The following is a 144,179-nucleotide window of genomic DNA, read 5'->3' as shown; positions in this document are numbered from 1 at the left end:
AGTCAGTCAGTCATTTATACAGGCTGGGAGGAGAGTCAGTCATTTATACAGGCTTTTCCTCGAAACATTCAGACTCTCCAGTGAGGTTCCCCAAGTAAGTTGCTTTTTCATCCAAGCCTCTTCGGTTTCTTAAATAACCTCAAATGACCTCACGCAGGCAACTCATTATTTTTTTTTTCTCTAAGACATGAATACCTCCAATTCTAAAATTACCATTGCCCAAAACACCTGGAAATTACTTTCCCACGAGGTCTTGTACCATAAGCACCAGTCAAAGTTTATTTGTATATTGCCACTAACATATATGTCGACATTACTTTGACTGACAATACTCACATTTAACACCACCTCCTTCCTGAAGAGAGTGTACATCCTGTTTAGTACACGATCCTACTGGTACACATCACGTATGGTACACGTCCTTCATAGTATACCTCCTTCATGGTACATATCTACATGGTATACACATCCCTCAAGGTACACATCCTTCACGGTACACATCCTGTATGGTACATATTATGTATGGTACACATCCTGTATGGTACACAATGTGTATGGTACCCATCATGTATGGTACAGATCGAGTATGGTACACCTCCTTCATGGTACACCTCCTTCATGGTACACCTCATGATACACATCCTGTATGGTACACACTGTATGGTACACATCCTGTACGGTACACATCGTGTACGGTACACACTTCTATATCATTAAATCTAGGTCGCGTCTAGAAACAAAAGCGATCTAAGTCTGTGTGACCTTTATATGTGACCTCAGCTGGACCTTCCATGAACTCATCAGCTGATGGGCGGGAGGTACCACACTGGTGACCACCAGCCATCTTGACCAGCTGAGCGAGTCGCTTTTGTTTTCTCTGGGCGTCCAACATTGCGCACTTGTGCCCTTACAAAGAGGCCAGCCGCTGAGCAGCTGGTCGTGTCCTTAGGTTTAGCTGGGCGACGCTTCGTCTCGACCAGACGAGTCTACAGGAAGTAAACTGGTTCTAAATTGCTTGGTTTACCATGTTCCTGTAACGAATGATCTTGTTTCTTATCCTTTACTTTGTAGCTACAGACGTATGTGTTCGTGTGGTTTACCCTGCTTTTGGCTCCAGATGAGGTCCCCTCGTACTTGAATTTTTGTTACATTTACAAAAAGAAATTAATTGTTGGGTTTACCTGCGTCTGGCTACGTTAGAACGTATCTTTTTCTGTTAATTCTGTGTTTAGTTGAATATGAACGTGTCTTCTACAGTCTACTTTGTGTCTAGGTAGATATGAATGTGTCCCCTTTAGTCTACAGTGTCTTTAACTAAATAGGAACGTGTCTTACACAGTCTACCTTGTCTCTAGCTAGATATGAATGGTTTCCCATTAGTCTACAGTGTCTTTGAGTAGATAGGAACGTGTCTACTTTAGTCTACCTTGTCTCTAGCTGGATGTGAACGTGTTTTCTTTGGTTTACTCTCGATGGGTTAATAGAAAGCACTCACGGTTTTAGTCTACCACGTTAAGTACCATGGCGTAAACTTGGTATTTTAGTCTACATTGTGTTGAGGTAAACTTATCAAGGATTTTGGTACCATGTTGAAAAAATAAAACCTTAACGTTATCTTTCATAAGGATTGAGTTTAATGTCCAATGAAAATGCAACAGGATTTTCATTTTTACTTTCCTCTATAATCATTTTGTTGGCTGAAGGAGTGTTTTCTGCCGGCATTTACAACGAGCAGTTACTCACAGCATGTAAATCTTTTACATTAGTCAGTCACATACAACAGTCAGTTGTTAACGTGTCACTTATCATACGGTAAACAGTCATTCAAGGTAATGATTAGTTTACAAGAATGACCTAAGATAGCACATCCTTCAGCCCAGGGAATCAGTTATGAATGTTAATTATTTACAAGAAGTAAATTATTCAAATGAGTCATTTACAATAGCCAGCATTTTTACAAAAATCATCCATTTACAGCAGGCAGCCTCTCACGTCTGTTAGGTTTTATTTTTTAACTTGATATATTTTTTTGCAGATGCAGATTTATTCTGTCTATATAAAGTATATGTGTTCAGCGTTAAAGATAATGACACGATAAATGCGAAGAGAAGAAGGATTAGTTCCAAATAGTTTCGATCCTGAATCAAATGATTTCTACGGAAGAGGTTTTGAATCTGTTGTAGGATAGTATATGTACACATGACGTGAGAGGACTCCTCACCTCTGGTTTGGTAAGGTCTTGAACACTCCAGCCCCTCTACACACACAGGCGCCTCTTTTGCAGAAGCCACTTCGATTCGTTGCTATTAAGAGAGAAAAGAGATGGGAGTCTTCCCTCTCCTCACCTCTGGTCTGGGAAGGGCGTGCATGCATGAACACCCAGGTCGTCTGCGAGAGTCAGTTCGACTCATTTTGGCGACAGATGACCTGGATCTCCACCTCTGGTCTTATAAGATCACCTTCCCAGGTCCTCCGCTAGAGAACGCATAAGACCTCACTACTGACGAAGGAGGCGTCTTCACCACTGTTGTAGGCTGGTGACGCCCTTCATGCTTCAACAACCCCCCCCCCCCCCTCCAGCAGGAGGTTCCTCTCATTCAGCCACTTCGACTTCCTCTCTCTCTCTATCAAGACGTTGGAGTGATTCTGAGTTCGAGGTGGGGCCAACCCGAGGTGGGTGGCGCTGCTCTGTCATGGAGTGGAGTGTTCATCGAAGGGGTTGCCGGGGTGGGAGCGTAGGGGGACTGAATTAATGTAAGGGGTTAAGGGGAAGAGCTGATGGAGGTAGATTAAGTCTAAAGCGGTAGAGGAAGCGGCAATTGAGTCGGTAAATCGACATAATTGGTCATGATTGAGAGTGAATTTTTTTTTTTTTTCCCCACAACGCAAGTTAAAGGTTAATGGTCAACACAGAAACTGTTTTGATATGTTAAGCTGGCGACATTTTGACTCTGAGGCAATGTCTTGTGGAAATGCACCATCGAGGAAAATAATGGTATAGGATATGTTGATGTTACTACAGTCATAAATGTTGGTTATAAATACTACCTGTACAACTACTACTACTACCACCACCACCACTACTACTACTACTACTTCTACTACTACTACTACTACTACTACTACTACTACTACTACTACTACTACTACTACTACTTCTACTACTACTACTACTACTACTTCTACTACTACTACTACTACTACTACTACTATTAATACTACTACTACTACTACTGCTACTACTACTACTACTACTACTACTACTACTACTACTACTACTACTACTACTACTACTTCTACTACTACTACTACTACTACTTCTACTACTACTACTACTACTACTACTACTATTAATACTACTACTACTACTACTGCTACTACTACTACTACTACTACTACTACCAATGCTATTGCTATTGCTACTACTTCTGCTACTACTGCTACTGCTGTTGCTACTACCACTACTACTGGTGTTGCTACTTCTACTGCTACTATTACAACTGCTACAACTGCTGTTGTTATTGTAGCTGCTGCTGTTGTTGTTGTTGATGGCATTACACTTTCACTTTGTCGTTTTTGTTGAGAAGTACATTAGATCCCGTAAATGTTGGAGGAAGTGATGGAGATGTTTAGAAGTTAAGGATGTAAAGATAATGTGTTGTTGGAGAAAGCTAGTGGAGGGGGGGGTGGTGGAGGAAGGAAGACTCATTAGGTATAGAATGATGGAGTGATGAAGACAGTGTTGGAGACGCAGTGATAATGTTGGAGGGAATTCGCAGGTAGGGTTGGTGAAGATGGGAATAACTGTGTGGTGGTGGAGACGGTGGAGGGATGGAGAAAGAGGTGAAGATTTGAACGTAGTGTCTGTACAGTGATGGAGAGATGGAGAAGGAGAGTTAAGGCTGTATCTTGGTGGAGAAGACAATGGTGGGGATCAAGGTTGTGCCTCCTTGATTTCGTGGTGACCTGCAGCGGAGAGGGGCGCATCAGGAGACGAGGTGGTCCTGGTCGTTGTCATGATGGTGATGGTGGTGATGGGGGAGAAGGGAGGGGAGGACGGGAGGGGACTGTAGTGAGGTATAGGGGCGGTGTGTGTGTGTGTGTGTGTGTGTGTGTGTGTGTGTGTGTGTGTGTGAGGGTGGGATTGGGGAGGGAGGGTTGTACAACGGTACATACGGGTGTTGCACACTCACCCCTCCGTCCTCACACTCTCTCTCTCTCTCTCTCTCTCTCTCTCTCTCTCTCTCTCTCTCTCTCTCTCTCTCTCTCTCTCTCTCTCTCTCTCTCTCTCTCTCCCAGACCAGCTGCCGGCGTGAAATATAATGACAAAATCGCTTAATTACCTTAAATACGGGAGGATCAGGGTGTTAATTAACACCAGGGGGGGGGAAGGGTCGTTTCCAAAAGGGTGTGTACGGGTGAGGAACGAGGCAGTCGTCGTGTTTGCTGGCCAATCACAAGGTGGGTTGGGGGGAGTGGGTAACTACGGTACGAGCCAGACGACCTCACCAGCTGGGGGCGGGGGGGGCGGGGGGGTAATTGGGCCCACCTGGTCCAACAGTCTGGCTAGGATCCTAACACACACACACACACACACACACACACACACACACACACACACACATATATATATATACATCTTAGTATATTTGATCGCCGTTTCCCGCATCGGCCAGGTAGCGCAAGGAAACGGCGGTGTTAAGTATAAGATCCAGACCTACTTGGTTACAAGATTAAGTCAAATGATGTTACAGAGTTTACTAATGACTGATGTTGGTGTTGACTGGGATGGGGATGTTTTGGGAGCCGATCTGTACCAGCTGTAACGGGCACGACGTAGCGAGGTTACAGAACTACAGCTGGTGTGTGTGTATGTGTGTGTGTGTGTGTGTGTGTGTGTGTGTGTGTGTGTGTGTGTGTGTGTCATTAAAGCCAAGACAGTGTACATGTACCCAAGAGCAGGATCTCCTTGCCAAAGGCGTCCTGGGACAATGACCCGAGGATAACCTTCCCTCTCCTCCCCCGCCTTCCCCCACACGTCCTCTAGCAACTCCAAGGCTTGCGCCACACTCAGTAGCAGGGACAGGAAGTTCACGAACAGGGATACGGGTATACACACACGGGTATTAACTGCTCCCGTGTAAGGAAGGACAGAAGACACACTGTCGCTCACACGGGACCAGCTGCGGAGAAGAGGCCACGTGACCTTGACCCAGATAGCGAGGAACAACAAGAGAGAGAGAGAGAGAGAGAGAGAGAGAGAGAGAGAGAGAGAGAGAGAGAGAGAGAGAGAGAGAGAGAGATAAGCAGATGATGATAACATGGAAATGGGAGAGGGCGAAGATTGACTTATAGGAAAGAATGGAAGGCAACTAAAGGCTGGATGAAGAATATGGAGTGTAGTGTTGGTGATACTGGTGGAGGATGGGGGTGTAGTGTTGGTGATATTGGTGGAGGATGGGGGTGTAGTGTTGGTGATATTGGTGGAGGATGGGGGTGTAGTGTTGGTGATATTGGTGGAGGATGGGAGGGTAGTGTTGGTGATAATGTTGGAGGATGGGAGTGTAGTGTTGGTGATACTGATGGAGGATGGGAGTGTAGTGTTGGTGATAATGTTGGAGGATGGGAGTGTAGTGTTGGTGATACTGGTGGAGGATGGGAGTGTAGTGTTGGTGATACTGGTGGAGGATGGGAGTGTAGTGTTGGTGATACTGGTGGAGGATGGGAGTGTAGTGTTGGTGATATTGGCGGAGGACGGGGGTGTAGTGTTGGTGATACTGGTGGAGGATGGGAGGGTAGTGTTGGTGATACTGGTGGAGGATGGGAGGGTAGTGTTGGTGATACTGGTGGAGGATGGGAGGGTAGTGTTGGTGATAATGTTGGAGGATAACACATAATGATGGTGTTTATCGCTGCAACAATTTTATTTTCCTTTGTGAGATATAATAATTGCTTGTTTTCGATCCATTTAATATGATTTTGATACTCTCTCTCTCTCTCTCTCTCTCTCTCTCTCTCTCTCTCTCTCTCTCTCTCTCTCTCTCTCTCTCTCTCTCTCTCTCTCTCTCTCTCACACACACACACACACACACACACACACACACATGGTAACTACATATAAACAAAGAGGAGGCCAAGCAGCCCCAACAAGGAATCACCATTTCCACTCCTCACACCGCCTCGCCTCACCCAATACATACTAATCGACCCTACCATATAAGTCCACCTCAATTTTCATTTTGATTGCCGTTCCACTATCACCCACACCCCCAACCTTCCCCTCTTCCACCCCCCACCTCCAACCCCCCCCATCAACACCCCCCCATCAACACCCCCCCCATCAACACCCCCCCATCAACACCCCCCCATCAACACCCCCCCCCCCCCCATCAACACCCCCTCCTCCAACCCCTTCCCCGGACCCATGGCTCTGGTGGCCACAGCTCGCATCATCAGCTACAGAGAGACGGGAGAGCACCAGCAGGAGGAGGAGCAGCTGCAGCAGCTGCTCCTCCTCCTCCTGCTGCTGGTGCTACCACGCCCTTGGTCTGGTCTGCTGGCCCGCTGGCCCGCTCTGCCTGGGCGAGAGAGAGAGAGAGAGAGACAGAGAGAGAGAGAGCTGTCCAGCTGTGCACAGGCCGGCACGTGAAGGCAAAATGATCAGATCTCTTCCCGTTCCTCTCTCTCTCTCTCTCTCTCTCTCTCTCTCTCTCTCTCTCTCTCTCTCTCTCTCTCTCTCTCTCTCTCTCTCTCTCTCTCTCTCTCTCTCTCTCTCTTTCTTTTCTCTCTCTTCTTTTTTTGTGGCACAGGGATTGTGGTGTCCGTCTATCCGAGGATGTCTATCCTGTCATACCCGCTTCACCCATCCTATTCCAGCTACCACCCTACCATACCCACCCAATTCTAACCCATTAGCCACCACTTCACCCAACCTCCACCCATTTAGCCACCACCTCACCCAACCTCCACCCATTTAGCCACCACCTCACCCAACCTCCACCCATTTAGCCACCACCTCACCCAACCTCCACCCATTTAGCCACCACCTCACCCAACCTCCACCCATTTAGCCACCACCTCACCCAACCTCCACCCATTTAGCCACCACCTCACCCAACCTCCACCCATTTAGCCACCACCTCACCCAACCTCCACCCATTTAGCCACCACCTCACCCAACCTCCACCCATTTAGCCACCACCTCACCCAACCTCCACCCATTTAGCCACCACCTCACCCAACCTCCACCCATTTAGCCACCACCTCACCCAACCTCCACCCATTTAGCCTCCACCTCACCCAACCTCCACCCATTTAGCCACCACCTCACCCAACCTCCACCCATTAGCCACCACCTCACCCAACCTCCACCCATTTAGCCACCACCTCACCCAACCTCCACCCATTTAGCCACCACCTCACCCAACCTCCACCCATTTAGCCACCACCTCACCCAACCTCCACCCATTTAGCCACCACCTCACCCAACCTCCACCCATTTAGCCACCACCTCACCCAACCTCCACCCATTTAGCCACCACCTCACCCAACCTCCACCCATTTAGCCACCACCTCACCCAACCTCCACCCATTTAGCCACCACCTCACCCAACCTCCACCCATTTAGCCACCACCTCACCCAACCTCCACCCATTTAGCCACCACCTCACCCAACCTCCACCCATTTAGCCACCACCTCACCCAACCTCCACCCATTTAGCCACCACTTCACCCAACCTCCACCCATTTAGCCACCACCTCACCCAACCTCCACCCATTTAGCCACCACCTCACCCAACCTCCACCCATTTAGCCACCACCTCACCCAACCTCCACCCATTTTGCCACCACCTCACCCAACCTCCACCCATTTAGCCACCACCTCACCCAACCTCCACCCATTTAGCCACCACCTCACCCAACCTCCACCCATTTAGCCACCACCTCACCCAACCTCCACCCATTTAGCCACCACCTCACCCAACCTCCACCCATTTAGCCACCACCTCACCCAACCTCCACCCATTTAGCCACCACCTCACCCAACCTCCACCCATTAGCCACTATACCCCAACTCCAACCTACCATGCACCATACACAGTCTTGCCCTACCAACCTACCATACAACCATACTTGGCCTCTCCTCACTACCATACCTCATCTATGGATACAAATGTCAGATTTCTTACGTTATGGGCAGTTCTAATTCAAATTCTATTAATAATGGTGATTCTGTCTGTCTGTGGAGAGAGTTAGATGCCGGTTTGATATCCTAGAGCAGCCGGCAAACGTACCCAGAAGAACCGGCACCGTATCTAAAACAACCGGCACATTTTGCAGCAGAGCAGCAGCATAGCAAAGTGGAGGCATAGCAGCATAGCAGCGTAGCAGCAGCATACCAGCAAAATAGCATAGGAGCTTAGTGCCAGCAGCAGCAGTAGCATGGTATCAATATTACAGCAGTCCGGCATAACAGCAGCATAGTAGGAGCAGCAGCATGACAGCATAGTAGGAGCAGCAGCATGGCAGCATAGTAGGAGCAGCAGCATGGTAGCATAGTAGGAGCAGCAGCATGACAGCATAGTTGGAGCAGCAGCATGGTAGCATAGTAGGAGCAGCAGCATGGTAGCATAGTAGGAGCAGCAGCATGACAGCATAGTAGGAGCAGCAGCATGGACAGCATAGTAGGAGCAGCAGCATGGTAGCATAGTAGGAGCAGCAGCATGACAGCATAGTAGGAGCAGCAGCATGACAGCATAGTAGGAGCAGCAGCATGGTAGCATAGTAGGAGCAGCAGCATGACAGCATAGTAGGAGCAGCAGCATGACAGCATAGTAGGAGCAGCAGCATGGTAGCATAGTAGGAGCAGCAGCATGACAGCATAGTAGGAGCAGCAGCATGGTAGCATAGTAGGAGCAGCAGCATGGTAGCATAGTAGGAGCAGCAGCATGACAGCATAGTAGGAGCAGCAGCATGACAGCATAGTAGGAGCAGCAGCATGACAGCATAGTAGGAGCAGCAGCATGACAGCATAGTAGGAGCAGCAGCATGACAGCATAGGATCAAGGCTGACCACAGGCTGATCGAAGGAGCTAATGTGGTGTGGAACTCTGTCATGGGAGAAACTTTGTGTGTGGTGTAAAACTTTGGCGTGGGTTAAGACACTTGGCGTGAGATAATACTTTGGTATAGTGTAAAACTTTGGCGTGGGTCAAGACATTGGCGTAAGATAATACTTTGGTATAGTGTAAAACTTTGGCGTGGGTTAAGACATTGGCGTAAGATAATACTTTGGTATAGTGTAAAACTTTGGCGTGGGTCAAGACATTGGCGTAAGATAATACTTTGGTATAGTGTAAAACTTTGGCGTGGGTTAAGACATTGGCGTAAGATAATACTTTGGTATAGTGTAAAACTTTGGCGTGGGTCAAGACATTGGCGTAAGATAATACTTTGGTATAGTGTAAAACTTTGGCGTGGGTTAAGACATTGGCGTAAGATAATACTTTGGTATAGTGTAAAACTTTGGCGTGGGTTAAGACACTGGCGTAAGATAATACTTTGGTATAGGGTAAAACTTTGGCGTAGATTAAGTTACTGGTGTTGGGTAATACTTGGGTAAAGCATAAAACTTTTGTGTGGATTAAGACTTTAGTGTGGGATAATACTTTGGTACAATGTAAAACTTTGGCATGGGATAAAAGTTCGTGTGTGTGTGTGTGTGTGTGTGTGTGTGTGTGTGTGTGTGTGTTTGTGTCTGTACGTGCGTGTGTGTGTGTGTGTGTGTGTGTGTGTGTGTGTGTGTGTGTGTGTGTGTGTGTGTGTGTGTAAAACTTTGTTATTGGATATGAGCATTTTGTGTGGGTGGAGAACGTTAGCATGGAATATAACTTTGACTTTGGTGTGGAGGTTTGGCATGGGGGTAAAAGTTTGAGGGACACTTTGGCACAAGCGAATAACTTTAGCATGGAAGTAAAACTTTTGCATGGATTGTAGATCTTTAGGATGAACGTAAAGCTTTGAGTCTGAAACTTTGGTAGAAAACGTAGGGCGGGTAAGACCAGTGTTGTTAACTACTTGCTCGACTACCACCCTCCCTAGAGGTCCCAACAGCCACTACCCTCCCTAGAGGTCCCAACAGCCACTACCCTCCCCAGAGGTCCCAACAGCCACTACCCTCCCCAGAGATCCCAACAGCCACTACCCTCCCCAGAGGTCCCAACAGCCACTACCCTCCCTAGAGGTCCCAACAGCCACTACCCTCCCCAGAGGTCCCAACAGCCACTACCCTCCCCAGAGGTCCCTACAGCCACTACCCTCCCCAGAGGTCCCAACAGCCACTACCCTCCCCAGAGGTCCCAACAGCCACTACCCTCCCCAGAGGTCCCTACAGCCACTACCCTCCCCAGAGGTCCCAACAGCCACTACCCTCCCCAGAGGTCCCTACAGCCACTACCCTCCCCAGAGGTCCCAACAGCCACTACCCTCCCTAGAGATCCCAACAGCCACTACCCTCCCCAGAGGTCCCAACAGCCACTACCCTCTCCAGAGGTCCTAACGGCCACTACCCTCCCCAGAGGGCCTAACAGCCACTACCCTCCCCTGAGGTCCCATCAGCCACTACCCTCCCCAGAGGTCCCATCAGCCACTACCCTCCCCAGGCGGCCCAACGGGACAAGAGAGCATCGCCCTAACTACCCATCATCGTCGGTAGAGTCACACGGTCGTTAGACATTTCCCTCTCCATCAGCCAATTATGTGGTCGATGGCCCGTGAGATTGTTAACGATTGGGTTTCCGCCATTAACAAGCCATTGGGCGGGAGGGGGATGGTTGGAGATTGGTATCAGCCCGGCGAAGAATAATTATCATAAGGAGAAGGGAAGGGCATCTGCTTCCTCTCCCCCTCACTCGCCACGCACACGCTATCTTCTGCCACGTGCTGCTCCCTCCCCCCCCCACCCACCAGCACCACGTGCCACCCCCTCCCTCCCCCACCAGCAACACGTGTTCTTCACCTTGTCACCACACACCACCGACCAAGTGCTCTCAACCCATACCAAATCAGTCACTGCATAAGGGAAAAAACCTAACATTTTCTAACATGTTAGTATATGTTAACTAGCCCAGCTCTATCGTGGTTGTCTGGTCATATCCTGACCTTAGTTCAAGCTTACGCATCATATTATAGATGATATTAACGCCAGATGAACTCTAGAATATAACACAGGAAGGCGGGAGGCGTAATGGCGGGAGGCGTAATCAAGTAAGGTACGAAGTGAGACGCTTGTGTTTATGTACGTATTATCTATAAAGAACTACACACAGATCCTGTGCATGGGTCAGGAGGACCAGCACCACGTCTGGCCCTCACCAACCATCCGCGTCCTTCTGCGTTTGAATCTGGTACGCCGTGACGTCATGGGCCGGCGGCGCGCGCAGGCAGGTGTTGCCGCCACGCGCCAGACACATGTTTGGCTGGCGTGGGTCAGCTGGTGTCGGGGTCGTGTTACCTTGTGGCGCTGGGGTTTTCTTTGTATATATATATATATATATATATATATATATATATATATATATATATATATATATATATATATGCGTCATTGGCGTTAATGATTAACAACTTCCCAAAATTTGATATATCCTCCGGGAGTCTGGCGTTTCTGTGTCCACTTTACGGCGGTTTTGATTGGGTCGAATCATCGCTGAAATCAGATATACTGTCACACACTAGCCAATACGAGAGAGGATAGGTTATGATAACACTCGTCCGTGTCAGAATGGCCTTAGAGTTAAATGCTAAATGAGGAAAATTGAGGCTGAAGGGGCTAGGCTAGAGGGAGGCCTCCTGGCTTGCCAGTGACTGATGCACACACACGGAGCGACGCCTTGTCAAGCCAGTGGCACACAGCGAGAGGAGGAGAACCATCTCTTCACGATAGAATCCTTAAGAACAAAAGACGGTCGTGATTGTAGAGTCTCAATGCCCCTGTAAACTCGGTACTGAGGTATTCTGTAAACTCGTTACTGAGGCATTCTGTAAACTCGGTACTGAGGTATTCTGTAAACTCGGTACTGAGGTATTCTGTAAACTCGGTACTGAGGTATTCTGTAAACTCGGTACTGAGGTATCCCTTGACGTCTGGATGAACCCCACACAAGAAACCGTGTTGATCGCAAGAGTCAGGAAACGTGCGAGAGAAAAACTTAAGTGATTAAGTATCTACTACTTAATCACTAAAATAAGTTTTATCTCTCGAAGGGAATACGACACGGAGGGAGAAGGTTCTATGTAGACGGGCGGAGGTGCATGAGCAACATCACCAAGGCCAGGGAGAAGGGAAATAATCATTGCAAAAATCATATTCCTAAAGTGACTGATGAAAATATAAAGAAAATAAGTCATAAACGTAAATATCAGAGACGTTATCATTAGTTGAGAGTTCAGTGGGGGTTCATACGCCAACCCTTCACCAGCAGGACCCGTGTTAGACATGATATCCAGTTCTTAGACACTGCCGTCTCCCAGGTTCAAGATCACCATCACCCAGACCACCATCACCCAGACCACCATCACCAACACCATCACCCAGACCACCATCACCCAGACCACCATCACCAACACCATCACCCAGACCACCATCACCCAGACCACCATCACCAACACCATCACCCAGACCACCATCACCAACACCATCACCCAGACCACCATCACCAACACCATCACCACCACCCAGAGCACCATCACCACCACCATCACCACCACCATCACCACCATCACCACCACCATCACCCAGACCACCATCACCAACACCATCACCACCATCACCCAGACCACCATCACCAACACCATCACCACCACCATCACCCAGACCACCATCACCACCACCATCACCCAGGCCGTCACCAGCGACACGTGACTGATATAACGCAACAGCATCCCAGCTGCTGAGGAACACACACACACACACACACACACACACATATATATATATATATATATATATATATATATATATATATATATATATATATATATATATATATCTTTCTTTTTCTTTCAAACTATTCGCCATTTCCCGCGTTAGCAAGGTAGCGTTAAGAACAGAGGACTGGGCCTCTGAGGGAATATCCTCACCTGGCCCCCTTCTCTGTTCCTTCTTTTAGAAAATTAAAAAAAAAAAAAACAAGAGGGGAGGATTTCCAGCCCCTCGCTCCCTCCCCTTTTAGTCGCCTTCTACGACACGCAGGGAATACGTGGGAAGTATTCTTTCTCTCCCTATCCCCAGGGATAGTATATATATATATATATATATATATATATATATATATATATATATATATATATATATATATATATATATATACATATATAATTTGCGTGGTTTTTCAACTCATGTATTCTCCAGACTCAATAATCTTCACTTCACAAGCTACAAGTGTTGTCGCTCAAATATGGAGAGATAACCTAACCCTTACACCGGCCGTGCCGCCCAGCCCATCACACATGTCATGAATACATTCCCCTCACACGTGTGTGTGTGTGTGTGTGTGTGTGTGTGTGTGAGAGAGAGAGTCCCCGTCAGTGAAGACCAGCCCACCGCCCCTCCTATATCACAAAGCACAAATTGAATATCGTAAAAAAAAAAAAAAAGGGAAAAGAAATGGGAATCTCTCTCTCTCTCTCTCTCTCTCTCTCTCTCTCTCTCTCTCTCTCTCTCTCTCTCTCTCTCTCTCTCTCTCTCTCTCTCTCTCTACAACTGTCGCCTGTCACCCCTCACCTCAGGACTGAGTGGGGGGGGGGGGGGAGAGAGAGAGAGAGAAGACCATATAATGCGTATGTAGCCGCAGGGAAATGATATATTAGTCCTCCCCCAACAGCCCTTTTATGGCCAGGAGCTACCATGCCTCACCTCACCCCTCCCCAACCCCCCGCGCCTTTGCCACGTATCGTACCTCCCCCCTTACACACACACACACACACACACACACACATATACTTTACGTACCACTCCATCCCCCCGTCCGTCCCTGCCTCAACCACCTCTGTGTCCAGCCGTAGATGGCGTTGTTCCAGTTGAAGTGACGCTAATGAGGTAAGGAACTCCCGCTCTGAACCCTGTAGCAAAGTGGTGTGTGTGTGTGTGTGTGTGTGTGTGTGTGTGTGTGTGTGTGTGTGTGTGTGTATGTGTGTGTGTATGTGTCTGTGTGTCTTTGTGCCTATTTGTTCCCACGAAGAGACATCTATACACTCGTAAGGTCCCATTTCTTAAATTCTCTTCTGTATCTCAAACTCTTCTACTAATCTTTATCATATCTTGTACCTCCGTTAAATCTCCACTTAGTTCGTTCCGTTTATTTCAGAGTTCTGTTACCTTTACTGTTGCCTTTTCTGTTACCTTCAGCTTCTCCCGTTAGCTCAGAATTCTTTCATCTTCTTCCATTTCCTTCAGCTTCTGTTTGTTCAGAATTCTGTTATATTTTCTGTTATCTTTATTTTTTCCCTTTAGTTCAGAATTCTCTTGCCTTCCCCGTTGCCCTGACTGTCTCTCCTCGCATCGCTTCTGGTTCTTGTCTTCCTCCTCAGCTCCAGATGCTGCTCCACGTCAGCATCGTCAGATTTACGAACATATCTAAAAGATACGATACCATTTCTCTATGTTATTCTATCTTACATTATGGTCAAGTGTTGGATCCTCCTCCTGTCTTCAACAGCTTGGTTCGTTTTCATTCAAATCCTGTTTTTCATATCTTCCTCCGAACCCTTTTTTTTTTCCCCACCAGATGTACGTGATGTTGGATATTGCAATTTTGAGGTCGAGAATGAAAAGTATTTTTCTGCTTGAGGGCAATTTTTTTATCTTTTACTTTCCATCATATTGCATTTTCACGACCAGTCCAGCAGAGGTTGAAGGTGATGTCTAGACTGGTTGCTGCATCAGTCCCTTAGCTTCCTCCTGCAGGAGAGTGGCCATACCCGCCTCCTGGTGAGGTTACAGACATAGGTCGGCAACGTGTCATCATCCAGACCCACTGCATTACAGTCGGGGTTGAGTCTCATCAGCCAAGTATCTCGGAGTTTATCTCGACCTCACACATTGGTTGTGACGATTCTGTTTGTGGGTTATGATTCGTCTCATAACCTCAAGCATCAACTACAGACACGAATTCATCCATGATACGACTCCCTCGGGCCAAGTCATTTGCTGGTAAACAAATAAGATATTTGCAGCGGCTCCAAGACTGGACCATGGGGAACACCTCTAGTGACTCATCTGTTTGGAGAAGATACCCTCTGACAGGTTTTCTTTGCTCCCTTTAGGCTGGATATTCCTCGATCCACCAAAGGCGTCCTTGAATTGTATGAACAACAGCGGTAACGGGGACACTAGAAGGCTAATGTGCAGCAGCAGGGAGTCGATGATAGTTTAAAAGTCTGCTGATGGGAAGTTCATTTTTTTGTCGTGTAAAATTCCTTTTTTCTTTTTACCAGACAACCCAGTAGTGGGTCAATCAGGCCTACTGTTGTCTGTTTTTCTCATGTAAACTTATGTGAACTCATGTAAACCTCCTGTGGGGGGACACTCAAAGCACTTTCTGGTGACCTAGAAGTACACAGCATCCTCATTCATCTGTTTGGCTACGGCATTACACACTCCGTCGTAAAGGCTCAGGAGAGTCGTAATACATGACCACATTCCTCTAAAAACTATGTTGAGTCTTGCTCAGTGTAAGGACTTGATTGCTTTCCTTCTTGACCATCTTTTCCAGGAATATACACACTAACATTGGCCTGTAATTTGCAGTATTTCCCCCCGTAGTTTGTACTTTAACTAACATTAGCTTATAATCTACAGCATTTTCCCCTATAGATTATTATTCACTTAGGTATGACGTTTGATGTCTTCCATTTCTAGTGTATCAAAACCACCTCAAGAGATCACGTAAGCAGTATATCGTATGATCAGGCAAATGTTTCTAGATCCTCGCAGAGCACCAAGTGTGGAGAACCATCACCAAGTTCCTGTGTATTATAGAGATCTACCTCCTTCAGGAGCCATATTCCTTCCTTTTCTAGAGACAGCAACGGGATTTCTCTTCCTTCCCAGTTTGGTATAACTGAAGACGACGCGTCTTCCACTCTGATTCAACTCTAAAACTTAGCTTTCGTCTCCCGCACATCATTCCTTCCTTCAGTAATCTTTCATTCCGAGTCTTTCATACTTGCCATCTTCTTTTTCAAAAAGAATTTGCTCTTGGCAGATTTATGGAATGATTTCGTATATTCCTTCGTCTAGCCTACAACACATTTTGAGATTCCAACTTTCTTCTTTCTCTGGTCCACCTCGCTGAGTGAGCCACTGATCTCTCATACATTCTAGATGGTGTTCGACGAGCCTTTCCTTCTGTGTCTTCCCGATAGAACGTTGCTATATTTCCCTTGGTCTTCAGACATCTGCAGGTGAAGCATGTCTTGAACCATTGGTCTTCATGTGTCTCGTCCATTATGTACTTCACGATATCCCACATACCACTTTACCTCACTCTGACTGCAGAATTCATCTACCCAGTTTATATTTTCCTTCTTTTCATCTTCCTAATGTTCCCATCATTGTATCTTCGCTGAGCATTCTGTGTTCCTTCTATCGTTCTTTCGTTGATTCCAGATCAACTACGTAGTCAAACTCTGGTATTTCGTGATGGCTTATTTCCACTACAGGAGCACCACAGGTGATGTGTCCAACACCCACAAAGCAAGGCCGAATGTTGACGATGTGTATCTGCTCATTTGCCCCTCATGTGTTGAACGACTTGCTGGTTCAGGAGAATTTCATGAGTATATTCTACGAACTTACGCCTCTATGCCTGACTTTGCTCATGTGGACTGGAGTACTGCTGGGTGATAATGCTGTACTCTTCCATTATTGAGAGTTTTTCCATCATCGATAACGTCTATCTCGCCTCGCAGCCTCCTGCAGCAAATAGATCCTGATATCAATCATAGCATTATCTATTTGATCCAAATGTTCGTGTACTATTTTTTCTTTTCAGTGGTATTGTATATATTATACAACTTATCAGACTGCCATCTCTCGCTGTAATTAACCCCTTCCTCCCCAAACTGTGTGTATTGACCCTCGTTCACTAAGGGGCATCTGGTACCGGATGTCATCCCCCAACAGGAGGGTTGGATGCCATCCACCTCGGGTGGGTTGTCTCTCCTCGCTTTCCCAGTGGGTTTCCTCGGGGTCGGGGAAAGCGTGGTACATGGCCACCTCCGCGTTAGCTCTGTAACACTTTGATTTGCTCCTCCGAATATTATCTCTGAACTCCACTTCCTCTGATTCAATTGCATATTTGATCTGCATTTATTGTCAAAGTGCAATGTCCGTATGTAATGTGTGTGTGTGTGTGTGTGTGTGTGTGTGTGTGTGTGTTCAGACAGACGTGGCGTACCAGTTATCAGTTCATTTACATACGCGAGTGCGTATGTTTTGTGTTTCAGGACTGATGTGTGCGTCTGTGTAAATCATCTAACTCTGCGTATAGAGAGGTAATTACACACTTGTGATAGCTATGATTTCCGATCTTTCCCATCAGACTGGTCAGTATTTTCCCTCGGCTTCCCATGTGGACTGTGATGATGTGACGTCATGAATGATAAGGATGCCGGGGGGGGGGGGGGGGGGGGTGAACGAGCGCAGGTGCCAGGGTCTCGCTGCCGCCATACGTCACGCGCACATGGATGCCTCGCTCACAACCCTTCCCCCTCCCCACACACACACACAACACCAACGCACTCTAAATATACCCCAACGCACTCCCTTTATTTACCTCCTAACACGAACCCATAATGTTGGGGGGAGGGGAGGAGGTGTGTGGAAAGTTTGGGAAGAGTGGAGGAGGTGTAGTGTGTGTTTGTGTGTGTGTGTGTGTGTGTGTGTGTGTGTGTGGCCCCGCGCGCGCGAGCGAGGAGGCCTGGAGCGCACTTGGTGGGGGGGAGGGGGGAGACGCCCCAGCGCCCCCCTCTCCCTCCGTCCCATCCCGAAGATCCCAACAGTCCAGCCAGACTTCGCTCCCTCTGCTGGTCTTCGTCGACTACATCTATCGTATGGTCTCCCCCAGCGTCGTGTACCATCTATCGTGCAGACGTTTTACATCGTCGTCGTGCACCGACACACGACCCTCGCGGCTCCTGTGGTGGTGTGAGGTGAGCTCCAGTGACACCGCCTCCGCCTCGCTGTGGACCACGACAGCCACGGTTGTAGCGTAACCCGTTCGTGGCCCAACACCATTTCTCTCCCTCCCTCGCTGGCCAGAATCTAAATGAAAACAACCCTCCGTATCTGGGGGAAGGGGGGTGATCGCGTCCCCAAGAGCAGTCAGTCCCACGATACAGTTGAGATAATATCCTCCCCCTCGTTGCAAGCGTCGAGATGAGGTGAAGATAATGCTCAACAGGTGGGTATAGTGTGGCTTCTGGCAGGTGGGTGAAGGGCAGCGTCCGGTGGGACAGGTGTGTGTGTGTGTGTGTGTGTGTGTGTGTGCGGGGTGTTGCCCAGGGGCATATAACCACAGGCACAGGGACAAGCTCAGCCAGTGTCGACCCAGCCCTCCATTGTGTCACTACCTCCTCATCTTGCTCTAGTTCTCGTCATCTGACCCCCGCCCAGCCTCCCTCCCTCACGGGTCAGCGACCGAAGTTTTCGCTTCTCATTTCCCTCCGCCACGTTGACGTTGTCCTGACGCGAGGGGAACACGACGTCACATGTGTGTGTGGGGGGCGCGCGGCGCGCGGGGGGGCGGCCAGCCCAGCCCAGCCCGGCGCCATTGTTACTGTGCCACGTCGCACATGAGGGACACGACGTCGCGCGGCGGCAGGGGGAAGTTAGACGGCTCTTGCGCATCGAAGTCGTCGCTGGTTGGTGTGGCCCCGCGCGCGCGCCCCGCGAGGCCCCAGATGTGGAGATCGTGCAGGACAGTGACGTCGTCTGTGTGTGTGTGTTTGTGTGTACGATGGTGGCTGTCATCGCCCCGTGCTGTATTAATAATCTATTGTGAGTTGTACACATTATTCCACGATGTCTCGATCTTGAAGCTTTCATGTCACTCTGGCGTGCAAAAATTTGTTCTATTCTCGACCATCTAGAGACGTTCTCGGTGATGACAGTGATATACCAGCGATGGCTGAAGCGTTAATCCAAGATATGTAGGACAGTGCCTCGTCTTGTACAGGACCAGGGCTGTGTAATTTCATTCTTTTTTTTACTTTAACTTAAAATTTCGTGTCATTTCCCATCTTTAGCGCATCTGAAGGTGAGCGGTGGTAGAGTAGACGTCCCAGCTTTCGCGGTTTCCTCGTGTGTTGAGTCAGAGGGAGATGTTCGCCCGTATAACATGTGCTGATAACTCATTTGCTCGTTTGCTGGCGCAACTCAGCGTACAGTTCACCCTATACATTGACCCAGCGTGTGTACAACCGCTGGTGTAGACTTACAACGCAGTGTGACCTCTGGTTGTATGTATAAGTGTATGGAAACCCTCGCGTGTGTAGTATGAACCACACACAGTTGTCACCCCGGCCATTTTCTCTCTCTCTCTCTCTCTCTCTCTCTCTCTCTCTCTCTCTCTCTCTCTGCTTCCTTCTTTTTCTCGTTAACCAGCATTCCCTCTAAACGCCTGCTCTTCCCTGGCACTACGACTTGAATGACTTTTGAAGACACGTTGACCCACGCCACCCAAGTCCACTGAGACAACTCGCGTTTCACGTTGTATGTGATGCTGTGTCGAGACGAGGTTCAGTTTGCCGACCAAACCTTCTATCGGTCTTTACGGCGTAGGTTGACCAGAGGTACCTAACTAATTGACTCCTTTTCTGTCCTTCCTTTCCTTCTTCAGGTGAATCCTGTTTTGCATAGTTCCTCTTCGCTATCCTAGTTTAATCCAGTTACATTTAGAGGCGTTCTGTATCCAAGGGTTCGAACACCACAGACGAGTGGTATTTAAGTCGTGTCCGAGATATTTCGAATTTTCGAATCCATGTTATCCACTTTCCCTTCACCTCTTCCCTCGAGTCCACATCCTTGCACGAGTAGTTCCCTCGCTTGTTCGGTCGTCTTGGCTCGTCTGGCGTCTTCCATTCCCGCGATTTTCTTTCCTCAGTAACATTCTTCCCTTTTATTGCCTCACTTTGGTCCTCTTCGTTGGAACCGATGACTTTCAGTGATCTGTCTGGCCCTCGGTCTGGTCCCATACGTCTAGTTTCTCATTCTAAATCCAGATTTTTATTTTTTCTTCCCAGTCCAGACTATCTTTTTTTTTTTTTTTATATCAAGATACTTCACCATCAGTGTATCTATCCTGTTTATGTCAGGTCTTCATGAGTCAGTTGGGGGTTTCAATGTCACCTTCGTCAGTCTAGGGTCACCTTCGTCAGTCTAGGGTCACCTTCGTCAGTCTACGGTCACCTTCGTCGGTCTACGGGTCACCTTCGTCAGTCTGCGGTCACCTTCGTCAGTCTAGGGTCACCTTCGTCAGTCTGCGGTCACCTTCGTCAGTCTAGGGTCACCTTCGTCAGTCTACGGTCACTTTCATGTACTCAGTTGGCCTCCGCTAGTACAGCTGTATGCAGTCAGTCAGACCAAGTTAATGCTGCTTCTAGTTATACTGTTGCTGTAAATGCTGTTCCTCGTTATATGCTTGTTAGCTCTACAGCTGCTGCTGCTGCTAAGTATGCAGTTGATGGTTATGCTACCACAAATTATGCTACTGCTTGTTATGTGGCTATTAGTCATGCTGCTACTAGTTATAATGATTATGCTACTGCAAGCCACACAAGCAGCTTAGAAGGATTGACTTTGAAATGCATGAAGATCTCATTTTTCGTCGGCATAAAATGTTTCAAGCATTTTGCGGTGTAGAATTACCTTTTTGCAGAGTTTCTTTGTAAAAAAAAAAAAAAAATGCTTCTAGATCTTCCTCTGTTATGGTTTATGTTCCAAGATCTTCAGCTGTTTGGTCTTGAGTTAATCTTCTACGGTTTGATAACGTCAGGGAAGAAAGAGAGAGACGTATGTGTGACGCATACAAGTGTGGGACATCAACGCTTCCCAAGTAATTATCCCAGTATCCCACTTCAACTGGGTCAGAGGGTGAGGCGTTGAGTGTATCATTGATGCAATCTGTTGATGATGGCTGGCTCCCCCCACCACCTACATCCTCCTCCTCTCCCCGTGGAGAGTGTGTTGAAGTCCCCCCCCTCCCCCTTTTTCTCTCTCCCTCCCCCCCTTTTCCCATGTGCCACCACCTCCGGTACACCGGTGGATCAATACCTACCACACCTGCTCACCGATCACACCTGTGCCCCGCCTCTGTAACCTCCCGCCACACACACACACCACACACACACACATACACACACTTGCCTTGGGTACCTCACGCAGCCATACCTTGCTAAGGTACCTCCACACGACTTCTTGAGGTACCCATTCGCACACACATACCTTGTTGAGGTAGTCTATACCTTGTATAGGTAACCCGACACACATACTTTATTAGGGGGGTAGCCCCACAGCCACATCAAACATGTACTCCACACCCACACATTGTTAGGAACCCCCTACCCATGTATCTTGTTTAGGAACCCTTGCCACATACCTATATCTTGTTAAGATCCTACTCACACACCCACACGTTGTTGAAGTAACCCTCCTCCTCCCCAACACACACACCTTGCTATGACACTCCTACAACTACATCCCCTTGCCAACTTGCCTCATACACCACTGATACACCTGAAATACACCTTTAATACCATCCAGTTTTTTTTCCGGGTCGGATGAGTACTTTCTTCACTTACAATTTCCCTTCTTTATCATGAGCATATTCTTATCACAAGTTTAATACTGCCGTTCTTTACTTCCCTCGCCATCGTTAACCATTTTATTCTTTCGACCTTTTTGTATCTGGTTGTCTCAATACGTCCCTAGATTTTGAAGGTGTCCCTGGATATCCCTTGATGATGTCCCTGAGTGTTCTTGAATGTCCCTTTGTGTCTCTAAGAGCCCCTGGGTTTCCAGTGTGTCTCTGGATGTCTCTTAATCTCCTTTAGATGTCTCATGATGTCCCAGGAGGTTCCTCGATGTCCATGAGTGTTCTTGTGTGTTCCTAAATGTCTTAATGTATTCCTCTGTGGTTCTGGCTGTCCCTAGCCTTCACCAGACCCGTCCCACACTCCCCACCTGTGCTCGGGATCAATACTCCTAACACCTGCTAATTTCATTCACCCTCCCCCTCCTCCTCCAAACACCCCACATCCCTCTCTGAGTCATCTCACCCCATTTCGCCCCCCCCCCCCACCTCTCTCTCTCTCTCTCTCTCTCTCTCTCTCTCTCTCTCTCTCTCTCTCTCTCTCTCTCTCTCTCTCTCTCACGTCATCTCCCCAAAGCCTCCTTCCCAGCTGGTCCTGGCAAGACGTACCCAAACGCACGACCTTCTAAGCGTTGGCTGTTTGTTTACGTGCGTGATAACCAGCTAGGCAGAGTACGCTCTGTCAAAACCTTGCTCACTTTTGCCCATTGTGATCCCTAGTCTCGTCTACTGTGGATATAATGTTGAGACAACATATAAGATATAATTCTTCTCGTCCCAAATACAAAGTTTTGGTATGTTTTCGTTCTCTGGTACATATATCTAAAGATATGTTCTGTCTCGATCATGTATCCTCCTTATATATAACGATACATTGTTTCTGCAATGTCTACTGTAAGAAAGTATTTGGATGACGTTATGAATATAATTTCTCTCTTCAATTTGGTTTCGTTTATCACATACATTTAGCTGCAATATTTATATAGAGTAATGTTGAAATAATCTATAAGTGTGGACTTTTGAATGTGTGTGTGTGTGTGTGTGTGTGTGTGTGTGTGTGTGTGTGTGTGTGTGTGTGTGTGTTGTTGTTGTTGTTAATATCTACCCATAGATTATAGCATACAGACACACACGCATGTCTACAAGCACACACACACACACACACACACACACACACACACACACACACACACACACACACACATACAATGATAATAGATAAAGGAAAAACAGCATACGGTATATTAGCTGCCCGTCAGCTGGCTACTTTGAGAACATATCTTTATCCTAATATTACAGGTGGCTGAGGACCTGAAGTGCCCACGAACAAGAAGATAATCCTCGTCACTTGCCTGGGATATACTTACATCCACCTCCTGAAGGTGCTGAACCCCTTACGTATCCAGCCAGGGGCGTCTCTCACGGATCCCCATCTACCCCATCACGGTTCCCCATCTACCCCATCACGGCCCCCCATCTACCCCATCACGGTCCCCATCTACCCCATCACGGTTCCCTATCTACCCCATTACGGTTCCCCATCTACCCCATCACGGTCCCCCATCTACCCCATCACGGTCCCCCATCTACCCCATCACGGTCCCCCATCTACCCCATCACGGTCCCCCATCTACCCCATCACGGTCCCCCATCTACCCCATCACGGTCCCCCATCTACCCCATCACGGTCCCCCATCTACCCCATCACCGTCCCCCATCTACCCCATCACGGTCCCCATCTACCCCATCACGGTCCCTCATCTACCCCATCACGGTCCCCCATCTACCCCATCACAGTCTCCCATCTACCCACCATGGAGGGAGGGAAAGAGTCTTCCAGAATTCGATGAGGATTTATTTTTCTGTATTCAATGAAGAAATTATTTTTCCAGCATCCACTGAAGAAGTTATTTTTTCCAGCATCCACTGAAGAAAATTTCCCCAGCATCCGCTGAAGAAGTACTTTTTTCTAGCTTCCTCTGAAGAAATATTTTTTCCAGCATCCACTGACGTAACTATTCTCCCAGCATCCACTGAAGACATGAATTTTCTACCCTCCACTGAAGACGTAACATTTGTCCCGTCGTTATGAGTTGTGACCGTTATAATGGGCAGGTAAATTGGCAATGCTCGTTATATCGGTTCACAATTCTTAACCATGGATAGACGTCGACGAGAGAACCAGCCGAGGCGACACCACATCAGGTGGAAACCCTCGAAAAGGAAGCAAAAAAGAAAATGTAGTGATGCCTCTTGTATTTTTGATGGTGTACTTTCCTGTGTCGTATTTCTAAGATTGTCTTTATATATATAAATATATATATATATATATATATATATATATATATATATATATATATATATATATATATATATATATATATTATCCCTGGGGATAGGGGATTAAGAATACTTCCCACGTATTCCCTGCGTGTCGTAGAAGGCGACTAAAAGGGGAGGGAGCGGGGGGCTGGAAATCCTCCCCTCTCATCATTTTTTTTTTTAATTTTCCAAAAGAAGGAACAGAGGTGAGGATATTCCCTCAAAGGCCCAGTCCTCTGTTCTTAACGCTACGTCGCTAACGCAGGAAATGGCTAATCGTTTGAAAGAAAAGAAATATATATATATATATATATATATATATATATATATATATATATATATATATATATATATATATATATATTGGAAAGGATCACAATATCTAGAACTTGGTAACTTGATATAGTGCTATGCAAATGGAATATATCATTTTGATGCTGGTGTTACTTAGATTAAAGTCGTATCGAGTATTTGGCAGCAGCTGGAGGGGGTTAGGCAAAGATAAGAATGTCTGAAGCTGGAATTTCATTCGACCAGGAAAACAAACAAAAAAAATGGGTTAGATTTGAGTTGCGTTACGTTAGACATGATTCTTTCTTTCGTGTCTTACGCCAGAGCCGTCATATAGGATTACATAGAGAATATAGGAAGCAGAGGGTCTGTCACAGCCCTTCTATTGGCCTGTGACAAAGTTAGCAAAGTTAAGGGTGAGATGGAAGAGTGAGATGGTTTTCTCTCTCTCAACACTTCGCTGGGAAAAAAGAAAACGGGAAAAAATCCATGTATTGTGTGAACCATTGCCGAAAGATGGCATTATCACAGGAAGAAATTATAGGGAATAAATATCTACAATAACTTATTACACTGTGCTTCACTGTGTGTGACATCGGGTGTAGTGTGACAGTGAAGATCTGTTGGCTGTTAGATAACTGGTGTAGTAATGTGTTAGACGACGGTTGTATCGTGTTAGACCACAGCTGCAGTGTGTTAGACTAGAACTGTAGTGTATTAGGCCATAGATGTATTGTGTCAATAACAGTTGTAGTAGTGTCAGCTGTACTGGTTTAGACCAGAGCTGCACTGGTGTCACTGTGGTAAACAAGTGTTTGGTCACCTGTTTGCAGATACGTGAGTAAAGTTTCTTTAATCCATTCTTCACCCTAAAACCCTTCAGTAGTCTGTGGTTGGAGGCTGTCTAGGGTATAAAAGGAAGATTATCTTAATGTTCCAGTAATATTTCCATGTTGTAGAGAAACCCATGATATTTAATAAAGGTATAAACAAAAAGATTATATATTTATTTACCATTGTCTTTGAGTATGTGACCTTGAGGATGTTCTGTGTGAAATTTATATACTGGTTACACGGCTCGATCATTAAGTACGTAGATAGGAAAAGATCACTCCCTGTTTATAGCTTATTCAGTCACTAGATATAGCTGCATTGTACACTAGACATAGCAGGATCATAAGAAGAGCGTGGTTGAGAGAACAGACGAGGGTTTTGAAATGGTTTGGGCACATGGAGAGAATGAGTGAAGAAAGACTGACCAAGAGGATATATGTGTCGGAGGTGGAGGGAACGAGGAGAAGTGGGAGACCAAATTGGAGGTGGAAAGATGGAGTGAAAAAGATTTTGAGTGATCGGGGCCTGAACATGCAGGAGGGTGAAAGACGGGCAAGGAATAGAGTGAATTGGATCGATGTGGTATACCGGGGTCGACGTGCTGTCAGTGGATTGAATCAGGGCATGTGAAGCGTCTGGGGTAAACCATGGGAAGTTGTGTGGGGCCTGGATGCGGAAAGGGAGCTGTGGTTTCGGGCATTATTGCATGACAGCTATAGACTGAGTGTGAACGAATGGGGCCTTTGTTGTCTTTTCCTAGCGCTACCTCGCACACATGAGGGGGAGGGGGATGTTGTTCCATGTGTGGCAAGGTGGCGATGGGAATGAATAAAGGCAGACAGTGTGAATTGTGTGCATGTGTATATATGTATATGGCTGTGTGTGTATATATATATGTACATTGAGATGTATGGGTATGTATATTTGCGTGTGGGGACGCGTATGTATATACATGTGTATGGGGGTGGGTTGGGCCATTTCTTTCGTCTGTTTCCTTGCGCTACCTCGCAAACGCGGGAGACAGCGACAAAGCAAAATAACATATATATATATATATATACATATATATATATATATATATATATATATATATATATATATATATATATATATATATATATATATATATATATATGTATATATATATATATATATATATATATATATATATATATATATATATATATATATATATATATATAGGAAGCAGAGGGTCTGTCACAGTATGACTTGTAAAGTCATAACTGAATCATACAGAAGATATAGGTAGATTATCTCCTATAGATATAGATGGATCGCTAACTTGTAGCTGGGTAGCTCAATAGCCATAGCTGGTTCGCTTGTTATAACTGGATCACTCACTGGTTAAAGGCTGTTAACCCACTGTTCAGAGGTGGATTACTGATTACCTGTAGCTAGTTAAGACTGGATGACTCACTAGGTACAACAGGATCATTAAGTAGTTATACTGGACTTACAGTATTACCGACAATAAAGAAGTTATCAGCCAGTTATAACTAGATGACTGATTACCACATATGGGTAACGAGCCGGGTGCTTCTGAATTACTCCTTAGCTCGACCTTTTGCTATGGTAGGTGTGTGTGTGTGTGTGTGTGTGTGTGTGTGTGTGTGTGTGTGTGTGTGCTACTAAATGATCGTAGATGGATCACTCACTAGTTGCATTTAGATCACTCAATAGTTACATCTAAATCACTCACTAGTTGCTTTCAGATTACACACTAGTTTTTCGTTTTACGACGAAGGTTCCATTCAGGGGCAAAAGTCCACATCAAGGCCGGGCCTTAACTGAAATATAGCGAGGATCATATAAGGAAAAAAAGAAGAGACAAGGGAAAGTATTTACGGATTTTGGAGGAAGTAAAAAAGCTGTCTTCTGAAATGTGTCAGGTCATAATTATTGGGAAAGACGTGAGAGCGTAGAGAGTTCCAAAGCTTCGAGTTGTAGGGAAAGAAACAGTTATCAAAACGGCCTACCCTTGTGTTGCCAACCGCTGCATAGTAATCATGTGACGCAGCAGCTTGCCGAGTATTGCATGGTCTTGTTAGTGATGGGGGCACGCAAACAGCCGGCTTCTGGGAGCAAAAAGCAAAATAATACCTACAGAAAAGAAAGACTTAACCAGCATTTTGGCGTAGGGGAAGAGGGTCAAGTTTTAAAGTTAGTCTGGGAGAGTTATCATAAGTCGGACCGCTTCTGACTCCGCCATGTAAGGATGCAGATTTAGAACCACCTCAAATGTGAGAGCAGTACTCCATACAAAGTCGAATCAATCCCTTGTATAAACGCAGCAACTGTGCAGAAGAAAAGCAAGTTTCAGCGTCTAAACAGGACACCCAGTTTCATAGAGGTAGACCTAGCTATTCTTGTAATATGGGGTTTTCAAGAAAGGGTGGATGTTACAGTCATACCAAGCATGTTCGCTGAGATGGAATTAGAGAACCGTCAAAGGAGAGAGGAGAGTTGTGGGGAATTTCCGATGGAGAGATGGGTCTTGGAGGCATTATACTCCGATTTTGTCTACCTTACTGAGTTATCCTGGCTGAGTCTATTGAAAAAGTTGTGTCGAGACGAGGAGCAGATCGAGTGAGAGAAGATGGAGCAGAACTGAAGGATGTGGATGAATCCAGCGTTGAGTTGCCAGCGAATGAGTGCATCTGATTGCTTGTAGAAGACAAAAGATTGTAGATGAAAAGGAGAAAAAGTGTAGAGGACAGGACAGTACCTTGAGGAACACTGCTTTTGATGGAGAAAGGGCTGATCCACCAACAACCACAGAGAGAGATCGGCCGGAGAGGAAGCTAGATATGAAGGAGCGAAGTGAGGGAGGAAAGCCAAAAGAAGGGAGCTTAGAGATAAGACCCCCGATGCCTCATCGTGTCCAAAAGCTCTGGATATGTCAAGGGCAACAACATCAGACCAAACACAAGTAAGATAAGAACGAATATCACCAGTGGATCTCGCTTTACGGAAGCCATACTGTGAAATTCAAGATAAGGGAGGTGAGGAGGGATTCAAAAACTTTGAAAATAGTGGATGTCAAAGCAATAGCACGATAGTTGGAGGAGTAAGAATGGTCACTCTACTTGGAGATAAGATGCACCAACGTACACTTCCATGAAGAAGGAAAAATTCTGGTTTTGAAGCAGTATCGGAACAGACGAGCAAGCACAGGTGCAAGTTCGGAGGCACACTTAGGACACGGGGATGAAGGCCATCAGGACCACTAACCTTGCTTGTGTCCACAGACACACAGCACTCGCTAGTTCTCAGCGTAGTTGACGCTAATGATAGCTTGATCTCTCACTGAGTTATTCATTAGTTTTAGATGAATCGCAAATGACTTATATTCAAATCACCAGTCACTAATTAGTCACAATAGCATCGCTGATTAGTTATAACCGAAATGCTAAATACTTACTGCTTATGGTTTTCTTTTCACTCACCAGCTATACATGAATGATAAACTGATTATAGCTGGGTCACTCTGTAGCTGGACCATACCGTAAGTTATAGCCGGATCGCTCATCATCTGTAGCTGGACCACACAGTAGTTTTAGCTGGATGACTCGGTACCTGTAGCTGGATCACGAACTAGTTATAGCTGGGGGGGTCCCTCAGTATTCATAGCTGGACCATACACTAGTTACGGTCCTCACCCCCCCCCCCTCTCTCTCTCTCTCTCTCTCTCTCTCTCTCTCTCTCTCTCTCTCTCTCTCTCTCTCTCTCTCTCTCTCTCTCTCTCTATCTATCTATCTATCTATCTATCTATCTATCTCAAACTGGGAAAATACTTTGCCTCACGGATGATCACTCATCCCCAGTTTATGCTCTGGTCTATCTTCTCTTTTTTTTTTTGTGCGTAATGCAGATAGCAGCACGATGCAACTGCGGTTGGAGAGAGAGAGAGAGAGAGAGAGAGAGAGAGAGAGAGAGAGAGAGAGAGAGAGAGAGAGAGAGAGAGAGTGTGTAGCACAAGTGTTCCATCCTCCACCCAGGACAATCATCCTCATTCGAACCCCCATGATTTCACTTCCCCCTCCTCCCCCCCCTTCCCTCCCTCCTTCCCCCCCAGCCCCCACAACCCCACCCCCGAACACTCAACACCCCCCCCCCTCGTCACGCAGTAACACTTCCTGGTTACTCCTGCCTGTAACACGCTCGTTAGTACTCCTATCTCGCTGTCTACGTCACGATGGTAACGCTAGCCTGCGTTACCGTTACCTCTGTCACTCGATGATGAAGTCACTATAGTAACGTGTTTCTGTGTTACTCTGAATTTTCTGAAGCAGATGTGGGGAAGTCGCTCTCCTTTTTCTTTTCCTTATTCTCTCTCTCTCTCTCTCTCTCTCTCTCTCTCTCTCTCTCTCTCTCTCTCTCTCTCTCTCTCTCTCTCTCTCTCTCTCTCTCTCTCTCTCTCTACACATGTCTCACTGAAGTTCCATTCTCCGTCATTTCGACCCTTCCCACTGAGTCTCTCAGTGCGTTCTCATGTCTTCTTCATATTCATTACAGATATATTTCTCTTCCTTCTTCTCTAAGCTACTACTCTTTTCCTTTCAATTTTCCCTAATGACCACCCTCTTCTCGTCTTCTTTTCCTTTTTCCCTAAATATTACCTTATTCCCATTTTCTCTAATTTCCACCTCATTTCCATTTTCTCTTCCATCTTCTCTAATTACCTCCCTATTCCCATCTTCTCTTTCTTCTTCTCTAATTACCACCCTCTTCCCATGTTTTCCGACTTCATATCCTCCATTTTCTCTCCTCTCCCTTCTACTTATCTCCTCCCCTCCCCCCCTTTTCTCTTTTCTGCCTTCTACTTACCCTCCACGTTCCTCTCCATCACCCTACTCTCATCTTCCCTTCTCTTTATCATCTTGCTATTCGACCTCTCTCTTTGCTTCCTTCTCCCAGTTTCTCCCTCTCTCCCGCCCTGCTTATCTCCCCCCCCCTCAATCTCCTCCCTTCTCCCTCCCTCCCTTCTCCCTCCCTGTACACCACCAGGCCAACGCTCACAGCTGTGTTAGTTCCCCTCACACCCGCTGTCTTTCAAACACCTGAGGACGTATGTACACACCTGCCCTGTATCGCCACACCCACCTACACTGTACTGCTCTCTCTCTCTCTCTCTCTCTCTCTCTCTCTCTCTCTCTCTCTCTCTCTCTCTCTCAAAATGCTGATTGATTTTCACGAAGGGTTCAGCTCGGGGTTGGCGAGCTCTTCAAATGAAACTAGACAGGCCTTTAGATCTGATAATAACAAATGCCAAAAAAATGAAAAAAAAAAATCTGTTTTGTTAATGTTCTCAGCAGAATCAAGGGGAATGTTGAAGGGATATGTAGAAGACGGATTTCCTTTTCGTGTCATTTTTGAAAAGTATTATCCTGATTACAATTCCATCAGACATTCGCGTTATCTTTGTGCGCTAAAAGATGAACAAGTGGTCAGATTGCATCAATTCAATCCTACATTCCCCGTATCTTTACCAATAACCGACCAAATTTGATAAAGTTATCATACTTTGATACTTTTTCTGACGTTTGATATTAGATACAGTTTGAGTTCAAAGACTCGCTGAATGCCATTTTTGAGAATAAAAAAAAGAGAATTATATATCCCGGTTCAAATAAGTGCAGCGATAGTTTAGTCATTAGATTCTGGTACGCATGATTATTTTTCCTTTGACATTTATCTTGACTGAGCACTTAGTCACTATCTTTAATAGACAGTTCAACTCAAGCTATAGGTGTCATCTGTAAATCCTATTATTAGTCAGAGAAATTTTAAAATTCAACATAAATCCTTCCCTTGCACTGGACGCTAAAGTGGTATAAGCCAACAAGTATTTGTAGACAATGTTCCTATACCAATGTGTTTCATGGAGAGTCAATAGATGATTGTGATTTAACGTACCTGTTCTATGAATTTTCTTCTCAATTCTCCCCATAATTTTTCCTCTGTTTGTTGTTGTCGAAGTGTAAGTGCTAAATCATTTTTTCCTTTTTAAATGACATTCTAAACTTGGAGTCCGATGATATGCGCTTCTCTCAAATCCTTTGAATCTTTTGGATAACATACAGAAAGTGTTACACGGAAATGTCTGGGACTATTGAAAACTAAATTTAATTTCCTTACATAGTGAATAGAACTTTAATTCCCTGTTCGCTCGTCAGTTTGTGTTCTTTATGCTGGATCCGCTCGCTGACGAGTTCGTTCGCTGTCTTCATGTTGCAGCAGGGTAGACTTCACAACACAATTACAAACATGGCGGGAACTGAGGCAGAAATCAGTGATGGAGTTGATGGTGCATCTGAAGAGGTGGTTTTAGAGGCTGATGAAGACAGAGGCTCAGGGTTACGGCTGCCCTTGCTCAGGATCAAGAAGATTATGAAGGTTGACCCAGACCTGAACTGGGCCGCTCACGATGCCGTGTACCTCGTCACCAAAGCCACGGTGGGTTTGGTGATTCAACTACTTTGCCCTTGTATTGTCAGTAGATGTTGACACTGAAATGCTAGATCACCTGAAGATTTGCCAAACCCTAAGGTTTTTCAAGGACAGTTTAGATTGGGTTTGGTTAGAGGGCAGACTTAACCAATTCTTAATATGACGTAATACAGAAATACGATTAGGGATCATCATTTGGTAATGTAAGGAAAAATATTTTACGTGTGAAGTTTAAGGGCACCACAATTATATTAATCTTAATCATGCTCCACGTCTGTTATTGTACTGTTAAAACAGCATATTCGATGTACAGAACAAAATTACTCAGTATCAGATTGAGCTACTTATGACGCAGAGTCAGACTAGAATTTTACTACATTTTGAACATTAGAACTCTTCTTGACGGCTATGGAAGGTTAGGTGAGGTCTTTTTTAGTTTAGTTGATCATGAGTATATTACTTCTCAGTGATATATTACTATCTTTTCATATGGTGGTGTTTAGTATCAATGACAAGGTGTGTCAGGCCTCAGCAGTTATTTTTGTTATCACAACAAACCATATAAAGTACTCTAAGCATAAAAAGCCATTTTTGAATGGCGGATATTATTGCAAAGCTAAAGGAAACTTTTACAAAATCGTGTGGAAATCAGCAAAACCAGTGAAAACCTCAAGCTTCCAAACATGAATTTACCTTTGATTATATTTGAAATAATATGTGAATGTTATGGTATTATGGATGTACAGTCACTGGCCATTTTGTGCATTAGTGAGCAGCAAATGCACATGACAGCCAGTGATCATGTGTATATTTGTAGAAGATCTTTCAGTATTATATACTGCAGCATTACATGTTGAATGTAGCAATTTAGATGAAGATAAATTTTGACTGATGAAGGAGGTTATGTAAGAGTTTGTGAGGCTCTTCTGATATTGATAAGTGTTTCACTGAACGCTAACCCTCTGAATGTATATCTTGTTCCCTTAAAATGTTGTTTAGTCAAGAAAAATGAGATTGGCCACCTGACCTTTTTTATTACTTTTCTTTGAGAGGATACTAGAGTTCCCAAGTCAGGTACATGAATTGATTGAAATCATTGTTTTGTGGTGAAAATTACTCAGTTATTATCCAGAAATTATGGAGTATGTGCATATTCTATGATAGATTATATGTTAGGTGACGCACTTAATTCTGATAATACCATAGGATATTCAAAAGCATAACCCATGCATTTTCAGTCCTGTAAGTGTTTGTATTACTCACATAATTGTGTTGGTGTGATTTGATGTGATGTCTGGTAAATCATCATGCAAATTACAATGATGCCATTTTATTATAATAGACATATGAAAAATGATAAACAAAATACTTATCTTCAGTGCTTCAATCCTTGGAGGAATTTCCCTATGCATGGCCATGATAAAATCTAGTATCATATTATACAGTATCAATAAACATTTATTTATGTATTTATTTTGCTTTGTCGCTGTCTCCTGCGTTTGCGAGGTAGTGCAAGGAAACAGACGAAAGAAATGGCCCAACCCACCCCCATACACATGTGTATACATACGTGTCCACACACGCAAATATACGTACCCATACATCTCAGTGTACACATATATATACACACACAGACACATACATATATACACATGCACACAGTTCACACTGTCTGCCTTTATTCATTCCCATCGCCACCTTGCCACACATGGAATAACATCCCCCTCCCCCCTCATGTGTGCGAGGTAGCGCTAGGAAAAGACAACAAAGGCCCCATTTGTTCACACTCAGTCTCTAGCTGTCATGCAATAATGCCCGAAACCACAGCTCCCTTTCCACATCCTAGGCCCCACAGAACTTTCCATGGTTTACCCCAGACGCTTCACATGCCCTGATTCAATCCATTGACAGCACGTCGACCCCGGTATACCACATTGATCCAATTCACTATTCTTTGCCCACCTTTCACCCTCCTGCATGTTCAGGCCCCGATCACTCAAAATCTTTTTCACTCCATCTTTCCACCTCCAATTTGGTCTCCCACTTCTCCTCATTCCCTCCACCTCCGACACATATATCCTCTTGGTCAATCTTTCCTCACTCATTCTCTCCATGTGCCCAAGCCATTTCAAAACACCCCCTTCTGCTCTCTCAACCACGCTCTTTTTATTTCCACACATCTCTCTTACCCTTACATTACGTACTCGATCAAACCACCTCACACCACATATTGTCCTCAAACATCTCATTTCCGACACATCCACCCTCCTGCGCACAACTCTATCCATAGCCCACGCCTCGCAACCATACAACATTGTTGGAACCACTATTCCTTCAAACATATTCATTTTTGCTTTCGGAGATAATGTTCTCGACTTCCACACATTCTTCAAGGCTCCCAGGATTTTCGCCCCCTCCCCCACCCTATGATTCACTTCCACTTCCATGGTTCCATCTGCTGCCAGATCCACTCCCAGATATCTAAAACACTTTACTTCCTCCAGTTTTTCTCCATTCAAACTTACCTCCCAATTGACTTGACCCTCAACCCTACTGTACCTAATAACATGTATAAATGTATAGGCATTGTCCTGTGCTACACAACATCAAAAACATATTTACATAGATAGGAAGCAGACTGAAAGCTTATGTCGGAAAAGAGATGAAAATATGAGCAATCTCTGTGCACTTTTGTATGGTAGGATGGTTGTCTAATGCCACTGTCAAGTTCCGTCCTATGAACATAGATGATACATTCATTATTATGCTCATTTCAAACTCAGAGGAGTGTTGTCATACACCCCAATAGCTGATATTTTTGCCGTCACAGAGAAAAGTTGAACATGCTGAATGTTATTGGAGGGTCGTTTGACTTATATTGCACAGCACGTCCAAAAGTTTAACTCCACATTTTCTTTGATCTTCAAGACCCTCACTACCAATGCATTACTTAGCATAATAAAGAAAGGTGATCCCAGTTATGCTGCTTTCCTTATTCTATTCTATAAACACTAAACTACCATTACCATACAGTTTACCACATATGTTTCAGAGGTTGATTGCATTGGTACCTCCTTTCCTTGGATAGTGAAGCTCTGGTATTCTCTTCCCTCTTTTGTCTTTCCATTTCCCTATGACCTTCTTATGCTTAAGAGTCAGGTCTACAAAAAAAATAACATGGGGAGCTCTGACAAGTTTTTACATTCTTTCATCCATACCCAGTATTCTTTTCAGTAGAGATGGCCATAATTGAGTCATATTTTGCCTGTGCTTAACGTGAGAAGTAAAATTCTTTGTTTTGTGCAAATAATTAAGGTAATATGTTATTTTAGAGGCATGACATAAATTATTATTGTACTAGATTTTTCTGTTACAATGGTAATTTATCTGGAAGTAAAATAAGAGGTACCTGCCTGATTTACTTCATTATTTACTTCATTATTTTTGTTTATGATATTCATACAATAAATCAAATCTTGGGAGGGATGTGAAGTTTTGGGAAAGTACGGGGTCACATGATATAGGAATAGGTAAAGCATTAATGACAAATTATAGAACCTACAAAAACCTCACCAAATTTCCCCTGACAGCTAATATTTGCCATGGTTTTGGTTGTATACGAAGAATGTATGACTGTTAAGGCCTCCATTTACAAATTAGTGCTGGGAATTATTTATGCTCTTGAATACAAGTGGATTGTTTTATGTTCTTGACCATGTGACATCATGCAGACAAAAGTATTTTTGGTATATTTCAACCATAATAATTACATTTTTTCAGTAACATTTCAGCCATACACCTGATTTTTGCATAGCTCTTGCATGTATCCTGACCATTTCCCTCGTACATTGGTATTATCACAGCTTTTGTTCTGTCACTTGGCATCCTCCCACTTTTAGATAAACATGCAGATATTTTTTGCGTCCAGTTTTCTTCCACTTTAAAACATTTTCATTGTTATCCCATCTGCTTTATGAGCTTGTCCTGTTTTTAAACTATTTAAAGTTGCTTTTATTTCCTCCATGATTAGTGTTTCATCTTTTGGAGTTTTTCTTTCTCTATTCTTTTGCATGATGTTACAGCCTTGCTCCTACCCTACGATGTTATTGACTTTAAAGTACTCATTCCATTGATTTTACAATTTGTGCAATTGAAATGCCTTATACTTGCATCATATGCTAATCATAAGGCTTTAAGGATCTATCAAGAGGGACTTTATTATTTTGCTTGTTGTGTATAGTAGAATTACGATCACTGTCATAATTGTTAGTGTGTAAAATTTTCCAGGGTGCAAGTGGTATTTTCCATTCATTTTTTTCTTTTCTGTTTTCAGGAACTTTTTATTGAGAGCCTTGTTCAGGAAGCATGGCAGTTTACATATCAGTCTCGAAAGAAAACAGTGTCTAGAAGAGATGTGGATAACTGTATTGAAGCCATTGATGCCTTGGCATTCTTGGATGGAGCGTTGGAATGAAGTTATCATGATTAATAGCGTGTGATATAGGTAAAATTACTTTTGATTATTATTATAGTATTTTACTTTTTGTTTTTGCATTAAAAGAATTATGGTAAAGGATATGTTACTCAAATGTCTCCATTACTAGAGACTTGGCAAATTTATTACAAATACTCTTACTTGATATGAAATACTAAATGTCTTGTTTCCCTCAAAAGGTATGATACTGTTTATGAATTTCTATATTTGGAACTAAAGTATAAATGCATTTTTCTAAGATTTGGGATATCCTTACTTATTGCTAAATTTTTATAAGAAGAATTTTTGCAAACAAATCATATATTTTGAGTAATGAGAACACTTGTCAAATGTTCTTGAGCAGATACCTTTAATATGTAATATATTGCACCTCTTGCTGCTGTTTTGTTGTTATGTAGTTACTCAAAATGTGAGAGCAATGCTTGCAAGTACAAGCAGTTTCTGTATTTTTAGTACAGAACAGTACCAAAATGTAAGAGTAGGTACAAAATTTTGTAGCAGATACTCAATAATTTGCCACTTGTGTTATCTTGCAGTGTCCCAGTGTTAAGATTTTGTGACAAGTGATACGTACCCTTTCTTCTTTCAAAGTGTAGATTAATTAGGACAGATTTAGACTTTGTTTATGGAGTGCTCATTATTTGAATTTTATTTGATGTATATTGAAAGTGCAGAAAAAGCTGATAGCAGTAGTTTCTTGCTTTATTCCAGCTTCATCTTACAGATAATTTAGAATCACATTACTGCCATAATTTGATTCCTAACTGTCGGATTGAATATTCCATGATGTTCCTCCATATGGTGGCAAGTGAAATTATGAAGAAGGAATGTGAAACCACTATAGAATATATTTGGGGAGTGTGTATGGCATTATGGATTGTGGTTGCATGCCAGATATTTAGATGAAAGGTAGCAATAGTTCTACTGAATAAAAGCAGAGTAAAAGATATTGTTAGAATTACAGAACAGTTAGTCTCTTCAGCATAGAGGATAAAGAATATTGTACAGTTCTGATTGATCATGTTGAAAAAATCACTGAACCTCAAATTGGTGAAGAAGGTGGATATTGCTAAGAAATAGGATGTGTGGTCCAGATGTTTATACTTAACAAGGAAGTAGAGAAAGTTTTATAGAATGAAACTGGAGTTCACTAGTTATGTAGACTTTGTGGCTGTAGTCACTCCCTTGAGGGAGTTCCAGTTGGGAGCATGCATCAGAGATATAGATAGATAGAAAGATATATCATTTATGGAAACTGCATTGTTAAAGTTAATGGAAATGGATCTGGGGAAATTTTCTCTGTGTGTATTGAAAACTTTTGAATGCTCTTAGGAAGTGTTATGATAGAATTAGTTGTGTGAAAATAAAGGATGGCGTGAGTGGTTTGAAGTTAATGTAGGAGTATGACAGGGAATGTGTTATGTCACCATAGTTGTTTATAATTTTTTTGGGGTAGGACAGTTGATAGTGGACTGCATGTGGTAATGCTGCGAGGAAGAAGTCACCTTTGATACGGCTGTACAGTGTCAAGATTTGATGGAAAAGAGTATTGTGCCATTGAGGACCTCCTCATCCATGTTACCCTGTTCATGCATGGAACACAGCCTTAAAGCCGCAGAAGCCATGTAAAAGGAATTGTAGAGTTACATACCAATGATGATAATGGGTGGGACATTACACTACATGAGAGTAAGATGTGATTGAATTGCTCAGTTGAACCATTGTTTGACAAGGCTGTTAGAGCTATTGTATGCAAATGATATTGTTTAGTTCTTTGAATCAGAGGAGATGGGTTTTAATTGTGGATCCCTTACGTAATGCTTGTAGGATGATGTTTAAAGCACATGCAGATAAAAACAAGGTTCTTGTTTTACAAGGAAAATTTGTAGTAGTGTAATATTAATGTAAGTGGAGTTGTTAGATGTTGAAGAGCTTAGGTGTTAAGGATTGAAGCCCAGTGCAGATGGTAGATAGAAACTTGAAACAAAGGAGACTTATTTAAGAGAGAAAAATTGAATGTGACAAAGGTCTGGTGAAAGGAAAGATCTTATATGCTGGTTATGAATGAAATTTTCATGATTGAGTTCTTGTTCCTAGTGTAATGAATGGATGTGAAACTTTTCTTATGATTAGATAGGTTAGAAAATAGGGTTGCAGAGATGAATAACTCTCTTTTAGCTTGTCCTCAGTTTTGCTTGAGACTTGTATGGGAAAACCTGAAAGTAGATTGAAATAACTAGAAATTGAAAGCATTTTTTCCATGATCAAAATATTATAGACTGATAGTTTTTGGTCTTTGTAACCTAACAAAAGTAAACATTAAAGATATACTGATAAGTTAAATCCATACAAAACGTAGAACATTTCTTCATGCTAGTTCACTGTTTCCCGCAGTAGCGAGGCAGTGCCAGGAACAAATTAATAATGGTATCATTTGCATACGTCCACCCTTTAGCTTTCATGTGTAATGCATCAGAACCAGAGCCTCTCATCCACATTCAATCTCCACTGCACATTCTCTGGTTTTGTTGACCATAAATGTATAAATGAATAAATACTGTATAGATGAATAAATAAAGACATAGTAGCTCTGTAAATCATTACAAAACAGATAAATGTGTACATAAATAAATTATGCTTTGTAAATGTGTATTGTATACTCAATAGAAACAGTGATGTGTAGAGCATATTTAGGCCTGACCGGTGTTATGAGGATTAGAGAAGTTACTGAGACATTAAGGCAAACTTGTGCCTCTGTTTGATATCAGACTATTTCATGCTTTACTGGCAAAGTTTCTTTGCTTGTCAAATGAGTTTTCTAGGTGGTTAATGGCAAATTTAAACATTTTCTGTGCAGGAAAGCATGAACCTAAAATACAAAGTATAAATCAAAAGGTGTTCACAATTTGTCTGTGGCATTGAGTCAAAAAAAGTGTAAATAGAATGAGTGTGAATTAAGAAATAGTTATAATATAGTAGGAATTAGGAATATAAAAAGATACAGAGTAAAGAATAGAAATGTAAGAAATGTATAGTATGTGGTGAGAAGAATTCTTTAGCAATATGCAAAGGTGAAAAACCTTTAATCCTTTCACCACTATGGACACATTTTTACATTACATGATACTGATAGTGTAAGGTATATATGTTTTTTTTTCTTTATTTTGCTTTGTCGCTGTCTCCCGCGTTTGCGAGGTAGCGCAAGGAAACAGATGAAAGAAATGGCCCAACCCGCCCCCCTACACATGTATATACATACACGTCCACACACACAAATATACATACCCATACATCTCAATGTACACATATATATACACACACAGACATATACATATATACACATGCACACAATTCACTCTGTCTGCCTTCATTCATTCCCATCGCCACCTCGCCACACATGGAATAACATCCCCCTCCCCCCTCATGTGTGAGAGGTAGCGCTAGGAAAAGACACCAAAGGCCCCATTCGTTCACACTCAGTCTCTAGCTGTCATGCAATAATGCCCGAAAACACAGCTCCCTTTCCACATCCAGGCCCCACAGAACTTTCCATGGTTTACCCCAGACGCTTCACATGCCCTGGTTCAATCAATTTACAGCACGTCAACCCCGGTATACCACATCAATCCAATTTACTCTATTCCTTGCCCGCCTTTCACCCTCCTGCATGTTCAGGCACCAATCACTCAAAATCTTTTTCACTCCATCTTTCCACCTCCAATTTGGTCTCCCACTTCTCCTCGTTCCCTCCACCTCCGACACATACATCCTCTTGGTCAATCTTTCCTCACTCATTCTCTCCATGTGCCCAAACCATTTCAAAACACCCTATTCTGATCTCTCAACCACGCTCTTCTTATTTCCACACATCTCTCTTACCCTTACATTACTTACTCGATCACACCACCTCACACCACGTATTGTCCTCAAACAATGTCGAGGACATTATCTCAGAAAGCAAAAATGGCTATGTTTGAAGGAATAGTGGTTCCAACAATGTTGTATGGTTGCGATGCGTGGGCTATGGATAGAGTTGTGCGCAGGAAGGTGGATGTGCTGGAAATGAGATGTTTGAGGACAATATGTGGTGTGAGGTGGTTTGATCGAGTAAGCAATGTCAGGGTAAGAGACGTGTGGAAATAAAAAGAGCGTGGTTGAGAGAGCAGAAGAGGGTGTTTTGAAATGGTTTGGGCACATGGAGAGAATGAGTGAGGAAAGATTGACCAAGAGGATATATGTGTCGGAGGTGGAGGGAACGAGGAGAAGTGGGAGACCAAATTGGAGGTGGAAAGATGGAGTGAAAAAGATTTTGAGTGATCGGGGCCTGAACATGCAAGAGGGTGAAAGGCGGGCAAGGAATAGAGTGAATTGGATCGATGTGGTATACTGGGGTCGATGTGCTGTCAATGGATTGAATCAGGGCATGTGAAGCGTCTGGGGTAAACCATGGAAAGTTCTGTGGGGCCTGGATGTGGAAAGGGAGCTGTGCTTTCGGGCATTATTACATTACAGCTAGAGACTGAGTGTGAACTGAGTGTGGGGCCTTTGTTGTCTTTTCCTAGCGCTACCTTGCACATATGAGGGGGGAGTGGGATGTTATTCCATGTGTGGCGAGGTGGCGATGGGAATGAATAAAGGCAGACACTATGAATTATGTCCATGTGTATATATGTATATGTCTGTGTGTATATATATGTGTACATTCAGATGTATAGGTATGTATATTTGCGTGTGTGGACGTGTATGCATATACATGTGTATGGGGGTGGGTTGGGCCATTTCTTTCATCTGTTTGCTTGCGCTACCTCGCAAACGCGGGAGATAGCGACAAAGCAAAATAAAAAAAAAATATATATATATATATATCTATGAGGATATTCCCTCAAAGGCCCAGTCCTCTGTTTTTAATGCTACCTTCGCGAAATGACAAATAGTATCAAAAAAAAAAATATATATATATATGTATATATATATATATATATATATATATATATATATATATATATATATATATATATATATATATATTAGGGTTAGGGAAAATGATTTAGTAAACAGAGAAGAGGTAGTAAAAGCTTTGCGGAAGATGAAAGCCAGCAAGGCAGCAGGTTTGGATGGTATTGCAGTGGAATTTATTAAAAAAGGGGGTGACTGTATTGTTGACTGGTTGGTAAGGTTATTTAATGTATGTATGACTCATGGTGAGGTGCCTGAGGATTGGCGGAATGCGTGCATAGTGCCATTGTACAAAGGCAAAGGGGATAAGAGTGAGTGCTCATATTACAGAGGTATAAGTTTGTTGAGTATTCCTGGTAAATTATATGGGAGGGTATTGATTGAGAGGGTGAAGGCATGTACAGAGCATCAGATTGGGGAAGAGCAGTGTGGTTTCAGAAGTGGTAGAGGATGTGTGGATCAGGTGTTTGCTTTGAAGAATGTATGTGAGAAATACTTAGAAAAGCAAATGGATTTGTATGTAGCATTTATGGATCTGGAGAAGGCATATGATAGAGTTGATAGAGATGCTCTGTGGAAGGTATTAAGAATATATGGTGTGGGAGGCAAGTTGTTAGAAGCAGTGGAAAGTTTTTATCGAGGATGTAAGGCATGTGTACGTGTAGGAAGAGAGGAAAGTGATTGGTTCTCACTGAATGTAGGTTTGCGGCAGGGGTGCGTGATGTCTCCATGGTTGTTTAATTTGTTTATGGATGGGGTTGTTAGGGAGGTGAATGCAAGAGTTTTGGAAAGAGGGGCAGGTATGAAGTCTGTTGTGGATGAGGGAGCTTGGGAAGTGAGTCAGTTGTTATCGCTGATGATACAGCGCTGGTGGCTGATTCATGTGAGAAACTGCAGAAGCTGGTGACTGAGTTTGGTAAAGTGTGTGAAAGAAGAAAGTTAAGAGTAAATGTGAATAAGAGCAAGGTTATTATGTACAGTAGGGTTGAGGGTCAAGTCAATTGGGAGGTAAGTTTGAATGGAGAAAAACTGGAGGAAGTAAAGTGTTTTAGATATCTGGGAGTGGATCTGGCAGCGGATGGAACCATGGAAGCGGAAGTGATTCATATGGTGGGGTAGGGGGCGAAAATCCTGGGAGCCTTGAAGAATGTGTGGAAGTCGAGAACATTACCTCGGAAAGCAAAAATGGGTATGTTTGAAGGAATAGTGGTTCCAACAATGTTGTATGGTTGCGAGGCATGGGCTATGGATAGAGTTGTGCACAGGAGGGTGGATGTGCTGGAAATGAGATGTTTGAGGACAATGTGTGGTGTGAGGTGGTTTGATCGAGTAAGTAATGTAAGGGTAAGAGAGATGTGTGGAAATAAAAAGAGCGTGGTTGAGAGAGCAGAAGAGGGTGTTTTGAAATGGTTTGGGCACATGGAGAGAATGAGTGAGGAAAGATTGACCAAGAGGATATATGTGTCGGAGGTGGAGGGAACGAGGAGAAGTGGGAGACCAAATTGGAGGTGGAAAGATGGAGTGAAAAAGATTTTGTGTGATCGGGGCCTGAACATGCAAGAGGGTGAAAGGAGGGCAAGGAATAGAGTGAATTGGATCGATGTGGTATAGCGGGGTTGACGTGCTGTCAGTGGATTGAATCAGGGCATGTGAAGCGTCTGGGGTAAACCATGGAAAGTTGTGTGGGGCCTGGATGTGGAAAGGGAGCTGTGGTTTCGGGCATTATTGCATGACAGCTAGAGACTGAGTGTGAACGAATGGGGCCTTTGTTGTCTTTTGCTAGTGCTACCTCGCACACATGAGGGGGGAGGGAGATGGTATTCCATGTGTGGCGAGGTGGCGATGGAAATGAATAAAGGCAGACAGTGTGAATTGTGTGCATGGGTATATATGTATGTGTCTGTGTGTGTATATATATATATGTACATTGAGATGTATAGGTATGTATATTTGCGTGTGTGGACGTGTATGTATATACATTGTGTATGGGGGTGGGTTGGGCCATTTCTTTCGTCTGTTTCCTTGTGCTACCTCGCAAACGCGGGAGACAGCGACAAAGCAAAATATATATATATATATATATATATATATATATATATATATATATATATATATATATATATATATATATATATATAGGCAAAGGGGATAAGAGTGAGTGCTCAAATTACAGAGGTATAAGTTTGTTGAGTATTCCTGGTAAATTATATGGGAGGGTGTTGATTGAGAGGGTGAAGGCATGTACAGAGCATCAGATTGGGGAAGAGCAGTGTGGTTTCAGAAGTGGTAGAGGATGTGTGGATCAAGTGTTTGCTTTGAAGAATGTATGTGAGAAATACTTAGAAAAGCAAATGGATTTGTATGTAGCATTTATGGATCTGGAGAAGGCATATGATAGAGTTGATAGAGATGCTCTGTGGAAGGTATTAAGAATATATGGTGTGGGAGGCAAGTTGTTAGAAGCAGTGAAAAGTTTTTATCGAGGATGTAAGGCATGTGTATGTGTAGGAAGAGAGGAAAGTGATTGGTTCTCAGTGAATGTAGGTTTGCAGCAGGGGTGTGTGATGTCTCCATGGTTGTTTGATTTGTTTATGGATGGGGTTGTTAGGGAGGTGAATGCAAGAGTTTTGGAAAGAGGGGCAAGTATGAAGTCCGTTGGGGATGAGAGAGCTTGGGAAGTGAGTCAGTTGTTGTTCGCTGATGATACAGCGCTGATGGCTGATTCATGTGAGAAACTGCAGAAGCTGGTGACTGAGTTTGGTAAAGTGTGTGAAAGAAGAAAGTTAAGAGTAAATGTGAATAAGAGCAAGGTAATTGTTAGGTACAGTAGGGTTGAGGGTCAAGTCAATTGGGAGGTAAGTTTGAATGGAGCAAAACTGGAGGAAGTATAGTGTTTTAGATATCGGGGAGTGGATCTGGCAGCGGATGGAACCATGGAAACGGAAGTAGATCATAGGGTGGGGGAGGGAGCGAAAATCCTGGGAGCCTTGAAGAATGTGTGGAAGTCGAGAACATTATCCCGGAAAGCAAAAATGGGTATGTTTGAAGGAATAGTGGTTTCAACAATGTTGTATGGTTGTGAGGCGTGGGCTATGGGTAGAGTTGTGCGTAGGAGGATGGATGTGCTGGAAATGAGATGTTTGAGGACAATGTGTGGTGTGAGGTGGTTTGATCGAGTAAGTAACGTAAGGGTAAGAGAGATGTGTGGAAATAAAAAGAGCGTGGTTGAGAGAGCAGAAGAGGGTGTTTTGAAATGGTTTGGGCACATGGAGAGAATGAGTGAGGAAGATTGACCAAGAGGATATATGTGTCGGAGGTGGAGGGAACGAGGAGAAGTGGGAGACCAAATTGGAGGTGGAAAGATGGAGTGAAAAAGATTTTGTGTGATCGGGGCCTGAACATGCAGGAGGGTGAAAGGAGGGCAAGGAATAGAGTGAATTGGATCGATGTGGTATACCGGGGTTGACGTGCTGTCAGTGGATTGAATCAGGGCATGTGAAGCGTCTGGGGTAAACCATGGAAAGCTGTGTAGGTATGTACATTTGCGTGTGTGGACGTATGTATATACATGTGTATGGGGGTGGGTTGGGCCATTTCTTTCGTCTGTTTCCTTGCGCTACCTTGCAAACGCGGGAGACAGCAAAAAAAAAAATATACATATATATATATATATATATATATGTTTGAAGGAATAGTGGTTCCAACAATGTTGTATGGTTGCGAGGCGTGGGCTATGGATAGAGTTGTGCGCAGGAGGATGGATGTGCTGGAAATGAGATGTTTGAGGACAATGTGTGGTGTGAGGTGGTTTGGTCGAGTGAGTAACGTAAGGGTAAGAGAGATGTGTGGAAATAAAAAGAGTGTGGTTGAGAGAGCAGAAGAGGGTGTTTTGAAGTGGTTTGGGCACATGGAGAGGATGAGTGAGGAAAGATTGACCAAGAGGATATATGTGTCTGAGGTGGAGGGAGCAAGGAGAAGAGGGAGACCAAATGGGAGGTGGAAAGATGGGGTGAAAAAGATTTTGTGTGATCGGGGCCTGAACATGCAGGAAGGTGAAAGGAGGGCAAGGAATAGAGTGAATTGGAGCGATGTGGTATACCGGGGTTGACGTGCTGTCAGTGGATTGAATCAAGGCATGTGAAGCATCTGGGGTAAACCATGGAAAGCTGTGTAGGTATGTATATTTGCGTGTGTGGACGTATGTATATACATGTGTATGGGGGGGGGGTTGGGCCATTTCTTTCGTCTGTTTCCTTGCGCTACCTCGCAAATGCGGGAGACAGCGACAAAGTATAAAAAAAAAAAAAAAAATATATATGTGTGTGTGTGTGTGTGAGTGTCTATAAATTTCCTGTCTATAGGTCCATGATATCTAGAGGCACACTGTTGCACAGATGCATCAGTCATGTGCATAACCAGTTAGGTTGCAGATAACAATGGAAGGGAGAGGTTATGTGCTCACTCAGCAGCCCTACACTGCAGAGTTGCTGGATACATGGAGGCTTTAAATGTTGTTGCACCAAGATTTAAGTGTCAGTGAAGTAATGGGTTCACATGGTTATGGCATTTTAATTGGCCAGAATTTTTTTTCTATAATTCACTATTTCAAATTTTGCCTGTTCTGGGGAGACACCTGTTTTTCCTCTGGCCTGGACTGTAAGGGTTGAGTTGGTATGACAATATAGGAAGCAAATCAGCTGGTAGGCTGTCAAAGATATATGATATTGTGGCTAAAGACACAAAAACAAGAGAAATAGTGCAGAAATTATGATTAGATGCCTTTAGGGAGTTTTTAGGGCAAGAAGTATTCCAGAGGAATGATTTTTGATGTGCAATGGAGGCATTGTATGTGTATGAATGGAGTGGTGGTCTCACCAGACTCATCACCTTAGTGTGGAGTGAAAAACTGAAAAGTTCTTTAATTAATGTGAAGGCCTTTATAAGATTTGTGTGAATGAACTGTGATGCCATTTGATTAATTCACCCCTCATAATAGGGGCACAGTGAGTAACATGCTCAGCATCATTGTCATTCGAGTTACCAAAGTTGGAGAATGTCAGTTTTAAGTGAAATTTGTTTTAGCAGACCTGATTAAAAAAATTTTGCTAACATTTTATGGTAGGTGAATTTACTTTCAGGTTGCAGTGTCTCAAATTGTACTTTTGACTGTGATCAATCTTAGAGATTAGTTTTCAGTAAAATACCTTGTGGACCTATGGTTTTGTCATCCTTATGTAAAGTTTTGTGCATGTTTCTCTTGGGTTACTTCTATATTATCTCCATGTGTTTATGTGGTAGTTACTGTTGGTGTGCGAGTGTTTTGATTTTGGATGGTTCCTGTTTTCCATAACATCCAACTCAAACAAACTGCTTGTACCCCAAGAAGTAGTCGCGGGCCTTTTCCAAGTGATGGCTTGCAAACTGCTGTTGCTAAGATTACTGTTTGGGTAAGTAACTCTGGTTTCAGTTTTGCCAAACAGTACATTAGCTGTATATTTACAAGAATAACTAAAAGATCAGCTTCACACGTATTACTGAAAGGTATTCTCATTCCCTATGAAAAGGAGGCAAAGTTTTGGGAGGGATTTTTTGATAGAAGATTGACATGGGATCCTGCTATTAAAAGTCTTAGAAGTAAAGTAATAGTTGCTAAGCATTTTGAAGGTATGTCTCAGTAAACAAGGGGAGCACAGAAAAATGTTGTTTGTGGCATTTTACTTCTCTTAGATTCCCCAAACTTAGAACCTCATAGTGAGGAGCTGATCCATGCTACCAAATCATTCTGAGAGTCTTTGTTCAGATCTTGCTGTTCCACAGATTTTCTTAATTCTATTAACCATCCTTTCATGCTCCTTATCTCTTCTGGTTAGGAAACCAGTATTCTTGCTGTTATAACATTCTTTACCTTTATATAGGAGTATCATTACTGCATCCATCCAGTCCTAAAAAATTACCCTCCTTTCCTACCCTCACATATGCTGCAGGATAACATTTGTGAACCACGTCATTCCCTTCAGCATCTTGCCTCTAACTGAATCCAGACCAGAAGCTATAATGTTCCACTCCCTGCATCTGTTTATTCATGGATACATTCTTAACTAAGTGGAATGAGTAGAGTATGTTCAATCACTTGAAGCACTCGCATGTCCTTTACCTATTTAGTGTGTTTGTGAAATTGAATTCTGTACTCTTGTAGATGCTTGTTACTTTTTCCATTTGCACACAAAGTTAACACGTGAAAGTGACTTCTTTCATACAGCCTGTATGCATAAAAATACTTGCAGTGTATGTGATCCTTGGTATATTCTTTATAATAATTTTTATCCCATTCTTTCATATTGTTCCCATATAGATGTAATATTGATGTTTTTAAATCTCATTCTATTTAATGAACTAAGTGAAAAACTGTACATATAGTAAACCACTTGCATCACTCCAAATATATTTTAGATAAAGACCTTGGTTAGGAAATTAAAATTGCTAAGCAATACCTTTATTAACATTTCCACTTACCATTAGACTATAATGAGTGATAAAATATCTTATTTCAAGAAAATCAAGTACACAAACTCAATATTCAAAATCCGGTTTTATTCATGTCTGAGGCACAATAATCAAGAGGATTCAAATTGTCTTTGGGTGGAATAATTCAACTGATATACAACAGACAAAAATGTTAAGCAGGAAATTTACTCTTACATAAAACTGGACATTTAAATTACAGCCCACAAAAACTTTTGATTTGCAGGCAAACAAGCCAGGTTCACAATAGTAGTATATCAAATGGAATGTAAATAAAATGAAATGAGGTGTAGCAGGTGTACAGTAGTCTAAATGGTACTGTATATATGTGAACCTTGGGCACTGAATGAAGTAAAAAAAATGAAATGCCTGAGGACAATATGTGGAGTGAGAGGAGTTTTTAGTGGGTGTTCTGGTAAGGATTGCTGGATTGGTAAAACTGAAAGAGGGGCACAGAAACATGTTAAACAACAGTTTTATATTGGATAGGATATATAATGTGAGGTAACAGGACAATGGGCTACTGGAGGTTGTAGTGTGATGCAGGAGTATGCTTTTTACTTCTACCTGGGTGTAATTGGTTAGTTATGGAGTGGTTTGAGTGAGAAAGGTCTAGTGCTGCTGCAAAGAAGTAGGAGACTTTGTTTTTATTGTTTAGGTGCAGAGTGCTTGTAGTTGTTAAACAGCTAGTGACTCTTCTGAATACTCTGTTTTGTGTGATTTGCAGCTTTGTTGCACAAGTTTTTGCTTTTGATGGGTGAATGATTAGGGAGGTGAGGCAAGATTTAGGCTGGAAAGAATAAACTGTGATAAGAGAGTACAGAGGGATTCTTTTTCTTGTCCAAATCTGGTATTGGTAAGTGTTCTGAGGGTGTTCAGTTTGTTTGTTACTTTAGTGATAATGTTTGTAGAGAAGGAAATGTCATGTTTGTATCACATGTAGGTTCAGATATGTTTTGACGGCCAAGAGACCATCCCACATAACACTGAAGTTTGGCTGAATCTATGGAAAGTCATGACTGCAATAAAAGAATATTTTTCCGTTGTACTGAATGTGATGGATGACTGGTTCACCAAAATTCCTGTAGCTTCTTACCTCACATATCACAAATTCAGGCAAGTGTGGTATAATGGTGATGATGTGAATGTTGATTCAATATGTGGATGGTGATGAAAAATTTACCCTTTTATATAAGTGAAGGCATACAGAATATGAAAATGATGTATCAGAAAACAGTGACTTTGGGAAACACATATGACTCTCTCATCTGTCATCATCAAAGTATAAGTCATACACTTGAACACCCACTCCATGAACAAAAATTCTTTTTGTTTGCTTCAAATTTTTTGCTCTTGAGGTAGACTTTTCATTTTTATTCAAATCAACAAAAGTTATACCCTTTACATCGGGTACCCCTGTGAAACGTGAAAATACTGGTTCCAATACATTGACATTATGTTGATTCCAGTTGCTTGTATCTTCTGATTCTTGTTCTGGGCTAGTTGTTTTAGTCTTGCATCCATGAATTGAATTCGTAATCACACCCAAGTTTTCTTCATGGTGCTGACTTTTCTGGGTACTGTGAAGCTTCCAAACAATTAATCGCTGGTCTATGGAGGTACTAACCAAGAGGTCTTTTGAAATCCAATCAAGACCTAGAAATAGTAAAGAACTTTATTATTCAGTTCTTAATCTAATAGCTGTAAATACACTTAAAATCCAGGTTCATATTATCATAATAAAGCATAAATTTGTTAACAAGCTGACTGCCAGTGGAAGATATCTGTGGGTGAGAGAGCCTGGAAAGTGAGTTAGTTGTTGATCGTTGATGATACAGCGCTGGTGGCTGATTCAGGTAAGAAACTGCAGAAACTGGTGACTGAGTTTGGTAAAGTGTGTGAAAGAAGAAAGCTGAGAGTAAATGTGAATAAGAGCAAGGTTATTAGGTACAGTAGGGTGGAGGGACAAGTCAATTGGGAGGTACGTTTGAATGGAGAAAAACTGGAGGAAGTGAAGTGTTTTAGACATCTGGGAGTGGATTTGGCAGCGGGTGGAACCATGGAAGCGCAAGTGAGTCATGGGGTGGGGGAGGGGGTGAAAGTCCTGGGAGCGTTGAAAAATGTGTGGAAGGCGAGAACGTTATCTCGGAAAGCAAAAATGGGTATGTTTGAAGGAATGGTGGTTCCAACAATGTTATATGGTTACGAGGTGCGGGCTATAGAGTTGTGCGGAGGAGGGTGGATGTGTTGGAAGTGAAATTTTTGAGGACAATATGTGGTGTGAGGTGGTTTGATCGAGTAAGTAATGAAAGGGTAAGAGAGATGTGTGGTAATAAAAAGAATGTGGCTGAGACAGCAGAAGAGGGTGTTTTGAAATGGTTTGGTCACATGGAGAAAATGAGTGAGGAAAGATTGACAAAGAGGATATATATGTCAGAGGTGGAGGGAACAAGGAGAAGTGGGAGACCAAATTGGAAGTGGAAAGATGGAGTGAAAAAGATTTTTAGTGATCGGGGCCTGGACATGCAGGAGGGTGAAAGGTGTGCAAGGAATAGAGTGAACTGGAATGATGTGGTATATCGGGGTCAACGTGCTGTCAATGGATTGAACCAGGGCATGTGAAGCGTCTGGGGTAAACCATGGAAAGTTCTGTGGGGCCTGTGTGGAAAGGGAGCTGTGGTTTCGGTGCATTATACATGACAGCTAGAGACTGAGTGTGAACAAATGTGGCCTTTGTTGTCTTTTCCTTGTGCTACCTCGCACACATGCAAGGGGAGGGGGGTTGTCATTTCATGTGTGGTGGGGTGGCAGTGGGAGTGAATAAGGGCAGACAGTATGACTTATGTACATGTGTATATATGTATATGTCTGTGTGTGTATATATATATATATATATATATATATATATTTTTTTTTTTTTTTTTTTTTTTTTTTTTTCATACTATTCGCCATTTCCCGCATTAGCGAGGTAGCGTTAAGAACAGAGGACTGGGCCTTTGAGGGAATATCCTCATATGGCCCCCTTCTCTGTTCCTTCTTTTGGAAAATTTAAAAAAAAAAAAAATGAGAGGGGAGGATTTCCAGCCCCCCGCTCCCTTCCCTTTTAGTCGCCTTCTACGACATGCAGGGAATACGTGGGAAGTATTCTTTCTCCCCTATATATATTTATCTATTTATTCACTTTGCCCCGTTGCCGTCCCCCGCACCAGCGAGGCAGCGCAAGGAAACAGACGAAATATATATATATATATATATATATATATATATATATATATATATATATATATATATATATATATATATTATCCCTGGGGATAGGGGATTAAGAGTACTTCCCACGTATTCCCTGCGTGTCGTAGAAGGCGACTAAAAGGGGAGGGAGCGGGGGGCTGGAAATCCTCCCCTCTCGGTTTTTTTTTTTTTTTTTTTTTCAAAAGAAGGAACAGAGAATTGGGCCAGGTGAGGGTATTCCCTCAAAGGCCCAGTCCTCTGTTCTTAATGCTACCTCGCTAATGCGGGAAATGGCGAATAGTTTGAAAGAAAGAAAGATATATATATATATATATATATATATATATATATATATATATATATATATATATATATATATATATATATATGTTTGAGATGTATAGGTATGTGTGTGTGTGTGTGTGTGGATGTGTATGTATATACATATGTATGTGGGTGGGTTGGGCCATTCTTTTGTCTGTTTCCTTGCATTACCTCACTAACGCAGGAGATGGTGACAAAGTATAATAAAAAAAAAATATAACATCATAGAATGCAAGGTGAATAAAATTCTATCTTAAAATATGCTGAAATACTTTAGACATTACAAATATGTTTTTCTAGTCCATTGAAATCTGAGGGTGTCATGGGACATTATACAAAATTATACACTATTTCTGAAGTGTCCTTAGCTTGAAATGTTCTACGGCTGTATTAATAGCTATATGTGACACTTATCAATGACTCGGCCAATCTTTGAACTTGAACTGAGGTTTCATGAAATGATAGCCCGACCAAACTACTTAAAGTCCAACACAATGTAACCATACTTGTTTTTGGAAAGTGTGGGACTTGTGAATTTACCATATATACTCGTCTATAAGCCTACCTCATGTATAGGTCAACCCTTGTTTTTTGGCCAAGAAATCATTAATTTGTGATGAGCCCTGGTTTTGGGGGGTAATGGAAATGGTGATCAAGTATAATCAATAAATATCAATTGAGAAAATCCTCACTAAAAACACTATGTTCACTGAGCCTGAAACACCAAGCAATGAAGGCAAATTATTTACCATTTATTATTAAGGCACTTTACAGTGAAACGCGAGTAGTTACAGCAAAAATATTGTATATTTCCATTCAAGTATTTATTCAAGTTAATTAGTATAGTGAGTGGTGGGATGAAGAAGTAAGATTATTAGTGAAAGAGAAGAGAGAGGCATTTGGACAATTTTTGCAGAAAAAAAATGGAACTGAGTGGGAGATGTATAAAAGAAAGAGACAGGAGGTCAAGAGAAAGGTGCAAGAGGTGAAAAAGAGGGCAAATGAGAGTTGGGGTGAGAGAGTATCATTGAATTTTAGGGAGAATAAAACGATGTTCTGGAAGGAGGTAAATAAAGTGCGTAAGACAAGGGAGCAAATGGGAACTTCAGTGAAGGGCACTAATGGGGAGGTGATAACAAGTAGTGGTGATGTGAGGATATGGAGTGAGTATTTTGAAGGTTTGCTGAATGTGTTTGATGATAGAGTGGCAGATATAGGGTGTCTTGGTCGAGGTGGTGTGCAAAGTGAGAGGGTTAGGGAAAATGATATGGTAAACAGGGAAGAGGTAGTAAAAGCTTTGCGGAAGATGAAAGCCGGCAAAGCAGCAGGTTTGGATGGTATTGCAGTGGAATTTATTAAAAAAGGGGGTGACTGTATTGTTGACTGGTTGGTAAGGTTATTTAATGTATGTATGACTCATGGTGAGGTGCCTGAGGATTGGCGGAATGCGTGCATAGTGCCATTGTACGAAGGCAAAGGGGATAAGAGTGAGTGCTCAAATTACAGAGGTATAAGTTTGTTGAGTATTCCTGGTAAATTATATGGGAGGGTATTGATTGAGAGGGTGAAGGCATGTACAGAGCATCAGATTGGGGAAGAGCAGTGTGGAGTGGTAGAGGATGTGTGGATCAGGTGTTTGCTTTGAAGAATGTATATGAGAAATACTTAGAAAAGCAAATGGATTTGTATGTAGCATTTATGGATCTGGAGAAGGCATATGATAGAGGTGATAGAGATGCTCTGTGGAAGGTATTAAGAATATATGCTGTGGGAGGCAAGTTGTTAGAAGCAGTGAAAAGTTTTTATCGAGGATGTAAGGCATGTGTATGTGTAGGAAGAGAGGAAAGTGATTGGTTCTCAGTGAATGTAGGTTTGCGGCAGGGGTGTGTGATGTCTCCATGGTTGTTTAATTTGTTTATGGATGGGGTTGTCAGGGAGGTGAATGCGGTGAATGCAAGAGTTTTGGAAAGAGGGGCAAGTATGAAGTCTGTTGTGGATGAGAGAGCTTGGGAAGTGAGTCAGTTGTTGTTCGCTGATGATACAGCGCTGGTGGCTGATTCATGTGAGAAACTGCAGAAGCTGGTGACTGAGTTTGGTAAAGTGTGTGAAAGAAGAAAGTTAAGAGTAAATGTGAATAAGAGCATGGTTATTATGTACAGTAGGGTTGAGGGTCAAGTCAATTGGGAGGTAAGTTTGAATGGAGAAAAACTGGAGGAAGTAAAGTGTTTTAGATATCTGGGAGTGGATCTGGCAGCGGATGGAACCATGGAAGCGGAAGTGAATCATAGGGTGGGGGAGGGGCCGGAAATCCTGGGAGCCTTGAAGAATGTGTGGAAGTCGAGAACATTATCTCGGAAAGCAAAAATGGGTATGTTTGAAGGAATAGTGGTTCCAACAATGTTGTATGGTTGCAAGGCGTGGGCTATGGATAGAGTTGTGCGCAGGAGGGTGGATGTGCTGGAAATGAGATGTTTGAGGGCAATGTGTGGTGTGAGGTGGTTTGATCGAGTAAGTAATGTAAGGGTGAGAGATGTGTGGAAATAAAAAGAGCGTGATTGAGAGAGCAGAAGAGGGTGTTTTGAAATGGTTTGGGCACATGGAGAGAATGAGTGAGGAAAGATTGACCAAGAGGATATATGTGTCGGAGGTGGAGGGAATGAGGAGAAATGGGAGACCAAATTGGAGGTGGAAAGATGGAGTGAAAAAGATTTTGAGTGATTGGGGCCTGAACATGCAGGAGGGTGAAAGGCAGGCAAGGAATAGTGTAAATTGGATCGATGTGGTATACCGGGGTTGACGTGCCGTCAGTGGATTGAATCAGGGCATGTGAAGCGTCTGGGGTAAACCGTGGAAATTTCTGTGGGGCCTGGATGTGGAAAGGGAGCTGTGGTTTCAGGCATTATTGCATGACAGCTAGAGACTGAGTGTGAACGAATGGGGCCTTTGTTGTCTTTTCCTAGCGCTACCTCGCACACATGAGGGGGGAGGGGGATGGTATTTCATGTGTGGCGGGGTGGCGATGGGAATGAATAAAGGCACACAGTGTGAATTGTGTGCATGGGTATATATGTATGTGTCTGTGTGTGTATATATATGTGTACATTGAGATGTATAGGTATGTATATTTGCGTATGTGGACGTGTGTGTATATACATGTGTATGGGGGTGGGTTGGGCCATTTCTTTCGTCTGTTTCCTTGCGCTACCTCGGGGAGTGCTCATCCTCCTCGAAGGCTCAGATTGGGGTGCCTAAATGTGTGTGGATGTAACCAAGATGTGAAAAAAGGAGAGATAGGTAGTATGTTTGAGGAAAGGAACCTGGATGTTTTGGCTCTGAGTGAAACGAAGCTCAAGGGTAAAGGGGAAGAGTGGTTTGGGAATGTCTTGGGAGTAAAGTCAGGGGTTAGTGAGAAGACAAGAGCAAGGGAAGGAGTAGCAATACTCCTGAAACAGGAGTTGTGGGAGTATGTGATAGAATGTAAGAAAGTAAATTCTCGATTAATATGGGTAAAACTGAAAGTTGATGGAGAGAGATGGGTGATTATTGGTGCATATGCACCTGGGCATGAGAAGAAAGATCATGAGAGGCAAGTGTTTTGGGAGCAGCTGAATGAGTGTGTTAGTGGTTTTGATGCACGAGACCGGGTTATAGTGATGGGTGATTTGAATGCAAAGGTGAGTAATGTGGCAGTTGAGGGAATAATTGGTATACATGGGGTGTTCAGTGTTGTAAATGGAAATGGTGAAGAGCTTGTAGATTTATGTGCTGAAAAAGGACTGATGATTGGGAATACCTGGTTTAAAAAGCGAGATATACATAAGTATACTTATGTAAGTAGGAGAGATGGCCAGAGAGCGTTATTGGATTACGTGTTAATTGACAGGCGCGCGAAAGAGAGACTTTTGGATGTTAATGTGCTGAGAGGTGCAACTGGAGGGATGTCTGATCATTATCTTGTGGAGGCTAAGGTGAAGATTTGTATGGGTTTTCAGAAAAGAAGAGTGAATGTTGGGGTGAAGAGGGTGGTGAGAGTAAGTGAGCTTGGGAAGGAGACTTGTGTGAGGAAGTACCAGGAGAGACTGAGTACAGAATGGAAAAAGGTGAGAACAATGGAAGTAAGGGGAGTGGGGGAGGAATGGGATGTATTTAGGGAATCAGTGATGGATTGCACAAAAGATGCTTGTGGCATGAGAAGAGTGGGAGGTGGGTTGATTAGAAAGGGTAGTGAGTGGTGGGATGAAGAAGTAAGAGTATTAGTGAAAGAGAAGAGAGAGGCATTTGGACGATTTTTGCAGGGAAAAAATGCAATTGAGTGGGAGATGTATAAAAGAAAGAGACAGGAGGTCAAGAGAAAGGTGCAAGAGGTGAAAAAAAGGGCAAATGAGAGTTGGGGTGAGAGAGTATCATTAAATTTTAGGGAGAATAAAAAGATGTTCTGGAAGGAGGTAAATAAAGTGCGTAAGACAAGGGAGCAAATGGGAACTTCAGTGAAGGGCGTAAATGGGGAGGTGATAACAAGTAGTGGTGATGTGAGAAGGAGATGGAGTGAGTATTTTGAAGGTTTGTTGAATGTGTTTGATGATAGAGTGGCAGATATAGGGTGTTTTGGTCGAGGTGGTGTGCAAAGTGAGAGGGTTAGGGAAGATGATTTGGTAAACAGAGAAGAGGTAGTAAAAGCTTTGCGGAAGATGAAAGCCGGCAAGGCAGCAGGTTTGGATGGTATTGCAGTGGAATTTTTTAAAAAAGGGGGTGACTGTATTGTTGACTGGTTGGTAAGGTTATTTAATGTATGTATGACTCATGGTGAGGTGCCTGAGGATTGGCGGAATGCGTGCATAGTGCCATTGTACAAAGGCAAAGGGGATAAGAGTGAGTGCTCAAATTACAGAGGTATAAGTTTGTTGAGTATTCCTGGTAAATTATATGGGAGGATATTGATTGAGAGGGTGAAGGCATGTACAGAGCATCAGATTGGGGAAGAGCAGTGTGGTTTCAGATGTGGTAGAGGATGTGTGGATCAGGTGTTTGCTTTGAAGAATGTATGTGAGAAATACTTAGAAAAGGAAATGGATTTGTATGTAGCATTTATGGATCTGGAGAAGGCATATGATAAGAGTTGATAGAGATGCTCTGTGGAAGGTATTAAGAATATATGGTGTGGGAGGCAAGTTGTTAGAAGCAGTGAAAAGTTTTTATCGAGGATGTAAGGCATGTGTACGTGTAGGAAAAGAGGAAAGTGATTGGTTCTCAGTGAATGTAGGTTTGCGGCAGGGGTGTGTGATGTCTCCATGGTTGTTTAATTTGTTTATGGATGGGGTTGTTAGGGAGGTGAATGCAAGAGTTTTGGAAAGAGGGGCAAGTATGAAGTCTGTTGGGGATGAGAGAGCTTGGGAAGTGAGTCAGTTGTTGTTCGCTGATGATACAGCGCTGGTGGCTGATTCATGTGAGAAACTGCAGAAGCTGGTGACTGAGTTTGGTAAAGTGTGTGAAAGAAGAAAGTTAAGAGTAAATGTGAATAAGAGCAAGGTTATTAGGTACAGTAGGGTTGAGGGTCAAGTCAATTAGGAGGTGAGTTTGAATGGAGAAAAACTGGAGGAAGTGAAGTGTTTTAGATATCTAGGAGTGGATCTGGCAGCGGATGGAACCATGGAAGCGGAAGTGGATCATAGGGTGGGGGAGGGGGCGAAAATTCTGGGAGCCTTGAAGAATGTGTGGAAGTCGAGAACATTATCTCGGAGAGCAAAAATGGGTATGTTTGAAGGAATAGTGGTTCCAATAATGTTGTATGGTTGCGAGACGTGGGCTATGGATAGAGTTGTGTGCAGGAGGATGGATGTGCTGGAAATGAGATGTTTGAGGACAATATGTGGTGTGAGGTGGTTTGATCGAGTAAGTAACGTAAGGGTAAGAGATATGTGTGGAAATAAAAAGAGCGTGGTTGAGAGAGCAGAAGAGGGTGTTTTGAAATGGTTCGGGCACATGGAGAGAATGAGTGAGGAGAGATTGACCAAGAGAATATATGTGTCGGAGGTGGAGGGAACGAGAAGAGGGAAACCAAATTGGAGGTGGAAAGATGGAGTGAAAAAGATTTTGTGTGATCGGGGCCTGAACATGCAGGAGGGTGAAAGAGGGCAAGGAATAGAGTGAATTGGAGCGATGTGGTATACCGGGGTTGACGTGCTGTCAGTGGATTGAATCAAGGCATGTGAAGCGTCTGGGGTAAACCATGGAAAGCTGTGTAGGTATGTATATTTGCGTGTGTGGATGTATGTATATACATGTGTATGGGGGTGGGTTGGGCCATTTCTTTCGTCTGTTTCCTTGCGCTACCTCGCAAACGCGGGAGACAGCGACAAAGCAAAAAAAAAAAAATAAATAAAATAAAATAAAATAATTAGGATAGAAATGATTTTATCCCACTTTCCACTGTAATATGTGCATCATTTCAGCAAAAATATCTCATTTCCGTGAATGTATTATATCAAGCAGTGTGATTAGAATATCACTGTAATATAACAGTATTTTAACTGAAAACTATTAAAAAATAAGTAACTTTTTTTTAACATCAGAATGTTAGGTAAAGTCTTCTGTTTTTGTCACGTATTTTATGTTATTTTACGTTGAAGTACATCACATTTCAGCAAAACTGCTATTTATTTCCTAAGCAGCCTTTAATGTTACTGTACGTTAAAACTTCATACTCTTTTTGTCTTGTTTCTTATTTTCCAGAAATATGACAAGTTTACATATAATACAATGATACAGTACTTTTAACGTACAAGTATTCATTTATAAAAATACATGACACCAAACAAATACCAGTAAGGGTATTTGTGTGAGTCTCCAACCAAAAAAGACCAAATACCCGGTGCCCTCTCCCTAAGCCCTACCAAAAATAGCCCAATGGCATCTTGCTCGTTTATTCTCCAATTAATCACATTTATTGGCATTTTCTAAATATGAGATTGAAGTGGATTATTATACTGTGTGAAATATCTAAGAGGTTTTCATTACTGGTATTTTTTTTGTAGATCTATGGGTACTACGATACTATATAGGATATGATAAGTTAGCCTGTTCTAAGAATTTCGACACAGACTACTGAAAGCACGTTGTAAGTTAGCCTGCTGTAAGTTGGTGAGCTTCATCAACTGAAGGCACGGCACAGCTTTTCATTGCTAATTGGTACATATATATGTTTCCATAAACTAATATTTTTCATGTCTGAAGCTAAAAATTGCTCCTAGCCCTTCCAATCATGCATGGATTTCAACCTAAGGAAACTATTGCCCACATATAGGTTGACCCCCTGATTTTCTGCCTAAAAGTTTTTTCTTAAGAGCTCAAAATATACACGAGTATATACGGTATGTATAAATGTATAATTTGTCTCCAAAGTAACTGTTTAATTTCTCCACATTTTATCAAAACCAAACATGATTTACAAATGCAACTGACTGCTCTCTGAGGACTGATGAAAGGAGTAAACACAAATCTGATTGGCACATGATTAGTAGTAGCTGACTTTTTTTAAGGGGTTCTTTTGGATGCTACATTGCAAGAAAATACTTCTAAGGGTGTCAAAAAAAATGCAAAATGCTTCAGCTTCTAAAAGGACACACTCCCTCCAGACCTATCCCTCAAGTCACCTTGTTAACTATTCTTAGTAAGATGTTTGCACCTTAGGTAGGTGGCTGCCATCTGATGTTTCAGTGAAATAGTTTTATGCCTATTAAAATTAGATTACCTTTCCCGTCTATCACATTGATATGTACTCTAATAGCAATCTTGTTAACTGAAAATATGTACAAAACATTAAAAGATTACTTACCTGTAATCTGTGCAGAATGCCCATATACATTAAATGTGTTAGTTACTGAGATGCTGGTCTTTTCTGCTTTTGTAGCATCAACAACCAGTGCCCATATACTTAGTTTATTGTCATCACCTCCTGTTGCCATGGTAATGTTGTAAATATCTTCTTTTATGGCTTTGACGTGATAGTTAAAAGCAAGACCATTAACACCTGACTGATGGGCATCAACCCCTACTATCAGTTGGAGATGTGGTGTGACATCAGATTTGAGAATCCAGTTCACTACAGCCTGAAAGAATGAAAATAATCTAAAGGTATTTCACTCAGTAGCCTTACATACTTTTGTTTCCTAATTTTCCTCCTTTACATGCTCTGCTATTACATCCATTTCTTTCCTAAACATAAATGGATCAGTGCACCTACAAGAAGAATTTCATTCTTTTTTCCTAATTACACCTTATTTCATTAATTATATGATATGAGAGTAAGAATTTCCCAATATCCATGAATCTTTTTTCTGACAAATGATTGCAGATACGCGAAGAAACCAAAGCACCTGGTAAATAGTCAATAGAAGACCCTATCAAATGTAGGCAACATCTCATCTGATAATACCATCTGAGAGTATGTAGTAGGGTGTAGTTCAAATTTACAGAACAAAAATTTTAAATGTATAAAATGTGTAGATTAAAAATGCAAAATACTACATAGGTGTGTCAATACAGGTAAAATTTGGTGTTAAAAGAGCACCATGAAAGTAACATGAAGCATGTAGCACGATACACTGTACATCAGTTCTAATTATAAACAAAATAGTATCTACATGCATAGCACAGTGATCAACATTCATATTTAAAACAAAACAATTGCAAACAATGAAGTATAACAAACCTGAATGTCCCAGAAAAGCACTCTGCCACTAGTTGTTGCCAACACAAGGATGTTTCTTTCAGGTACCTGCAGTCTTTCCACCTTCAGAAGACAATGATCCCACTCTTCAGAAGACACTATCTCCAACTTTTCTGTTTCAGCATGAAACTGAAATAATCTGTAAAAATTCTACTATCAAACTGCATGCTTGTGAAGTGAATGCAAATCTCTACACCTCCACTTATACTAAACTTACTTAAATAATACACCCCTTCAGTCATTCATTATATCAGGTCATTCCCTATCCCTGGGGATAGGGAAGAAAAAATACTTCCCACGCATTCCCCGTGTGTCATAGAAGGCAACTAAAGGGGATGGAAACAGGGGGGCTAGAAACCCTCCCTTCCTTGTATTTTAACTTTCTAAAAGGAGAACAGAAGATGGAGTCATGCAAGGAGTGCTCACCCTCCTCGAAGGCTCAGACTGGGGTGTCTAAATGCGTGTGGATGTAACCAAAATGAGAAAAAAAGAGATAGGTAGTATGTTTGAGGAAAGGAACCTGGATGATTTGGCTCTAAGTGAACTGAAGCTCAAGGGTATAGGAGAGGAGTGGTTTGGGAATGTCTTGGGAGTAAAGTCAAGGGTTGGTAAGAGGACAAGAGCAAAGGAAGGATTAGCACTACTACTCAAGCAGGAGTTGTGGGAGTATGTGATAGAGTGTAAGAAAGTAAACTAGATTGATATGGGTAAAACTGAAAGTGAATGGAGAGAGATGGGTGATTATTGGTGCATATGCACCTGGGCATGAGAAGAAAGATCATGAGAGGCAAGTGTTTTGAGAGCAGCTGGGTGAGTGTGTTAGAAGCTTTGATGCATGAGACCGGGTTATAGTGATGGGTGATTTGAATGCAAAGATGAATAATGTGGCAGTTGGGGGTATAATTGGTGTACATGGGATGTTCAGTGGTGTAAATGGAAATGGTGAAGAACTTGTAGATTTGTGAGCTGAAAAAGAACTGGTGACTGAGAATACCTGGTTTAAAAAGAGAGATATACATAAGTATATGTATGTAAGTAGGAGAGATGGTTAGAGAGTGTTATTGGATTATGTATTAATTGATAAGCGTGCGAGAGACTTTTGGATGTTAATGTGCTGAGAGGGGCAACTGAGGGATGTCTGATCATTATCTTGTGGAGGCGAAGGTGAGGATAAGTATAGGTTTTCAGAAAAGAAGAGAGAATGTTGAGGTGAATAGAGTGGTGAGAATAAGTGAGCTTGGAAAGGAGACTTGTGTGAGGAAGTACCAGGAGAGATTGAGTGCAGAATGGAAAAAGGTGAAAGCAAATGACGTAAGGGGAGTGGGGAGGAGGAATGGGATGTATTTAGGGAAGCAGTGATGGCTTGTGCAAAAGATGCCTGTGGCATGAGAAAGGTGGGAGATGGGCAGATTAGAACGGGTAGTGAGTGGTGGGATGAAGTAAGATTGTTGGTGAAAGAGAAGAGAGAGGCATTTGGATGATTTTTGCTGGGAAATGGTGCAAATGACTGGGAGATTTATATAAGAAAGAGGCAAGTGGTCAACAGAAAGGTGCAAGAGGTGAAAAAGAGGGCAAATGAGAGTTGGGGTGAGAAATTTTAGGGAAAATAAAAAGATGTTTCGGAGGGAGGTAAATAAAGTACGTAAGACAAGAGATCATGTGGGAACATTGGTGAAGGGGACAGATGGGGAGGTAATAACAAGTAGTAGTGAAGTGAAAGGGAGATGGAGTGAGTATTTTGAAGGTCTGTTGAATGTGTTTGATGATAGATTGGCAGATATAGGATGTTTTGGTCGAGGTGGTGTGTGAAGTGAGAGGGCTCAGGGAGAATGATTTGATAAACAGAGGAGAGGTAGTGAAAGCTTTGCGGAAGATGAAAGCCAGCAAGGCGGTGGGTTTGGATGGTATTGCTGTGGAATTTATTAGAAAAGGGAGTGACTGTGTTGTTGACTGATTGGTGAAGATATTCACTGTATGTATGGTTCATGGTGAAGTGCCTGAGGATTGGCGGAATGCATGTATAGGGCCATTGTACAAAGGCAAAGGAGATAAAAGTGAGTGTTCAAATTACAGAGGTATAAGTTTGTTGAGTATTCCAGGGAAATTATATGGGAGGGTATTGATCGAGAGGGTTAAGGCATGTACAGAGCACCAGACTGGGAAGGAGCAGTGTGGCTGCAGAAGTGAAAGAGGATGTGTGGATCAGGTGCTTGCTTTGAAGAATGTGTATGAGAAATACTTAGAAAAGCAGATGAATTTGTATGTAGCATTTATGGATCTGGAGAAGGCATATGATAGAGTTGATAGAGATGCTCTGTGGAGGATATTAAGAGTATATGGTGTGGGAGGTAAGTCACTGGAAGCAGTGAAAAGTTTTCAAGGATGTACGGCATGTGTACGAGTAGGAAGAGAGGACACTGATTGGTTCCCAGAGAATGTCGGTTTGCGGCAGGGGTGTGTGATGTCTCCATGGCTCTTTAATTTGTTTATGGATGGAGTTGTTAGGGAGGTGAATGCAAAAGTTTTGGAGAGAGGGGCAAGTATGCATTCTGTTGTGGATGAGAGGGCTTGGGAAGTGAGTCAGTTGTTGTTCGCTGATGATACAGCGCTGGTGGCTGATTCCGGTGAGAAACTGCAGAAGCTGGTGACGGAGTTTGGTAAGTGTGTGAAAGAAGAAAGCTGAGAGTAAATGAGAATAAGAGTAAGGTTATTAGGTTCAGTAGGCTTGAGAGACAAGCAAATTGGGAGGTAAGTTTGAATGGAGAAAAGCTGGAGGAAGTGAAGTGTTTTACATATCTGGGAGTGGATTTAGAAGCGGATGGAACCATGGAAGCGGAAGTGAGTCACAGGGTGTGGGGGGGGCAAAGGTTCTGGGAGTGTTGAAGAATGTGTGGAAGGTGAGAACGTTATCTTAGAGAGCAAAAATGGATATGTTTGAAGGAATAGTGGTTCCAACAATGTTATATGGATGTGAGGCATGGGCGATAGATAGGGTTGTGCGGAGGAGGGTGGATGTGCTGGAAATGAGATGGTGTATTGAAATGGTTTGGTCACATGGAGAGAATGAGTGAGGAATGATTGACAAAGAGGATATATGAGTCAGAGGTGGAGGGAACAAGAAGTGGGAGACCAAATTGGAGGTGGAAGGATGGAGTGAAAAGGATTTGAGCGATCAGGGCCTGAACATATAGGAAGGTGAAAGGCGTGCAAGGAATAAAGTGAATTGGAACGATGTGGTATACCGGGGTTGACGTGCTCTCAGTGGATTGAATCAGGGCATGCGAAGCGTCTGGGGTAAACCATGGAAAGCTGTGTAGGTATGTATATTTGCGTGTGTGGAAGTATGTATATACATGTGTATGGGGGTGGGTTGGGCCATTTCTTTCGTCTGTTTCCTTGCGCTACCTCGCAAACGCGGGAGACAGCAAAAAAAAAAAAATATATATATATATATATATATATATATATATATATATATATATATATATATATATATATATATATATGACTGGGGAAGAGCAGTGTGGTTTCAGAAGTGGTAGAGGATGTGTGGATCAGGTGTTTGCTTTGAAGAATGTATGTGAGAAATACTTAGAAAAGCAAATGGATTTGTATGTAGCATTTATGGATCTGGAGAAGGCATATGATAGAGTTGATAGAGATGCTCTGTGGAAGGTATTAAGAATATATGGTGTGGGAGGCAAGTTGTTAGAAGCAGTGAAAAGTTTTTATCGAGGATGTAAGGCATGTGTACGTGTAGGAAGAGAGGAAAGTGATTGGTTCTCAGTGAATGTAGGTTTGCGGCAGGGGTGTGTGATGTCTCCATGGTTGTTTAATTTGTTTATGGATGGGGTTGTTAGGGAGGTGAATGCAAGAGTTTTGGAAAGAGGGGCAAGTATGAAGTCTGTTGGGGATGAGAGAGCTTGGGAAGTGAGTCAGTTGTTGTTCGCTGATGATACAGCGCTGGTGGCTGATTCATGTGAGAAACTGCAGAAGCTGGTGACTGAGTTTGGTAGTGTGTGAAAGAAGAAAGTTAAGAGTAAATGTGAATAAGAGCAAGGTTATTAGGTACAGTAGGGTTGAGGGTCAAGTCAACTGGGAGGTGAGTTTGAATGGAGAAAAACTGGAGGAAGTGAAGTGTTTTAGATATCTGGGAGTGGATCTGGCAGCGGATGGAACCATGGAAGCGGAAGTGGATCATAGGGTGGGGGAGGGGGCGAAAATTCTGGGAGCCTTGAAGAATGTGTGGAAGTCGAGAACATTATCTCGGAAAGCAAAAATGGGTATGTTTGAAGGAATAGTGGTTCCAACAATGTTGTATGGTTGCGAGGCGTGGACTATGGATAGAGTTGTGCGCAGGAGGATGGATGTGCTGTAAATGAGATGTTTGAGCACAATGTGTGGTGTGAGGTGGTTTGATCGAGCAAGTAACGTAAGGGTAAGAGAGATGTGTGGAAATAAAAAGAGCGTGGTTGAGAGAGCAGAAGAGGGTGTTTTGAAATGGTTTGGTCACATGGAGAGAATGAGTGGGGAAAGATTGACTAAGAGGATATATGTGTCGGAGGTGGAGGGAACGAGGAGAAGTGGGAGACCAAATTGGAGGTGGAAAGATGGAGTGAAAAAGATTTTGAGTGATCAGGGCCTGAACATGCAGGAGGGTGAAAGGCGTGCAAGGAAGAGAGTGAATTGGAACGATGTGGTATACCGGGGTCGAAGTGCTGTCAATGGATTGAACCAGGGCATGTGAAGCATCTGGGGTGAACCATGCAAAGTGTGTGGGGCCTGGATGTGGAAAGGGAGCTGTGGTTTCGGTGCATTATTACATGATAGCTAGAGACTGAGTGTGAACGAATGGGGCCTTTGGTGTTTTTCCTAGCGCTACCTCGCACACATGAGGGGGAGGGGGTTGTTATTCCATGTGTGGCGAGGTGGCGATGGGAACAAATAAAGGCAGACAGTATGAATTATGTACATGTGTGTATATGTATGTGTCTGTGTGTGTATATATGTGTGTACATTGAGATGTATAGGTATGTATATTGTGCATGGGTGGACATGTATGTATATACATGTGTATGTGGGCGGGTTGGGCCATTCTTTCGTCTGTTTCCTTGCGCTACCTCGCTAATGCGGGAGACAGCAACAAAGCAAAATAAATAAATATAAATAAATAAATATATATATATATATATATATATGATTTTTCACTCTTGCAGGCACAGCCTTGTAACATATACCCACTACATTCAGTACCAACTCAGGGAAGTAAAAATCCTCCCCGTGCAGTCCCATCTCAACATGCTCACCACTCAATTCTGTACAACAGCATTAGACTCTCCCACTTAAGTCACTCTATAACAAACCACCACTAACTCCCAAGTAGAAATAAGAACCTTACCCCAACCCCAGCCTCACACCTTTTCTCACAACTCTCCCACTCCAGCAAGTATAACACTGAAACATATGCATGGAAATAACCTGACAAGCCCCAAACAACCGACCTTCTTACTCATCCTTAAGCTCCATCCCACCTGACATACACCCATCAGAAACCACACTCCCCAATTAATCATGAGTCACACTTTCCTGTGTAAGCTCTGGACCTCACCCATTACAACAATACTTCAAACATCATTTCAACATATCCCAAGACCTTTCATGCACCATGATGTAACTACCAAAAAGAAATCACAGGAGCACTTACTATTCAGTTGCCCTGCACTCTTTGCATATAGTCACAAGCCCAGCATAACATCACTTCATGACCTGTGGTCCTGACTGGTGAACTTGGTGCAATTCCTAAGTGCTACAGAATAGAAAGGACTTCTGGGGAAGTATGTACATATATATATATATATATATATATATATATATATATTATCCCTGGGAATAGGGGAGAAAGACTACTTCCCACATATTCCCTGCATGTCGTAGAAGGCGACTAAAAGGGGAGGGAGCGGGTGGCTGGAAATCCTCCCCTCTCGTTTTTTTTTAATTTTCCAAAAGAAGGAACAGAGAACGAGGCCAGGTGAGGATATTCTCTCAGAGGCCCAGTCCTCTGTTCTTAACGCTACCTTGCTAACGCGGGAAATGGCGAATAGTATGAAAGAAAGAAAAGATATATATATATATATATATATATATATATATATATATATTCTTTTTTTTTTTGCTTTGTCGCTGTCTCCCGCGTTTGCGAGGTAGCGCAAGGAAACAGACGAAAGAAATGGCCCAACCCACCCCCATACACATGTATATACATACGTCCACACACGCAAATATACATACCTACACAGCTTTCCATGGTTTACCCCAGACGCTTCACATGCCTTGATTCAATCCACTGACAGCACGTCAACCCCGGTATACCACATCGCTCCAATTCACTCTATTCCTTGCCCTCCTTTCACCCTCTTGCATGTTCAGGCCCCGATCACACAAAATCTTTTTCACTCCATCTTTCCACCTCCAATTTGGTCTCCCTCTTCTCCTCGTTCCCTCCACCTCCGACACATATATCCTCTTGGTCAATCTTTCCTCACTCATTCTCTCCATGTGCCCGAACCATTTCAAAACACCCTCTTCTGCTCTCTCAACCACGCTCTTTTTATTTCCACACATCTCTCTTACCCTTACGTTACTTACTCGATCAAACCACCTCACACCACACATTGTCCTCAAACATCTCATTTCCAGCACATCCATCCTCCTGCGCACAACTCTATCCTTAGCCCACGCCTCGCAACCATACAACATTGTTGGAACCACTATTCCTTCAAACATACCCATTTTTGCTTTCCGAGATAATGTTCTCGACTTCCACACATTCTTCAAGGCTCCCAGAATTTTCGCCCCCTCCCCCACCCTATGATCCACTTCCGCTTCCATGGTTCCATCCGCTGCCAGATCCACTCCCAGATATCTAAAACACTTCACTTCCTCCAGTTTTTCTCCATTCAAACTCACCTCCCAACTGACTTGACCCTCAACCCTACTGTACCTAATAACCTTGCTCTTATTCACATTTACTCTTAACTTTCTTCTTTCACACACTTTACCAAACTCAGTCACCAGCTTCTGCAGTTTCTCACATGAATCAGCCACCAGCGCTGTATCATCAGCGAACAACAACTGACTCACTTCCCAAGCTCTCTCATCCCAACAGACTTCATACTTGCCCCTCTTTCCAAAACTCTTGCATTTACCTCCCTAACAACCCCATCCATAAACAAATTAAACAACCATGGAGACATCACACACCCCTGCCGCAAACCTACATTCACTGAGAACCAATCACTTTCCTCTCTTCCTACACGTACACATGCCTTACATCCTCGATAAAAACTTTTCACTGCTTCTAACAACTTGCCTCCCACACCATATATTCTTAATACCTTCCACAGAGCATCTCTATCAACTCTATCATATGCCTTCTCCAGATCCATAAATGCTACATACAAATCCATTTGCTTTTCTAAGTATTTCTCACATACATTCTTCAAAGCAAACACCTGATCCACACATCCTCTACCACTTCTGAAACCACACTGCTCTTCCCCAATCTGATGCTCTGTACATGCCTTCACCCTCTCAATCAATACCCTCCCATATAATTTACCAGGAATACTCAACAAACTTATACCTCTGTAATTTGAGCACTCACTCTTATCCCCTTTGCCTTTGTACAATGGCACTATGCACGCATATCGCCAATCCTCAGGCACCTCACCATGAGTCATACATACATTAAATAACCTTACCAACCAGTCAACAATACAGTCACCCCCTTTTTTAATAAATTCCACTGCAATACCATCCAAACCTGCTGCCTTGCCGGCTTTCATCTTCTGCAAAGCTTTTACTACCTCTTCTCTGTTTACCAAATCATTTTCCCTAACCCTCTCACTTTGCACACCACCTCGACCAAAACACCCTATATCTGCCACTCTATCATGAAACACATTCAACAAACCATCAAAATACTCACTCCATCTCCTTCTCACATCACCACTACTTGTTATCACCTCCCCATTTGCGCCCTTCACTGAAGTTCCCATTTGCTCCCTTGTCTTACGCACTTTATTTACCTCCTTCCAGAACATCTTTTTTTTTTTTTTTTTCATACTATTCGCCATTTCCCGCATTAGTGAGGTAGCGTTAAGAACAGAGGACTGGGCCTTAGAGGGAATATCTTTTTATTCTCCCATCACTGATTCCCTAAATACATCCCATTCCTCCCCCACTCCCCTTACTTCCATTGTTCTCACCTTTTTCCATTCTGTATATATATATATATATATATATATATATATATATATATATATACAGTGATGTATAGTGATGGGTGATTTGAATGCAAAGGTGAGTAATGTGGCAGTTGAGGGAATAATTGGTATACATGGGGTGTTCAGTGTTGTAAATGGAAATGGTGAAGAGCTTGTAGATTTATGTGCTGAAAAAGGACTGATGATTGGGAATACCTGGTTTAAAAAGTGAGATATACATAAGTATACTTATGTAAGTAGGAGAGATGGCCAGAGAGCGTTATTGGATTACGTGTTAATTGACAGGCGTGCGAAAGAGAGACTTTTGGATGTTAATGTGCTGAGAGGTGCAACTGGAGGGATGTCTGATCATTATCTTGTGGAGGCTAAGGTGAAGATTTGTATGGGTTTTCAGAAAAGAGGAGTGAATGTTGGGGTGAAGAGGGTGGTGAGAGTAAGTGAGCTTGAGAAGGAGACCTGTGTGAGGAAGTACCAGGAGAGACTGAGTACAGAATGGGAAAAGGTGAGAACAATGGAAGTAAGGGGAGTGGGGGAGGAATGGGATGTATTTAGGGAATCAGTGATGGATTGCGCAAAAGATGCTTGTGGCATGAGAAGAGTGGGAGGTGGGTTGATTAGAAAGGGTAGTGAGTGGTGGGATGAAGAAGTAAGAGTATTAGTGAAAGAGAAGAGAGAGGCATTTGGACGATTTTTGCAGGGAAAAAATGCAATTGAGTGGGAGATGTATAAAAGAAAGAGACAGGAGGTCAAGAGAAAGGTGCAAGAGGTGAAAAAAAGGGCAAATGAGAGTTGGGGTGAGAGAGTATCATTAAATTTTAGGGAGAATAAAAAGATGTTCTGGAAGGAGGTAAATAAAGTGCGTAAGACAAGGGAGCAAATGGGAACTTCAGTGAAGGGCGCAAATGGGGAGGTGATAACAAGTAGTGGTGATGTGAGAAGGACATGGAGTGAGTATTTTGAAGGTTTGTTGAATGTGTTTGATGATAGAGTGGCAGATATAGGGTGTTTTGGTCGAGGTGGTGTGCAAAGTGAGAGGGTTAGGGAAAATGATTTGGTAAACAGAGAAGAGGTAGTGAAAGCTTTGCGGAAGATGAAAGCCGGCAAGGCAGCAGGTTTGGATGGTATTGCAGTGGAATTTATTAAAAAAGGGGGTGACTGTATTGTTGACTGGTTGGTAAGGTTATTTAATGTATGTATGACTCATGGTGAGGTGCCTGAGGATTGGCAGAATGCGTGCATAGTGCCATTGTACAAAGGCAAAGGGGATAAGAGTGAGTGCTCAAATTACAGAGGTATAAGTTTGTTGAGTATTCCTGGTAAATTATATGGGAGGGTATTGATTGAGAGGGTGAAGGCATGTACAGAGCATCAGATTGGGGAAGAGCAGTGTGGTTTCAGAAGTGGTAGAGGATGTGTGGATCAGGTGTTTGCTTTGAAGAATGTATGTGAGAAATACTTAGAAAAGCAAATGGATTTGTATGTAGCATTTATGGATCTGGAGAAGGCATATGATGGAGTTGATAGAGATGCTCTGTGGAAGGTATTAAGAATATATGGTGTGGGAGGAAAGTTGTTAGAAGCAGTGAAAAGTTTTTATCGAGGATGTAAGGCATGTGTACGTGTAGGAAGAGAGAAAAGTGATTGGTTCTCAGTGAATGTAGGTTTGCGGCAGGGGTGTGTGATGTCTCCATGGTTGTTTAATTTGTTTATGGATGGGGTTGTTAGGGAGGTAAATGCAAGAGTTTTGGAAAGAGGGGCAAGTATGAAGTCTGTTGGGGATGAGAGAGCTTGGGAAGTGAGTCAGTTGTTGTTCGCTGATGATACAGCGCTGGTGGCTGATTCATGTGAGAAACTGCAGAAGCTGGTGACTGAGTTTGGAAAAGTGTGTGGAAGAAGAAAGTTAAGAGTAAATGTGAATAAGAGCAAGGTTATTAGGTACAGTAGGGTTGAGGGTCAAGTCAATTGGGAGGTGAGTTTGAATGGAGAAAAACTGGAGGAAGTGAAGTGTTTTAGATATCTGGGAGTGGATCTGGCAGCGGATGGAACCATGGAAGCGGAAGTGGATCATAGGGTGGGGGAGGGGGTAAAAATCCTGGGGGCCTTGAAGAATGTGTGGAAGTCGAGAACATTATCTCGGAAAGCAAAAATGGGTATGTTTGAAGGAATAGTGGTTCCAACAATGTTGTATGGTTGCGAGGCGTGGGCTATGGATAGAGTTGTGCGCAGGAGGATGGATGTGCTGGAAATGAGATGCTTGAGGACAATGTGTGGTGTGAGGTGGTTTGATCGAGTGAGTAACGTAAGGGTAAGAGAGATGTGTGGAAATAAAAAGAGCGTGGTTGAGAGAGCAGAAGAGGGTGTTTTGAAGTGGTTTGGGCACATGGAGAGGATGAGTGAGGAAAGATTGACCAAGAGGATATATGTGTCGGAGGTGGAGGGAACAAGGAGAAGAGGGAGACCAAATTGGAGGTGGAAAGATGGAGTGAAAAAGATTTTGTGTGATCGGGGCCTGAACATGCAGGAGGGTGAAAGGAGGGCAAGGAATAGAGTGAATTGGAGCGATGTGGTATACCGGGGTTGACGTACTGTCAGTGGATTGAATCAAGGCATGTGAAGCGTCTGGGGTAAACCATGGAAAGCTGTGTAGGTATGTATATTTGCGTGTGTGGATGTATGTATATACATGTGTATGGGGGGGGGGTTGGGCCATTTCTTTCATCTGTTTCCTTGCGCTACCTCGCAAACGCGGGAGACAGCGACAAAGTATAATAAAAAATATAATAATATATATATATATATATATATATATATATATATATATATATATATATATATATATATATATACGTTGAGATGTATAGGTACGTATATGTGTGTGTGTGGACGTGTATGTATATACATGTGTATGTGGGTGGGTTGGGCCATTCTTTCGTCTGTTTCCTTGCGCTACCTCGCTAACACGGGAGACAGTGACAAAGTATAATAATAATAATAAAAAAAGAAATTGATAAAGGCTCTGCAGGTGTTTACACAACTAATACTTATGTGTAAAAAGGTTACAGGAAAGGGGAAAGATGAATGAAGGAGGAGAAATCCATAGCTTAGCTGTTCAAGGGTAGGAGGTATCATAACGGTCAATACTTATGTGACTGGTCTCCATACACAAACTGTGGGAAGAAGCAGCCAGATCCTTATGTGACTAGTCTCCATACACAAACTGTGGGAAGCAGCAACAAGACTTAGGTGCACATCTTGTGGGCAGGGACACATGAAGACAGTTCACAAGAACAGAGGCCAAAGTAATAACTGTATAGTGGAGAGAGAGAGCAGCAACCTCATGGTGTAAATAGTGAAATGATTGAAGAGAATGGATGATAGGAAAATTAATGATTCTAAGTTGAAAATTTTTTTTCCGAACAACTCTCTCTTTCTGCTAACATCTTTGCCAAGATTTGATCTACACATTTTGTACTTTTCCTAAACCCTTCAGCTACCTTCTCTAAGATTTAAAAATGTTCCAAACAATTCTCTATTTTTTGCTAGCATCTTTCCCATTAAGATTTGATCGACACATTTTATACTTTTCCCAAACCCTTCTGCTCTTTATTCATCCTTAATTTTTTTTTCCCTCAGTAAAATTTCTATAGGAAAATGATTATATAAAGATGAAAAATTAAATACTATCATTTACCTTAAAAGCCCATCAGAAGATGCTAGAGCCACTACAGCTTGAGTTTTAGTGACCCAGAAGGCAGCTGCATCCATGTAACGTGTCTCAGGATCAAAGGTCGGTTCCTGACTCTTCCAAGTTTTGCTAGAACCAGTGCGTAGCATGTGTGAAGTAACTTCTCTACATATTACATCTGTGTTTTGTAGTCTACAGGTATTTTCATCCAAACAGTCTTTCAATTTATCATTTACTGAGACTTCTAGTTTATCTGAAGAAGAGATCTTTGCCTGAATATTTTGCTGCTAATTACTGCCTCACTTTGATATCCATCAAAATCAATTTCATACTTTCAAAATATGGTTACCCACTGTGTCACCTGAACTGAACAATGAAGCTTCTAAACTCAAATATTTAGGATTAATGGCCAAACCTGAACATTCTCTGTGAGTGGACTTCCAAACTTTGACCTGTGCACGCCCACCAGCAGAAACTATCCATACTGTAGGGTCTTCTCCATCAAGGTCAACTCTTTTTCCTCCATCTTCTACCACGCACAATGCTTTAATGCTGGATATGTGACTACGACTAACATTAAGAATCCTACGGTTTTCAATTCCCCAGACAGAATGAAGTCGTAGAGTTGTGTCCTCTCCCCCAGTAACGAATACTGTCTTACAACCATCCTGGAAGAGTATCTGTAGACACATAGTCTCATGTGTGTTCACTGCTGTCTGAAAAGACAAACAATATCAGATTAATTGTGAAAACAATATCAGATTAATTGTGATAAACAACGTACCTAATACATACGCTATACATGAACACCTACTTTGAAGCACAAGGAGGCACTGAACACCTACTTTGAAGCACAAGCAGGCACTGAACACCTACTTAGAAGCACAAGGAGGCACCGTCTCTGTAAGGATTGTTACTTACCTGGTAACAATTTTGTTACCTTTTGTGGATTTTTTAGTTCCTGTCTTGTTTATTTATGTATTTTTCATTCTGCTAATTACCTTTTTCTGTTATTTGGGGAGCTTATCATCTACATTCATAGTAACACTGAATCTGTTGTCAGTAACAATTTTGATTGGTCAAACCCTCATCTTTGCTACAATCAAAATCTGTCATTAAAGATAAGAATTTTGAACATGTTCCTCAAGCTCAGTGAGTTCATACCCTTCTCTTCATATGACCGATTGGTTACTCAACAGAGGTAATTAGTACTTCTTTCTGAAAAAAGTATTTCAATGTGCAACAAATGAACAACAGTCACACATCCAGTTTGTAGTGTACTGAAATCAGAGGCTACCATCCATTGCAAAGCCATAAATATCACTCAATGATTTACTTTAATTGCATCATACATCCTGGTTCAGCCCATGAGCAGCATGTTGGCCCCCATATACTGAATCATTCCAATACCTTATCCAACATGTACATACCTGAATGTTCAAGCCCCAATGTCCAAAAGCCTCCTTACTCTATCCATCCATCTCCTTGTCTACCCCTCTCCCTTGCTCCCTCTACACCCAACACATAAGCCCCCTGTCAGTTTCTCACTACACATCCACTTCATATGCAGACACCATTTCAGCACACTTCATGCTCTAACATTATGATTTTTACTGTACTGTTGATCATCATACATTTTACAATAGTTACTTCAACCTGTCTCCATTCTCAAATTTAAATCTTCATTATACTAAAGCTTGAAATCAAAAGTTAAATAAACTGAACTCTTACAAATTTTGTACAAACCTTAATCAGAGGCATGAGTTTATCCCTGAGTGTTGTGCGGAAGGTATAAGGAATGCCATCTTTCAAAAATAGGCAGATTAGTTCATTTTCTGCCTCAGAAACACAGAGGTCCCATGATCGATGGCCTCCTCCACATTCTACTTCCACTACAGCTCGCTCTTCCACCAAACTCCACATTCTGAGCTTCACCTACAAAAAAATATTGCATTCACACCAAAATCATCAAAACCAAAGATATTTCTTAATATCGTACATGCACTTGGAGATGTGAACTCTTACACAACCAGTTACAGTTGTTCGTTCAGAAATTCACCTAACACAAAATATCTCATAGTTCTATATATCTTATGATAAAATCTTTGTGATAATTACTAAACATACAAAATAACGAAAAGAATTCACATATTCTTAGATTACCACTTATGAGTTAGTAGAAAGTAAATATCACTGCTGAAAGTAGAATTTTGCAAGTAGAGTTTCATCCATGACTAGAGAAATATCAAATATGACATCCAATTTTGCATCACATATGACTCATTCTAGAGATAAAGTATAAAAAATCTGAACTCCTTAGGACCAAGTAACGTTTGAAATTTGGATTCTTTTTTAGTCTTAGAAATATAGGATACATAATATAACCTTAACACAGCATCTTGTATCCCTAAAACATGTTCTAAATGTAATATGCTTGTATAAGATGTATATATGTACTTTTTTTTTTTTTTTTTTGCTTTGTCGCTGTCTCCCACGTTTGCGAGGTAGTGCAAGGAAACAGACGAAAGAAATGGCCCAACCCACCCCCATACACAATGTATATACATACACGTCCACACACGCAAATATACATACCTATACATCTCAACGTACACATATATATACACACACAGACACATACATATATACCCATGCACGCAATTCACACTGTCTGCCTTTATTCATTCCCATTGCCACCTGGCCACACATGGAATACCATCCCCCTCCCCCCTCATGTGTGCGAGGTAGCACTAGGAAAAGACAACAAAGGCCCCATTCGTTCACACTCAGTCTCTAGCTGTCATGCAATAATGCCCGAAACAACAGCTCCCTTTCCACATCCAGGCCCCACACAACTTTCCATGGTTTACCCCAGACGCATCACATGCCCTGATTCAGTCCACTGACAGCACGTCAACCCCAGTATACCACATCGATCCAATTCACTCTATTCCTTGCCCTCCTTTCACCCTCCTGCATGTTCAGGCCCCAATCACACAAAATCTTTTTCACTCCATCTTTCCACCTCCAATTTGGTCTCCCACTTCTCGTTCCCTCCACCTCCGACAAATATATCCTCTTGGTCAATCTTTCCTCACTCATTCTCTCCATGTGCCCAAACCATTTCAAAACACCCTCTTATGCTCTCTCAACCACGCTCTTTTTATTTCCACACATCTCTCTTACCCTTACATTACTTACTTGATCAAACCACCTCACACCACACATTGTCCTCAAACATCTCATTTCCAGCACATTCACTCTCCTGCCCACAACTCTATCCATGGCCCACGCCTCGCAACCATACAACATTGTTGGAACCACTATTCCTTCAAACATACCCATTTTAGCTTTCCGAGATAATGTTCTCGACTTCCACACATTCTTCAAGGCTCCCAGGATTTTTGTTTGGTAAACAGAGAAGAGGTAGTAAAAGCTTTGCGGAAGATGAAAGCCGGCAAGGCAGCAGGTTTGGATGGTATTGCAGTGGAATTTATTAAAAAAGGGGGTGACTGTATTGTTGACTGGTTGGTAAGGTTATTTAATGTATGTATGACTCATGGTGAGGTGCCTGAGGATTGGCGGAATGCGTGCATAGTGCCATTGTACAAAGGCAAAGGGGATAAGAGTGAGTGCTCAAATTACAGAGGTATAAGTTTGTTGGGTATTCCTGGTAAATTATATGGGAGGGTATTGATTGAGAGGGTGAAGGCATGTACAGAGCATCAGATTGGGGAAGAGCAGTGTGGTTTCAGAAGTGGTAGAGGATGTGTGGATCAGGTATTTGCTTTGACGAATGTATGTGAGAAATACTTAGAAAAGCAAATGGATTTGTATGTAGCATTTATGGATCTGGAGAAGGCATATGATAGAGTTGATAGAGATGCTCTGTGGAAGGTATTAAGAATATATGGTGTGGGAGGCAAGTTGTTAGAAGCAGTGAAAAGTTTTTATCGAGGATGTAAGGCATGTGTACGTGTAGGAAGAGAGGAAAGTGATTGGTTCTCAGTGAATGTAGGTTTGCGGCAGGGGTGGGTGATGTCTCCATGGTTGTTTAATTTGTTTATGGATGGGGTTGTTAGGGAGGTGAATGCAAGAGTTGTGGAAAGAGGGGCAAGTATGAAGTCTGTTGTGGATGAGAGAGCTTGGGAAGTGAGTCAGTTGTTGTTCGCTGATGATACAGTGCTGGTGGCTGATTCATGTGAGAAACTGCAGAAGCTGGTGACTGAGTTTGGGAAAGTGTGTGAAAGAAGAAAGTTAAGAGTAAATGTGAATAAGAGCAAGGTTATTATGTACAGTAGGGTTGAGGGTCAAGTCAATTGGGAGGTAAGTTTGAATGGAGAAAAACTGGAGGAAGTAAAGTGTTTTAGATATCTGGGAGTGGATCTGGCAGCGGATGGAACCATGGAAGCAGAAGTGAATCATAGGGTATATATGTACTATATATAAAAAAAAAAATACAAAAACATTCCTTCCATATTTCCACTCCTAAAAAGTAGCATGTAGACTAAGGTAGAAGTTTTCCATTACATTAGTATGACTAACTAAGAAAAAACAATTTGCTTTGGTTAGGTTAAATTAGTTTTGGTTTAGTTGTTACATTATTTTTTTTCTGTGCACATATTTATATACTAAATGTCCAGATAGGATTGGTGGGGAATGGATTTTCCTTTGGGGGTGATGTCTGGGGGGAAAATTATCCACGAACTAGCTAGACTTAAAATTCTTGACTAAAAAGGAGTTTGCTTTTGTTTTTAACACAAATGATTCCTATCCTACCATGGACCTTGCCAACTCTCTCAAAGAGAGCCATCCTTTTGTAATTTCTATAATCAACTGTATTCCATTTCATTATATGTGATGGATAAATTACTCTTTGTCCAGTCATCTGAAACAACTAATTTTCCAGGAATCTACATACCTTCCAGAGTCCACTACACAGCATTTCATTATCTCAATCACCACTCTACCAATAAGTCAGCTTTACCTTTCCTTTAGAACTGTATTACTCCTTTTATTCCTTCTATGTTATGTCTTCCTCTCTGCCATATCTCTTCCTCTCCCTACTTACCTCTAATCCTGCTGCACCAACAGATGTGTCTCCTTCAACATCATTTCCAATTGATGAAAATAAAAGTGAATCAGACCAGTTTGCAAGAATGCTAGTGTATACTTTGTATGAGTTAGGGATAATACTTTAGAAAAAAATGACAACAAATTATTGTGAAAGAGATGAGTCACCTTGAAAAAACACTGACGATGTTCAAGTGTGCAGGCATTAATCTTGTGTGTTCTTTCCTTACTTCTGTTTCTCTAAAAATGTAGGGGTGAGCTTTTACATCTCCCGTATCGAAGAGGAAATTTCCACACAATCCTCAACTTTGATTGGGAGCTCTTCTAAATCATATATTTTGAGATAGTGCTGGTGAAATATGGTAGATGACATCTTTGTGATCCATTTTCTGGTCTTGATTTTACTTGAAAGAGTTTTTGGGAAGGGAGGCCTAAACTGTTTACATGGGCAGAAAGAGAATATGAGCTGCTATTCTTTGAGGTTTATGCATCTATAAATGTAACAAATGCTAGATGCAACCAACTGCTTTTACACTGCAAATGTGGTCTATCAGCATCTGAATTTATTCAGCTGCTCAGATGATTGGCATCCAGAAAAACAATGGAAACAAAAGTGGCAAAACTAAGAGAATACATGTCATATATGAACCTTTTTCTGTGTTCTGTAGCAAGGCCTGTGAACTATTAAGCACATTTCAAAACTGATTTCTACATCTATTTCAACACCTATTTCTTTTCTATCTTATTCTCTTTGTGAATCTTACTTTAAGAATATTCTTACCTGAAGATGAAAGATAATCACTAGATTTGGATGACTGATATATGGATGAATTTCAAAAAGTAAAGCTAAAGAGAACATAAGACACTTACATCATGAAAGCAAACAGCCATGGGTTGTTCATATAAGAAAATCAGTTTTGCCACCCAATTCACACTGCTGACCCTTGAGATTGTAATGACCTGGATGTGCCCATCCTGCACAGTTAAGCACCTTACACATCCATCTCGCCCAGTGCTATATATGAAATCATTGTAAATGGTCAAGCTTGTCACACCATTTCTCCCATGAATGCTGCGAAGAGTGTGCTGGGCCTCAGGTACCTACAAGAATAATGTTAATAATCATTATATGAATAGTGGTCAGGGTTACCACAAACAATTTTGAAAAGCGACCATCCAAGAAACATCTCTGCAAAGTTCATTTTAGTGTGGCTCACTGGTTTTAGAAAAGACTTTTCTGCAAAGTTTTGACAAAATATACCTAAACTGCATTAGCAAAACTACAAGTTCAACAGAAAAAAAAGTTTTTTAAATAATCTTACATAAGTCATCACATTAACTCATTATCCTCATAGGTAATTATATAACTCATAATCCTTAGCTACAGTTGAAATCTGAAATAATTCTGCATCGAAACTAACAGCACCCATCTTTGATAGAGGTCAGGGTCATTGCATAAAATGTTGAAAAGGGATCACCAAAGAACCATCCCTCACATGTTTATTTAAAACTGGCCCATTGGTTTCAGAGGAGAGTTTCATAAAAATCATTGACAAGAAAGGCTTAATTTGCATTACAAGCAAAACTACTCATTTCAGGAAACATTCACATGTTAAATACTCATAGTTATGTAGTTACAGTTCAAACTCATGAAAATTCTAACTCAAAACAGATATCATGATTACTAATAGTAACAGCTGCCAATTTGGATGGTGGTCAGGGTAACCAAACTTAATTTTGAAAATGGACCATCTGTGAAATACCCATGACTGGTTCAAACTGGCCTAAAGGTTTCACCAGGGATTGAAAAGTGAAAAGGGATAGAACAGACACTAAATATTTTCAATAACAACATTAATTTTGAATGGTGAGTGGGGACGTTTTGAAAGGAACTACATTAGGACAATCCCTACCCACTCTGGTTCAAATTGGCTCAGTTGTTTCAGAAAAGAAGACTAAAATGTGAAAGTTCACAGATGGATTATAACTAATTCTAGTAACAGAAACCATCTTTGATGTTGTTCAGGGTCACTGGATACATCTCGGAAAAGGTAACAGACAGACATTGGTTATCTTTAGGAACAGTAGCTATCTTGTATGGATGATGTGATTACCAGGCACATTTTGAAGAATGACCACCCAGCCAAGTTCTCTTCAAATCAGCCCAGTAGTTTTCAAGAACAAAACAAATGTAAAAAGTTAACAGATGGATGATGACTGTCTTCAGTAATAGCAGCCATCTGATCTAGGTCACTGAAGACAACTTTGTAAAAGGGACAACCCAAGGACTATCCCGGCCCAGTATGGTTTAAATTGGACAGTACTTTACAGGGATATTGAAATCTGAAAAGCTGACTGAGAGATGCTGGTTACAGTTAGTAACAGCAGCAACCTTGTATGGTGGTCATGGTCACATGAAGCATTTTTGAGAGATCAAACAAGGACTATTTCTGCAAAGTTTGGTTCAAACTGGCCCAGTAATTTCTGAACAGAAGATTGAAATGTGGAAAGTTTGATGATGGATGATGACTATCTTATGTGGCAACTGGGGTAAATGAACAAAATGTAGTAAAGGGACAACTCAAGAACAATCACTGACAAGTTGGATTCCAAATGGTCTTGTAGTTTCACAGGAGAAGACTAAATTGTGAAAAGTCAATGAATGGATGATGCAAATTTATAGTATCAGTGGCCATTTTCCTTTTATGTAAGCTGAGACAGCACAGGCAACTGAATGCCATAATCAAGACCACCTCATAAAAACTACAAATATTTATTATGCTTAATCGCCATCTCCCCTGTTTGTGAGGTAGCACAAGGAAACAGACGAATGAATGGCCTAACCCACCCACATACACATGTATATACATAAATGCCCATACACACAAATATACATATATACATAGAAATTTCAATGTATATATATATATATATATATATATATATATCTTTCTTTCTTTCATACTATTCGCCATTTCCCGCATTAGCGAGGTAGCGTTAAGAACAGAGGACTGGGCCTTTTAGGGAATATCCTCACCAGGCCCCCTTCTCTGTTCCTTCTTTTGGAAAATAAAAAAGAAAAAAAAATTGAGAGGGGAGGATTTCCAGCCCCCCGCTCCCTTCCCTTTTAGTCGCCTTCTACGACACGCAGGGAATACGTGGGAAGTATTCTTTCTCCCCTATCCCCAGGGATATATATATATATATATATATATATATATATATATATATATATATATATATATATATATATATATATATATATATGTATATATATATATATATATATATATATATATATATATATATATATATATATATATATACACACAGACATACATGTATACACATGCACATATTCATACTTGCTGCCTTCATCCATTCCCGTTGCCACCTGCCACAATTGAAATAGCAACCCCCACCCACCCCCCGGCACAAGGTAGCGCTAGGACACATTTGTTCACACTCAGTCTATCTGTCATGAATAATGTATTGAAACCACAGCTCCCTATCCACATCCAGGCCCCACAAACCTTACCATGGTTCACCCCAGACATTTCACATGCCCTGGTTCAATCCACTGATAGCACGTCAAGCCGGTATACCACATCGTTCCAATTTACTCTATTCCTTGCACACCTCTCATCCTCCTGTATGTTCAGGTCCCGATCGCTCAAAATCTTTTTCATTCCATTCTTCCACCTCCAATTTGGTCTCCTGCTTCTTGTTCCCTCCACCTCTCTGTCAATCTTTCCTCACTCATTCTCTTCATATGTCCAAACCATTTCAACCCACCCTCTTCTGCTCTCTCAACCACACTTTTTCTTATTTCCACACATCTCTCTTACCCTTTCATTACTTACTCAATCAAACCACCCCACACCACATATTATCCTCAAACATTTCATTTCCAACACATCCACCCTCCTCCATACAACCCTATCTATAATCCATGCCTTGCAACCATATAACACTGTTGGAACATACCCATTTTTGCTCTCTGAGATCTTGTTCTCTCCTTCCACACATTCTTCATTGTTCCCAAAAGTTTCACCCCCTCCCCCACCCTGTGACTCACTTCCGCTTCCATGGCTCCATTCGCTAGTAATTCCACTCCCAAATATCTAGAACACTTCACTTCCTCCAATTTTTCTCCATTCACACTTATATCCCAATTAACATGTCCATTAACTTTCTCTTTTCACACAATTTTCCAAACTCAGTCCCCAACTTTTGCAGTTTCTCACTCGAATCAGTCACTAGAGCTGTATCATCAGCGAACTACAACTGACTCACTTCCCAGGCCCTCTCATCTCCAATAGACTGCACACTCACCCCTCTCTCCAAAACCCTTGCATTTATGTCCCTAACCATCCCATCCATAAACAAATTAAACAACCATGGGGACATCACACACCCCTGCTACAGACTGACATTCACTGGGAACTAATCAATCTCCTCTCTTCCTATTCGTACACATGTCTTACATCCTTAGTAAAAATTTTTCACTACTTCTTGCAACTCACCTCCCACACTATACACCCTTAAGCCCTTCCACAACACTTTCCGTGGTTTACCCCAGAGGCTTCACCTGCCCTGGTTCAATCCCGGAAATGAAGAGAAGCAGGAGACCAAATTGGAGGTGGATGGATGGAGTGAAAAAGATTTTGAGCCTGAACATACAGGAGGGTGAAAGGCGTGCAAGGAATAGTGAATTGGGATGATGTGGTATACTGGGGTCAATGGATATATATATATATATATATATATATATTTCTTTCTTTCAAACTATTCGCCATTTCCCGCATTAGCAAGGTAGTGTTAAGAACAGAGGACTGGGCCTCTGAGGGAATATCCTCACCTGGCCCCCTTCTCTGTTCCTTTTTTTTTTTTTTTCTTCAATTTTCCAAAATATATATATATATATATATATATATATATATATATATATATATATATATATATATATATATCTTTCTTTCTTTTAAACTATTCGCCATTTCCCGCATTAGCGAGGTAGGGTTAAGAACAGAGGACTGGGCCTTTTTTGGAATATCCTCACCTGGCCCCCTCTGTTCCTTCTTTTAGAAAATTAAAAAAAAAACGAGAGGGGAGGATTTCCAGCCCCCCGCTCCCTCCTCTTTTAGTTGCCTTCTACGACACGCAGGGAATACGTGGGAAGTATTCTTAATCCCCTATATATATATATATATATATATATATATATATATATATATATATATATATATATATATATATATATATATATATATGGTTTGTGGCAGGGGTGTGTGATGTCTCCATGGTTGTTTAATTTGTTTATGGATGGAGTTGTTAGGGAGGTGAATGCAAGAGTTTTGGAAAGAGGGGCAAGTATGAAGTCTGTTGGGGATGAGAGAGCTTGGGAAGTGAGTCAGTTGTTGTTCGCTGATGATACAGCGCTGGTGGCTGATTCATGTGAGAAACTGCAGAAGCTGGTGACTGAGTTTGGTAAAGTGTGTGAAAGAAGAAAGTTAAGAGTAAATGTGAATAAGAGCAAGGTAATTAGGTACAGTAGGGTTGAGGGTCAAGTCAATTGGGAGGTAAGTTTGAATGGAGAAAAACTGGAGGAAGTAAAGTGTTTTAGATATCTGGGAGTGGATCTGGCAGCGGATGGAACCATGGAAGCGGAAGTGGATCATAGGGTGGGGGAGGGGGCGAAAATTCTAGGAGCCTTGAAGAATGTGTGGAAGTCGAGAACATTATCTCGGAAAGCAAAAATGGGTATGTTTGAAGGAATAGTGGTTCCAACAATGTTGTATGGTTGCGAGGCGTGGGCTAAGGATAGAGTTGTGCGCAGGAGGATGGATGTGCTGGAAATGAGATGTTTGAGGACAATGTGTGGTGTGAGGTGGTTTGATCGAGTAAGTAACGTAAGGGTAAGAGAGATGTGTGGAAATAAAAAGAGCGTGGTTGAGAGAGCAGAAGAGGGTGTTTTGAAATGGTTTGGGCACATGGAGAGAATGAGTGAGGAAAGATTGACCAAGAGGATATATGTGTCGGAGGTGGAGGGAACGAGGAGAAGTGGGAGACCAAATTGGAGGTGGAAAGATGGAGTGAAAAAGATTTTGTGTGATCGGGGCCTGAACATGCAGGAGGGTGAAAGGAGGGCAAGGAATAGAGTGAATTGGATCGATGTGGTATACCGGGATTTGACGTGCTGTGCTGTCAGTGGATTGAATCAGGGCGTGTGAAGCGTCTGGGGTAAACCATGGAAAGCTGAGTAGGTATGTATATTTGCGTGTGTGGACGTGTATGTATATACATGTGTATGGGGGTGGGTTGGGCCATTTCTTTCGTCTGTTTCCTTGCGCTACCTCGCAAACGCGGGAGACAGCGACAAAGCAAAAAAAAAAAAAAAAAATATAGAGTGTTAATGGGATGGCCTTTATTAGGGCCTCAGCTGCCCACGTTATCTCAGCTAACATAAAAAAAATGTAAATATACTTATGTGTATGTACATGTATATGCATGTATGTATACATGTGTGTATATAAGTGGATGGGTTTTTCTTCATCTCTTTCCTGGCACTACCTCGCTGATGCTGGAAACAGCGATCAAGTATAATCAAATAAAATGTAATGAAATAATGAATATATATCCCAACATAGCCACGTACCCAATTCACTGACCAGCACCTAGGGGAGGATTTGCAATTATGCAGGATCAACCCCAGGTGGCCTGTGAATGCTTCACAGTCAGAATGACAGTAGGAGTCATTGGATCCAAATTTAAAAAGAAACAACCTATGGACCATCCCTGCCAAGCTTGGCTCTAAATGATCCTGAAGTTTCAGAAAAGATCAAACTGAAATCTAATGGACAGACAACTAAGACAAGAGATGATAGGGATCAAATGATGACAAAAATTACATGGATTTTTACCAAGTGAAATTATCACAAGTGTGTTGAGCTCACTTGGCTTTAGATTTCTAAAATACGACTAATTTGCATCGAGATAAGGTCAAAAACACGTATTTCATAGAAAATTAGCAATATACTCAGAGTGCTGGTACAACATGAAAAAAAAAAAAAACTGCCTGTGACCAGGGTATTGCTGGAATTCTACTTTCCCGAGTTTCTGAGAGTATTTAAAAAGTATTTGCAAAACCTCGGCTGTTCAACATGGTGGACTGGCTGAGACTATCTTACCAACATAAAAGTATGCTTTTCTTGTAATGAGTATACGCACACTGTTGTAAAGCAGGTACACTGAAGAAGAATATCAAATATAAGGACTAAAATGAAAAAAAAAAGACAAAATTTTCTGGATTTCTGATGTTTGGATTTTTGTTTTACTCTAAGCAATCTTCCCTACATAATTTCAACATGTAAACAATCATATATCTTACAAGATTTCAGGGTAACATGCTAAACACTTGCTAGGGGATTCTGTAACCTAGTTAAAAGGGAACAGGGAAACAAGAGGGATATTTTGAAAAAATTAAACTAACCTCCTGGGAATACAAATGAAGACTGCCGGCCCGATCTCCACATATAAGATTCTGAATACCATTTTTGGATTCTGTACATACACAGGCAGCAGACACCCACCGCTGCTTACAAGGAGGTAGGATGTGATTACACTTCTTCAGTGCCCCTATAAATAAGAATTTCTTATCAGTCTGTTGCTTATGAATTCAATAAAGAGACTACCAAGATGGGTAAATTAAATGGAAAAGAACTTACAGTTTAACAATTGTCTGTACCCAATGTTTAGGAAGATTTTCTAATACTAACCAATGTAAAGAATGAGAAGAATAATAAGAAATGTGTCAATCCATTCTTACAATCAATATAAACCTCTATCAGATAAGCTGTCTTGTGTTTTCTACATAAAGTGGTAAGAATTCTAACTAATGGCAGATGACTAGCTGTCATATTCTAAGTTTGAACTCTCAACTTACAGATTTCTAACTTTATTCTCAGTTTAGTAAAATTCTTAAATTAGAACTTATGGAACTCTTTGAAGACAATAACCATTACTGGCACCCTTATGAACATAAAATTTAATGCAAAAAAATTCTGTTTTTAAAATCAAACTATATATACAAAAAGTTAGAACTGAAAACATTTATAAAGAATTATGAAAATTCATTTAATAGTGATAAGCAGCTTTTAAACCTATCAAAATGATTGGTCAGTAACTCAGATGTCTGTACATTCAATCACTGCTATTTGAATACATAATATAATTTCAGAAAATGGCAGCAATAATTGTAACAAGAAGCTCGTAAAAATTTTCATTATCAGTCTGGCATTGTCCCTTTTATGAGAGGGGTCAAAAACGGGGCCAGAGGAGGGATGTTCGATCAATGATTGATTGGTCAATACAACAAAGACAGATTGCTCTGGCCTAGACGCCATTTTCTGTAGCTTACTCAAAAATCATTTCTATACAAGCTTCAACATTCACTAAGATGGAATTTCAGGACCAATTCTCTCATCAAATACATGGAAAATTGACCGGTAAGATCAAAGTGGTTTGTTACAGGTGCATTCCCTCTCCTCCTATATATCATGTCTCTTTCTAAATTTGCCAAATATTTGGCTTTAAGCCTTTGAAAAACAAGGTTTTAAACTAAGACTAGCACAGGATTTGTAACTCCTCAATGGAGTCTAAGGGATGGAAGAGTCCTGACCCATAAATTCCCAGGAATATATTTCATGTTTATGAAATAGACTGCAAAGGGGAGAAAAAGGATAAATAGCACTTTTTCATATATACACAATAATCTACAACAAACAATTAACTCTATAATTAATCCATACCTGATTCTTCACTAATCTTCCAGGTAGACATGACACCTGCAGCCCCACAGACAAAGATGTAATCTGGAGCCAGCCATATCAGAGCAAAAACCTTCCCTTCACAAACTTTCACCTTTAGAAGGATTTTCAAGCTGCCAGCATCTGTTAGTTAAAGTTAACTGATGTCTACTGAGGAATATACTAATTACAAGAAAACACCAAAAATTACATTCTGTATATGACATCCTAGTTACAATTAAGAAAACCACTTACTTTGTACAGAGAAATATCAAATTACATGTGCATATTCATCAATTCTATCTTAATATCATGGGTATAAGTAGAAAGGTGTTCCATACAGCATGTGTTGCTTGCAATGCAGCGTAGGTGTTGGACCAGAGTGAGAAATGGATGGATATACAGTTTTGAAAATTTTAAAAACATCTGTTAAAATTTCAAGGCCAAAAATGAAGTTCTCTTCCAAGTTATGAGCCAGGTTAACCTTTCAATAAGTGGTATAAAAATAATTCATACTAGCTAGAATCATGGGACTCATGCCTTATAATTCTTTGGATGCTTAAAAATACTCGTATAACTCATTGTGGCTAAAGGTTGAGTTCTCTTCCAAGTTATGAGGTAGGTTAAGTTCCAGGTTAAACCTTTCCATGATGTATAACTCATGAAAACTCTAAATTAGTCATGAGTTTTCCACCACTTAATTCTTTAGACGATGTAAACATCCGTAAAAATATTTTATAACCAAAGGATGGATTCTCTTCAAGTCAGAGGTAAACTTTTATAACAGGAGGCAAAACTCTGGCAAAATCTATAGTCATGACTTTTATACCATTCAATGCTACTAATGTAGGAAAATAGCTGCGTTGTTTCATAAGTATCTGATTTACAAGTTTTTAATTTGTGACCAAGTTGTCAATGGATAACATGTTATTTTAAACAATAGATAATGGTTAGAAAGACAGACAAATGACTGGTGGACATATGTTCACTGATGATGAGGGACAGAGCAAATCCTATTAGTCTGTCCTATCTAGCAGGTAACATAGAAATTAGTATTAGTAACTGATCAGCTTTCATGGTTAAAAAATGCTTACATTAAAACTGTCCAAAGTCAACTTTACAGTCTGATTGGTAACATGTTAAGCAATGTACTCTGAAGTTAAACCCTTAAACTGAAGAGAAAAGTCTAAATACTTGCAAATTTTCTCCTAATCTTAAAACTGACACTTTCTCATGCTTGACACAAAGTATTAAAGTTGTGCCAGGAGTGTGGATACTATGACCTGCTGACCATATATACATTTGAGAAATGTTTTAATTATTTTCATCTAACATTTTTCAAAATGCAAAAAACATCAATGGTTCAAATAGCTTGCTTGATGTACACTACAATCTCTAGAGTACACGTTACATGGGGAATTCTACTGAATTCAACTGCCCCTAAACTAATCTCAGTTAAACTCTACATATACACAGAAACAGTGGAGAATACATATCATGAGAACCCTTTTCAAGCTGGGTGAGGGAAACAAGCAGGTTGCTTAAGGCTCAATGGTGGGATTGTTACAATCTCTAATATAAATGAATGACTTGCTAGATGAAATCCAATCATACATAACAATTGTTGCCACTGATGCCAAAACTATGAGAGGAGCACAAAGTCTCCTCAGATATATGCTACTCCACAGTGATTATGTTCCTCTAGAATCCTGAGTATAAGTCTATAACTCTTTAATATTTTTATTTAGTTAGAGGTGGAATCAGAAAACTGAAGTGCTGTGAAGCAGAAAAGAGAAGCGTATGGTGGGTATTTGAAGAAAATGAGTGCACGCATGTGACTAGTAGAAATGAAAATAATTTTTTCACGAAGAGAAAAGTATGAAGCAGAAAAAGAGGGTGAATTAAAAAAGAGAAACATGGATTACCCATCTACAAATACTTATGATGAGATTTTACCATTAGGTAGGGACAGCATATACTGTTACTATACAGACTGCTTGCTTAATAATACAACTGTTCTTTACTGCCACACACACTGTATAGCTGTCAATCTCGTGTTTATCTCCATTCATCAGCCTTTTGGTTCACAGTGAGCATAAGTTTCCTTTGTCATTTGTGAGGCTGCTAGTCTTAGTTCAGATAGTTTGCAATCAACGCAATAACAACATAGTCCCTTAGTGTAATACGTATCATCATCTACAAGTAAACTCCCCCAAAAAGTATCTGCCCCTTTTCTCATGGATACAATGTTTCTCGATGGACGAAATCTTCTAAACAGCAATTATGTAATCTGCAATATGTTGTGAGGTTGCCATTTATTTTGCTTGGTAGATGTTTTAATCATTGTAAATCACCATGCTCCACCCTGAGTAGAATACAGCAATATATTAGTGAAGCAAAAATATATCAGTGGCAGTCAATAGCGTTTAGTTTTCTTTCTTCAGGAAATTCATGACCAACACTATTACTTAAAATTCATTGGAAAACACAGGTTCCTAAAATAATCATCTGGTTATAAGACTCAAATCATGTTAGGTAAGGGCAATGCACTATAGGATATGAAACCAATATTCATAGAGATCTTTATTACTTGTTAGATTAGTTTCAGCAATCAATATTTAGTCTAATCACCCCTTTCCCTACAACAATCACACTTCTCAGCCTGTGGGGTATAGATGCCACCAATGACTGTGTTAAAGCCTGTCCCTCTGGCACACTAAGTTCCTCCTAAGCCAACAATGCATTGATGACCATGGCATCTTACCTACACTGGATGATATTACAACAGACACATCTCCTGGTATTGCTACCCAGATGTGTTCTATGGAGTCAAGGTCCAGAGATTTTGGAAGATGTGGCGATGCTTAATATCTGGATGATCCTGAAACTAGCATTTGATGACTTTGCTGTGTGTGGGGGGGCTATTGTCCTGTACAAGGTAAAACAGTGTTGCACCAGGAAACAGGAGTGCCCTGACCAAATTAAGAGGCACCTTTTCCAACATCTCCACATACTTCACCACTGTGAACCACCCAAAACCAACATTGGTTAGTTGCCTGATACCATTTACACGGAATCAACCAAACAATCCTGTAGATATTCAGCCACTTCTGTGATTTAGCTCTCATGTGGTCCACACTATATCCATCAAAGCACATCAAATGCCAACCTGATTAGCAGATAAAGCAAATCTTTCAATATCATTAAATATGTTTGTAAACACTACATAGCAACACAACAGCAGATTATGACACTGTCTTGTAGTGTGTATCAGAAAATGCTCCGTTTTCAGCATGAATCATGAGATGATACACCACATTCACATATGTTACCTCAGCAATTGTGGTAGGCATAACATCTTAATACAGTAAATCATAATGTCACTATTTGGATTATCCTATACACCTCTAATTACTTATAAATGAAAGTAATACTAGATCACTGTGATTCAAATTGTGTTTGAAGTGATTTGATTGTCACCTCAGATCACGCATAATAACATTATATTCCTATTTGAAAACCCATCCCTTGGGGTTGACATGTCTAAGTTGCATATATCTATGGGATTACACATGACGTGAGTGGTTTTGCATATGGTGTCACATTTCACCCTGGTTCATTACATGATTTAACAGTAGGTAGTATGCTGCAGATATGGTGATTATCAGATGCAAGAAGAAAGAAGGAAAGGTATACCTCACAGTCAGAAATACCAACCCAACCAAAACTATTGTGTATTTCTATCCTAATCATTACAGTATGCAGACCTTACATATTACAAACCTAAGGTCAATGATTCACCTTATAATAACTATAATAATCATTACTACAGGAATCAATCTTCCTTTGGTCTAAAAATAACTGCAAGATATCCCCCATCCATGCCATTTCTATTTCAGCTAAGCTTACTGTACTCATTTCATAGTATATTCACCATTATTTAGCTGAATGAAAAAATGTGAACAAAACCTCTGAGTGTTAAGACTTAAATTTTGTATGATGTGATTTCACTGATATTGCAAAGCAGTTCTGGAACACCTTTCCTTTCTCCTCCATGGAGTTTGGATATGTCAGTCAGTTTCAAACTTTCTGGGGTTATGCTAGAGTCAAGAATTTCATTTCAGTGCTTGTGTTAATAGAAACATATCACATTCTAATACAAAAAAAAAAAAAAATTTGTTTCACAGCATTACTTTAAAGTTTAAAAGTCTGTAAAATGCTAAATATATAACTTACCTAATTCCAAGATGATCATATTGCCAGACAGGGTTCCAAATGCTACACTTTTTTGGTCTGGACATGTCTCCATCACCACATAATTCTTCAGATGCTCATCTTCATAGCTTAAACACCAAGAGGATGACTTCGGGTCCCAAGAATACACCTTTCCACTATCCATTACAACAATGAACTTTCTCATGCCCATCAATGAAACACACCTTGGAAAATCTGGCTTCACTCCTCTCTCTTTTCCAATCGTTTTCAATGTTCTTATTTCAGGTTCTTCAATTTCTTTTTCCTTCAGAAAAGATCCTTGTTCTATATCATCATTATTGGCTATAATATCAATGTTTTTTAATTCTCTGGGGTCCTCTGAATCTCTTTCTCTTGAAAAATTCTGAATATTACTGATCAAAGGTAATCTACTTAGTGGTTCTGCACATGATGACATTTTCAAATTAAGGCTCCAGGACTTAACACTGCCATCACCACCACCAGTTACTAATTTACTTCCACATTCAGTGGCTGCAACACTCCAAATACAAGAACCATCATGAGCTTTCCATGACATAAGTAATTTTCCTTTATGGTCCCATACACATACTTTTGAGTCCTCACCAACACTTAAAATGCATGAAGATAAGATAAGTGATCGCCACACTCTTGCACCATGCCCATAACACTTCAGCTTTTCTACTATCTGTGACCCTCTCCAGTACATTTTCTCTTTTTCTACATCAAAAAGAGGCAGGGTTTTCTTAATCCTATGTCCAGTATTTTGATCTGTTTGGAACACATCCCACACTCTCAAACTTCTATCATCTGAGGTTGTGGTAATGATACTTTGAGCAGGACAAAAGTTGACAGAGAATATAGAACCCTGTAAAAGATATACTTAATAAGACTTTAAATAAGATATTCATTTGCAATGAATGAAATCTCTTCATAAACTCTATGACAAAGAAATCATGGATTCACCTGTATGTCATGTAGGGATTAAATGTAGAATTCCAACAATACAAGTTACAGTTCTTTTAGTACTTGCACACACTCTTTTTCAATATGTGAAGTCAAAGTGCAAACCCACTTATAGACTTTATATCAGACAGTGGTTGCTCACTGTCTGGGTAGGTTTTTCTTAAGATTTTTCTGAAAGTTCTTGCAGGATACTTGTCTATATTCAACTGCATTTACAACCATTTTGCTGATAAGGAATACCAAATACATAAGAGATGCTGGGTAGGTGGTAAAAGTACTCCAAACCAAACTCTCATTAACAGCAGTACTGTTGTACTAACATACTGTGGTCACATGCAAATTATTTATTTTATTTATTTATTTTATTTTGCTTTGTCGCTGTCTCCCGCGTTTGCAAGGTAGCGCAAGGAAACAGACGAAAGAAATGGCCCAACCCACCCCCACACACACGTATATACATACACGTCCACAAACAGCACATATACATACCTACACATCTCAATGTATACATATATATATATATATATATATATATATATATACACACAGACAAATACATATATACCCATGTACATAATTTATACTGTCTGCCTTTATTCATTCCCATCACCAACCCGCCACACATGGAATAACAACACCCTCCCCCCTCATGTGTGCGAGGTATCACTAGGAAAAGACAACAAAGGCCCCATTCGTTCACACTCAGTCTCTAGCTGTCATGTAATAATGCACCGAAACCACAGCTCCCTTTTCACATCCAGGCCCCACAGAACTTTCCATGGTTTACCCCAGACACTTCACATGCCCTGGTTCAATCCATTGACAATACGTCGACCCCGGTATACCACATCATTCCAATTCACTCTATTCCTTGCACGCCTTTCACCCTCCTGCATGTTCAGGCCCCGATCACTCAAAATCTTTTTCACTCCATCTTTCCACCTCCAATTTGGTCTCCCACTTCTCCTCGTTCCCTCCACCTCTGACACATATATCCTCTTGGTCAATCTTTCCTCACTCATTCTCTCCATGTGACCAAACCATTTCAAAACACCCTCTTCTGCTCTCTCAACCACACTCTTTTTATTACCACTCATCTCTCTTACCCTTATATTACTTACTCGATCAAACCACCTCACACCACATATTATCCTCAAACATCTCATTTCCATCACATCCACCCTCCTGTGCACAACTCTATCCATAGCCCATGCCTCGCAACCATACAACATTGCTGGAACCACTATTCCTTCAAACATACCCATTTTCTCTTTCCGAGATAATGTTCTCGACTTCCACACATCCTTCAAGGCTCCCAGAATTTTCGCCCCCTCCCCCACCCTATGATTCACTTCTGCTTCCATGGTTCCATCCGCTGCCAAATCCACTCCCAGATATCTAAAACACTTTACTTCCTCCAGTTTTTCTCCATTCAAACTTACCTCCCAATTGACTTGACCCTCAACCCTACTGTACCTAATAACCTTACTCTTATTCACATTTACTCTCAACTTTCTTCTTTCACACACTTTACCAAACTCAGTCACCAGCTTCTGCAGTTTCTCACATGAATCAGCCACCAGCGCTGTATCATCAGCGAACAACAAATTATAGGCACACATTAATCTTACTGCAATTCAGGGAAATTTTCAACATTCTGACTTTCAAAGGATAATATGATCTTCATCCAAAAGCTCTGCAAACAAAACTGTACACTTTAACAAAAATATCAGAGAATACCCAACAGGAAAATATCCTAACCAAATTTCTAAAAAACATTCCTGTTTTGATTATAAATGTACAGAATTTTGAAAAAAACATTCCTGTTTTGACTATAAATGTACGGTATGTAAGATAATGATCCACCAAAGAATCATTAACACACTCTCTCCTTCAATTAGACTTAATAGGCTTTTCCAGCTCATTCCCTCTCCTTGCTGCTGAAAAATCTTTGCTACATACTTACAATCATATAATACAATACATCTCAGTACTAACCTGATGGCCTATCAGGCGGTGAAGAGGAACAATTCTGCCATTGTCATCCATATCCCCCCAGGGTCCCCACAATACAATTTGCTGTGACACCATTCCTGCCAAAAGAATTACACTTTCCCAAAATCCTGATATCATTACCACTTGGCCACAAAAGAGGACACATTTTTCTGCACATTCTGCTTTAGCTACTACATTTTCTTCAGGTCTCTGATGAGTGCTTAATTTCTGCTGCTGTGTTCCATCAGGAATCAAAATACGTTCATGTCTTCCTAAGGCATGGGTGTAATCTATATTTGACAACTGGCAATGATGAATCTCTTGTTCTTCTTTGTTTAATTTTTCCGCTTTTGTCTCTCTACAGCCTTCTCTCTTGTTGTTCACATTAATGAACTTGTTCTTAGAGCAATCAGCTAAATTCTCAGTCTTGCAGCGAAGAAGAGAATTGTGTGCTGTCGCAAGAACAACATGTGAAAGATCTTTTTCCCAAGCAACATCTACAATCCAATCTTCTATACATCTTTCTTCCATAAGCACTGAGCTGAAAAAAGTATATATTAATATGAAATAATTTACATACTGAAATTCTATTCCCTGTACTAATAAAATACTTTTAATTTACAAAATGATGCATCTAATCACAAAACTGAATATAGAGGCACAGTATAACACTATTTCAATGTCAGCATCAGAATTCTAAAATTTTGGACCTGTCACCTTAAAAAAAAAAAAATGCTGGAATTAATTGTTTCCTGAATCTAAATTGTACCTATAATAGAGTAAAAAAATAATAGTAACATTTCCAGCACACAGAGTTAAGACTTCAGACCCCAAATCTGCAAAATCAATTACATTTTCATGAATGCACTTAGCACAATAAATGGTAATACAAAGCTAAAGATAACAAACTGACACAGAAGTGTATTTACAGATACTAAGCAATGCATACCTACTCATATTAGAAACCACTGAGTACAAAGTTAGTGTTTGGAACAGCACACTGATAATATTGCTTACAATGATCCTTTGTGCCCATGATGCAACTACCACAATGAAGAGACTGAGCACTCTACGCCGATAGACATATATACATCGCATTTTTTGACCTATGATCCCGATTGCTGAATGTGGCTAACTTTCTGAGTGCTGTTGGAGCCTCATAAAGATAGAAGGGACTCTTGGGGTAGGAAGTAAGTTTATATAGATGCCAAGAATTCTCCTACATAATACATCGCTGCACTTTGCAACCTATTTTCCCACCTGGTGCTTTGGGAGTTTCATAAGATAGAAGGGACTCCTGGGGCATGAAATTGGTATATGAGTGGAATCATCATCATCATCAGCCTTTCAGAGTTCACCACCAGAAGCAAAGGAGCTATATGAATTATCACAATGCCCAGAAACCTTTCCCAAGAAAGGTAATCCACTGCAGCACATGACTGCTCATACAGGAGAAAAGCCATATGATTATCCAAAATGCCAAAAGATTTTTAGAGCATTCAGTTGGTGAGAAACATTACTCACACAGGAGAAAATTGCATGACTGTTTACATTCCTTCTCCATCACAATTCATTTCATGAAGCACATGGTTGTTCATACTAAAAAGAAGCCTTTGGTATATTCATATTGCCAAGTGTTCCTATGCTGGCAGAATACCCTAGTGGAGCTTAAGACTATTCATAAAAGAGAAAAGTGCCAAAAGTCATCCTAGAAGAATAGTATGTATATGCTGTTCGAATGGTGAGAAACCACATTAATGTTCACAACGCCTAAAGGTCTAACCCTGGAAGACTGATTTAATGAGACACAAGAATATACATACAAGAGAGAAGCCTACAGGATGCTTACAATGCCAAAAGACCTTTTCCCTGAAGATTTACTTAAATCAGCACAAGAATTATCATATAGGACAGAACCACATAAATTTCTCATATTCAGAAGTCCTTTTCCTAGAAGACTTATGTAAACCACATGACAATTCATTCAGGAGAGAAACCAAATGAATGTTCACAGTGCTAGAAAACTTTCTCTCAAACGAGTCACTTAGTATAGCAAACAGCTATTAACACAAGAGAGAATCCGTATGAATGATGCTCACAGTGCTAAAATACTTTTCCCAAAGAAGTAATTTATTACCCATTATAAAATTCATTTAAGAGAGAAACCAAAATAATGTTCATATTGCAAAAGATCTAAAGGAATAGATCAATAAGAGAATACAATAGTTAACACTGGAAAGAAGCCGTCTTACAGTCCAAAGGGTTTAAAGATACTCTACTATCAGAGTAAATTATTTCAACACATGACAGTTCATACAGAAGAGATGCCATATAAATGCTCCCACTCCCTAATGAACTTTGACCACAGGAGGTAGGTGGTGAAACACATTACAATTACAACAGAAGAGGGTCCAAAAGACAGTTCAATGCCAAAAAACTTTAAACAAGAGGAGCTTATAAAGCAACAAGTCTATGGCCCCTAGTCCTCAGGATCATGTGCTTCTAAGAATCTCCAGATCTCCACCTCACTCCACTGCCAATGAGGAAGTCTCAGATAAGATTAGTACCTGCCCCTTACATGACTTTTCCCTCTCTGTTAGACCTCCCTTTTTCCTATTCACAACACCAACACTCATGGTCTCTCTAGTAACCTCTCTTCTACTGAACACCATCTGTATAGTACCTCTCCTAATATCTTACTTCTCTCTGAGACACAGTTGACTGAGGATGTTCTCACCAGACCCTTTTTCACACCCAAACGTAATTTCCATTCATGATTCCAATTCATACGTGGTGTTTGTGCTTATTCTAACATCAACAAACCTGTTGCATGCCTCAAGGACCTTGAGTCCCCAAACTTTGATGTTGTGTGGTTTACGGGTTGTCTCCCGACTGCTACACATTTCCTCTGTTTCACCAACTGCCCTCCTAATTCTACAAATTCTATATCATTCTTTGACTATCTAAATTCCTGCCATGAGACTGTGGCATACTCTCATCCACAAGTTGCAATCCTCTACTTCGAGGATTTCAGTGTTTCCAACAGGGAATGGTTGAATTCCTCCCATACCGTGGTGATGGGATTCAGGCCCTCACATTCTCCATTCTCAATGATCTAGGGTAAATCATTTCACGCACTACCTATATTCCTGACCACTGTGACCACTCCCCTAATATTCTGGATCTGTTTTTTACCCCTAGTCCATCCTGCTGTAACTACACAATCTTGCTCCCAAATGATTATCTGATCACGCTCATAAATATGCCTACTTCAATGGCATTCCCCTGTCCAGCAGCCCCATCTATGCGTAAGTATTGGCATCTCAGTGAAGCAGACTGGAATAACCTCTGTACATTCCTCTCTGACTTTCCTTGGTCAAATTTCTGTCTATTATGTGTTGATGCTTCTGTCTCTGCTAAATGCACAGCAGAAGTTATTCTTACAGGAATGGAAGCATTTATCCCATTTGCCTTCAAGACAACTTCTTCTGATCCATGGTTCAACTGCTTCTGTTCTTAAGCCATTCAGACAAAGGATCAGGCATAGTGGGTTCAGAAAAACTCTCCTTCCTCTGACTCCCATTCAGCTTTCATCACTGCCCATAATCTTTGCATGTATGATGCAAAGCGTTCCTTTATTCAAAAGGCAGTGCTGTAACCTATCCTTGTCATCAACTGATAGGTTTTTCTGGTCTTCAGCTAAGGGCATCAGTAAAAACTTCTGTTGTTCTACCTTTCCTTTACTTTTCCATTCTGATGTACTATGGCTGTTTTCCCCACAAGCAAAGGCACTTTCTTTGGTTCCTGTTTCTCCTTTAACTCCTTGGATTATTCTAACATTCCTTCCCCCTGATGCTCCTCTTACTAATCCTATGCCCCTCCCTGTAATTTCTATTCAGACTATCTCAAAAGTGCTTCTCTCTCTGGACATAAGGAAGGCTTATGGTCCTGATTGCATCCATCCCCATGTAATCTGTACCTGCTTGGCTATTATGTTTCTGTTTAAAAACCAAGACTCTTCCTTCTCCTTGAAAGTATGCATTGATACATCCCATTCCTAAGAAGGATGACCATTTTGACCCCTCTAACCATTGCCCTATTGCTCTGATATCTACCATTTCCAAAGTCTTTGAATCTCTCTCCAGCTCCCATATCCTTAGACACTTTAAATTTCACAGCCTTCTCTCTGATCACCAGTATGGCTTCCTCAAGGTTAGATCCACTGGTGATGTTCTTTCCCACTTCAACAATGTCTGGTAATCATCCCTGAGAGATTTTGGGGAGACCTATGTAGTTGCCCTTAATATAGCCACAGCTTTTGACAGGGTAAGGCATCTAGGTCTCATCTATAATTTCCTCTTTTGGCTTCTCTCCCTCACTTTGTTTCCTAATATATAGCTTCCTCTCTGACTGATCTACCTCTGTGGTTGTTAATGGATCAGTTTCCCCCCTTTCTCTATCAACAGTGGTGTCCCTCAAGGTTCTGTCTTGTCTTCTGCACTTTTTCTCCTTTTCATCAATGATATCTTCTATTCCACAAATAATCAAGTGCACTCATATGCTGATGAATCAACACTGCATTCATCTACATCCTTTAATTCTGCTCCCCCTCTCACTTGAACTGTTTCTTGACTTGACATAACTTCCTCAAAAAAATTAGGCTTTGAGAGGATATCTCAGAGGGATAAATGAAATCTAGTTAAGATACCACCAAGACCCAATTTCTACCCATCTCTCAATCAAAAACTCCTAACAACTCATCTCCTTTAAAAGTTCTGTAATTCTACCTCTTAACTCAGTGAAGATACTTGGTATTACTGTAACATCCCTCTTTCTTGGAAAGCCCATAGTACAGAAATAGCTAAGTCTACCTCTAAGAAACTGGGAGTCCTGTTTAAATGTTGAAATTCCTTTTCTTCTGAACAGTTGCTCCATTTATACACAGGACTGATTCGTCCTCACATGGAGTACTGTGTTCACATCTGGGGTGGTTCTAGCTCTGCATCCTTACTTGACAGTTCAGTTGAAAGTAGTATGACTTAACTAAACCTGAGCTGCTTGCCCTATGCCACAATGTTGCTTCACTTTCATCAATAAATCACCTGTCTTGTCTAGCGATGTATGCACCCAACAAAAATCATTTTATATCATTCTACTGATGATTGCAACAGTTTAATGCCCTCTGGCTCCTCAAGACACACCTATATTCAATGACAGGGCAAACACTGTTGAACATTTTCACTCTGGTACACATTCACAAAGATAGGTTGAAAAAGATAAACCTGCAGTCTGTTGCCAATGCATTCAGTTTAAGTAACAAGGATTAATCAGCCTACTTTGGAAAATGAAAGTAGGTCAACAAGCTTGCAACACATCGCACATTCAATATGCTGTTTAGCCCTACATTATAAATGCTGTGTATGTTACAGGCAGGATTCTAAACAGCTTTGATATTGATGAATACACCATGTATATTCATCTGTGTTGTACTGAACTGTTGTTCAGTTTAATTTGCAGTTGTCACTACACATACCTATAAGTTTTCCAGTTCATAATAAGTCTAACAAAGTATACTATAAAACGATTCTTCATTTTCTTCTGTTCATATGTCTTGAATATAAGAGAGATAGTTGCTGGAATCCTTTTCTAGAAAAATCAACAGGTATCACATGCCCTTGCTTTGTATTGCATAAAAAGAGATGGATATGAAAAGATGAAATGTCCCCGATCCAATGGGATGAGAAAAAATGAGGGTGGGTTGTTCACTTTCAAGTTAGCCTCCCTAAATAGTTGAAGTCCCCCATCAAGTGGAACCATTCTACTGCCAGTGACTGTATCTAACCTATTATAAAAACCCCATCTCAAGAGAACTGTAAAGTGGACAAAGCAGTCTGCTGACTGGAAAGAGATATGCATTCATCAACATGGATAAGGAAATATTTGGCAAACTCTGTACATCATATGTCAGGCCAAATATAAAATGTTCTCCAGTTTGGTTACCATACTTAAAGAGGCAAATAGAACTTAAAAAGGTTTCATACTACATACCACTTGCATATGCTGGGATCAAAACACAATATAGTCAAGCTCTTCTGTCCAAAAACAGCCATCATCCACACATATTCATGGTCAACCAGGTATGGCTGAAGCTGGATGCCATGAATTACAGCTGCACGGAAAACTTCTGTACTAGAAAGCCTCATCCCAGTGGTGAGATCATGAATATGGAAATGCTGGCCCTCACCTAGAAAAATATAAGAATGAACATCAAATGAACTGAAATTTAAGATGATAAATGCTGATAACTATGATGAAAGTCTGAAAGTAGCAACATAAGGAAATATCAAAAATGGAACACACTACAATACCCTGTATCTAAACATAGCAATACCAGTACCTAGGAGAGATATTTGACATTTCTAGGTGTAACTGCAAACATATACAGAATCCTCAATGATGAATTATTTTGAAATATAATTTTACTGGGTAACTAATTTGATGTCAGAAATGAGAAATTTGTAGGAGAGGAAAAGATAGAATGCTTTTGTTAAATTCCTTTATTTTTTTGAAAGCAAAGGATTCAACAATGGGGAGGGCCATGAAAATCAAGGAAAGTGTAAGTTGATTAAAGTAAAGTAAGTGATATACTTATATGAATAAAAAGAACTTGTGAAAATCTCATCTAGCACCTGACATCTACTTTCTGGCACACATTCTTCACCATATGGAGGAATGGAAAAGATAATCATATTGCTGTTGTATTTCCAATATAACATTGAAAACTGATAATCATACTGCTGGTATATTTCGAACATACCACAGAAAATTAGGTTGAATTTTGGCCCCTAAGCAAAGTGACGCATGGTTTGGAGCCTTCTTTACTTTACTAAGATAAGAAAATAATGGGGAGGGCTGCAAAGATCACTGAAAATGTGGAGTTACTTTACTTAAAAGTAAAAGATACAATTGTAGAAATCAACAAAACCTATGAAACCATCACATAAGTTCCACTAGTGCCTGTTTACTTTATTTCCAGTGTTATTTGAAAAAGTGTTTGGTATGGTCTCAGGTTTATATCCAGTTTCTGAGAGTTGTGTGCATTTACGTGTGGACAAATGCATCTATGCACGAAAGTGCATTCCGAGAAACATTTCTCCACCATGTGACATGAAAGCACATGACAATGTCAGTAATCAATTTGAACTACATGTTGAGAATTATGGTAAATCTCAGCCTTTGGACAAAGTTAGGAGGGCTTCTTAAAGGCACTATTTATTGATAAAAATGTTTCACCTAGTATTATATTAGTAAACCTCACATTTTACCCCTTAAGCTTAACATTATACCGATAAACTACCCAGCTTAACATTAAACTGATAAACTACCCAGCTTAACATTAAACTGATAAACTACCCAGCTTAACATTAAACCGATAAATTACCCAGCTTAACATTAAACCGATAAACTACCCAGCTTAACATTAAACTGATAAACTACCCAGCTTAACATTAAACCGATAAACTACCCAGCTTAACATTAAACTGATAAACTACCCAGCTTAACATTAAACCGATAAACTACCCAGCTTAACATTAAACTGATAAACTACCCAGCTTAACATTAAACTGATAAACTACCCAGCTTAACATTAAACTGATAAACTACCCAGCTTAACATTAAACTGATAAACTACCCAGCTTAACATTAAACTGATAAACTACCCAGCTTAACATTAAACCGATAAATTACCCAGCTTAACATTAAACCGATAAACTACCCAGCTTAACATTAAACTGATAAACTACCCAGCTTAACATTAAACCGATAAACTACCCAGCTTAACATTAAACTGATAAACTACCCAGCTTAACATTAAACCGATAAACTACCCAGCTTAACATTAAACTGATAAACTACTCAGCTTAACATTCTAACTTAAGAATGTCATATATGATTACCAATACAAAGAAGATGGTCTAGATTATATTGAAATTACTCATGTTGTGTGTCCCTTTTACTTACCAATGAAAACGAAATTTTCTTTAACTTTCACAGAGGTTATCTGTGTACTCAAGAAGAGATGCGTGATGTGAACCATGTTTGAACTTGTATTTTCTACCCTGCTACAATGTGCTGTTGCGCTAACGTTAGTCCTCTCCATTTTCTTGTTCTTTTCACATAAACAATTTGCATGAGAATCCTTAATATGCTCTCGGTTTATATGTTCTTATGAGTTAAGTTCACTTCTCTAACAAATCAAAATACACCCAACCAGCTGAGCGCACGTTTATTTACGTCAATCAGCTGATGGGATGCGTGCCGTATGAACCGCTGATCCTTTCGAGAAATCCGGATTCCTTTTTTAGGAATATCTAAGCACACACATTTTGAAACAAGTATCTATGCTCTGTGTATATATATATATATATATATATATATATATATATATATATATATATATATATATATTATTATTATTATTATTATTATTATTATTTTGCTTTGTCGCTGTCTCCCGCGTTAGCGAGGTAGCGCAAGGAAACAGACGAAAGAATGGCCCAACCCACCCACATACACATGTATATACATACACGTCCACACACGCAAATTTACATACCTATACATCTCAATGTACACATATATATACACACACAGACATATACATATATACACATGTACATAATTCATACTGTCTGCCTTTATTTATTCCCATCGCCACCCCGCCGCACATGAAATAACAACCCCCTCCCCCCTCATGTGTGCGAGGTAGCGCTAGGAAAAGACAACAAAGGCCCCATTCGTTCACACTCAGTCTCTAGCTGTCATGTAATGATGCACCGAAACCACAGTTCCCTTTCCACATCCAGACCCCACAGAACTTTCCATGGTTTACCCCAGACGCTTCACATGCCCTGGTTCAATCCATTGACAGCACGTCGACCCCGGTATACCACATCATTCCAATTCACTCTATTCCTTGCACGCCTTTCACCCTCCTGCATGTTCAGGCCCCGATCCCTCAAAATCTTTTTCACTCAATCTTTCCACCTCCAATTTGGTCTCCCACTTCTCCTCGTTCCCTCCACCTCTGACACATATATCCTCTTGGTCAATCTTTCCTCATTCATTCTCTCAATGTGACCAAACCATTTCAAAACACAGTCTTCTGCTCTCTCAACCACACTCTTTTTATTTCCACACACCCCTCTCACCCTCACATTACTTACTCGATCAAACCACCTCACACCACATATTGTCCTCAAACATCTCATTTCCAGCACATCCACCCTCCTGCGCACAACTCAATCCATAGCCCACGCCTCGCAACCATACAACATTGTTGGAAATACTATTCCTTCAAACAGACCCATTTTTGCTTTCCGAGATAATGTTCTCGACTTCCACACATTCTTCAAGGCTCTCAGAATTTTCGCCCCCTCCCCCACCCTATGATTCACTTCCGCTTCCATGGTTCCATCCGCTGCCAGATCCACTCCCAGATATCTAAAACACTTACTTCCTCCAGTTTTTCTCCATTCAAACTTACCTCCCAGTTGACTTGACCCTCAACCCTACTGTACCTAATAACCATGCTCTTATTCACATTTACTCTTAACTTTCTTCTTTCACACACTTTACCAAACTCAGTCACCAGCTTCTGCAGTTTCTCACATGAATCAGCCACCAGCGCTGTATCATCAGCGAACAACAACGGACTCACTTCCCAAGCTCTCTCATCCCCAATAGACTGCATACTTGCCCCTCTTTCCAAAACTCTTGCATTCACCTCCCTAACAACCCCATCCATAAACAAATTAAACATCCATGGAGACATCACACACCCGTGCCGCAAACCTACATTCACTGAGAACTAATCACTTTCCTCTCTTCCGACACGTACACATGCCTTACATATATATATATATATATATATATATATATATATATATATATATATATATATATATATATATATATATATATGTGTGTGTGTGTGTGTGTGTGTGTGTGTGTGTGTGTGTGTGTGTGAGGATATATGTGTCGGAGGTGGAGGGAACGAGGAGAAGTGGGAGACCAAATTGGAGGTGGAAAGATGGAGTGAAAAAGATTTTGAGTAATCGGGGCCTGAACATGCAGGAGGGTGAAAGGCGGGCAAGGAATAGAGGGAATTGGATCGATGTGGTATACCGGGGTCGACGTGCTGTCAATGGATTGGATCAGGGCATGTGAAGCGCCTGGGGTAAACCATGGAAAGTTCTGTGGGGCCTGGATGTGGAAAGGGAGCTGTGGTTTCGGGCATTATTGCATGACAGCTAGAGACTGAGTGTGAACGAATGGGCCTTTGTTGTCTTTTCCTAGCGCTACCTCGCACACATGAGGGGGTAGGGGGTTGTTATTCCATGTGTGGCGAGGTGGGGATGGGAATGAATAAAGGCAGGAGTGCCAGACTTCTGCAGGAGTGCCAAACTTCTCGATCGGCAGATGAGACATCGAACGGTCGGTCATCAGGCATATCTTAGCAGGGCAACATCGTATTACGCTGGTGTTCACCATGACGGGAGCAGTGGCATGTCTGAGCCACTTTGTGGTGGAGGATGGACACCTTGACCAGAGTAATCGCTTAACTTTCATATGCTGGACTAAGTAACTCTTCTGGCAAAATGTCTTATGGCAATGCGAACATTCTTTTGGATATTCTCCTGTCTACACAGTAAGGTACTTCAACAACATACTTCCTGTAGCTAAAAGGTCGTTAGGCACTGGAAACATTCATATGGCTTGTCACCTGTATGAACTGTCATGTACTGCAAGAAATTCTTCCAAGAGACGAATGTTTTTCAACAACGTGAACATTAGAATTGCTTCTTTCCAGTAAGAATTATCGTGTGTTCTACTAAGCTTCCCCCGTGAAAGAGCCTTGGCAACATTAAGATGAATGTTCTTGTGGTTTACTTAAGCGCTCCTTTGAGAGAAAGGTTTTTGGTGTGTGAACGTAATTTCGGCTTCTCTGCAATGCAAGTGGCTGTGCGCTGCGTCAAGAGATCCCTCTGGGGGAAGGTCTTTTGTCATTCTGAACATTCATAAGGTGTTTCTCTTGTATGAATGGTCGTGTGATTCAGTGAAATACATCTCTGAAAGAAGGCTTTCTGACAATGTAAACTCTTACGTGGCTTTTTCTTTTGTGAACATTCATATGGTTTCTTTCCTGTATGAATGGTCATATTCACTAAAGCACGGCTCTACGAGAAGGACTTCTGTCAATGTCTACACTTATGTGGCTTCTCATCTGTATGAATATCTATGTGCTTCATGAAATTAATCTTCACAAATATGGTCGTTAGGGACTGTAAAGATTCATATGGCTATTCTTCTACATGAGTAGTCATGTGCCTCACTAAATTAACCCTCTGGTATTGTGAGTATTCATGTGGCCTTTCTCTTGTACGAGCGGTTATGTTCCACGATAGACCACTTCTCCGGGAGAAAGTCTTTTGGAACAGTGAACGTTCACGTGGATCCTCTCCCGTGTGAATCCACCAGAAGAACCATATTTAGCAATTTGGATATGTGATTGTCTCCCCTCCTGTATGAACAGTCATATGACTCTTTAGGGATAAGTCTTGGCAGTGTGAACGATCATGTGGTTTCTCATGTGCTTAGCCAACTGAATCCTGAACGTTCAGATGGCTTTTCTCCTGTTTGAAGAGTCATGCGCAGCGGTAAATTGCCCCTCTGGGTGAAGGCCTTAGGGCACTGCGAGCATTCATATGGCTCCTCTCCAGTGTGAGTTGGAGCGTGCTTCACCAAATTACTTCTGGGCTTCGAGCTTTTCTCTCTCTCTCTCTCTCTCTCTCTCTCTCTCTCTCTCTCTCTCTCTCTCTCTCTCTCTCTCTCTCTCTCTCTCTTCTCTGTACACACACACATACGCACACACACACACACACACACACACACACACACACACACACACACGCACACATTGAGAGAGAGAGAGAGAGAGAGAGAGAGAGAGAGAGAGAGAGAGAGAGAGAGAGAGAGAGAGAGAGAGAGAGAGAGAGAGACTAATTGACAAATAGACAGATGAACTTGATTGGGGCATACGATTACTACTGCCATCTCAGCTACCGTAATGGAAGAAAGCGAAAGACGAGCACTGGTGTTGATAACTTGAACGTCAGATTTTCCCATCGATGTCTGAATTGCATAATGCCACATCCAGGAGAACAACACCACACCCTTGTCATATGCGACAGCTCAACGTTCTTGGATAAGCCACGTCTTCATAAAAATTTCTTACAGACTGGCGTTTTCTTCCATCATTTACGCATGATAGAATATCTGTCATCAGACCTTCCTTGCTGTGGACACTCTTCATGACCGAGTCTCCCTCAAAGGTAGACTCGTCTCTCCCGCGTGAGTTTGAATCTGTGACGGAATCTCTCTTCTGTTGCTCACGAGATGTTCATTTGTTTCCATAGATCCTGCTACGTGTCCATCCCATCACAACAACATTATGCTCTGCGCTCCGCTGCCTTAATGAAGTTTCTGCCGGAGATACTTTACTGCTCCTGTTCTCGGCCGTATTTTCCTATACGGCATCTCATTCCCTTCTCTCGACACCCAAATCATTCTTGCTGATATTCTCATTTCAGACAACAAGTTTATGCAGCATTGGGGAATCTGTGCTCTACATCATCATCATCAGAGAGAGAGAGAGAGAGAGAGAGAGAGAGAGAGAGAGAGAGAGAGAGAGAGAGAGAGAGAGAGAGAGAGAGAGAGAGAGAGCGGACGGTAGCCGTGCGAGCTCCAAAGCACATCGCTTTCTCACGGGCGACATAACTCTCGTCTGTGATATATCACAAGTAATCTCCCATACAATATCTCCATGACATGGACGGATATACCTCTCATTTATCTTAACCCTCGCTTCACGGTCTCCATGGCCACTACGTGGAGGGCTTTGTAGAAGCCTACTGGTATATTCAGCTGCCATATATTCTCTACTAGTCACTGCACGGTGGCCATTGGCTGATTCATCTTGCAGCCTGACCGCTCACTCCGCTGAACATAGCGTCAGCCGAAGCGACGTCGTGGGCGAGGGTACCTGTCCAGCTCTGAATATTATTTTTCTTCTCTCACTCCTGTCATGTTGCTGTGTTGGTCCCGGTTCTTTTTTTTTTTTTCCAGTCCGTTTTCTTTCTTTTAAACTATGGACAGTGTCACACATGCCATGGGATAGAACCCAACGTGACATGTGAATATGGGATGGTGTCATCCCACCGACTCCACCGCCTGGCTCCCCCCAGGTTAGCGAGTTATACGTTCGCTCACCAGACTGATCACTGATCACAACACTCCGGTTTTTCCTCCTTCTCGTGTCTGGACGACGCAAGTGGCACACTGTCAGAGACTCATTCATGTCCTTCAGGAACGCGTCCACATGCCACGTTGTGTATCTTGTATCGCCTTCTAGCTATACATTACGTAGATCCAGATGGACAGTTTATTTATAAGCATATCTCACTAAACGGATAGTAGTAGTAGTAGTAGTAGTAGTAGTAAAGGTAGTAGTAGTAGTAGTAGTAGTAGTAGTAGTAGTAGTAGTAGTAGTAGTAGTAGTAGTAGTAATGATAATAATAATGATACTACCAATACTACTACTGCTAATAATGATAATGATAATGATATAAATAATCATAATGACAATAATAATGGTGATGATAATAATGATAATGATAGTAATAGCAATAATGATAATGATAATGATAATAGCAATAATAATAATAATAATAATAATAATGATAATAATAATAATAATGATAATGATAATAATGATAAGGCCGCACATGGGTGTCTCGCTGGTGAAGGGAGAGTCATAATGATCTATGGATACTTTAAGAATGATCGTCGTGTCCGCGAGAACGACAGGAGGAGGAGGAGACGTAGAGGTGCCAGCCAGTCGTGCACGTCGGGTGCTGGAGTGGTCAGGATGCAGTGACGGTTGTGACAGATTCTTGAGGTCCACGTATTCCTCGGGAGCGCCAGGTAAGGAGGCTAGACTGCCCCCCTGGCTGTCTCTATTTGTCTGTCGCTCGTAAGAATAGGAAGGGAAGATGACGGCAATCACTGCAAATGCCTCCACACTGTTGAGGGGTTCGACGCGCGACTTGATGCCGACCTGAGTGATGTAAACACAGCAGCAGACGCATGACTTGATGAAGTGGCTTTTACGGCGGAGACCTGTTGCTTCCCGCCATGAACTAAGCACGTAAGTGCCCGCCACGCCCCCCAGAGCTACTTAAACTAGAAACACCATTAAACCCGCGAGGGAGGAAAAAAAAAAAGAAAGATTTGCGAGGTCAGTCCCTCCGGGGAAGGGGACCTCGTCTTGAAAGGACCTCTTCGACCACTTCTTAGGGGACAGTGAGGCTCTATCTCTTCCAGAGGGAGACTTAAGAGGTTCCAGCACTGACACGAGAGACTATTAAGGATCCAGCTTCACAGTGCGAGACTAGTGAGGCTCCAGCCCAGCCATGGGAGACTAACTAATAAGGCTTCAACCTTGCCAAGAGGAACGAGTGAGGCTCCAGACCTGCCATGTGAGGCTAGTGGGGCTTCAGCCCTACCCCGGAGAACTAGTATGATCAATGGGTTCATCATCTTCAAACTCGCCCTCTTGCGACAGAGGGGAAGAATCGAGTGGGAGACGAACGCTACCTGTTGGAGCAAAGACGACTTCGTATTCGTAGCTTTCAACTTAATTTTCTTCTTTAAAGTTTGGTTGTTTTTGGTGGCCACAGATCTCCTGACGTCACGACCAAAGTTAGCCCACTGGACGTATTCTAGCCCGAGGCACAGCAAGCCTGTCGCATCCTCAGCCTCTGACTACGGATGCGACAGCTTTACCCCGTCTCCCTCTGCTGAGGATGTGACTGCTGGCTCATAGCCTCACAGAGGATGTGACGGTCATCCCTCAGCCCCATACAGAGGATGTGACGACCTTTAATTCAGCCCCACAGAGGATCTGACGACCCCCTCCTCAGTACTCTACTGAGGATGTGATATCCTTCGCTCAAGCCTCCCAAATACAGACTTGAACGGCATTCCCCCCAGCCCACACTGAGGGTGAGACGACCACCCATCACTCATCACAGCAACGTACTTGATATCACTAAGGACAGATGACGTACATTCAGCGGGTGTGTAGCTTTCTCGCAATACCTCAGACACAATTTGCTTAATCCAGATCCGCTTTCGATTAGCGACTCCCTCGACCTGGCACGAGGCAGCAACACGTGTTAATCTGCTTTACCGCCATGATCGAAGACTTGGCACATCTGCTTTACCGCCATGATCGAAGACTTGGCACATCTGCTTTACCGCCATGATCGAAGACTTGGCACATCTGCTTTACCGCCATGATCGAAGACTTGGCACATCTGCTTTACCGCCATGATCGAAGACTTGGCACATCTGCTTTACCGCCATGATCGAAGACTTGGCACATCTGCTTTACCGCCATGATCGAAGACTTGGCACATCTGCTTTACCGCCATGATCGAAGACTTGGCACATCTGCTTTACCGCCATGATCGAAGACTTGGCAGATCTCGACGACGAGTTGATCTGGCCCAGTGGTGTTGTGTAGGGCTTGTGTTCGTCAGCTCTGTGTCAGGATCTCTTGGGAGGAAAGCTGTCAGGATCTCTGAGGAGGAAAGCTCTTAGGATCTCTGGGGAGGAAAGCTTCAGGATCTCTGGGGAGGAAAGCTGGCTCTAAGTGTTTTCGGTGGACGATCGAGGAGAAAGAGCCGCTCTTCCAGGATGATTGTCTGATTATGATGGCGAACAATTTGTGACTGCTGAGGATCACAGGTGATTGGTGCACTCCTGGAACAGGAGATTGGAGCAGTCCTGGAACGAGACACTAGTTCACTGCTGGAACAAGATACTGGGTCCAGCTCTGGGTAAGGGGAATAATGATCCAGTGCAATCATGGGAGAGTGATCCAGCCTTGACCTGAAGGACTTGAGTTACGTCGCAAAGCAGAAAATGATCAAGACTGGAAAGTCTTCACTGCCTCCGTCAATGATTCAGGCCATAAGGGTCATATGAAAGGCCAATGGTATCGAGGTGTGGTAAAGGTGAGAGACCTGACCTGTAAGACCAGCTGAAGGGTAAACACTCTCTAAGTCACGCAATGACGTCAGCGGCGTAATGAAGTCACCCACTGACGTCAGCAACTCTTCCAATCCCGCCTCGTCCGGGGGAGATTAGTCGTGTCATGTCGTTGAGGGTAATCATCTTGAACATCGTCTTGAATATCCCTCTCGTCCACAAGACAGACAGACGTCCTTGCACAAGAAGTTGTACTCGTGCTTGTGGCGACATGTCAATTCTATATGAGTGGACTGGGGAACCTAAAAGAGGGGATGGTTATTTGCAGTGGCAGACCGTCCTCTCGCGGGAAGATATCTAAGCCCTTAATGCCCGGCGTAAGAGGGAACAGCGTCGGTTGGTTCTATTCCCGTCCTGGGCGGGAAGAAGCAGTACGTCTACTGAGGATGGTCTGCTGGTGTTCGAACACCTCGAGGGTCGTCCATACTGATGGCATGAAACTGTAGACTATACACACTCCACCGATCATTCCGAAGCAGCAGACTCTGCATTCACGAATCCTTTCGAAGCCCTAGTAGACCCTGCTGCTCACGAATCCTTAGCCACTTTCGAACACTGTGACGCACAAACTTCAACAACGTTGGTTCTCATACTACCCGAACTTAACCGATTTCCGTACGGGACCGAACACACTGCCTGTAAAATCCCAGAGATATCTCGTTGGAACTCGCGAGACAGCAGGTATCATCTCGCTTTACAAGAGCGATTCGTCTCGATCTATTCTAAACCACATTAATATTCTTGAGCTCGCTGGCCTTCCTAGTAGGCAGCGAGTTCAAGTCGACGTCTGAATGATTGAGCGTCTTCCGTTCTTAAAAACTCAGTTACGTACAACCTACAAGTCTGTTGGGTTTACTTAACTCATTTCCAATTTTCTATATCAATCGTGTTGTGATGTCAGACTTAAACTCGATCGTACCAGCCAAGCTCTCCTCTGTTCTGAGAATTTTGTCCATCTTGTTTCTGAGATTTTGAGAATTGACTTTCTTAAAATTGAATGATTCTCGTTTGACAAAAAAGCTATAATATTTTTCACTCTCTTTTTCACAGATATACTTCGTAACTAAATGAAATGAGATGAAACAAGTATGATTATTACGACATTCAGTGAAATGATAAATCTATCTTTAAATTCATATTTGATTAATGAAAAAATGAACATTATTCATTTCTAAGTTCTGATAAATGTCACAAGTGAAACACTGTTGAGTTTTCCTCGTCCTTAACAAATTGACTGTCCAAGCTGCATACTGCCAAAGAGAAACTCCATCCTCTTCTTCTTCGGCAATGAATGGAGGAATCTCGGTTGATTGCTCTGCTGTTACATGCTGTTCCAGTAAAATTACTTGCCCTTTTCCCATTTATGAATGTGAAATACAAAACTGAAGATTAAAAGCTTTCGATAAAGTAAATTGAATCTTCCATGTACACAGATATTAACGTACACCCATTCTACCAATGATGGTTACACATTTCATGATGTCAACAGTACATGCGCGATTTGCCTTGCGCAGGAACAAAAATATGGTAGTTAGGGTTATCCCAAAATGACCCACATTAATTCTAGAGTATTTAACATTTTCGCGCCATCAGGGCACTTGTGTGCTTGATATTTCATCACACATACATGTCAAAGACTCATTCAAATGCAGACGCTGACTAGCTGGTCTTTGATCTACGGACTCACACTGAGCAGACGCTCCTATAACATAGGCAAACGAAGGAATGACATTGTTCAGTGGTATGATAACTCATCTTGGCCATTTTCTTCTTCATGCCTGCCATATTGCCGACACATCTTTCCCGCTCACAGTATGATATTTTCACGGAAAATACGTTACCCCAGTTTCTGTCCTAATAAGGAAACGGATGAATTATTGGCAACTGTGTATGGGAATTAGTCATCATGCTTCTGGCAACTCCCTCCGTGTGTCAACAAATAGGGAACAGCCCCTTTATAGCTTAGGTTTCAGAATGACCAAATAAATCTCGACCTTATTGCAAACGGGGCGCGAGAGGAAACTGTGCTGTGCTTCGAACGAGGTCGAAATTCTTCTGTCGTTTTTGAAATAGGAATGACATATATTTTCGTCAGGGTGCAGACGGTTTGTGCATGTACTGCTAATGTTATCAGAAAGCAGAAAGTTTCAAATATCATTTCTAATATCTATAAGGAATTAGGTTCATCGGTAGCAACCCCATGACCGTTCATCTTTATATTGCAGGTATCCATCTCACGGTCCACAAGCCTAGTTCACAAATTTTGTGGACGAGAACGTGATTGAAAGGCTTGTTTAGATATAGAATAGAAATAAGTGTTAGGATACGCTCTGTCACTTGATGACCTAGGATGATTTTAAAACAAAACTAGAAATAATCACGTTGTTATATGTTATAGATGAGAGTGATTCGGCGTGACATAACCTTCGCGTACGGCGTTTCAAACTTTCCATCCCTTAATTTTCAATTCGAGCATTACGAGATTGTTATGAATATAGGCATCGAGTTATGGTCAATGTTCACCTTAACCACACAGATCTCTCCGATTTGCAAACTACGGAAAAAACTTGTGTATATTGAGACACGCGAGACGACTGCAATTTTCAAATCTCTTAAATAAAAGTTGAGGATAAGGAGTAAGATTTGCATGTGAAGCGGAGGGAAGGAATGTTAGATTCAGACCGTCAAAGAACATTTCCTTTACGCTAGAAGATTTGGAAAGAGGTAGGATTCAAATGGTTTTTAGTACACACTTCATATTGAAACTCTGTAGCTTACTCACATCAACGGATAACACACACACAAAAAAAAAGTTTCGGGCCAGTGTTCTACTTTTCATTCTAATCTAGATGCACACTCAGTATTGTTATATATTCACAACACTACAGACCACAAAGTGGATGCTTCGAACCAGTCCTCTACTTATTCTTTCTATGAAGAATCGATATCATGTATGACAAGAGTAACATTGATATACAAGACTCGATGGTAGAATCTGTAGATAAATAATGTGCTTGATAAGTTTTGTGGCCTAGCATATTATATAAAATCTCAGTATTAGATTTTCCTTTGTCTGTGGTAAGAAATGCATTTCAGTAATGACACTGAATACTATGTAGGATACGTGATTCATTCTCAACTTGAATTTCCATAATGAATCTCCTTCAAAATGGTGCACTTCACCCACCGTGAGAAGCATTCCTTCACTTTAATTAGCCTCAACTTGAAGAATGTCAGAACGTAGAGCAAATAGTTCCGTAGAGATGGATATGCAGACGGAGGACAACCATATCATTACAACCAACGCATGACCACAATGATGTTGATGTAACTGAGTTAACTCAGACGATGTTCTGAGGACATTGAGAATGATGTCTTTAAGCATTCGAAACCCTCATTCACTATAACAAGTGCGGACATCGTCGACGATGTTCTTTGAGCTTTGAGATGAAAAGGATAATGATTATGATAGTAACAACAACAACAATGATAAAGATGATAACAATGATAATGATAATAGTGATAATAATGATAATGATAATAATAATAAGGATCATGATAATAGTAAAAATGATACTACTACCTCTACTGTTGATAATGATAATAATAATATTGGAGTGTAATAAGGATGGAATGAAAAAGATTATGAGCGATCAGGGTCTGACCATACACTTGGGTGAAAGACATGCACGGGATAGAACTGAACCAGAGCATGCGAAGTGGACGGGGTGAACCATGAAAAGGCCGGTGTGACCTTGATGTGGATAAGGAGCTATGGTTTCCGTGCGTTACACATGCCAACTAGAGAACGGATGTGAGCTGATGCGGCCTTTCTTCACCTGTTCCTGGCGCTACCTCGCTAACGGGGAAAACGACGATCAAGTATGAAATATATGAATATAATGATAATGATAGTAATGATAACAATGATGACAATGATATAGAACTAGCATGTCTTTGTCTCAGCGAGGTAGCGCCGGGAAGTGACCATTCTAGGCCAAAAAAAAGTCTGGGATCAATCCTAGCTCCTCACTCACTCCTTCCCTCCGCCGTCATTGCCTCAGACATGCAGCAGATATATGGCCAGTATTTTCTCTCCCTTGTCCCCAAGGATATTGATTCTTATCATGAACGAAATACCTATATCATATTTCTTGTTTTTCAGATTTTAGGTTTGAGATATAATGATCATATTATTTTACTAAATCTCCAAAAAAAGCATTCTAAAGATATTTATTTCATGCGAATGTGATTCAAGGTCACAAATCTAAGACGTGTGACATGTTAATAATCAAATGTTCGTTTTATTCGATTAAATAAACGAATGACATGGGGTTAATGAATACATATGGTAATGAAAATAATAGATGTATAATCTCATATATATATATATATATATATATATATATATATATATATATATATATATATATATATATATATATATATATATATATATATCTTTCTTTTTTTCATACTATTCGCAATTTCTCGCATTAGAGAGGTAGCGCAAAAAACAGAGGACCAAGCCTTTGAAGGAATATCCTCACTTGCCCCCTTCTCTGTTCCTTCTTTTGGGAAATTGAAAATGAGAGAGGAGGATTCCCAGCTCCCCGCTCAATCCCCTTTTAGTCGCCTTCTACGACACGCAGGGAATACGTGGGAAGTATTCTTCCTCCCCTATCCCCAGGGACTGAGTTTGGTAAAGTGTGTGGAAGAAGAAAGTTAAGAGTAAATGTGAATAAGAGCAAGGTTATTAGGTACAGTAGGGTTGAGGGTCAAGTCAATTGGGAGGTGAGTTTGAATGGAGAAAAACTGGAGGAAGTGAAGTGTTTTAGATATCTGGGAGTGGATCTGGCAGCGGATGGAACCATGGAAGCGGAAGTGGATCATAGGGTGGGGGAGGGGGCGAAAATTCTGGGGGCCTTGAAGAATGTGTGGAAGTCGAGAACATTATCTCGGAAAGCAAAAATGGGTATGTTTGAAGGAATAGTGGTTCCAACAATGTTGTATGGTTGCGAGGCGTGGGCTATGGATAGAGTTGTGCGCAGGAGGATGGATGTGCTGGAAATGAGATGTTTGAGGACAATGTGTGGTGTGAGGTGGTTTGATCGAGTGAGTAACGTAAGGGTAAGAGAGATGTGTGGAAATAAAAAGAGCGTGGTTGAGAGAGCAGAAGAGGGTGTTTTGAAGTGGTTTGGGCACATGGAGAGGATGAGTGAGGAAAGATTAACCAAGAGGATATATGTGTCGGAGGTGGAGGGAACAAGGAGAAGAGGGAGACCAAATTGGAGGTGGAAAGATGGAGTGAAAAAGATTTTGTGTGATCGGGGCCTGAACATGCAGGAGGGTGAAAGGAGGGCAAGGAACAGAGTGAATTGGAGCGATGTGGTATACCGGGGCTGACGTGCTGTCAGTGGATTGAATCAAGGCATGTGAAGCGTCTGGGGTAAACCATGGAAAGCTGTGTAGGTATGTATATTTGCGTGTGTGGACGTATGTATATACATGTGTATGGGGGGGGGGGGGTTGGGCCATTTCTTTCGTCTGTTTCCTTGCGCTACCTCGCAAACGCGGGAGACAGCGACAAAGTATAAAAAAAATAAATATATATATATATATATATATATATATATATATATATATATATATATATATATATATATATATATATATATATAATTTGAAATGCACTCTTTGTAAGAAATGTTTATATTTTAATACATTGACGTAATGTGATATTTCATGACATTCGCTCTCGGTACATCAAAATATTTTCATCTCTGAAATTATTTGCAAGGTTTCCACAATTTTTTAGAAAACTGATGCAATTCATTCAGTGAATTTACAATTAGGGAAACTTATCTCATTACATATATTTTGGTTGTTTCTTATTATATATATCTTTATCTTTTATTCATATTTATGTCTAACTATGAGTGTTAGAATGTGTAAAAAAAATTAATTAAAAAAAATGTAGTTACATATTTCATCCGAATTTTACGTTTTGTAAATAAATGTAACAAAATCTGAAATTTCTCGCAAAACTGATAAGACGTGTGATATGCCAGTCCTATGAGATTTATTTCGCCCAAATATGATATTTTCCACAAAATTCGTACACTTTTTGGCTAATGGTATTCGCTCAGCAAACACCTATAGTAAGAAAAATATGCATTTCCTTCCGTATATATATATATATATATATATATATATATATATATATATATATATATATATATATATATATATATATATATATATATATATATATGAGGAAAAAGGGAAAGACTCGGTATTATGATAAACGTGTCCTGCTGTTTAATAACAGTTTTCTATGATATTTTGTTAAAAAGAAAGCGTTTCATGCCCCCCTCATCTTTTTTTTTTTTTCTTTTTAAGCCGCTTTGAATGCTTCTTCATTTTTGATCTGTTTGGATGAATATACAGTGTAATCCTCTATTTCCGATTGTTCATTTTGTTCATTCCATGTTTTACTTCTCTGAGGGAGACATCTATATTTCTCTTAGTGAATCTGTCGTGTTCGTTTGCACTTCTCCTTAGCACTGTACTTCTTAAAGATCCCCTTTTGATTTTGAATAAGCTTTGAACTCTTTAACCTCTCAACAGAATTATATTTTCTTTTCGTACTGGATGACTTAAAGTTTCCTTCGTTTGCCAGGTAGCGGCAGGAACGGACGTCGAAGTATAGCCCACTCACGTACTTTCTCAAGCTGTCATGTGTATTAAGTATACTGAAACCACAGTTCCCCACCCACAACCCAGGCAGTGGGGAAATTCAAGCCATGGCGTCAACATCAACATACGATGTGTCATGCTTCCATCTTCTGTGCCTGAAAGGCAAGCGATCATGATATTTACTGTGGTGGTATACAGCACCCTTATAACCCTTTTCCCATACACCAACTCAGAACTCAGTCTTGGAATTGTGCAATGAAATCTGAGTTCGTAAATATATATACATACGGGTGGAGGAGATGTTACCTGGGCTCTGTTTATATACGGTTGGGTTGGTTGAAGGGTCAACAGTATATAATCTTTCTTGAATATTATTCGAAGAGGAAAATTACGCGTAGAATTTACATATCTTTTAAAGTAAGTTGATATCAGCGCCTCGTGATATGGACGACCATTGCTGTCATGGCACAATAAAGTTGCGTCTAGACTTCAGAGTATGACATTCAGTACCTTAATTCTTGCTATGAATATAGACTTAATCCCCTGGTAGAATGAATTTGCTAATAATAGATGTATCTACTTATAAGTTATGTAAACATTTGGTCTCTCCTTCTATTACAGATAATGAACTTACGGTAAAAAAAAAAGTTCCCTTTAATTTGTAAAAGAGATTTACGAGTTTAAATCTTTGAAAATGCGTAATGGCCAGCTTTGATATTCAGTCTCTGTTCATTAATATCCCATTACAGAAAACGAGTGACATTTGCAATGACAGTCTTATTAAGGATGCAGAGTCAAGTGAAAGCCTTAATCGCATACAGATGACAAACCTTTTAAGATTATCAGTAAACGGCAGACTTTCTTTTGTTTTTTTTTTTTCCCCCACCACAACAGTGAAGCATATTACCCAGACCGTCGGAATGGTAATGAGATCCCGACGCGAGAACCAACCCTGGCGGTGCTTGACTCTCTCATCGTGGAGTCAGATGGCTTAAAGACTAAACCGCAGAATTCAATAGACCTCGATGTATAAACGATGTTTGAATGAGTCGTTTCTTGTTTTCGCGCCCCCAAGAGGAAGTCCTCTTGTTGTTTTCATATCATCTGAACTCTGAACGTGGCCACTTCAGGTTCATATCTGCCGTTCAAATGAATGATGTTCTTTCATTTTTCAACAGAGCAATTAAGCGACCGGAGGATAACTCGTTTGTAACGCCAGTTTACAGAAATCCTGTATTACAGGATTATGTAGAAAGTTCTTCTCTTTTATTCCTATTGATTTTCAACGTAATCCTCTTTATCCTTTGACTATGGAAGCTATCGACATTCATTCAAATTCTCTTAGATGTATGGAATAATTAGTGCTTTTAATAAAATTCTGAAGCGATAGCAAGTTCCCTCGTATTATCCCTGATACATAGATCATGAAAGCCACGATCTATCTGTCAGTTCAGTCAAACCTCAGTTAACCGCTGTACCAGTAACGATACAATCAGAAATTGCTCCGATTAAATAAGAAAAAAAGTATTTTCCAGAGATTCATAGTCGTTTCGTATATCAATTCATGTGCAGCAGCTGCAATACATTGTACATTGGTACAACAAAGACAAGTGGAGTCTCGGGATAATAAAAGGTTTCGGTCGGTCGACTTGAACGGGTGTCCATTGAGACAAACCACCATTCTCGGCTCTCAAGAAATCACTCACGGGGAAATCATCATCACCCTAGGTCAGCGTCCATGTTGTGTCTTAATGTAAAAGTCTGAGTAACCAGGATCTGCTGGTCTTGGAGGCGCTACATTCATATAGAAGGAAGCTGTTCAGATAAGCTTGTGCGAAGGCGCTACAAGATATATTTTCTTTAAGCATAGTTTGAGACGTTTTATGTTATACGTATATATTTTCAAACATCTCTCAAGAAAATTTAATCTAATCTATTCCTGCTTTCAGAATCATGTGAGTATATCCTTTACTATATTCCTATTATTTGTGTACCGTTGTGGTGAGTGTGTGGGTTGAGTGGGTTCGGTGGAATGGTATCAGAAAATAATTGGTCATAGAATTGTATTGTGTGTTCTCGGTGATCCTTGTATGTGCAAGAGACTGGTAAGGCTGGTTGTTGGAGATGGTGGGTTGGGTTGAGAGTCTGGTTAGCTGGTTGCTCAGGTTGAGGATGTTTGAGATGACGTAGCTGTGTTTACGAGTAGTTGATGGCGGGGATCTTTCGTGTAAGCGTTGAGGCAAGAGGATGGTTGGCAATGAAATCTTTGAATACATAGATGTTAGGTATTTTGGTTAGGTTCTGTAATTGGAGGGATGTTATCTAGGAAGGCATATGAAGAAGGGAGATATATACGTGTTGATTACATTATGAAAGGTATCAAGTAAATGTAAATCTATGGACTGTATCTTGAGAGGACGTTGTCTTTGTCTGTGATCTCTTACGTACTGTATTAGTGGCGTCTGGGAATGAAATGTGATGCACAGGTTAAGTTATGGCTGAGGCTTGGCCCAGCACAAACAAGACCATCCTTTTTCCGTTGGGTACATCCCACCTGCTCTACTCGTGTGTCCACGAAGAAGTGGGTCTGGTTAAATCATCCGCGGAGTTACCCCCAAACCCCCTAGCTGTGGAGGATGATATCAGTATCGTTTCCATGTGTGCAGCCCCACGAAATTTTCCGGCAACATCTCAGACGCCACAGCTCGCTGGAAGGTGCTGCAGCGGAGGACAAGAAGAGCTGGAATGATCATCTGGGAGGCGGTATGGATTCCAGCACCACCTCGTCTAACAGGGAGAAGGGGTCTGCTTGCATCCTCTGAGAGACATTTACACGGGTCATCTCGTAGTGCTGTGTTGACATAGTTCGAGAATTAGCCATCGATCAGGTTATCTATCAGTCAGGAAAAGGAATATCGCTTGACTAAATGAATGGAGAGACAGGGGAGCCTTCTCCGTGAACCATAGCCTAGGAGGGTATGCATGGGGCGTATACAAAATCACACATGAAAATGAAAACGAACCAAGCTACACATATGCTTGGGTAACAAGCTGTCAAATAAGAGCAAATACAAACAGAAGCAAGGTGTATTGTTATCTAAAGGTTAAAATGAAGTAGAGATGTAAAGGAGTCAGTGTTATATGTGACAGAAATCCTATTATCATGATAGCTGGAGGATGGGTAACGAGAAGGGAAAAAGAAAAGAGGAATGTTCACATGTACTGGCGTTAATGATGAAGGTTTTCAGTTAACAGCCGGGATGAAGAGGTATCAAGATACACACACAGTCTGCAACAAGACATATGATGTTAAGAAACCAAATGTTGAGGTAAGAGTTTACGGGAAGCGATAGAAATCGGAGTAAGAGTGTGGACCGAAAATCATGTGAAGGTCGAAGGGTTGACAGATACGTAAAGATACAATGCACAAGTTTGTGAATAGCTTTTTCTTAAGACTTAAATATACAGGCGATAACGATGTAATAGAGAACTGTACACTAAAGGTCTGGAGGAACGTAATCAAACCATTGTGTGAAGCACAGTTATGAACGGAAAGATACGTTGAGCAAATCAATCAGAACGACATTAATGTTGTGATATACGTTGTCTCGTACTGTTGTTAATGTTGTGATACTACGTTATCTCGCACTGTTATTAGTGTTGCGATACTACGTTGTCTCGCACTGTTGTTAATGTTGTGATACTACGTTGTCTCGCACTGTTGTTAATGTTGTGATACTACGTTATCTCGTACTGTTATTAATGTTGTGATACTACGTTGTCTCGCACTGTTGTTAATGTTGTGATACTACGTTGTCTCGCACTGTTATTAATGTTGTGATACTACGTTATCTCGCACTGTTATTAGTGTTGCGATACTACGTTGTCTCGCACTGTTGTTAATGTTGTGATACTACGTTATCTCGCACTGTTATTAGTGTTGCGATACTACGTTGTCTCGCACTGTTATTAGTGTTGTGATACTATGTTGTCTCGCACTGTTGTTAATGTTGTGATACTACGTTGTCTCGCACTGTTGTTAATGTTGTGATACTACGTTGTCTCGCACTGTTATTAGTGTTGTGATACTACGTTGTCTCGCACTGTTATTAGTGTTGTGATACTATGTTGTCTCGCACTGTTGTTAATGTTGTGATACTACGTTGTCTCGCACTGTTGTTAATGTTGTGATACTACGTTATCTCGCACTGTTATTAGTGTTGCGATACTACGTTGTCTCGCACTGTTGTTAATGTTGTGATACTACGTTGTCTCGCACTGTTATTAGTGTTGTGATACTATGTTGTCTCGCACTGTTGTTAATGTTGTGATACTACGTTGTCTCGCACTGTTGTTAATGTTGTGATACTACGTTGTCTCGCACTGTTATTAGTGTTGTGATACTACGTTGTCTCGCACTGTTATTAGTGTTGTGATACTATGTTGTCTCGCACTGTTGTTAATGTTGTGATACTACGTTGTCTCGCACTGTTGTTAATGTTGTGATACTACGTTATCTCGCACTGTTATTAGTGTTGCGATACTACGTTGTCTCGCACTGTTGTTAATGTTGTGATACTACGTTGTCTCGCACTGTTATTAGTGTTGTGATACTGCGTTATCTCGCACTGTTGTTAATGTTGTGATACTACGTTATCTCGCACTGTTATTAGTGTTGTGATACTACGTTATCTCGCACTGTTATTAGTGTTGTGATACTACGTTATCTCGCACTGTTATTAGTGTTGTGATACTACGTTGTCTCGCACTGTTATTAGTGTTGTGATACTACGTTATCTCGCACTGTTATTAGTGTTGCAATACTACGTTGTCTCGCACTGTTGTTAATGTTGTGATACTACGTTGTCTCGCACTGTTATTAGTGTTGTGATACTACGTTGTCTCGCACTGTTATTAGTGTTGTGATACTGCGTTATCTCGCACTGTTCGAAACGATACAGATGGCAATGTAAGGAGAGGACAGACATTGGCTGAATAGATGGTGGACGATGATTTCCTCATTATTGAAATTAGTTGTAGAATATAGGAACTGCATGTATTATCAACCTAAGATATAACTGATCATCAGAAAATAATATTCAGATTATGTCATAAGAAATGAATATGTATAAAAAACCTATTTCATGAACTCGGAATCAAGTGAGCTCAATTAGTATTTTCTGATTGAAGAGCTCCGTGTCCAGTGCTAAGGAGAGGTCTCAATTAAATGGACATTTAAGTGTGTTATGATTTACCAAGCCGTCATCCATTGTCCACGAAAATGACATTTGAGAGTCTCTACTCAGTGTTTGTTTTGACTGTACACTCAAAATCTTGAAATGCTTTTCACTCGCATATTTCCTGACTCAGTCCTTCAAAATCACTCCCGAAATCCCTTTGCCTCTCCCACCATCATTTCAAGTCGAACATATTTTCTGTATGATGTTCTTCCAGCTTTCTCTCTACCTGGCATTACACCCTTCAGACTTTATTCTTTACATTAAGAATATCTTTTTGTTTTCGTCCGCCTATGTGTGGCCTCTTTTCTTATGTAGTTAGAATATTTTCAAAGCTAAACCTTACCTACATTCTCCCAGTTAGACCTGGCTACGCTTGAAGGGATATGTATTCTCTCTCTTTCGCCAGAGCTCCAGCGTGGCCCAATTGATACAATATACAGCTTATTTGATAAATTGTAAACTTAGATTTCTTTACCAGTGTATTGATGTGCATGTATGTCATCTATAGCCAATGTGACACAAGGCATATAGAGGGGTTAAACAAATAAGGGTATCTGTCATTTACTTCATCTTAGAATGATGAAAATAATGTACATTCTGACCAAAGGAATAAGTTGTAATATAGATTTTACAAAGTCACATTCTTAAAGTGATTAAGAGATTTTTAATCACATTTCGGCTAATCATGTTTTTTATATGGGTATTTCATTGTAGTTTCTTTTATGAGAAAATATTCAGCGATCGAATTTTAACTGTAATGATCTACTGTCATGTACGTGTGATAGGATCTATAGTTTAAGAAATGTCTGTAATGTCGTATCCAACAGACATCCTCCTTTCTAAAAGTACTTTGTGAATCTGTGCTATAAAAAGTTGGTTCTATTCTCTTTCAGTACTCACAGCAATGAAGTTGTCAGACTTACGATGACTAACCCACAAACACAGTTGCCAATAAATCATCCATATCCTTGTCTTGATAGAATCAGCTGGCAGCTGGGGTGACATTTACAGGAAAATACGTGGGTGAGGGAGTGGTTGTTTCACTGAACACTGCCCTCCGAAGGAGCGAGCAGACAAGGGGCCCGGCAGGAAGGAATCAGCCACTATCTAGATGAAAGAATTAGTCATTCAACCTTTCACTTTCTAAGTACATGTGATTTGCTTCGTTCTTTTCGCATTCCATCGCCCGGTTCTTGCTAGTATCCTTTTCGTATAGTCTTCCCTTTAATTCTTTGAGACATCCCTTGATTTCTATCATTGCTCTCTCCCTGTGGAATAGAAAGTTTTCATTAATGCTTACCTACTTAATTTCTTTCTCTTGCCTCTCCGTGTCTCACTCACGGAGCAGTTGGTTGTCCCGCCAAGATTCCCTTTCATTCTCTGTGTATTCAGTAGGCACAGAGAATACACAAGGCATTCATGTCTTGCTCCCACTATCTTAAATCCCGAACCATAAAGTCTCTCTTTTGCTTTGAAACACAGCAATATCTCTCTCTGCTCCGAAACCCTCAGGCACTTCCACGACTTCACTACACCTTACGAACTTAACGCCATCGGCAACTATTTTCTTTTCAGTTTTTTGTGATTGACTTTTCCCAGATTCATAAACGCTGCACGCACACTTCTGCTTACCTAACGATTTCTATTATATCTTTTTTTGTCCATGGTAAAGATTCAGACTACTAAGCCACATAGGCCATTTACTCCACGTATTCACTTTTCTTTCATGTCGGTTCTGTTTTTCATCAGATTTTGCAGTTACCAACTGAACCGCGAACCTTCTCCAGCTCATGTTATAAGCCCCACGGACTCTTAGCTTTACGTATAACGTATGAAATTGTGCCCATGTGTTTTTAATTATTAGTTTCACCCGGTCCACTGGTACCTTAGTTTTATGGTTATCACACGTACGGGAATAACATTCCCTCACCCAAACGCTTGAAAGGTCTCCACTCACTTTGTGTCCTGAAGCTCCATGTACCAGATCCAACCTCCCTTAGTGTGGTCGGTTGGTATAGAGTTGTCTGGGCTTTGGGCGTATCGACTGCTACTGCTCCTAAAGCCGTCGACGTTAAGCTACACCCACCAAACGAGACATCTTCAACACCCTCAGGTGCTGAGAACGTTCTAAAACCACAGGCGACGACTTTCCTATGCATACGGCCCATGTCTTTCGTATGACCCCTTTTATACCCACTGTCATGAAAATGCTGGCTGTAGTATCATCATCCCTTGTTCTTACCACAGACGCACTGGAGAACTTAATTCGATGCTTCTCCAACGTTGCTCTGATTTTTCTTTTTCGTCAAGCTCATGGGTGATCCAGCCTTGGCAGCTGCTGATAATCTATCTTCTTTTCGTCATCTGTCCTTCCACACAACTTTCTGACAGTGACCACTTTACGCACGACACATCCTGAAGCTGCGTTTGACTGACTTGGCTTTTACAATGTGTCATGTCAAAAGTATCTTCGTTAACTCTCGTGGTTCTTGACCCGTAAGGTGTAGGGCAAAGGCCTGTGGTGTGGCGTCGAGGGCATGATGAGGGTGAGGGTGTAATGAAGATGGCCTTTTGACCTGACATACACGGATGTGATCAAAGGATGTCAAGGATGTAGACTAGGGATGACGAGAGGTGGTCACTTACATTGGAGGATGAACACCACTTGTATCTATGACTGTTGAGAGACTACCTGTGCCAGGTGGGTCAAACGAGTCTATTGTTTCAGGACTTTTCAAAACCCAACCAGTAACGTCACAGGTCAGGTCAAAGGCGACGTAACGCTTGAGTTGACAGTGAAAGAAGAGTGTGTAGTGACGTTGGCTTGGGAGGTGAGTTCATATCTATCGAGGGTGTTGTGAAGGTGCACTGGGTGGGTGTCTCCCCACGTAGTGAACATGAGGGTGAGTTATAAGTGTACAGGGAGAAATATATTGCATTCCCTCACGAACATTGTCGTTCCCAGTAAAAAGAATTCAGTTTAGCGTCCGAGATTCATGTCTATATCGTCCACAAGTGCGTTATAACTGGTGTAATGAGACGCAAGTTTACTAATAACATGAGGTAAATGAAGAGATCACTCATGAGCGATTTACTTCATCTTCCACTTTAAGCTTAGGCTGGTCGATTCAATGGGTCCTTGGTTTAAGCTAAGCTATATTTATAAACATATATATGTGTGCCGTTCATGAGATGGACTTGATTAGAGCATTCAGTTGTCCGAACCGTCATAGTTAACATAATGAAAAAGACAATATGTTGGCAAACTTTGAAAAGAAAAAAAAATGTATACGACAAAACACGATAAAAATCAGTGTCTTGCATTTGGTGCTTTAAAGTCTTTTTATTTATTAATGAGTTCATAAAAGATTCATTCCGATATTTCTGTTGGTAACGTAAATACGCACGACATAAAATCTACAACTTTTTCCACGGTAGTCGAACTGAGGGATTATGTATAAAAAATATAATACAACAATATGTAAGTGTTATCAATAGTAGCGAAAGTCGGCAACTATACCAATAGTTTGATCGACTGAATGAAAAGCTTAATATAGAAAACTGCTGACCTAGAGGCAATAGAATGAAAAGGAAAAGTTTTGGACATACTCTACATTTGAATAAATGAAAGGCACCAGGTCAGTTCTCGGCTCCAGGGGCATACAAGAAAACTAGGAACGCCTCTTAAGATGTAAGTTGATCATCTTGGGATCCCAGTTTGTAGCTAACTTTTCCTTGTCGTGTGGTATACGTTGTACTCATGTGTGAGAGGCGCATGCACCGTGCGTGCAATAGTTTGCAAGAGTGGGCGTGTGTGGTCTGACGGCGGGCGTGTGTGAGGCGAGCTGAGATCAATGTTGCGCAGGAGCGGTCTCCCCCGCGCATAATAGTGGACACGGCCGCCGCCATATTGATCCAGGAGGCCGTCGTCAGAGCAGCGGCTGAGGTGGTGGCAGCAGCAGCTTCAACGCTCCACCCAGCTTTAGTCCCGCCTTTTTATATTGTGTCCCCTTTGCCCCGTGATACACTGTGATGTTTAACGCTGAAATAGTAAAAAACAGATAATTATTAGTGACAATGTTCAGTTTTGCGAACAAAATGCTGAACGCCCTTGTGGGCAATGAAGAGCCCACGTCCGGCACACCAGGGGGCACCAATGTGCCAGGGGCGCCGCGCCCCCAAGGCCCTGGTCTCCTCCGAATGGGCGGTCCAGGGGCGCCTCGTGCATCAGTGCCCGGCATGACAGGACCCAGACCTCCTGGACCTGGTGGTAATATAGGACCTGGTGGACCAGGAGCACCAGGGGGACCTGGAGGATCAGCTGGTCCCGGTGGTCCAATGGCTCCGGGCGGTCCACTGGGTCCTGGTGGTGTAAGAGGTCCAAGTTTACCTATGGGTCAAGGTGGTTCAGTGGGTTCAGGTGGTTCTATGGGACCTGGTGGTTCAATGGGACCTGGTGGTTCAATGGGACCTGGTGGTTCAATGGGACCTGGTGGTACAATGGGACCTGGTGGTTCAATGGGACCTGGTGGTACAACAATGCCTGGAGGACCAGGTGGGCCGATTGGTAGTGGGGGTCCCATGGGGATCAATGGTCCAGGGGGACCTGGCGTTAACCGTCCACCAGGACCAGGTATGGGGGGCCCCAGACCTCCTGGAATGGGGGGACCAATGGGTCCTAGAGGCGGTATAAGGCCAGGGCCCCGAGGAATGCCCCCTGGGATGGGCCCCGGCGGTCCCCGGCCCATGCCGCCAGGAATGGGCCACCGTCCAGGAATGGGTCCTCTCGGGCCACGTGGGTTACCAATGAATGGGATGGGCGGGCCCCGCGGACCCAGACCTGGAATGATAGGTCCTGCTGGAAGTCGTGGACCAGTGCCTGGACCAGGGGTAATGGGACCAAGTGCTCCAGGAGGGCCAGCCACCCCGGCAAGCATGGGTAAGTCTGCAGTGGTCGTACGAACACCTTACTGGCCAAGCATAAACATGGAGAGATATTACTGGCACTCTCACACTGATAGATATATGGACAGATAGATTTTGGTATGCCTCATGTAATATACTTTATCTTAACAGTAGAATATTCCCTATATTGAGAAATGGTGTTACTATTAGGCTATATATTTACTCTTGAAGTACCTGACTCTTATTGTACGACAGTCTTCACGTTATGTACGACAATCTCCATCTGTTTTATGGTATAACTGGCAATACTGATGTGCCTCTTGAGGCAATCATCTCCTCGCTTGGGGTTGGTATTGGGTAGCAGTTAATAGGAGTTCAGTCCCCCTCCCGCCACTGGCAGCCTCGCTCACGCTCTCTTTATACGCCGACGTCCACTATTCTTGGCCCGGACTTTCCAGCACATATAATTGTTCTTGACCCACTCCTTAATGCCGTCAGCATCCCCATTTTTCAAGTGAACAATTCAGAGCTATTTTTCTATCAGTTTCTCTGGAATCCTTCTGATTCCCTATCGCTCTGTTCCTCTCAGTTACTTACTCTGCTCCCACAAGTTTCCGCATCTTACACTATGGTTGGTATGTACTTTAAACAGTCACTTACCATTTCTGTTACTACTTTGCTCGAGAGTGTGTGGTTAGTGTATGAAATTTTCTTGTTGGGTGTTATCCACATTTGTCTTTGTGTTATTGGTATATACGCTTTCGTAACTAGCTTTTACCGTTCTGTACTATTTTGTGTGAGTTCCCCTTATCCTTAAACTACTGCTGCTTTGGTTTTTGATGAATCGATCTTTATTATTCTATCGTATAACTTATCCATGTGTATTCACCGAGTACTCTTAGATTCGATGCGCCATCTCGTTTCTTCTGCAATCTATTAAAATACTCGTTGGTGCAACTGTGAATGACGACGGATACGTCAGTCATGCAGACATGAATGACCTACACGACCCAACACACACACACACTCGCCTCCTTTACCACTACTATGCAATGTTTACTTTGTCCCTCGTTTCCATATCTGGTTCCCGAGGAGAAACCTACAAATACGTGTGGACAAGCTATCTCTTTTCTGACACGTGTAACTGTGCATTGCACAATCTCTGGTGACATAGAGTAAACGTGTATGTATAAAAGCTGTTTAAGAGAGTGTTAAATGAAAATCTCGTCAACCAGCATTTGGGAGGCGAAGCACCAGTGTTATCCACCCAGGCCACTTCATAAGATACTCGTTTTCATTGCAAGTGTAATAGATATGCTTGATGCATTTTGGATTCGTCTCCCTTTTGTTAGAGAAGGCGATGGTCACCAGGCCTATCGAAGCTGAAGCTTTTGTCCAGACACTGGCAATGTCTACGCGCTTCCCTTGCCTCCTCTAGCAGCTTCTTACCGTTTTTAACAGCTAAATTTTACGAATATACTTTTTCATTTTCTATTCTCTAATTCTCTCTCTTCCTTTAGGCTTCCAGCATCTTGCCGTTTCAGCTGTTAAACCGTTTGTAGATTTTAACTTGTTTTGTTAGTACTCACATTTCACCAGTTTCTTTTTATCCAGACTTTATTGATATCATTATTGATATATTCAATAAATTGTTATTTCTCGTTGAATTACTTTTGAGCAGTTCTGCGGAACACTGCCTCCTACCATGACAGAGTTACTTCTGTATTACAAGAATCCATTTACATCATGTGAATGATGCATAGATTTTCATATCTTTCATATATTCTTTCAAGCGTAGATTCCCTAAAAACTCTCATTAGAATTATTTTCAGTACTCTCGCGCTTATCCCTGTTCCATTCATGATTTTTCTAGACCCCGACACACACACACACACACACACACACCACACACACACACACACACACACACACACACACACACATACATACACACACACACACACACACATACACTTCTTTTGTTGCTCTTGAATCGAAATCACTTGTGTTTTGGATCGCCGGCCCTTCAGTCCTCTTCACTCCATCATGTAGATTCGTCTCTCACGAGTCTGCTCCTTTTAACTCACCCCCCCTTTTTCATTTTACTTTCCTATCCACATTACCTCTATACCTATCTCACGAAGTTCCTTTACTAATACCGTAAAATTTCTTATATATACGATTTCTGTATTACATTTTTCACTCTTGTTCTTCCCTTCGAGCATAATGGTATCCAATTTTGACTGTGAACTCTAGCGTTTTGATCTCAGTATTCTGTAAAGGAAAAGAGAGGATTGGGTTATATGGAAATACCTCTCTTTTTCTGTTGCAATCACAAAGTTTTCTGCGAAGATTATTCAAATTACCATCTGTCTGCTTACTGTTTACCCCTGTAAACTGTTCAGTTGTTCCATGTTTTTCATAACCCTATTATGAGTATCCCTCCCCTGCTTTAGTTCCATCTGTTATCAGCTGGTACACGAGGTTTATTTTCTTCCTCGCACCATAGATAATCCTCAAGATCAATAGGAAGAATATTTTGGCTGGCGTTGGTATTTGATTGCCCTGGTGATCATTTCACTTTGATTTCATCACTTGTATTGATCCTTACTTTGATGCGTTCCTTGTTCTCGGTTGCAATTCTTTCCATTATTTGTAAGAGCCTCTCTCCTCCTCGTCACAATTACTCTCAGAGGAGCAATTTCTTGACATTTTTTTTTTTTTTACCCTCGTTGTATATAGCTCACTCATGCGACGTGTGGGTTCTGGGGGACTCTTCTTAAACAGTAATTTGTATACAGGCTAAATGTCATCTCTAGGATGAGGCCCCTTGGAGAGCTCCCAGGGAAACATTGAACAGCACTACAGTATTTTGATATTTCGTGATGGGCTAGGATGTCGATTTCACTTAGCCAAGAATATCCCACTTACTTCACGTAGCCAAGAATATCCCGCTTTGAATGCCTCAGTGTTCCTCAAAGAAGCGTATCATGTGTATTATTTTTTTCTTTTTAAAATATAGAGGTAGTAAAAGGGATGAGAAATCTTTTAAAACATTATGTTAGTTTTTTTTTTTAAAGGCTTGCTCTCTGACAAAAAACATTCTGGAAATAATTCGTAAATGCAAAGTTTTGGCTAGTTCATCCATAATTACAGTATCGTTTGATTTAGTCTGCTATTTCATTTTTGCTTCAGACGTTTTTAAATTGGCACCATTTATTTTTCCTGTTTTCTGTTGATTAACGATTCCTTTCCCGGACAGAAGTCTCCTATTGAAGCTAGATTTCGATTGAAAAAAGAAAATTTTCACGTGAAATACTGAAAGAAATCGATAAAAAAAGTGAAACGAATACATGCAATGAACTAATAGTCTGTTAAAAGGTTAGGAAAGAAGTTGCAGAACTGTGTGATGGCAGGCTAGAGAAAATATTTCTTGAGCATTTTTCCAACCTCGAGGGACAGAGTTTCGACACAGTACTGTTTCATTTCAGATTCCCGTAAATTCTAGTCCGGAACATATCATCACCATTATAACCGTCCCTCTTATTTACGGTGAATTATATTTTCACATCATCAAGGTTGTAATTATGATCACGTCTGCAATTTTCTCCTAATATTACGCTTGAAGATAATCATGTAATATACTGTAATTCAGGTAGCCAGCTTCTGTTCGGCTGAATGAATGTTGAAAATTAGATATAGTTGGCCAGCGAATGTCATGCAGATCCCATCCTATTTGGGAGAGTGTATCCGGGTGACAGGGGTCATAAATCAAAATCTTAATTTTCATACCCTCGGGCATTAGAGTTTGATGGAACTAATATAACCTCAGAGTGCAGCCACATACATGGTGAGGGTGTATGTGGTCTTGGAATTACCTCCTGAAGAAGGTGTTGAAAGGTTCTTCGGCTGGTGGATGTAGCAGAGTTTAGACTACCCTGGCAGTTGACAGGTCAAAAATCCTAGCAACCAATCCAACCAACCAACTTATACATACCTCATCACTTGGCTAGATTTGATGTAAGCCTGCCTTTTTTTTTTTTTTTTTTTGAAAGAGTTTCAAATTAGAAATATCAACCATCACATACGTGCCACCACTAGGAAAAAACAAACTTGATTATGAGTGTGGTTAAGGGTAACATGGGACCTATTGCCCCTGCCGTATCAATTTCGACACTCGCATTTGGTCTTTTGAACCAAAATATCCATTCCGTGGAATTTGGATATCACAGAATGATGACACCCTGTGTAAATGTTAGAGTAGGTTGTATATATTTTTATCTTTTTCATGTATATATATATATATATATATATATATATATATATATATATATATATATATATATATCTAACAGGACATCCATATAAACATTTGCGAGGATACTCGACTCGATATACAAAAAAAAAAAACTACGCCCACATGTACGTTATTATTGTAAAATGTGTTACAGTGATACGTTAATTTGAAAAATGATTAAAACTGTTTTTTTATGGGAATATATATTTCATCCTCTCAGCAATCATTTATCAGAGGCAGTGAAATTCGACAAATTTGTAGTGGTTAAACTAACGTCCCAGTAAGTTTTATCCTGCCTTCACTTATATATGATATCTCTGAGCAAATTGATATAATTTCGTATGACAGTTAAAGGAAAGATTTTGAATAAGGATGATAAAGGACTGAGCTAATTCAATCACTGACTACGGATGGCGTCCGTTCCCATGTGGGTATCGAAGTTTCTTTTGAAAACCGTAAAGAAAATGGAGAACTATAGGGATATTAACGATTCCTCTTCATATATATATATATATATATATATATATATATATATATATATATATATATATATATATATATATATATATATATACTCATATTCCACTTGTGACATCTTACGAAGGAAATATATTGTTTTTTTGGTTTCTCTTTTGTTATTTAAATATTTATCCCTTCTTGCTGCCAACAGTCAGCATAAAGATGGGTTTGAGGTCAAACACATCTTCACTATGTTGCCCAGACGTCTTTGACGTGACCGGCAAATGTGGCTTGGTATAATGACGGTTAGCATGTAATAATGATGGACTTTGACCTCTAACCCTTTAACGGGGTCAGGTCAAGTGCTTGCGTTGTCGAGAGAATAGTTTCATGAACACTACTCGTATTCAGATTAGTAAGGGTCAAGTGTATATTCGCTTTGTTTCAGGGACTTTGACCTGACCTTTGCAGGTTAGGTCAAAGGAATGCAGTATCTAGGGAATGAAAATGAGTGTATGGTGAAGATCAGAGATTAAAAATCAGTGGTATCGGGGATGTAGTTCATTAAAATATCGTCAATAGAACATTGAATGAGGATTGAATCATATCCATAGACTTGTAGTCAAGATATGATGTACTGGTGCTTACGTGGGCCAAGGTTGTTGCAGTTTTGAAGGTTAGGTATTGAAAATGTAGTATATATTGATGAGAGGATGTTATCTCTTTGCAGAAGAGGAAAACGTTGATTTCTCAACTGTTTGTCTTTATTTCCTTTATTTTATTTCCAACTATCAGTACTTGAAACATAGTTGTCCAAAACATAGTGAAGATACCTTATAACAGAAATTTAATGGTTAGGTCCAACTCGTCATCTGCGATTTGGTGTCTTTGACCTAACCCGTCGTAATGTGTGATTTCTAAGGTCCCCCAGAACAGTGAAGATGAGTTTGAACTGACCATTACATTTTTGGTTTATCTTCACTATGTTTTGGGTGAATAGTGCTGATGAGGGTGTAGTAAAGATGGCTTTTGACCTTATCTTCATATATTCCCTTACTTTTATTTTATATTGTTTTCTCTATGTTTCTCTTTATGATTTTTTCTTCCGAAGATCAACATTTTTCTTACCCGAAACTTATTGAAGATGCCTTTAACCTCAAAGGTTTAAGGTGGTGTTGATGGTGTAGAGAAGGTGAGGGTGTACTGAATATGGTTTCTGACCTGACCATCAATTGTCATTTCAAAGGCCAGTGGTATGTATCACAGGTATTGAGATAAGGTGGCCTTTCATTCCATTCGTGAGGGTCAGGTCAAAGGCCCTGGAACACAGAGAAAATGATGCTGATGATGATGAGACATGCTTCAGTATTGGAGCAGATAATGAGTGGCTGCAGAAGGGTGGGGGTTGGGGGTGGGGGGGGGCAGGCCGTTTAACGACAAGGGCTGACCTCCGGTAAGGTCAAACGAGTCCGGCAACACTGCTGTGGTGAATATAATAAGTAGTGAAATTATAGTACATATATAATGATACGAAGAATTCTCAGGTTAAATGAATGGCAGTGCTGTGGAGGGTGAGTGAACTGAAGCTGTAATTGAGGAGGGCGTAGTGAGGATGCATTTGTAGAGGTTGTATTGAAAATGCTTATGTAGCGGATGTAGTGAAGATTTATTTGCAGAGGGTGCAGTGAAGATGCGTTAGTCTTGGGTGGAGTGGATTTAGGTTCATCGAACGATGCAGAGTGAATATGAAGATATTTGATTAGGGGGAAGATGAATTCATATTCAACAGGGGTTCAGTGAAGTTCAGTAGTATCTTCCTCTGTGGTGAACATGACAGAATCACAGCGTGGAGGGAAACATTCTACATACGCTCGCATATGTGGATGTTTGGAGTTTCCATTTTCTCTTTCTATATACACATTCTCACCACCATTCCTGGCTGTATCAAGGTAGCGTCAAGAACATCCACCCTCTGGCCGTCGTGTATGACGCCACGAGCCCAGAGCCCACCCGCTGCAGCCAAACCTCACAGATACGTTCCTTGGTTTCCTTGATATCTTTTGTTCGACACTGAGGTACGAAAATATATAGGACGACAGACAGGGCCTGAAGAGAAATAAGATAATTTGCGCTTTTCTATCAAGACTAATAAATGATAGGGTGATAATATGAACCTTTAGGGAGGAGTGTTTGGCGGTCAGGAGAGAGTGAGGTTGGATGGTCTCTCTTAAACAAGCATTCGCCCGCCAAATCCTCTTGTCTGTCGAGAAGCGAGACAAGAAAAGGGATACAGAAAGCATGTTGGGGAGGGAAAGGTTGGGGGGGGAGGGGTTGAGGATGTGGTTGGAGAGGGATGGCAGGAAGGAGAGAGAGAGAGAGAGAGAGAGAGAGAGAGAGAGAGAGAGAGAGAGAGAGGCAAAGGGATGGGTAAAGGAATCAGAAGGTGGAAGGACAGAGCTGCACACAAGGGTAGTAGCAGTGGTGGAGGAGGATGGAAGGGAGGGAGGGATGCATGTATGTAGGTGTTGTAAGAAGGGGGAGCTGGAGCAGGGATGCAGGAGTTGGATACCAATGTCCACCAGCGAAGGCACTCACATTCAGAGTAGTCTGTATAAAACAAAGAAGGGAGTTGTGCCCAGACACGGATGGTCGGTCTCGCAGTTTGTTTCCTGCCACGACCTCTCACAGACAGCCACGTTATGACTCGGTGATCTGTTGCTGTTTTGAATTTCTCTTGCATATCCCTATTTGCCAGCCACTTCAGACTGATGTGCCTTGCCTCTATTAAGTAGCTCTTGTCCCTTCCGGATTTTCAGCGAACTCTTGAAAACGTTCCTGACTTACATACATACCTGGTGGTACTGTGAACTTGTCCCGTGCACGCACGCGAGCATTCCTCCATGCACAGACGTAATTACACGTGACCAGTCGCGCGCGTTTTACAAGCACAAACACACACAAGTGTGGGTGAAGTATTCAGTCATGTTCCCACGAGTAATCTTGTCTCTATGTGGAAAATCTTTACCCTTCCCGAACCATTTCCTTCCGCTACACTGTTTCCCTCTCTTCTTTCCCTTAGTTGCAGGCACTTCTTACCCACAATGTTTCCACTGTATCAGTGTATGAATGAAATGATGGAAATGTATAAGGGAGATGGTAACCACCAGGCATTAGAAATACGTAGACGTTTTCGTTTTTTTTTTTTTTTTTTTTGTGTGCGTGTGCGCGGGTGTGTGTGTGTGTGTGTGTGTGTGTGTGTGTGTGTGTGTGTGTGTGTGTGTGTGGGAACAATGGAGGCTGCTATATCAGCTCATTATATCATATTTTGTGTGCATATTCACTATATTGTTGAGTTAGCTAATTCTAGTCGTCACATATTACAGTAAATATCCACAAAGCAGGTTCTCATTTAGCTAGAAAATCATGATTAAGAAATATAATGATAATGTACAAACAATATGGCTCTTGTTTTCCGTTTTCCTCTCTCATCTTTTACCCATCTGTCACTATGCATAACGCCCTGATGGAGTTCCTGTGGGAAAGAGGGATAACTAAAGAATTCCTGGTGTTTTGCGCCATGAAAGGAGATGTCCTTAAACGTAAGGGATGACATCAAACGAGGAGAAGGCGCAGGGAAGAGAACAATTAAGTCTTACACAGCTACTTTAAGGAAGGCTGACTTGGTAAGCTGAACTTTCCTAGACCTGGGAAAAGAACAGTGTCTTCACAGATCCTGTCAAGACACGAAGGTGTAGAGAGAGAGTGTGCGTAGCAGCAAGAAGGGAGTAGACAGAAAGAGAGAGAGACAAGAGGCGATCGGTGAAAAGAAAGAAGTTATGTCTTGAAAATAAACCAGTGCCAGAAATGACATCGAAACAAGAGTGAAAGAAAACGAGTGAAATACGAAAGCAACTTTTCTGATTTCGCGTAGACCATCCCAAACCATTACATGAAGTTTTAAGGGACATATTACGAGAACTAAATGATTATGTTAGACGCTCAGGAAAGGAGGAATTAACACGTGAATAAACGAGTGGGAAACTCAATATGAAATTTCAGATCATGTTTACTCTTGAGGAATTGGCATGAAGTTTGCACTGGCCAAGTAGGGTAGAGGAGATACCATAGATAGGTTTACTGGAAGTGTGGAGGCTCATTGGACGCGCTGGTCCGGCATGTAACTCATGGACAAGACATCAGTATCATCATTCGTATCCAAAGACCGTGCAGCGAAGGCCCTCGTCAACCAGGGCAGTGTCCTAACAGAGAGAGAGAGAGAGAGAGAGAGAGAGAGAGAGAGAGAGAGAGAGAGAGAGAGAGAGAGAGAGAGAGAGAGAGACGTACCAATATTGTTAACACTGCAGGGAACTGGGGAGAAATCACCGCGTAACAGATTGGGGGATTTCTTGAGTGGCACAAGCTACTTAAGTGGTGGACAGCAAGGATTTAGAAAGGGGATTTTACGTGATGAAGCTGTTAAAGTTCCTCTGAGAAAAAGGAACGTCTTAGGAAATAACTTCTTGAGGGATTTCGTTATGCCATCTTCCAGGAAATGCTTGTGTCAGAATAAGGTCGACGTAATGGGACTGACAGCAGTCTAAGTGAGGGAGATAGAGCAGAGAACACACGTCAGTGAAGCCTCTGCGAGCTGGTAGAGGGTGTCAGGTGCAGTTCCTCAGAACTGTGCTGACGAATACTGCTATCTTAGGTTCATAGAGATGATGACGCCAGTTGAGGTAGGAGGATCATACCTGAAGATGTTTACTGATGATGCTGAACTCGTGAACGAAGTGCAGAGTTACAAGGACTGCAGAAAGAAATGGAGCAGTGTTCTTCGTATATGACGAATGAGATTTACACTTGGAAAATCTAAAGTAATGAAGACGAAGAATGGAGTAAACAGAACGCACCGCAGATATCCTACTGGGGGACAAACAGATGTTTGTCCCCCAGATTTGTGCTTTGAATGCGAACTAAGAGTTAGCTTTATGCTTAAGTTACCGCTGGAACTTCAAGTAAGAGGGATTGTAAGAGAGGCAAACTAATATTGTGGCCAACGTATCTTGAATGCCTTCAAGTACATGGACAGTGAGTTGGATAGAAAGATATAAACGACGTGCCATGGACCCAAGCTGGAATACTCCGCAACAATTTAGTCTTCTTACTTAAGGAGACACACAGTCACATAAAACTGTTGGAAATGCTCCAAGAGAATGCAACAAGAGTGGGACCAGAATGTCGTGGAATGAATTGCGAAAAGGGGAGGAGGGAAGACCCAGATCTGTCCACATTAAAGGAAGAAGGACTTAGGGAGAGATGCGATGACCATGTATGAAGTGTCTCATACTGTTCTTAAAGACGTTATGATAGATGAGAATCCAGAACCAGACGAAATAAGTTAGGAAAGACATTTTGGGGTGGTGCTGGAGGAGGCATGTCTTTAGTAACACAGATGTGGACAAAGTGGAACGCGCTCAGCGAAGAGGGGGTAAATATATACAGCACTAGAGAATTTAAAAGCTTATATGATAGATATACAGTGATAAGAAATAAGGGTAACACGCGTGTACATGTCACTCTCCACATGTACAAACAGATAACCACAGATAGGTAATCACACACACACACACACACACACACACACACGACTGAACATGTCGACAGTGACCAGTTCTTAGAAGAATGTAGGGATTGCGCAGCCAGAGGACATAACATTAAAAAGATTGAGCAAGAAACCTTTAAAGAAAGATTTAGAGAAGCATTATTATAGTTTAAGGGTGATGGCCAAATGGAATGAACTGAAACGGTGTGGTAAATGCAGACAACACACAGAAGTTGAAAAAAAAAGGTTGCATGATAATGGAGAATGTTCAAGAAATGTAACACCACAAGATGTAGATGGATAGATAGATAGATTATGACCATTAATGTCATTTCTCGTACACGGTGGCAATGCGAACTCCCAGCAAACCTTGGCAACACTTTGAAATGCCCACTGATGATGGTCTACACAACCACCAGTTGTCTATATCAGATGTTACGTTTCATGGTAAGATGAATGAGCTCAGTACAGCCAGGTCAGTTGAGACGAGTGTTCTTGTCATCACAATGGCTTGGAATATTGTTCCTTCCACGTACTACATGGAGGATTATGACCTTCCGGACGTTCCAGCAGTCGTGGTGGTGGGGGCATAGTGCTCCTCTGTCATGAGGAACCATAGTATGTTCCCTCTCAAGTGTCGAAATCAACGATGGTTGGGAAATATGGTGGGTGTTCTCAGCACTGGGCACCCTCCCTCACCAAACTGTTTCGATCGCTCGGGACACTGTAGGCACCCAACCTCAAGCAGAATGTCTCCATCATTCGGTGTATGCTCTGTCATCCGCCTCGCTCCCCCTACACGGATATGCTAATCAAGCCATCTTATTAAAACCCCGGATTACCTCAGAGTCGGATGCTCGTGAGTTAAGTCAGCGGTGAGTGAGGACTTTGATGAAACAGTTGCCGCAGACTTGTAGGAAGAATTGCATTTCATTCTCAGGTTTTTATATTTTCCGACTTACGGTTGGAACTCGACCTTAATCTTACGGGTGTGGCTGACCAGTGTCTAATCCCTGTAACAGCTGAATTGCTGCTGGTCGTAACAGCGCAATTACTGACTTTATGGCTCCCTCTGCCTCAACCACACCACTGGACATCAGTGGAGCCGTATGTCCACATGTCTAAGCCGGGTACAGATATCACACTACGCCACTTTGGACTGTGGATTTTATGGTATCCATGGACTGAACTTCATATCGTGGACGACGTAGAAAACGGATTACCTCAACACTTATCATGGATGCCTAACCATCGATCAGTTGTTTACCCAGAGGAATCAGTGTGACTTCACCCAGTTGACGTACCCTGGGTCACATTCGTAGGCCGTAATTCCTCACTGATTGGGAGAGTTCTTGTCTCTCAAACACCCAAGTCAACAAGCTCCATCCGCTCAGTGACTTAGGACCCATTACTCTGTGAAAGTTCTGGGTTTGACTGTGTTTACAAGAGGTATATTGTGAGTTCCATATGCCATTGGTAGGTTGGCAGTATGAGCACCTCAGCTTCTTAGATTTTATATATCACAACTTAGTGGGAGGCAAGACGCTCCCTCTGTGGCTCTTACTTCATTGGATTTACCAGAGCTATCGACCTAATTAGCTATAACATAATCATTTAGCATTATAATCAACAAATGGCTGCGGAGGAGTCTCACTTGAGTGAGCACTGTGAGGCTGTACACTACTGAAGGGTCAAGTTCACTTTCCAGGCCATAGCCTAGTGTGTTCCAGAGCCACAGAGATGATTGGGACTCTTGTTCCTCCTCATCCACTGTGGTATACCTTGGTGGCTGCACCTCCTCGATGGTATATCAGCCTAGTGACCAACCCTGTCCCGTCTTCTACTGTCTTACATGGCCCAGGTCTCCGGCAGGTTTCACAGTCCACCAGCTGCTTCTTGTTGTCACTCTGGGTGATGACTTTGGAATGGAAGAAACAGGTCAACACATCATCAAGTGCCTCACCTATCGTCTCGACATTCTTCGACGATTCGTGTCACTTGAACTCCTTGTACCAGAAGGCAATGATATATACACAGCTTTCATTATTCCCAACATTACCTACGGTGCCCTCACGTGGCTATCCTTCCTATCCTCCATATAACAAAAGGTTTTATACATAAGATGCAGACAGTGGCACGCAAGATCGTCCCCGTTCCCTCGTACACCACCTATTAAGAGGCGATTAAGCACGCTGGTCTTGCTCTATCCCTTTGGACCTGGTTTGTCAGTCTGGAAGGAAGCTACCGTACATGTGTACCTCGCCGACACCTCTTGCGTCCGGCGATTCTTCGGTCCCAAGCTGCTATGAACATCATGCGTGAGCAGTCGACAGCCTCGCCATCTTTTGTCTAAAGGACATCTGTTTGACCCTCCTCCTCTCTTGATAGCCCCCACTGCCTTTATTATGTGGACTTGATTTGGACAAATTGAGCCTTTGGCTGTATCTAATCCAGTCAACCTTTAAGTCATCATTAGCATTTTTATTATCATTATTACACACACACACACACACACACACACACACACACACACACACACACACACCTCTACTCTTAACTCTTATTTTTAGCTAACTTCTCAAAATTGAATACCAAGCCACCAGTACAGCATTCCACTCATCTTCCTCCATGTTGGGAGTTGTTCCCTGTCGTCTTGTATGCTAAGGTACTTATTTTTATTTCTTTAACGTAATTTTAATGAATTTGCATAATGAGAAGTTACTGGGTAATGATGAAGTACCCATTTTCAATGTGTCTGAGTAGTGATGTGCATATGGAGAGGTTGGGTTGCAATACCATGTTGTATGTTACATACTCAGTGTAACAGAAATATTGTTGATTGGTTGCTTAGGCCATTCGACGCGTGTATGGCTCAAGATGAAGTGCCTGAGAACTGGTGACGGGCATGTATACATAGTTCTTTGGTAGAAGGACAAATGGGATAAAAAGGAATCCTCCCATTTACAGAGATATGATACATGTGTTGAGTCCTACAGGTGAGGTGTATGGGAGGCGGGTGGTTGAGACGATGGTGCCATGCTCGGAATAATGGACAGCACTGTGGCTTGAGGAGAGGTAGTGTGTGTGTGTGTGTGGACCAGGTGTTTGCTGGAGATGTGGGGTAACTGAAGATTGATTAAGGTAGAAAATTTCTTCAGTAGCAGTGGAACTGATGGAGACAAGACATTCCATTATAAGGAAAGAATACATTTGCCAGCGCTGGATGAGATATATGCCAGAGCTGGATGAGATATATGCCAGAGCCGGATGAGATATATGCCAGAGCTGGATGAGATATATGCCAGCGTTGGATGAGATATATGCCAGAGCTAGATGAGTTATGTACCAGAGCTGGATGAGATATATGCCAGCTTTGGATGAGATATATGCCAGAGCTGGATGAGTTATATGCCAGAGCTGGATGAGATATATGCCAGCGGTGGATGAGATATATGCCAGAGCTGGATGAGTTATATACCAGAGCTGGATGAGATATATGCCAGCGTTGGATGAGATATATGCCAGCGTTGGATGAGATATAAGCCAGAGCTGGATGAGTTATATGCCAAAGTTGGATGAGTTATATGCCAGAGCTGGATGAGATGTGATTAGTGGGATATAGCCTACCACACTGAAACAGTTCCATATATCTTTTTAATCAAAGATTTCGTGTAACTTTGTCTCTAAATGTGGCTAATTTGACTCTGATTATGATATTAATGGCTTAATCCATTTTGATAACTTTATATTAGTATGTTCCATTATAGAGTTTGAGTGGGAGTAGCTTTTCATTTCTAGGACAGTTTGAATTGTTCTTAATCCAGAAAGTGATTAACTGATTACGTTAACATTTTCATTCAGAACCGATTTACATTTTCCTTTTCTTGATGAATTTCTGGATTATAGACTGTCGTATTGAGTATATGGCTCAGTTAAAAAAAAAAAAAAAATCTCGGGCAAACTATAAGGTTGACGTAATGAATAGAGTTGAATCCTGTAGATTGCCTCAAACGGTATGTGATTATCGTCAAGAACATACTCGAAGAGGGTAACTGTGCTATGTTAGAGGCTCCAGTCATGGACAGAAGCCCACATCAAGGCCAGCCTTTAACTAAAGCATGAGAAGGGTTAGAGAGAGAGAGAGAGAGAGAGAGAGAGAGAGAGAGAGAGAGAGAGAGAGAGAGAGAGATTTGAGACTACAAGAGGAAATATACTTGCAGAATTTTGGAGGGAGTGGTAAATGTGCCCTTTTAAGGTGACAAGTGACAGATCGCATTTGTTAGGAAAGACATGGAGAGAGAGAGAGAGAGAGAGAGAGAGAGAGAGAGAGAGAGAGAGAGAGAGAGAGAGAGAGAGAGAGAGAGAGAGTTCCAAAGCTTTTCGATGTAGGGAAACAGATCTCAAATGGCCCATTCTTGGGGTTGCCAGAGGTCCTACAGTGACCATTAGACTCAGTAGCTTGCCCAGTACGACGTGGTCTAGCTAGTAGCGGAGGCGCACAAGCAGCCAGCTTTCAGGAGCAGAGACCAAAGTAAAATCCATAGAGAAGTGAAATGGAATCAAGGCTGCGGCGTAGGCGTTTGGGTCAAGTTGTACGGGCAGACTGGGAGGGTTGAATTGTCCAGTTGCTTTAGTCTCGAGTCTCTTTTAGTAAGTATAGAGAGCTAGAACCTCCTTACATGAGAGAGCAGGTCTCCATACAAGGACGGGATTGCATAATGGTAGCAACTGATCGGAAGAGAAGTATCCATGACATCTGACAAAACTTTCCCCCAGTTTCTTGAGGTGGACTTGGCTATTTGTACAATGATTGCTATCCAAGATAAGGCTGAGATATTACGGTAATATCCCGTATGTCTAATATGCTGAGTGGTGGTATAGCAGATCCATCGAAAGAGGAAAGTTGTGAGGAGTTTTAGAGAGAAAGATGGGCATAAACTGGGTTTTATAGGCATTAAACCTAACCACGGCGCGTCTACACCCCTCTGGAAAATCCTGTCCAAGTCTTGAGTTTATAGAGGAAGTTGTGACGAGACGAGACGACGCCAATCGAGTATAAGGAAGGATGGACGGGATCTGACGGAAGTGGAGCAACACAGAGCTGAGTCAGTCAGCGAGTGAATGTTTTTGCTTCAATGGCCCGGATTAGAGTGTCCAATTGCGTATTTGTATATCCCCTGATGTGATTATGACACGAAAGTGCACTTGGGAACTTATCGTGTTTCATTTCCCCGTGGACTCGCAGGAATATATATATATATATATATATATATATATATATGATATAGAAGTTCAGGCCAGGAGAGCTGTTCTAGCAAGCAACAGTACAGGTGTAAGTTTACCTGACCTTCAGATCGACCCCTGGCCAGCTAACCTTGCATGTTCCTTTGTGGGATTTATGGTCAGCGTTTGTGAGAGGTCATTAAACCGCGCGTCCATTTGAGTGTTGGTTGCCAGTGTATGAAATTCTCAGGTTAAAGGTCCTCGAACTTTGCTCAAAAGGAAGGGACTGCATGAAGGTACATAACAGAATTAAGCAGAATATATATATATATATATATATATATATATATATATATATATATATATATATATATATATATATATATATATATATATATATATTACCTGATCGCAGTTTACAGCATGAGCGAAGTAGCGCCAAGAACAAAAGAAGAGAGATTTCATCTGCTCACATCGATTCCCTAGTTATCATGGGTAATGCACCGAAACCACAGCTCCCCATGCACACCCAGGCCTCAGACCTTTCCGTGGTTCACCCCAGACGTTTTACATGCCCTGGTTCAGTCCATTGACAGCTTGTCGATCCAAGTATACGACATTGTTAGAATTCACTCTGTTCCTTGCAAGCCTTTCACCCTCCTGCATGTTTCAGATCCCGATCGCTCATTTTTTTTTTTTTTTGACTCCAACCTTCCGTCTCCAGTTTGGAACTCTGACACATATATCTTCTTTGTCAAGCTTTCCTCGCTCATTCTCTCTATATGTCCAAACCATTTTAGCACAGCCTCTTCTGCTCTCGCAACCACATATTGTTCTGAAACATTTCATGTCCAACACATCCACCCTTCACACAGCCCACGCATCGCATTCATATTATATTGCTAGGACTACCGTACCTTCAGACTTACCCATTTTTGCCCTCTCAGATGATGATCTCTCCAAGCAGTGTTCAGTGCTCCCAGAACCTTCGCCTCCTCACCCACCCTGTGACTCCCTTCACCTTCCATGGTTATATTCGCTGCCATGTCCACTCCCAAGCGTCTAAAACACTTCACTTTCTCCAGCTATTTTCCATTCAAACATACCCAACAATATATTCACATAGAATTGAATACAGCAGCATATTAATAGTTATTAATCTTCTTTTATATATGTTTTAAGATATGCTGTAGTGTCCAATTGTATGTGCATTAGAGAAACCCGTCTTGCACCAACTGTATATATATACTTGAGCGCGCGATCAAGTATTATTCCCGTGAGTCCTCGGAGAAATGAAACATCATCAGGGGAGATACAAGAAAGAAATAGAAGTCACTTGATATACAACGAAGAGACCTTGTTTACCAAATGGCGTCCTAGCTACGTCTCTTCGTTGTATATTAACTGACTTGTATTTCTTTTTTGTATCTCCCCTGATGATGTGATCAATACACGAAAGTGTACTTGGGAACTTATCGTGTTTCATTTCCCCGTGGACTCGTAGAAATATATATATGAATTAGAGGATAGATTTTGTTTAAAAGAAAGGGCGCGAGAATGATGGACCACATAATCAATTTATTAAGAAAAAATAGATACGTAAATAATTGAGTAGGTGTGAGGAAATAGTTGGTAAAAGAAATGTCAGTAGGACAGATACTGACTGTAAAAAATAACATTATAGAAAAATGAGTAACAAGAGACGATGAAAATTGGGAAGATTCGTAAATGATAATAGACATTTTGGATCGTGAAGAGACAGTAGAAAGGTATCAAAAGATGCGAAATAAAAACATATGGCGAAGAAGAAGGTTAATGGTAATCATAACCCTTGATTACATTAATCTCCATGTGTGTCTTGTAGTCATTGAAGCAAGTGATGATGTGGTCGATAATCAGGGATCTGGTCCTGTCTTGCCTTAATGTTATGGTAAGGTTGTAAGTGTGTGTGTGTGTGTGTGTGTGTAGACTGTAGCTTCATTTTCCTTCCAGTATGACCTCTCTCCATATCAGTTGCATTTTCGTCCCAGGATGACCTTCTCTTATCTAAACGATTTCGTAACAAGGTCACTTACCTGGTCTGTCTGAGGTGTCTTGGTCACTCAGGGTTGGTGACTTTGTATTATTTCTCGGAGATAACTGGCAGCGCCGCGAGAAATCAAAGTGTCTCTTATTTCTCAGAGAGATATAGGAATATTAGCTCTTCGAGTTCTGCCTGTCACCTTAGACATCTCATCTACCTGTTCATTATCATGATTATTGGTGAACATGCGAGTAGTTCATGATACTGGATTTATCAAAATAACAGCTATATTTACGTCTATCAATCAATCTATCTATCTATCTATCTCTCTATCCATCTATCTATATCTGTTATCATTCATACAGTCCTAAATTAGTCAGTTTGGATCAGATGTGTATGGTAGACCCTTCTCAGCATCACGTACCTCAGCAGTCCATGCCTAGTGTGTCAACATGAAACATGGACTTG

General features: G+C 41.5%; 3 protein-coding genes across 14 annotated transcripts in view; 2 read left to right on the top strand and 1 right to left on the bottom strand.

The window, feature by feature from the left end:
- The first annotated feature begins 31,555 nt into the window (after positions 1-31,555).
- On the top strand, positions 31,556-86,732 carry LOC139757061 (DNA polymerase epsilon subunit 4-like). 2 transcript variants are annotated; one of them, XM_071677106.1, is made up of 3 exons: positions 31,556-31,796; positions 36,124-36,294; positions 85,920-86,732. In XM_071677106.1, the coding sequence occupies exons 1-2, from the start codon at positions 31,569-31,571 to the stop codon at positions 36,262-36,264; spliced, it is 369 nt and encodes a 122-aa protein (XP_071533207.1). In that variant the 5' UTR covers positions 31,556-31,568; the 3' UTR covers positions 36,265-36,294; positions 85,920-86,732. The 2 variants fall into 2 exon arrangements, with proteins under 2 accessions (XP_071533207.1, XP_071533198.1); XM_071677097.1 differs by lacking the exon at positions 85,920-86,732 and having other exon boundaries at positions 31,557-31,796; positions 36,124-38,931.
- LOC139757048 (tRNA (34-2'-O)-methyltransferase regulator WDR6) lies at positions 47,818-101,406 on the bottom strand. Of its 2 annotated transcripts, XM_071677076.1 has the most exons (13): positions 101,110-101,406; positions 99,136-99,331; positions 93,091-93,628; positions 90,130-90,994; positions 85,897-86,037; positions 84,579-84,724; positions 77,957-78,187; positions 73,760-73,948; positions 72,429-72,729; positions 72,020-72,266; positions 60,026-60,182; positions 59,150-59,423; positions 47,818-49,419 (listed from the first exon to the last, which is right to left on the bottom strand). In XM_071677076.1, the coding sequence occupies exons 1-13, from the start codon at positions 101,246-101,248 to the stop codon at positions 49,028-49,030; spliced, it is 3,816 nt and encodes a 1,271-aa protein (XP_071533177.1). In that variant the 5' UTR covers positions 101,249-101,406; the 3' UTR covers positions 47,818-49,027. The 2 variants fall into 2 exon arrangements, with proteins under 2 accessions (XP_071533177.1, XP_071533185.1); XM_071677084.1 differs by lacking the exon at positions 99,136-99,331.
- Positions 101,407-125,130: 23,724 nt separating this feature from the next.
- LOC139757015 (uncharacterized) overlaps positions 125,131-144,179 on the top strand; it is a 294,829-nt gene continuing 275,780 nt past the window's right edge. For all 10 annotated transcript variants that reach the window (XM_071677054.1, XM_071677062.1, XM_071677006.1 and 7 more), the window contains exon 1: positions 125,131-126,141. In XM_071677054.1, coding sequence (XP_071533155.1) covers positions 125,280-126,141 — 862 coding nt within the window. In that variant the 5' untranslated portion in view covers positions 125,131-125,279. The remainder of the gene's footprint in view (positions 126,142-144,179) is intronic.

Source organism: Panulirus ornatus, chromosome 2, assembly GCF_036320965.1.
Source record: "Panulirus ornatus isolate Po-2019 chromosome 2, ASM3632096v1, whole genome shotgun sequence".
Classification (NCBI taxonomy): domain Eukaryota; kingdom Metazoa; phylum Arthropoda; class Malacostraca; order Decapoda; family Palinuridae; genus Panulirus; species Panulirus ornatus.
This window is presented reverse-complemented; position numbering and strand designations above follow the sequence as displayed.

What these genes read in the sequence shown, in the direction of transcription:
- LOC139757061 (XM_071677106.1), top strand. Translation starts at nt 31,569, where the DNA reads ATGTTGCAGCAGGGTAGACTTCACAACACAATTACAAACATGGCGGGA. An exon ending in ACCTCGTCACCAAAGCCACG is followed by an intron (nt 31,797 to 36,123) that starts GTGGGTTTGGTG and finishes TTCTGTTTTCAG; the next exon opens with GAACTTTTTATTGAGAGCCT.
- LOC139757048 (XM_071677076.1), bottom strand. Translation starts at nt 101,248, where the DNA reads ATGGAGAGGACTAACGTTAGCGCAACAGCACATTGTAGCAGGGTAGAA. An exon ending in ACCGCCTGATAGGCCATCAG is followed by an intron (nt 90,995 to 93,090) that starts GTTAGTACTGAG and finishes TATCTTTTACAG; the next exon opens with GGTTCTATATTCTCTGTCAA. An exon ending in CACTCACAGAGAATGTTCAG is followed by an intron (nt 72,267 to 72,428) that starts GTTTGGCCATTA and finishes TCTCTTCTTCAG; the next exon opens with ATAAACTAGAAGTCTCAGTA.